Raw genomic sequence first — 140,093 nt, 5'->3', positions numbered from 1 at the left:
CCTGGAGTCAATCATCCCCCTCTCCATCCCAACCAGGCAAACCCTGCTCTGACATCTTTCACTATAGATTGACTTTTGTCTCACTAGCACATTTATAAATGAAGGAATAAGTAATACATTGAGTCTGGTGTCTTTCACTCAGTCTAGTTTTTCAGATTGAGCCCTACTGGTGCATGTAAGATAAGCAGGTCATTTCCTCAGGGCCTCTGGGTGGCTCAGTTGGTAAGGCAGCTGTCTTCCGCTCAGGTCATGATCCCAGGGTCCTGGGATCAAGCCCACACTGGGCTCCCTTCTCAGTGGGGAGCCTGCTTCTCCTCCCCCTCTGTCTACTGCTCTCCCTGCTTGTGCTCACTGTTCGTTCTCTCTCTCTGACAAATAAATCTTGAAAAAAGGTAAGTACGTCATTTCCTATTATTTCTGAGTAGTATATTCTATTTACTCAACATACCCATTGAGGTATTATTACCATACCAAATGTTACCTTTTTCCTTTGCTTCAGCGCTTCTAGCATTCTTCCAAATATATCCACTTCTTATCTGCCTAGAGCTTTGCTTTAAATCTTCCCACATCCCCATGTTGTTATTTTCTAGAACATTCTATGTTCCTCTCCACATCCTTTTAAATCTCAACTAATACCCTTCTTATCAGCGAGGTGTTTCTTAATTTATATAGCTCAACCAGGTCTTGCTCCCTGTAATTTTCTTTCATACACAAATATTTTATTTCCTCCCTCTTTAAACACAATGTGTAATTATTTAAATTACTTATTTTATCATCAGTTTCTCTATTTGGAATATAACTTCATAAAAGTATAGCACAGGGGCTCACTATTATAAATCCCTACCAGGATCCCTACAAAAAACTACTTACAGAAATGAAAGATTAAATGTTTACAGTGAGCCTGGTACCATCACCAAAATGCCACTGCTGACCAAAAGATGGCATGAGCAGGTCCATTTCAGCCTCATTCCTCCCAAATGGGATACCAGACTTTTCTATCCTAAAGCCTCATTTCATTATTCCCATTTGAACTCTGGAGGATGTTGTATGTCAAAGAAGATAAATTTGATATATAAGAAAACAAACAAACAAACAAAGAAAAAACAAAAAAACTCATCCCTCATTCACTTCTTTTTATTAACAAATATAAAATATTTGGACATTTGAAATATCTATTCAAGAAATATCTATTGGGCAACTATGTTGTGCCAAACATTCTCTAAGAGGATGGGAATAGCATAGAGAATAAGACAGACTGGCAATCAGTGTTCATTACAACACATACCTCCCCAATGTCCATCAGCCAGTTACCCCATCCTCCACCCCTCCAGCAACGCTCAGTTTCTTTCCTAAGATTAAAAGTTTCTTATGGTTTGTCTCCCTCTCTGGTTTTGTCTTATTTCATTTTTTCCTCTCTTCCCCATTGATCCTCTGCCTTGTTCCTTAAATTCCACATATCAGTGAGACAATATAACTGTCTTTCTCTGCTTGACTTATTTTGCTTAGCATAATACCCTCCAATTCCATCCACATCATTGTAAATGACAAGATTTCATTTTTTGATGACTGCATAATATTCAATTGTAAATATATACCTCATCTTCTTTATCCATTCATCTGTCAATGGACATCTTGGCTCTTTCAATAGTTTGGCTATTGTGTAAACTGCTGCTATAAACATGGGGATACAGGTGCCCCTTCGGATCACTACATTTGTATCTTCAAGATAAATACCCAGTAGTGCCATTGCTGGATCATAGGGTAGCTCTACTTTCAACTTTTTGAGGAATGTCCATACTGTTTTCCAGAGTGACTGCACCAGCTTGTCTTCCCACCAACAATGTAGGAAGGTTCCCCTTTCTCCACATACTCATCAACATCTGTCATTTCTAACTTGCTAATTTTAACCATTCTGACTGGTATGAGGTGGTATCTCATTGTGGTTTTTATTCGTATTTCTCCTAGTGATGTTGAGCATATTTTTATGTGTCTGTTGGCCATTTGGATGTCTTCTTTGCAGAAATGCCTGTTCATGTCTTCTGCCCATTTCTTGATTGAATTATTTATTCTTGGGTGTTGAGTTTGAAAAGTTCTTTATAGATTTTAGATACTAGCCCTTTAACTGATTTGTCATTTGCAAATATCTTCTCTCCTTCTGTAGGTTGTTTCTTGGTTTTGTTGACTATTTCCTTTGCTGTGCAAAAGCTTTTTGTTTTGATGGAATCCCAATTGTTCATTTTTACTTTTGCTCCCCCTGCCTTTGGAGACATGTCTAGCAAGAAGTTGCTGCAACTGAGGTCAAAGAGGTTGCTGCCTGTGTTCTCCTCAAGGATTTTGATGGATTCCTGTCTCACACTGAGGTCTTTCATCCATTTTGAGTCTACTTTTCTGTGTGGTGTAAGGAAATGGTCCAGTTTCATTTTTCTGCTTGTGCCTGTCCAATTTCCCCAACAACATGTGTTGAAGGGACTGTCTTTTTCCCATTGGATAGTTTTTCCTGCTTCGTCAAAGATTAGTTGGCCATAGAGTTAAGAGTCCACTTCTAGGTTCTCTGTTCTGTTAAGTTGATCTAAGTGTCTGTTTTTTGTGTCAGTACCATACTGTCCTGATGATAACAGCTTAATAATAGAGCTTGAAGTCTAGAATTGTGTGTGATGCCATCAGAATTGTTTGTGGGTTTTTTTTGTTTTTTTTTTTTTCAATATTCCAGACTTACAGAAAAGTTGATGGTGTTTTTTAGGGATTGCATTGAATGTGTAGATTTATCTAGGTAGCATAGGCATTTGAACAAGATTTGTTCTTTCAATCCATGAGCATGGAACGTTTTCCCATTTCTTTGTGGTCTCCCTCAATTTCTTTAATGACTATTCTACAGTTTTCTGAGTACAGATCCTTTCCCTCCTTGGTTAGATTGATTCCTAGGTATCTTTGGTTTGGGGTACAATTGTAAATGGGATCTACCCCTTAATTTCTCTTTCTTCTACGTCATTCATGTAACACAATGATTTCTGTGCATTGATTTTATATCCAGCCACTTTACTGAATTCCTGCATGAGTTCTAGAAGTTTATCGGTGGAGTCTTTGGGTTTTCCACATAATATAAGCATATGAAATTTTTAATCCTTAAAGAAGCTAACCACTTAAGCAATTCAATACTGTTGTTCATGTAATACCCAGTCATAACACCATCTCTCCTGGCTTTAATGTTTTCTGCAAAGCTGTCTAGCCTCATCTTGCCTTAGAGTATATAGTCCTTTCCAATAACTTCTGTGAAGTTCATCTTCATTGGTTTTCTCTTGTAAATGTACTCTCTGAAGGTGGTTCACCCAAACTATTGGATTAAAATGGCATGTATACAGTGATAACTCTGAAATGTTCTGGAGATTTTTGCCTGGAAATTCACAACTTTGTAAACACTGAAGATCCACGGAAAGCGTTAGGTGGGTTTCCCACAGTCATTTCATATACAACATATTCAAAACTGAAAGCACTTATTTTTTTAAAATCTATCTATTTATTTATTTATTTATTTATTTATTTATTTATTTTCAGCGTAACAGTATTCATTGTTTTCGCAGCACACTCAGTGCTCCATGCAATCCGTGCCCTCTCTAATACCCACCACCTGGTTCCCCAACTCCCAACCCTTACCCCTTCAAAACCCTCAGATTGTTTTTCAGAGTCCATAGTCGCTCATGCTTCACCTCCCCTTCCAATTTCCCTCAACTCCCTTCTCCTCTCATTCTCTCCTTGTCCTCCATGCTATTTCTTATGCTCCACAAATAAGTGAAACCATATGATAATTGACTCTCTCTGCTTGACTTATTTCACTTAGCATGATCTCTTTCAGTCCTGTCCATGTTGATACAGAAATTGGATATTCATCCTTTCTGATGGAGACATAATACTCCATAGAGTGTATGGACCACATCTTCCTTATCCATTCATCTCTTAAAGACCATCTTGGTTCTTTCCACAGTTTGGTGACTGTGGCCATTGCTGCTATAAACATTGGAGTACAGGTAGCCCCTCTTTTTACTCCATCTGTATCTTTGGGGTAAATACCCAATAGTTCAATTTCAGGGTCACAGGGAAGCTCTAGTTTTAATTTCTTGAGGAATCTCCACACTATTCTCCAAAGTGGCTGCACCAATTTGCATTGCCACCAACAGAGTAAGAGGGTTCCCCTTTCTCCACATCCTCTCCAACATATGTTGCTTCTTGTCTTGTTAATTTCAGCCATTCTAACTGGTGTAAGGTGGTATCCCAATGTGGTTTTAATTTGAATCTCCCTGATGTCTAGTGATGATGAACATTTTTTCATGTGTCTGATAGCCATTTGTATGTCTTCATTGGAGAAGTGTCTGTTCATATCTTCTGCCCATTTTATGATATGATTATCTGTTTTGTATGTGTTGAGTTAGACGAGTTCTTTATAGATCTTGGATATCAACCTTTTTTTCTGTACTGTCATTTGCAAATGTCTTCTCCCATTCCGTGGGTTGCCTCTTTGTTTTCTTGACTGTTTCCTTTGCTGTGCAGAAGCTTTTGATTTTGATGAAGTCCCAAAAGTTTATTTTCACTTTTGTTTCCTTAGCCTTTGGAAACATATCTTGAAAGAAGTTACTGTGGCTGATATCGAAGAGATCACTGCCTATGTTCTCCTCTAGGATTCTGAAGGATTCCTGTCTCATGTTGAGGTCTTTTATCCATTTTGAGTTTATCTTTGTGTACGGTGTAAGAGAATGGTCGAGTTTCATTCTTCTACATATAGCTGCCCAGTTTTCCCAGCACCATTTATTGAAGAGACTGTCTTTTTTCCACTGGATATTTTTTCCTGTTTTGTTGAAAATTCTTTGCCCATAGAGTTGAGGGTCCATATCTGGGCTCTCTACTCTGTTCTACTGGTCTATGTGTCTGTTTTTATGCCAGTACCATGGTGTCTTGGTGATCACAGCTTTGTAGTAAAGCTGTGCCCCCTGTATTATTTTTGTTTTTCAACCTTTCCTTAGTGATTCAGGGTCTCTTCTGATTCCATACAAATTTTTGGATTATTTGCTCCACCGTTCTGAAAAATAACGGTGGAATTTTGATCAGAATGGCATTAAAAGGATAGATTGCTCTAGGCAGTATACACATTTTAACAATGTTTATTCTTCTGATCCAAGAGCATGGAATCTTACACCATACACAAAGATAAACTCAAAATGGATAAAAGACCTCAATGTGAGACAGGAATCCATCAGAATCCTAGAGGAGAACATAGGCAGTGATCTCTTCGATATCAGCCACAGCAGCTTCTTTCAAGATATGTCTCCAAAGGCAAAGGAAACAAATGCAAAAATAAACTTTTGGGACTTCATCAAAATCAAAAGCTTCTGCACAGCAAAGGAAATAGTCAACAAAACAAAGGGGCAACCCACAGAATGGGAGAAGATATTTGCAAATGACAGTACAGACAAAAGGTTGATATCCAGGATCTATAAAGATCTCCTCAAACTCAACACACACAAAACAGACAATTATATCAAAAAATGGGCAGAAGATATGAACAGACAGTTCTCCAATGAAGACATACAAATGGCTATCAGACACATGAAAAAATGCTCATCATCAATAGCCTTCAGGGAGATTCAAATTAAAACCACATTGAGATACCACTTTACACCGCTTAGAATGGCCAAAATTAGCAAGACAGGAAACAACATGTGTTAGAGGGGATGTGGAGAAAGGGGAACCCTCTTCCACTGTTGGTGGGAATACAAGTTGGTGCAGCCTCTTTGGGGAACAGTGTGGAGATTCCTCAAGAAATTAAAAATAGAACTTCCCTATGACCCTGAAATTGCACTACTGTGTATTTACCCCAAAGATACAGATGTCGTGAAAAGAAGAGCCATCTATACCCCAATGTTTACAGCAGCAATGGCCACAGTTGCCAAACTGTGGAAAGAACCAAGATGTCCTTCAATGGCTGAATGGATAAGGAAGATGTGGTCCATATACCCTATGGAGTATTATGCCTCCATCAGAAAGGATAAATAAGCAACTTTTGTAGCAACATGGATGGGGCTGGAAGAGATTATGCTGAGTGAAATAAGTAAAGAAGAGAGAGTCAATTATCATATGGTTTCACTTATTTGTGGAGCATAACAATAGCATGGAGGACAAGGGGAGAATGAGAGGAGAAGGGTGTTGAGGGAAATTGGAAGGGGAGGTGAAGCATGAGAGACTATGGACTCTGAAAAACAATCTGAGGGCTTTGAAGAGGCAAGGGGTGGGAGGTTTGGGGATCCAGGTGGTGGGTATTAGGGAGAGCACAGATTGCATGGAGCACTGGGTATGGTGCAAAAACATGAATACTGTTACGGTGAAAAAAAAAAAAGATCTAATGGGGGGAAATAATAAAGAAGTTATTTTGTGAAAATGGAATTAGATTCTGTACCTGCAGAGGAAAAAAAATTGAATTACTTATTATGTTTTGTGATAAAATGAAAAATATTGGGCAGATTCCAAACTGGTTGAGTGCTGCTTTCTGTCAGCGCATGGGAGAAGAATGAGGCACAAACAAGTCAGCTGCAAGAGAAAGGGAGCAGGGGACAACAGTAGAAAAGACTTTTATTAGATAGAAATGGTGATCAACAGAAGAGTCAAAGAAGGCCAAACATTAGTCATATGCCTTGTAGATAAACAAGAAGGAAGGCAAAATATGTCTGAACAAGCAGTATAAAGTTTATAGTTGAACAAGCACATGCAAAGGACTTTTCTAACTAGCCACAGGCACTCTCGGGTAGGGGGGTGGGGAGATAACAGCAAAATGAAGCAGGTGACTAGGCAGCGATCTGCCCTGAGTGGGCCTGGCATCCCCTGCTGCTCAGCTTCAAGGCCATATATACCGTCCTCTCCCGCAGAGGCCTGTTGCCAGTATGTGTTTTTCTTAAGGTGGTATCTAAACGTGCTTGGTAACTAGTAAAATTTCCCATAGTTTATATTTTAAGTAATACATTAGTTCTGAGGGACCCTTGCAGTTGGGAAGCAAAAACAGTAAGTAATTTACTGACAGAAAGCAGCAGTAAATTAGGCCTACTGTTGGCAAATTAGAATCACACTCACTACTAATTTTTTTAATAAATTAATTTATTTATTTTCAGAAAAACAGTATTCATTATTTTTTCACCACTAAGTATTTTAATAACTGTGTTTACTGAGAATCAATTAAGTTTAGCTATTCTGCCCAGGTGTTCCCTCCAATGTTAAAATCAATTCTGTAAGAACTCTTGATATACATGTTGGTAGTTAAAATGGGTTGATAACTACTTTAAAGTATTAAACTGGCATTTGTAGTACAAGTTTCTGAATTAGGACCCAAGCCACACACGTATGGAGCAGAAATACAGGGAATGGCCAAAAGTAATTAAGAAACTAATAGTTCATGCTTGAAGGCCAAAGTGGGCCTTTCTTCTCCCTAAACTCAAACCAAATTACATTAGCAGATGGCTCTAAAACATGCCTGATGGAACCAGGGCCTGAATAAAAAGAAGAGGGAAGAGATTCCCTTCTTAGAATATAAGGAAATCATTTTTCTGGGAGGTTAATTTTTCCTAGGTTGCATGGTCACATGGTTAGAAAGTGTAGTAAGTAGCAGAGATTAGGTTGGAACCAGCTTTATCTTTTATCTGAATCTGAATTAAAACACTCTTGCTTTTGCAATACTGCACACCAAGTTTAGCTAGGTCTTTCTTACCTGGTTTCAGAAAATGAAATCTAGAACTAGAAGCATCTTAACACCTTGAAGTTATCCCTTGCCCACATACAGGGTTGAAGTTTCTTAGTCTCCCACAGCCTCCATCCTCAGCTAAGCATCCTGAGAATTCATCAGGGAATTCTCAGCCTCAGCAGAGGTCCACAAGGGAGAAGCTGCTTGAACTCTTCAAAAAGACCCCGTATTTTAAGCAGAGAATATTCTTGTAGCTGTGTGAGCACTCATCCTGTGTTCTGATTGTTCTCTTCAGTTGTTGGTAGTGCCTGTGTATATTGCAGGAAGAATCTGAAGATGGTCACCGACACAGATACTGATAATCTTGAATACCTTTGTGTGAAGTTACTTGAGGACAGTCAGAGGAAATCAGACTGTCCTTGAAATCGCTGCTCAACCCATATCTCCTCTTTTCTGCCATAGACATTAGAATGACATTCCTGTAACCCCAATAAACGGGAGTTGAAGGGACGCTCAAGGATGTATGATAGAGTCTCCTGGAGTAACAAGCCAATACTTCTCTGATCTGTTAATCTGGAGGTGAGTGCCTTGGAGAAGAAAATGTAGTCTCTGCACTAAAAATTATGGTTTAATCCCTACTGCATCTCATCTCTTTTTTCTAACCATTCACTTATGTATTTATTCAGTAGGATTTATTAGATCCCAAATCTGTATTAGGGTTGCAAGTCTCTAGTCAGTCTTACAGCAATTCCATCACTTTGGTGGTAGGTATGGCTTATTTTGATCTTTCTTTCTCCCCCTCCCAAATCTGGCAAACTCGCCTCATACCCCCCCCCAAAAAATAATATGCACGTAATATATTTGGAAGGCAAGGTAATAGCAGAGTGAGAGAGATGATGGATGCAACTTCTCACTAAGCAGCAGAATGATCCTTCCCCATCTGGAGGTAGAGGAGTGAAACAGATCACCTCTAAATGTTGCTTCTCTTTCACAAACTTTGAAATGGCTCCCTGTAAGATGGATGGAAACAAGCTTCACTGTGAGTCTGGTGGCTGAAAAGCTACACATATCTTTAAACTCTTGTTTGCATCTCCCCTTTTCCCCTTCTTTCTTATCATTCCTTTTTAAAAGTTCTGTTGGCCATTTCCTGTCTTGATTTCGGATCAAGACTGCATTGTTGCCTGTGCTGTCCAAGCCCATTCTGCAAATGCTGTGATCGTCCCTTTTCCTTCACAGCTCCTCTCCCTCCCGCCGCCACCTCTCTCCTTCATTCTCTTTCCCTTTTCTAACTCTGGAATCACAACATAAGAGGGGTTTTATTACTCTATTAATTACTGCATTATTATTTTATTCTTACTTGTTTTGATTAACACATGAATGGCAAAAGCTGGCTACAGACTTTTCTTCTGTCTTTTTCCTCACTCTTCCATGTCCCTTTACAAAAGAAGTCTTTTGAAAGAGTACCCTGAACTCCCCATCTCTCCTCCTTAATATATCCTGGTATCTTCACTCATCCTCTAAAATATTCTCTTAGAAGAAAACTACTAACAATATACACTTTTTGCTTACTCCTGGGGAGCTGAAATTGATAATTTCAGCCCTTATAATCTTTCTCCAATCTATCAACATATTCTCTAACAAGTAATGATAACCTCACCATTCTAAGTGCAATGCTTTTTTAGAAATTTTCATCCTTCTCTATCTTTTTTTAATAGGCACAGTGGTGACATGACTTTGGTGATAAAATACACTATTATTTTCATTTTGTTTCCCTGATTGTCCATTCTTTGTCTCTTTCAGCTGTTTTAAGCTTTTTTATGCATATGACAAATATTATACTAGTCACACTGTATTAATATGCATACACCCCATTATAGTATGGCTTGCAACAAATGTAATTGAATAAAAGTTCTGAAGGCAGAATTTAAATAGAGCCCAATTCAGGTATTATAAAGACAGACCTATACCTGTGTGCCATATTGATCCAACTCCCAAATGCACAGCTTACTCTGAGAGCCTTAAGATTTAGTTTCCTCGTTATAAGCTAAAATTAGAGGCTATCCTGACCATTTTGGGTTTCTTTTTATTATTTCTGTTTCAGATCTGATGCATACCTCCTCTGCACCCTCATCTCTACATCTAACACCAGCTTACAGCCCTGATGTCGGAAACTCACAACTCTTGTGATATCTCCGAAAACAAAGCCCCAGTGTACCCTTTCCTAGAATTATTTGTTTTCTGAAGATCATGTTTCTTCTCAGACATTTCTCAGTACAGACTTCAGATTTGTGCAACACATTTTTCATCCTTAGTCACTGAAGGATTTTATGCAGATTCAGGAAAGGCATCACTGTGGCCACAAGTTATAAGCTCAAAGAGTTCAGTGACCATTTACTCAATGCTTCCTCTGCATTCCCCTGCAGACTAAACATTGTGGAATAAAGCACAATCCCCAGCCAAATTAAAAATACATTTAAAGACATATGATAGGCACTTGATCCTAGTACACAATTATGCAAAATCATGTATAGTACTAATTCCCTGTATATATGATACAGATTCTGAATTCTTTAGTTGATTAAACTGGATTTTTCTCAGGGAGGAGCATATGAAAAAGGTGCCATCTGAGGTGACCTCATGAAACCCCGGAGAGTCCAACATGGGCAGACATACCACCATAAGGCTAAATCCTAGGGCATCCATACACTACAGAAGTCCCCATCCGAGACCCTCCAGAAAATGCTAATAGATCAAGTCCCCCAGTTCTTTCTCATTTCATCTGCAGACGCTTTCTCTCTCACTGGTCCCAGGACACTTTGGTGAGTGAGAATTCAGTTCTATTACTCTCCAGAAAGCCCATTCTTGACTGGAGGTTGGTGAATCCAAGATTTTAAAGCCATGACAATCTCTTATAATAGCAGCCTCCAAACAGCCACTTTCTTCCTCACGGGCTTTCAAGGACTGGAAGATCTCCATGGCTGGATCTCTATTCCATTCTGCTTTATCTACTTGACAGTTATTGTAGGAAACCTTACCATCCTCCACGTCATCCGTACTGATGTCACCCTCCATGAACCTATGTACTATTTCTTGGCCATGCTGGCCCTGACAGACTTGGGCCTTTGTCTATCTACACTGCCCACCGTGTTGGGCATCTTCTGGTTTGATGCCAGAGAGATTGGCATCCCCGCCTGCTTCACTCAGCTCTTCTTCATCCATACCTTGTCTCTGGTAGAGTCTTCAGTTCTACTGTCCATGTCCATTGACCGCTATGTGGCCATCTGCAACCCACTGCGCTACTCCACAGTCTTGACACCCACACGTATTGTCAAGATGGGGCTGAGCTCAATGCTTAGAAGTGCCCTCCTCATCCTGCCCCTGCCATTCCTCCTTAAACGCTTCCAGTACTGCCGCTCCCATGTGCTGGCCCATGCCTATTGTCTGCACCTAGAGATCATGAAGCTGGCCTGCTCTAGCATCATTGTCAATCACATATATGGGCTCTTTGTTGTGGCCTGCACTGTTGGCGTGGATTCACTGTTCATCTTCCTCTCCTATGCCCTCATCCTCCGCACTGTGCTAAGCATTGCCTCCCGCCAGGAGCGACTTCGAGCCCTCAACACTTGTGTTTCCCACATCTGTGCTGTGCTGCTCTTCTACATTCCCATGATTGGCTTGTCTCTTGTGCACCGCTTTGGTGAACATCTGCCCCGTATTGTACACCTCCTCATGTCTTATGTGTATCTACTGGCACCACCTCTCATGAACCCCATTGTTTATAGTATCAAGACCAAGCAAATCCGCATCCGCATTGCTAAGAAGTTTGAATTTGTAAAAGCCTTTAGGGGTTTTCGATAAGATGGGTTAAGATGAAGGGAGGGAGTTCAGGGCACCAAGTCTATTGATATTTTTAGTTTCCAGTGAATCAATAGCAGATTACCTCCTCAAGCAGCTTCTAGAAACTTCCTGGTGATTCCAGCTTGTTCCTCAGCTGCTTTTCAGAAAGTCAACAGTAACCCCCTGGAAAATTTCACCAGTCTTCCTGGAAAATTTCATCAGTCTTCCAACAAGTGGTTCTACACCGACCAGCTTTAGCCTAATTGTGAACCAGCTTTGGCTCAGAAACCAAGGGAACTCTCTGTCATTCAATGAACTTCACTCACATTCTCTCCATCAACAACCAAATGCTAGCCATGGGGCTGGTTCTTTCCCTGAAAATTTGTTTCTTCCTTGGAGACTCTCCCTCAGCCCTTTCCCACTCTTAGTTGATTCCCTGTTACTGTAATCTCTCGTTAATAAATAAATTAAACTTTTCTGTTAAATTCCTGTGTGGTTTCTTTCTTCTGATTGGACCCTAACTAACACACCAAAGTAAGTTCTTTGTTTTATCAGCTCTACTCCCCATTTTGATATAGTATCTTAAAGGAACCAGTTAGCATCTAGGAACTGTGACTTGCCAGATGAATCCCATTTCTCTGTGAAACTCAAATTATCTGATCTCTGATTCATCTCCTCTATGCCTCAGCCAACTGAAGTTGAAGATTTCTTCTAGAATCTTCCAGAGTCTTTGTACCACCCTTAGACTCATATCTATTGAAGAATTCTTACAAAACTGTTTCAGAAGGCAGGAAGAGAGCAATTAAAACCAAAGTTGATTTAGAAAAAGCAATAATAATATCGTATGTTGATGCCTGGATGTACATTCAAAATTTTTTCAGAGGATTTGGGAACATTCTTTAATATGTATACATTTTAACCTTCAAAATAAGTAGAATAGCCTGTATTTCCTCCCCCACCTCCATCTTTATTACTGATTAGCTGGAAAATAACAATAAAAAATAATAATTACAATTGTAGTAATAGCATCTAACAATTATTGAGCATCTACTATATACTACAGAATGTCTCGAAGTGCTTGCGTGCAATATCCAATTTGACTGTCCTTTGAAAATTAAGATGGCAGAATCAAAATTTTAAAATAAGATTTTTCAGTTAAAAAAACTACTACAGGAAGGTATTTTCCAGGTAGCAGCTAAGTGACTGCTATATCCTGATTATTTACTTATTGAGACATCAAAATTATGAATTTTCTGCTATGTAGAACTATAACTTATGATCCAGATCAAGAATTGGCATGTTTATTTCTGAAGAATGTCCTCCCAGACACTTAAGTAGGGTAGAAAAGACCTCAGTAGGAGTTAAAAAGGTATGCCTTATAAAAACTTAAAGAATGTTAGTGGAAAAACATGCCTATAAGACACATTTTAAATGGTCATGGCATTTACCTACTTACTACAACAGTAACATTTTGTTAAAATTCTAATTTTTCAAACTATTTTTATTCAGTGCTATCTTAACCTTTAAAATAGACAATTTCCTTTTAATTCTCATATAATCCCTTTAGATTGAAGGTTCAATGAGGTCAGTTACTATAGCCAATATCATATATAATAAATGGAAAACTCAAAAACCACATTCAGGTCTGTCAGATCTCAAAACCTAAACTTTTGGCATTATGTTGTTGAATGTTTATGGACTCTAGTTTTCCCACATATGCTAACATTTCAGATGAATGGACATCTATTTGCCTCAGTAGAGACAAAGGGGAAAAAAGGATGTGAAATAGCATGGCATGTTCCTAGGAACTATACATAGTGGGCATTCTGTAAATTCAGATGGGAAACAACTTTACTCATACAACTAGGATGTAGAGGAGGAGAAATATTACTTATTTCCTTTCTTTCTTTCTTTTTTTAAGATTTTATTTGTTTATTTGACAGACAGAGATCACAAGTAGGCAGAGAGGCAGGCAGAGAGAGGGGCTTGCTGAGCAGAGAGCCCGAAGCGGGGCTTGATCCCAGGACCCTGGGATCACGACCTGAGCTGAAGGTAGGGGCTTTACCCCACTAAGCCACCCAAGCATCCTGCTTATTTTTTTCTAAATCGTCTGTCTTCTTCATAAACATCTGCCAACTAAATACATGGAAAAATTGTAATAACAAAAATTTAAAAACCATGCTGAAATTAAAAACAAACAAACAAAAAACAAGATGAATTTTTGCATCAGTTTGTCTAAGTTCCATCCAATAATATTCTCTTTAGGTCCCTTTAGTGTCTCGCAGCTGGTATTTCCTCCAGGCAGCATCTTTATGTACAAGGTATTCCCATATCGAACACTACTTTTTTTTTTCTCTATCTTGTTTCTTTCTCCTGCTCTTTCTGGGCTAGGACATATGGACCCTTTTGGGGGGAGGGGCAAGTCTCTTCCCACATCATATCCTATTTTTTCCTCAAAGAAACTGAGTAGCTAAGATTTAAAGAAGGCAGGATATCTTCCCTGTAATACGATCAAATTCTATGCTCCTTCTAATCAAAGCTGTTCAAAGACTAAATCAGTCTCCCCCCACCTTCGTAACATCTGAAACTCAAACCTATTTTCTTTCAAAACATATCGAACACTATTTTTTTTTTTCTCAGTACTTGGACTCAGAGGCTATAAATAAAAATTGCTTCTGTGTTTTTAATGGAGGGGGGAGTTATTTCTGTTAAAAAATATTTGTTAAATAGGTGAAAAAAAAAAGACTGGATGATAAGATACATGTTATGTATACATATACATATTATGGGATGAATTGTGCCCCCCATTCATATGTTGAAATCCCAGGCCTCAATAACTCAGAATGTAACTCTATTTGGAGGTAAGGTCTTTTGGAAGCCATTAAGTTAAACTCAGGCTTTCAGAGTTGGCCCTAAACCAGTATGACTCATGTCTTTATAAGAAGAGCAAGAGACATCAAAGATATTCATACACACAAGAAAGGCCATGTGAGAACACAGAGAGAAGATGGCCATTTGCACTCCCGGGAGAGGGGTCTTGGAAGAAACCAAATCATCAACACCTTGATGTTGGACTTTGCTGGCCTCAAGAACCATGAGAAAATAAATTTCTGTTGTTATGCCAACTAGTCTGTGGTATTTTGTTATGGTGGTCCTAGCAAACTAACAAGAGGTAACTGTGTTTTGAAATGAATTCCAGGTAAAATGTGAAGATGCACTTTTAATTATAGAGGGAATAAAAAACTCTGGAATCAGAGTTGAAAACAAATCATAAGGACAAGGATATATGAAAAATCTTAGACTTTTGTGGTTGTCACTAATGTTAGTTTTTGATTCTGCATTATAGGGATAAAGCCCAGAAACCTGCATTTTAACAAGCATTACAGGTGATTCTGATCCTGATTATCTGGGGACTCTGATTTGAGAAATATTGCTTCACAACACTCAAGTGTGTCTACAATGTGCTTGAGCAAAAATTAATGGAATGTGGCCACAAGATGAATCCCAGAACATTCTAAGGGGACCAATCAGGCCAATTAATTGGAATAACCTCTTATGGTTAGTGAGGGGATCTGGACATTCCTTAATATTTATATTTTATATTCCCAAATTAGATTCAAGTAGCTGGACGCTAATTAGGTGAGTAATGAAAACACTGAAACAGCCTCCACGCCTCCCTCTAAAATGTCTTGCCTGTCAGCTTTCAAAGTCTAAAAAATGGATGATTAATTCCTCATATCCCTGTAATGGGCATATAAAACTCCCTGGTTTAGCTATCCTTTGCAGGAGCTCATGTTGCCTAGAAGGCTAGAAGAATGGATTTGTTTCTCCAATTAGCTCCTGTATGTCTAGAAACCTTAGAGCTGAGTTCTGTGTCTGTGTGGATCAGAGTCAGGAAGAGAAAATGGAGTCTCTCAATGTAGGCAAAAGTCAGGGATATATATTTATAGTCATACACACACACACACACACACACACACACATATATAGGATTATTTGGGCACCAAAACTCAAAGCTGTAACAATATATCTAGGAACTTGGTCTGACTCTTTTCTTCTCCTTTAGTGATGGAGGAAGCACTGAATTAAAAAGGCCCTTTTAAGGTTACATAAGGTTATGGATATCCACAATACACATTGTCACAGCTGATGTGCATTAACTATAGAGTTATGATATATCATATATAAAACACTAACACTAACACCCATTCTGCTTCCCCAAAGTTACGGAGTTGTTCAAAATCTCATGAGATCTTTAAAAAGTAGCTACACTGTGTGACATCTTCTGGGCTTTGCATGTAGATATCTCCTAAGACTCTTATCTTCTCTTTCCCTTATTCCCAGAGTATAAGATAATGAGGTCCAGGGAGCCAGTCCTAATAGGGAATTCATTAAAGATTCCTGAAAGAATCTTAGTGGGGACCTCAGACAATTTCATAAAAATCAGAGAATTCAAAGCCCACCCTCCAGTCTCTCCATATGCCCAAGAGCCTCTAGTAATAGCATTTCTTCTCCCCCATTGCAAGACCCAGAGGCTCTAGACCTAGCTTTGGTATGTGAGACAAATTTGTAGAGCCAAGAGGAGGTCCCAGAAAGCTCAGCCTGAGCTCTGGAGAAGGAAGGGAGAGAAGGACCTTGGAGGCACAAGAAAAGCTATAGAGGGTGCCTGTGGAAGGTGGTGACTACTGAAGTCAGATCTCGCTCACCAAACCCTGGTCTGGTTTTAGCACTAACTTAGCAAAGATACAACAGCTTTCTCGCACTCATTCACTTCATTTCCTGCCCAGAAGCAGTGTGATCATCTGAAAGAAAAGCTTATCTGTGACATGAAAGGACACTTTCTTGGGTGACCATGGAGTCCAAGTGATAGAATTGGAAGCAGCCATTGAACTTGCCCAAAACCCCTAGGAAGTATTCTCCAAGAAGAACTGAGAGCCGGACATTTGCTAAATTTCCAACTCCCTTCTACTCTAGACAGCTGCTTTATCAACTGGTCAGGAACAATGAAGTCCTCCCCAAATCTGATAATTGAAACTCTGAAGACCTTTAAATAAGAAGCCCTTAGAACAGTTACCTCACTAAGATCTCCCCAGACAACAAGCTAAAGGTGATCTTTCCTAGGCAGATACCTCCTGCTTCACTACTCCCGATTTTCTCTTATGTCCTGGTCTCTTCCTTCAACTTCCTTTCTGATCCCTATTCTTTTTAAAATGTGACTCACAAACTCTGATTCCAAAAAGAGTCCATCTTGAGCTAAAAGAAGGTGAGGCACAAAGACTATTTCTATTATTTGTCATTCAATCTTCACCCATTTTAGGCTGTCTCAGCTTAAAAGCTGCCCAGAATGCTCCTTGGAACTCCAGAGATTTAAGGTTGAATTCCAGCTCTGTCAGTGATTGATGGTATGGCTTAATATACATCATCAAATTCTATAAGCCTCTCCTCATTTGCAAATCAAGGTAAAAATATTAACTTGCAAGATTTTTCTTGCAATGTTATTTCTTTTGCAATGCTTCTAACACAGCTTCTGGCAAACAGTAGATGTGCATCAGGTATTATAAATAAACTTTTATATTCTTAAACAATGTACATTCTTTCTTTACTACCTTTTTCGTTTTCATGTCAAAAGATTTGCTGCCTTAAGTTTTATGACTTATATTGTTAACCGCCATGTAGCTTGCCTGTCATATGACAGGTAAGTTTATCACAGCTCTTCTGAATTCACTTTGATGAAGGAGGTGGTGATCACTGACCATGGGGGAAGCAGAAGCTGAGGAACAACACACAAGAGCCAATCTGACCTTCAAGTGGACAGTGAGTTAATGACACTGGCAACTAATTTCACTGTTATTTGGAGTGAGGAAGAAAATGTCTACATATATATTTGCATGTATGTCTCTAGTAAGTTTATTATTAACTTAGCTAAATAGCCAGAACATTTTTGGAGGTCTATTAAGCCCCTGACCTTATGCTCACTACTTCTAGTTGACAGTGAATTGTCCTCTAACGCAGGAAGAAAGTGTAATGGTTGTTGAGATCCAGGAATCTAGAGAAAAATCAGTTCAAATCTCATTTGGGCCATTTATTATATCTTTGATCTTAGAAATATTAATTTTCTCTAGTTCTGTTTCTTCTTCTATAGTATGGTATTATTAATAGAACTTTATTGACAGGAATTTTTAAAGCAATAAAATATACACCAAGTTAGTAATAGCTAACTAAATAATTTAACTTTCATTCATGCATTTAAAAAAATCCTGAGTGCCTAAGCACTGTCTTTACAAAAATAAACAAAGCAAAGCCCCTGCCCTTTTTAATCTCACATTCTAGTGGTGTTAGGAATTGGAAGTGGGCAGATGACTGCTCTGAAACTCAGGAGGCTTAAACTGGCATAAGACCTCTTCCCAGTAACTATACTCTCATGAACCTTCATTTCCTAACCTAGAGAGTATGTCTTACCAGCATTACTGCCCTCTATTCTGTGGACTCTCATGGACTCCGTCTTGCAATTGAGGGTGTAGTCATGGTTGATGGTTTTCCCCCACCTAGGTTCATAGCAGTTGAATTCTAGATCTCTAGGGAATGTAGGTTACTGACTGATAGGAGAATCAGAGCTTTGATATGGTACTTCAGCAGTCAAGAATCACTTTACAGACAGCCATTCATTCACTCTCCAGTCCTAACTGCAATTATGTGAGCTGAGTAGCGCATATGAGCTGTCTAGATCAAGCTAGGCTTCCATATGAGATGAGATGAGAAGATGAGTGAAGGACTCATCTGTGTTTACACTTAGCAATTGTATGTAGCTGATGAAGTCAAGCAGAAGTAGAAAAGAAAGAAAGAGAGAAGAGGAAGAAGGATAGAAAGGAGGAAGGAAAGAAAGGAAGAGAAGAGAAGGCATAGAGGGGGAGGGAGGGAGTAAGGAAGCAAAGAAATAAAAGAATAGCAAAGGAAGTAAAGTAAGAGAAGGGAAGTGAAGAGAAGTTGAAAGAAATTTTGGAACATTATTGAGAGTTCTAATGGAAAAGAGGAAGGTGAGAAGTGTTTAAAGATCTTCTCAAAAGGGATAGGCAAAGTTAGGTATAACCAACAAGAATAATGAAGAGTGTCAGATATCTTGGCTTGAAGGAGAAAAAAAGAAAAAAAAATTCTAAAACAATGTTTAAAGGGAATAAGGAGCCAGAAAGAATTGACCTCTGGAAGAACTGTATAGTTCTAGTCCTAGTTGATTCTAATGTTTTGTTTGGTTTGTTTTCAAATTTCTTCCAGGGACAATCCCTAGCTTTTTCTGAATTCATTTCAAGAATTTGGAGGGAATCCAATTTTCCTCTTCCCTCCACACACAATGACTGTGGGATCCCTGGAAAGCAACCGCAACATTTCCTCCACCTTTCTGCTGAGTGGCATTCCTGGGTTGGAGCACATGCACATCTGGATCTCCATCCCACTGTGCCTTATATACCTGGTTTCCATCCTGGGGAACTGTACAATCCTTTTTATCATTAAAACAGAGCCCTCACTCCATGAACCTATGTACCTTTTCTTGTCCATGCTGGCTCTGACTGACCTGGGTCTGTCTCTCTGCACCCTCCCTACAGTACTAGGCATCTTTTGGATTGGGGCACGAGATATTGGTCATGATGCCTGTTTTGCTCAGCTCTTTTTCATTCACTGCTTGTCCTTCCTGGAGTCTTCTGTGCTACTCTCCATGGCCTTTGACCGCTTTGTGGCCATTTGTCTCCCCTTGCACTATGCTTCCATTCTCACCAACACGGTCATTGGCAGGATTGGCCTGGTTTCCCTGGGCCGCAGTGTAGCCCTCATTTTCCCATTGCCTTTTATGCTCAAAAGATTCCCTTATTGTGGGTCCCCGGTTCTCTCACATTCCTATTGCCTCCACCAGGAAGTGATGAAATTGGCCTGTGCAGACATCAAAGCCAATAGCATCTATGGCATGTTCGTCATTGTTTCCACAGTAGGTATAGACTCACTGCTCATTCTCTTCTCCTATGCCCTGATCCTGCGTACTGTGCTGTCTATTGCATCCAAAGCTGAGAGATTCAAAGCTCTTAACACCTGTGTTTCCCACATATGTGCTGTACTCCTCTTCTACACACCCATGATTGGCTTGTCTGTCATCCACCGCTTTGGGAAGCAGGCACCTCATCTGGTCCAGGTGATCATGGGCTTTGTGTACCTCCTATTCCCTCCCCTGATGAACCCTATTGTCTACAGTGTGAAGACCAAACAGATCCGAGATCGCATAACCCATGCCTTTTGTTGTTAGTTGGGTCTAGTCTTAGAAGCACTAATTCCTTAAGTGTAGCCTTACTCCTTCATCTTTTATAATATCCAATGTGCATAAAATGGAAGAGACAATTATTTATTTACTTACAAATACATGAAGGAATGATCAGAAGTCACAGCTCTTGCAGAATTATCTTTGCCCTGATTGGGGGAAAGCACAATGCAGTATGACATAGCAGATTATATTTTTCAAAAAATGGCCAATGAGGTAATTCTAATCCTACATTTTCCTCCAGAAACTTGTTGCTCCCCCATCAAGAGATGGAGTCCATTTTTTCTCTCCTTGTAACTGTGTAGGACTTGGTAAATGCCTCAGTGAATTGAATGTTTAGGAAGTGATCTTGTAGGACTGCTGAGGCTAGGTCACAAAAGGTGATATATTTTAGACGGGTATATGCCTCTCCTACACTTTCTCTCTCCCTCCTTTTCTATCTTAATTTCTATTTCCATCTATATCTCTATCTCAATCAATGCTTGCTTTTTGAATAAAGCCTGCGAATACCATACCAAGAGGAAGCTGAGACCACAGGGACAAGCCATGTAGATGTCCCAGCCAATAGACCAAGCTAAGGTCTCAGCCTTAGTTGGATCATTATCATCTACTAGTGAGTAAATAAATCTTCATATTATTCCAAACCCCATTTTCCCCACCTTTCCAGGTGGTACCAAATAAAATAATCAACCCTACTCTGAACCTAGCCTAAGCTTCAGATTTGCAAGCTCAATAAATGTTTGTTTGCTTGTTTGTTTTTTAAGACACTAAATTTGGAGATGGTTTATTATACAGTTATATGTTAACTGGGTTGCTCAAAATAAAAAGAAGTGGATATAGGAGCAAAAATAAAAGTATTTTCTTTCAGTTGGGAGAAACAATGTCAGGAAAGATTTCCTTGAGTTGGCTCAGTGTAAGAAACATAATGGAGCTTGGCAATCAAACAGGAAAATTATGGTCTTATTTGAAGGAATAGGATGTACAAAACTGAGGCAGAGGTAAGAGAGAGAGAATAATGCATCTAAAGAAATATTTGAAGTTGTTTCTATTGTCATTGTTCCCTAGAATGTCAGGGAAAAGCAGAGAACATGGGAGTGAAGGAAGGGGAGGCGATAAGTAGAAAAAGGTTGAGGCACTGACCATACCAGAAAAATCATAAACCTGTGAATCAAAAAGAGATAATTGCTTATACCCTCTTATCTGTCCACTACAATTTTGCCACCACTTTGCCCAAGAAAAAAAAAAAATAATATATATATATATATATATATATATATATATTTCAGACATAAATGTGAAACCTAAAACCATAAAAATCCTAGAAGAGAGCCTAGACAGTAATTTCTCTGACATCAGCCACAGCAACATTTTTCTAAATATGTCACCTGAGCCAAGGGAAATAAAAACAAAAATAAACTATTGGGACTACCTCAAAATAAAAATAAATAAATAAATAAAATTTCTGCATAGTGATGGAAATAATGAACAAAATTAAAAGGGAACCTACTGAATGGGAAAAGATATTTTACAAATGAAATAGCTGATAAGGGATAAATATCCAAATTATATAAAAAACTTATAAAAATCTATACCCAAAACCAAATCATGCAATTAAAAATAGGCAGAAGGCATGAAAACATACGGATGACCAACAGACACATGAAAAGATGCTCAATATCACTCATCATCAGGGAAATACAAATCAAAACTACAATGAGATATCATCTAACACTTGTCAGAATGGTCAAAATAAAAAATACAAGAAACAGCAAGTGTTGGCAAGGATGTGAAGAAATAGGAACACTCTTACACTGTTGGTGGGAATGCAAACTGGTGCAGCCACTGTGGGAAACAGTATGGAGGTTTCTCAACAAGTTAAAAATAAAATTATCTTTAATCCAGTAATTGCACCACAGGGTATTTACCCTCAAAATCAAAAACACTAATACAAAGTATAGAAATAACCCAAGTGTCCATCAATAGATGAATGGATAAAAAAGATGTGAAAGATATATATATATATATATATATATAATGGAACATTATTCAGCCATAAAAAAGAATGAAATCTTGCCATTTACAACAACATGAATGGAGCTGGAGAGTATAATGCTAAGGGAAATAAGCTAAGGGAAATAAATGCTGAGTGAAATAAGACAAAGAAAGACAAATTCCATATGATTTCACTCATATGCAGAATTTAAGAAACAATGCAAAGGAAAAACAAGAAGGGAGACAAAGCAAGAAACAGACTCTTAACAATAGAGAAGAAATGCATGGTTAACAGAGGGGAGATAGGTGGGGTGATGGGTTAAGGAGGTGATGGAGACTACAAAGTACACTTATTGTGATATGCATGGAATAATGTATAGAATGGGTGAATCAATATATTGTACATCTGAAATGAATATAACACTGTATGTTAACTGTACTGGAATTAAAATAAAATTTTTTAAAAAATTATCTTTTGAGTAATATATGTCAATACAGTGTTTGTAAGTTTGTCTTGGAGGTATTTGTGAGGAAAGCAAGTCTGGATAAAATGCTGCTAAGTAGGGTTTTAGACATCTAGGGGGAATATTGAGGATGTCATGTTCCTGCACAGTGCAGGATCAAGAAAGGGAGTGGCAAAGGGCCAAAGATAAAACATCTCCTACAGGGGTGCCTGGGTAACTTGATGGTTTGGCATCTGTTTTGGCTGGGGTCATGAACCCAGGGCCCTGGGATTGACCCCTACATCGGGCTCCCTGGTTGGCAGGTAGCCTGCTTCTCCCTCTCCCTCTACAGTTCCCCTGCTTATGCCCTCTCATTCTCCCTGTCAAATAAATAAATAAGACCTTAAGAAAACAAAAACAGGGGCGCCTGGGTGGCTCAGTGGGTTAAGCCACTGCCTTCGGCTCAGGTCATGATCTCAGGGTCCTGGGATCAAGTCCCACATCGGGCTCTCTGCTCAGCAGGGGGCCTTCTTCCCTTCCTCTCTCTCTGCCTGCCTCTCTGCCTACTTGTGATTTCTCTCTGTCAAATAAATAAATAAAATCTTTAAAAAACAACAACAAAAAACAAAAACAAAAAACCTTTACTACAAGGTTTATGTGAAGTCAATTCCCATTTGAAGTTGGGCTTAATCTGATGCTATCTAGCCCACCTGACATTTAACTCTTAACAGGTTATGCCTTCCACAACCAGTGCCTCATTCTGCAATGAGGGATATACATGAACCTTGGGTGTTACATGTGGAAGATCCAAGGGTACTTATGAAAAACAAAATAAAATAGAATATGTGCGTGAGTGTCATGTGTGGTTTGTATTTTGGTAGTCTATGTACACACAAAACCTCAGGAAAACCATAAAGCTACATGCCTCTATTTCTATTGGTACTACTTTAAGTCTAATTAATATTATCTCTCACTTGAACTACTGTGTCTCTTCTAACTGTTCTCCTACCTTCCAGGTTTTCAGATTTATTGAGGTATACTTGATAAATAAAGCTTGTATATATTTAAGGTGTACGATATGATATTCTGATATATGAATTGTGAAATGATTATATAATCCTGCTAATTAATATAGCATCACATTCCATAGTCCATAATTTTTGTAGTGTGATAAGAACACTTAAGATCAGCTCTCTTGGGGCACCTGGGTGGCTCAGCCAGGGAAGCATTCAACTCTTGGTTTCAGCTTAGGACATGATCTCAGGGTTGTGAGATCTAACTCCATATTGGGCTCCGTGCTTGATGTGGAGTCTGCTGGAGATTCTCTCTCTTCCTCTCCTTCTGCCACTACTCCTGCTTCTGCATGCTCTTTTCTCTGTCTCTAAATAAATAAAGAAAATCTTTTAAAAAAAGATCAGCTCTCTTGGAAAATGTTAAGTATACAAAACAGTACTATTAACTTATAGTCACCAAGCCATATACTATATCTCAAGGAAGGAAGGGATGAAGATTACTTTCTGGTTTGAGCTTTGAAAAATTAAGTATATGAGAGTTCTACTTAGTGAGATAAAGAATACTTTCTAAGGAACAGGCCTAAAGAGAAGAATTAATTTATTGCATTTTGAAGATACTGAGCATCAGCTGTCTATGCAACACAGAGAGCGTATAGTGGCTAAGAACTCAAGCTCAGGAATAAATAGGCTTGAGAAGAATCCAGATTACATCACTTACTGGCTGTGTGTCCAGGAAAGTTTTCTTACTCTTATAAGCTCCTACTTTCTCATCTGCCAAACAGGGATAGATAATAAAATAAATGTAATAAGATGCCATATACTACGTAAAGCATTTGGTATAATATATGGTACTTAGTAAATGATCAATAATTGTGAAGTATTATTATTATCATTATTCTCATTAAAAAGTAGAGTCAATGAAGCATTTGGATCTATGGCCCTAGATCCTAGAAGAGAAGGCCATGGTACGGAAATAAATTCATGACCAGGAATCATAGATTAAACCTATAATAAGGCAAGACTACTCTCTCATTTACCTCTCTCAAAGATAATTTAGAACTGGGAACATAAACTCAAATCCCTCTGAGGGCCACCAAGTAAGGTAAATGAGTGAAGAAAAATTCTGGAAGACAAATAGCAAGTGGTAGGTTATGATCTCTGGCAAACCCTGTCTTAAGGGACTTAACTACTCAGCTCCAGAATGCTGGGCCAATAGTAAAGATGCACTGATTTTTAAAAAGAAAATAAAAATCAGGTCTTCTGCCCATTTTAAAATCGGATTTTCGGGGTTTTTCTTTATGCTGAGCTGTAGAAATTCTTTATACATTTTGGGTATTAATCCCTTATCAGACATGCCATTTGTAAGTGTCTTCTCCCATTCAGCAGGTTGCTTTTGGCTTTGTTTATGGTTTCCTTCATTGTATAAAAGCTTTTTATTTTGATGTAGTCCCAATAGTTGATTTTTGCTTTTGCTTCGAGAAGACATCTAGAAAAATGTTTCTATAGCCAATGTCAAAGAAATTCCTGTCTGTGTTTTCTTTCAGGCGTTTTATGGTTTCAGGTCTCACCTTTAGATCTCTAATCCATTTTAAATTTATTTTAGTGTATGGTGTTAGAATGTGGTCCAGTTTCATTTTTCTGCATTTAGCTGTCCAGTTTTCCCAGCACCATTTATTGAAAAGACTGCCTTGGGACGCCTGGGTGGCTCAGTTGGTTAAGCAGCTGCTTTCGGCTCAGGTCATGATCCCAGCATCCTGGGATCAAGTCCCGCATCAGGCTCCTTGCTCCGCAGGGAGCCTGCTTCTCCCTCTGACTCTGCCTTCCACTCTGTCTGCCTATGCTCGCTCTCACTCTGACAAATAAATAAATAAAATCTTAAAAAAAAAAAAAGAAAAGACTGCCTTTTCCCCATTGTATATTCTTGTCTCCTTTGTCACAGATTAATTGGCCATAAGTCACTATGTTATACACCTGAAACTAATATAATGTTGTGGGTCAGCTATACTAAAAAAAAGTTAGATAATTAGAAATAATAAAGTATATTATTGTATATGAATAGCACAAAGTCAAAAAGTTGCTTTGAAAAAATACTTGATAAAATATGAAATACATTCTTTAAAATACAGCATAGAAAATGCCCAGGTTCTTATGTAAAATTTCATGATTTTTGTAAAGGTTGAGAACTAGTTCAATTTTTAAATAATTCACAGTTTTATGAATGAAACAAAGCCTTATTCTGTAAGTTTCGTCCTGTGGACCACCACTTGGCACATCTGGCCTATCATTATCCCCTGAATAACCAATTCTTTCATTTTTTTCTGTTTTGTTTATATCCTGGAAGATGACATAACATAAAACTTTAGAACAAAGGCAAGTGGCCCCAAAGAGACCTGAGTTCAGTCCTCAGGCCTTAAATTTTAGTAATCACTTAATTTCTCAAAGCCATAAATTTTGGACAGGAGTAATATCTACTTCAGATATTTGCCACAAAGATTAAATGAGATAATGTGCATAATGTATTTGACAGTATGGAATAAATTATATATCGTTAATCAAGTGTATGCACTATATTTGCCTCTCAGATATCTGGCCTAATTACTCCAGAACATGAAAGTAACCCATCCAAGATCTTATTCCCTCCTAAAAACCTGACCACACATGAAGAACGGTGAAATCCTAGCACCTTCTTTCCTTCATTGTTCATGGTTTCAATTCTTCCACCTACCACACCCAGAACCAACCCTACAGTGCCCTCACCTTTGGAAGGTCTAGAATAAATAACATCTGACATGTTCTTTAACTCAAAAAAAGTAATTCTCCTTTCTTCCAATTTCTCCCTTCTTTCACCCCATTGGATTTTTTTTTTTCAGAAGTTTTTGGGACTTATAATATCTACTTTAATAAGTTGAAGTTAAGCATCAAAACAAATGACTATATGGAAATATTCTGAAATTCACTTATAACCATTTCAGTTATCATTTGTTGTGTGGCCTTAAGAAAGGCATTGCATTTTTCCGGGCTCTGGTTCTTTATTTGCAAATCAAAAATTCATTGTAATTAATGAATTACATGGCTCCTTCCCATTTGTACATCTTTGTTCTCAAGCTGTTGTCTATTTATCCTAGCCTGAGTTTTCATGGTGTCCACAGCAAGAGGTGCAGGTGTTTTCAGCCTCTTGACCCAAAATAAGGTAGAAAAAGACACAGCAGCCAGATTGTGGCTGGGGTCAGTGGGGGATGGGGGGGTCATTTTTTAGGACCAAAGACTGTTCTTTACCCCAATTGTAGTAAGAGAAAATAAGAGTGTTTTAAGTAAGTGGATAACGTTAGTTGTTTTACAAAAGGTCACTCTGGCTGCAAAGTAGAGAGCAAATTAGAGAGTAAGATTGAAGGAAGGGTCCAAATTAAGACCTGATAAAAGCATTCTTGCATGAGAGGAAGGTGATTTGGATAAGGATTATGGCAGAAGAAATAGATCAGGAAAAATTGATAGATGGTTGGGAGAAAAACACCTATAGAATTTCATGTCAGACTGATCAGAATACTACCACAGAGGCCAGGGAAGACACAATCTCTGCTCTGAGAATTATTGAGAGCTCTGTAATCTCCACATTCTGTTCCCAAGGTGCATCCAGAAGCTTGAGGCTGCTGTAACATTGTCTCAACTGTCTGGATGTCAGGTGGCAGTTCTTCTTGCAAAGTCATGGGAGAAAGTCATTAAACCTACAATAAAGTGACTTACAATGCAACTGGCAAATGGTCAAGGCCATTCCATGGGCTCTGTATGCCTGAAGACATCACCTGTATGGTCAGCTTCACTTAAGACTTTTTAGGCTTCATTGGAAGAACAGATGGATACAACCAACAGTTGATACTCAGCAAAATTTTGTCAGCAAATGACAATAACCTGCATGCTGTTTTTTAAGTACAGAGACTGATTGGAGGTCATCTGAGGACTCTGAAAATCTTTGGAAAAAATCTCCAATGGGAGAGGTTAACAATGAGGATAATAATGAAGGCCAGGGATCAACAAATCTGTTTCTTCTGCTAGGCTTCCAATGGGCAAGTGAGCTTTACCAATGGATCTTGAAGAAATAACTCCGTCACAAAGGTTAATTCTGAATTTCTAGGCATACACTCATTTTCCTTAAGGATTGTCTCCCTTTGGGAACACAGACTGAAAGTAGGAGTCTGGAAGAATCTGCACCAAACCCAACATTTGAGTATGTCCCTCTTAAGCATAAAGGAGAAACTGAGCAAGAGCACTGAAGGAGGCAGGCTAACTAGCTTCTTGGTCTACCATGCATGATCGTTAAGTCTGAGCAAGTCATTGACTTGGGGTGTCCATTTCCTCCCTTACAGAGTGAAAAAGCTGGACTAATTATCTCTAACTTATTTTCTTGGAGTCTAAATTATAATGATGATCAATGAAGCTAATTATTTTTCTGAGGCTATCAATTATACATTTAGATCTCTAAGAAGGAAATAGAGAAAAGCACATTACAGATCTTGTTTTTGGCATTATTTTCTTGATTTCTTACAACTGTTCTGGTACACCATGTTTAATTAGTACTTTTATTTACTATAATTAAAATTTCTAGTATATCATAAAATCCACAGGCAAACAACACTAAGAATATTCCTACATGAAACAAAAACATCTAGTTTATTAATTAAAACAAATTATATGGCACTGTGTAAAATAAAACGAATAAGCCTAGAGTTTGATTTTCCATCCAAAAAAAAAAAAAAAAAGAATTTCATGTCAGTTTGGATATGGAAAATAAAGTGAGATAGTGGACACTGTCGTAAGAATAGATTTGAGTTGAGAGAAATAACAGGGGAGGCAGTTCTTGGCTTTTCACAAAGCAGACAGCAAAAAAAAAAAAAAAAAAGTTTCCCCAGAAATGAATGGGTATTCTGAAAGAGCATTTTCAGGATTCCCAAATATTAGAGACTTAAAGGGGCAGTGATCTGTTATCAGCAAATCAGTTAATGATTATAAGTCCCTCTTTTTCTTTTTTAAAATCAGCTTTGTTGCTGTTTAATTGGTGACAATAAAATGTAAATAGTTTCGGGGTGCCTGGGTGGCTCAGTGGGTTAAAGCCTCTGCCTTTGGCTCAGGTCATGATCTCAGGGCCCTGGAATCCAGCCCAGCTTCAGGCTCTCTGCTCAGCGGGAAGCCTGCTTCCTCCCCTCTCTCTCTGCCTGCCTCTCTGCCTACTTGGGATCTCTGTCTGTCAAATAAATAAATAAAATGTTTTTTTAAAAATGTAAGTATTTTCAAATACATTCTGAAGAGTTCTGACACATGCGTGCCTCTGTAGCTACCAGCCTGATTAAGACATAGGACATTGCCTTCACTTCATAAAAGGTTCTCTTGTCTCCCTGGAGTCAATCATCCCCCTCTCCATCCCAACCAGGCAAAACCTGCTCTGACATCTTTCACTATAGATTGACTTTTGTCTCACTAGCACATTTATAAATGAAAGAATAAGTAATACATTGAGTCTGGTGTCTTTCACTCAGTCTAGTTTTTCAGATTGAGCCCTACTGGTGCATGTAAGATAAGCAGGTCATTTCCTCAGGGCCTCTGGGTGGCTCAGTTGGTAAGGCAGCTGTCTTCCGCTCAGGTCATGATCCCAGGGTCCTGGGATCAAGCCCACACTGGGCTCCCTTCTCAGCGGGGAGCCTATTTCTCCTCCCCCTCTGTCTACTGCTCTCCCTGCTTGTGCTCACTGCTCTTTCTCTCTCTCTCTGACAAATAAATCTTGAAAAAAGATAAGTAAGTCATTTCCTATTATTTCTGAGTAGTATATTCTATTTTCTCAACATACCCATTGAGGGATTATTACCATACCAAATGTTACCTTTTTCCTTTGCTTCAGCGCTTCTAGCATTCTTCCAAACATATCCACTTCTTATCTGCCTAGAGCTTTGCTTTAAATCTTCCTACATCCCCATGTTGTTATTTTCTAGAACATTCTATGTTCCTCTCCACATCCTTTTAAATCTCAACTAATACCCTTCTTATCAGTGAGGTGTTTCTTAACTTATATAGCTCAACCAGGTCTTGCTCCCTGTAATTTTCTTTCATACACAAATATTTTATTTCCTCCCTCTTTAAACACAATGTGTAATTATTTAAATTACTTATTTTATCATCGGTTTCTCTATTTGGAATATAACTTCCATAAAAGTATAGCACAGGGGCTCACTATTATAAATCCCTACCAGGATCCCTACAAAAAACTACTTACAGAAATGAAAGATTAAATGTTTACAGTGAGCCTGGTACCATCACCAAAATGCCACTGCTGACCAAAAGATGGCATGAGCAGGTCCATTTCAGCCTCATTCCTCCCAAATGGGATACCAGACTTTTCTATCCTAAAGCCTCCTTTCATTATTCCCATTTGAACTCTGGGGGATGTTGTATGTCAAAGAAGATAAATTTGATATATAAGAAAACAAACAAACAAAAAACAAAAAAACTCATCCCTCATTCACTTCTTTTTATTAACAAATATAAAATATTTGGACATTTTAAATATCTATTCAAGAAATAACTATTGAGCAACTATGTTGTTCCAAATATTCTCTAAGAGGATGGGAATAGCATAGAGAATAAGACAGACTGGCAATCAGAGAACCTAGTTAGAAACAAATGAGCAAAAGAAGTGCACCGGATACCTACAATCCCAGCTCCAAAAGGAAAACTGGTTTCTTAAGCCGAGCAGCTCAGTCATGATTAGAAGTATCCTTCAGTATTCTGAATCACTGAAAACAGATGATTGCCTTCATTACAGCCTGTGGGCAGTGGCACCAGTGGGCTGTGGGTCCAGGGTATCACATCTGTAAGTAACTGCAGCATGTCTATACTCATTTCCCAAAACTATCAAGGGAGTACTTGGAGTGAGGAATTGGATTTCCCACTTGTGAGTAGGGCAGTCATCACAGGGCCTCTCTTCTCTTGGGGAGCACACACCTCTAGGTGACCGACTGACTAGGAGAGGCCAGGCAGAACTTAAAAAAAGCAGCTCAGTTTCTCCTGGGTTTTAAACATTACTCAGAGCCAATCTATGGTGTCTGGGGTCAGTTCTAGAGTAGTAGTTAGTTAAACTTTAAAAGGATACGTAGAGGCCAGCAAAGGACAAATCATGGCCACTATGGGAAAAGTCAAAGGCCTGCCACGGCAGCACTCCACAACAAGTCAGATCAAACCAGGCAGGCCCAAGAAAAGAAGGCCAGAAACCCTGACAAACTAAGGGAGAAAAGGCACTAACCCCCACCCCAAGAAATAAGTATTCCACCCCTTAGTCAACAACTCTCAATAAAAGACAGAAACCAGAACCCTGTGTTGCACACCTGTCCCTTGAACTTCCCACTCTCAAAGCTCCAGAGTGTGCTCTGTCTTTCATAAACTCTTCACTTAAACATTAAACAACCACTGTGTCTGCTCAGTCCTTGAAATCTTTTCCTGTAATAAGACAGCCTCCTTCACTCCTGCAACACCCTGACTCCCACCAGCTCTGCAATGTCCTTGTGATGGGTTGGGCAGAGGTCTCCCCAGTCTACCATGCAACACAAGGAGAAGAATGGGCAAGACTCTGATGAACTAGGTCTCTCTGCTTCTTTGTCTGTTTCTCTCCCTCCAAATGGATATTCTGAGACAAAATTCCCGTGTGTATAGGGATACTCCACATCAAAGTGCAATTCTTGGGACCCAACCTGGTATAACCTATAGTTCCCTTCAGGAGCTAGCATTAGATTCCACAATTTAAGGGTTCAATCCTACAAGAGTAGACCTCCCACCCCACTTCAGACACCTGTCACAAGAACAGTCCTTGTCCCCTGCTTCTAAGCAACTGGCTATAAATCAGAGGTTCCCATGACCTACTCCTTGGGCTTGATTAATTTACTAGGGCAACTCACAGAACTCAGAGAAACATTTTACTTATTACATTATCAGTTTATTATAAGGATATAATGCAGGAACAGCCAGGTGGAAGAAATACTGAGGGCAAGGGTTGGGAAAGGCATGGAACTTCTATGGCCTCTCCATTATGCTATGCTCCCCAGTCTCCATATGTTGTTCACCAACACAGAATCTCTGGGAACCTTGTCCTTCTGAGATTTTTACAGAGGCTCCATTACATACCCATGATTGATTGCTTAAGTCATTGGCCCCTGGTAACAGGTTCAACCTCCTACCACTCACTCCACTTGCTTCCTGGAGGTCTGGGTGAAACTAAAAGTTCCAATTCTCTAATTCAAGGTTGGTTCTTCTGACAACCAGCCTCTTAGGGTGGGGACCTAAGGTCATCTCATTAACATCACAAAAAACATCTAATGGCTGTTATCACCTAGGAAATTCCAAGAGTTTTAGGAACTCTGAGTCAGAAAAGGGGTCAAAAACCAAATACATATTTATTACTCAGTATAAATCAAAACCTCACAAACTCCTTCCTTTTACACATTCTCTTCATTTTTCAAAGTTATCTTAATTAAATCTGTATAAAGGTCAGAGTTTCAGATACGCCAATAAGGATTATGAAAAAATAATTTCTTTCTTTAGATGCAATTGACTTTTCTGAGCAGAAAAGGATGAGGATCAACACGGTTTTTACTGTGACTCCCTTCCATTTGGAATCTTAATGTTTGCAATATTTATTCTTCATTCTATAAATCTGGGCCTGTGATTTATAAACACTACCATCAGGAGAAACTGGCTATAACTCAATGATTTTTAACAGGTGTATTTATCACATATGACATATGGGTTCTTTATTAAAGTATATTTATCACATATGATATATGGGTTCTTATTAAGACAGTTTCTGATCACTTGGCTCTGACAGTGCCCAGACTTCTCAAAAAGCGACTTGCTTAGTCCCTTCAGAGGGCCGGTCCCTTCCCCAACAGCAGTCACCTTCAGAAGCCACCACTAGGCTGGCTCCCACCTACTTCCTGCGACTTTCCAAGCCAGGAGGATTCTCAGTTCTGGATCTCTTTCCTGATCTCTATCAGCTATGCTATTGCTGTTGTTAAAAACAACTCCCTTCTTTGATGTGGCCTGCACATCATGTATTGCTAGCCTCCGTGGTAGAGGTCCTCTTACTTCCACCTCACCTAAGAGGTTTTCTCTTTTATTGGTTGCAAGCCCATAAAATGAACTACTGTAACTGCTTCTACTATGCTGGTCTGCATAGCCATATTTTCCTGCTAGCCATATTTTCCCTCTGTTGGTCAGAGGCAGCCATGTGCATTTACCTATTAGATGTGCCAATCTGCTTTCCACTTTACCATGTTCATTTTGTTCCAATCATTGATAGCTAAGCTGGGAAAAACTATGATACCACAAAGCATACTGTGCAAGAGCCCTCATTTCTTCATGATGTCCTGGTTACCCTTCTGCCTCAGACACATCATCCCCTAAGACCTACTATGAACATGTGGCTTTACTAAAACTGGTAAATGCTGACACCAGACCATACTTATGGACTCTTATGGCCTCTGTGGTTGGATTGGAGATTTGTTGTTACTACTCTGTGTGTTAGGATACTGAAGGCCATGCTATAGCTTCCCTGGGGAGAAGCCCTGCCCAAAGTAGTTGGCACACATGCCTCTCACATTTGTGTCATTCTGTCCCTGGAATCTCAGTGTTCTGCTTCTTCTCCCATAGCTTTCACACCATATAGCCAGAATGGCTTCACTCTCATTGCTCAGTACCCCTACTGGTGCCTTCCATTTCAAAACCATTCCATGTTATCAGTTGATTGTGAACCCCAACGCCCCAGATAAAGATATATTGGAGTACCTCAGAATGTGATTTCACTTGCAGATATTGTATTTACAGAGATAGTCCACTTTAAATGAGGTCATTCTGGTGATCCCTAATCCAAATGACTAGTAAAGTAATATAAAACATGGAACTCTGAACACAGAGATATGCACACACACAGATAACAGATGAACACTAAGGCAGAGATTTAAATGACGGCTCTAGAGTGAGAGAAGAAAGAACATTTCCTAAATTTTGTGAGTCCCAAAACGTTAAAAGGGTACTGCAAAACAAGAAAAAATGAAATCAAATCTCTCAGTAACATAGGGGCCAAATTAACAAATAAAATATTATTTAAAATAATCCACCAAGAATATAGAACAATCATTTAATGTATTTCACCCATTAAGAGAATAGAAAGAAACAACTGTGAATCTGTAGTAAATTTGAATAAAAGTGATGAATTCCAATAGATATCCATGTTAACTGGGTAAACTGGACAGAAACTTCCTCAGCAAAAACCATGATTAATGTTAAAATAATGAAAATATTCTCTCTGAGTTTGGGTACAGGATGATGATGCCCACTATCACTATTTTACTTAACCTAGCATCAAAGTAATTAGTTAGTACAAGAAGGCAAGAAAAGTAAAGGACTGTAGCATTGTGAAGGGATCAAAACAAAACGAATTATTTACAGATGACATGATTGTGCATTTACATAATCAGACAGAACAAACAGGCATAGCATTAGATAAAATAACTGATGTCCATAAGTGATTATTAGTGATTAGTCATATTAAGCCATATAACTGAATATAAGAACAATATTAAAATACCAAGTGAATTTCTTTTTTCAAAAGTTTACATTTTTATTTATTTGAGAGAGACAGAGAGAGAACACACAAGTGTGACCATGAGGGGAAGTACAGAAGGAGAAGCAGACTCCCCCCTGAGCAGGGAGCCCAGTTTGGGCTCCCTCCCAGGACCCTGGGATCATGACCTGGGCCAAAGGCAGGTGTTGAACTGAATGAGCCACCCAGGCGCAACAACAATTGTATTTCTATGTATTAACCATTCATTAGAAAATGAAGTTCTCACATGATATCATGTAATAAAGTAACATCAAAAGTCATACAGCTTAGAATACATCAAAAAACTTTGTGAGAAGTATCACTAGGAAAATAAACCCAGCTGGAAGAATTACAAAGACATACAAATACAGGGATTTATCACTTTCAGGAATTATAAGGTTCTATGTTTTAAATAGAAAGTTTCTTCCAAAAATGGTCAACAGATCTTATTCAATCTCAATCAACTCCTAGGAGGTTTTCCTGTGGAAATTATGCTCACATTTACATGGAAACATGACAGATCTGGAATGCCAAGACACTATTACAGAAGAAGAAAACCAAAGAACGTATGCTACCAGGCATAGGACACAACAGCAAACCTCAAAGCAAGCATAGTCATTTGACAAGTACTCAAAGGGATTCCATGGTGATGGCAAAAGAATGCTTACTTCAGTAACTGCTGCTGATCTATGGACAGCCATATGGAAATGAGTCATGAGAACAAAAGAACACCACTGGACAGAAAATAAACAAAAGACTTGGGAAGGTCAGGCTTTGGTCAACAACCACAGAAACAAGGAACTTTCTGTTGTGGGAGTAAGTTACAGGTAGCACCTATCTCTTTGCTTTGCCCACCCTTCTAATGATGTCATTTGTATTGTTTGCAAGTATTTCTTACAGAAAATTAAGCTTGCCATTACAGAAACAAAGTTTGGAAAGGCATTTCCTAAAAGGAGGTATCCCAACAAGATGAAATGTATCAGAGCTTCTACCTCATTACTCCCAAAGAAGATGCAAATTAATGGGGGATTCGGTAAGCCTAGTGGTATTATTAAGGAGGGCATGTTTGTCATGGACCACTGGGTGTGGTGCATAAACAATGACTCTTGGAACACTGAAAAAGTAAAGTAAAATTTAACTTAAAAAAAAAAGAAAGAAAAAGAAAGAAAGAAAAAAGAAAAGGAAAAAAAAAAACGTTCTGGTCTCTTTTCATATCATTGCCTGGGCTGCAATTCTATGTGATAAATCATTGAGCAGTACACTCACATGCTCAGTCTGCTGAATGTATGTTATTCTCCTTACATTAGACTTATTTCCAATTCACAAGACATTATTTGCTTCCTATGATGTATCCAGATGTGTTCTGGGTACTTTATATAATGCATAAACTGTAAAAAGCTTAATCTTTTTCCTCAATAACCTAAAACCTCCAGGAAGATTCATGACATAGCATAAGTAAATGTCACCCTGTATGTTAGTGCTTTAGTGCTCATAAGGAAACCCAAGACAGCAGAGCAATGAATAGCATTGAAACAGATTCTTTAGACCTTATACAGAAATCATCTATTGCTGCATTACAAATTACCACAAATGTCCCGTCGTCAAAGAACTCAAAATCTTTATCTCGCAGTTTCAGTAAGGCAGGAGTCTGGATACAGCTTAGCTGAGTTTCAAGACCATAATCAATGTATGGTCAGGGCCGAAGTCTCACATGAGGCTCAGCTGGGAAATAGATACATTTAAGATCACCAGGCTGTCAGTAGGATTCAATTAGTTCCTTGGAGCTTGTCAGATTAAGGAACCCAGTTTCCTGCTGGCTATCAGCTGGAGAAAGCCACACTTAGTTCCTAGTTGGCTGTTGGCTACAGATGGCCCTCAGTTCTTTGCCCTATGGCAAAGCAACATGTTGACATTTCATTAGAGCCAATCTTAGGTAATATAGGAATCAAAGTAATATCCTATCACCTCTGCCATTATACCATTTGTTAAAAGCATGTCACAGGCCCTATTCATATTCAAGAGCAAAGGATTACACAAGGGTTCAAGGAAGCAGGGATAATCAGGGACTATTTATTATTTTATAATCAGACCATCACAGAAAAATTTGGATGGAAACCTAGTTATGTTATAAGCTCTTTGAAGGCAACAGTGGTAAACTTTAAATTATTTTATACCGACTTATAAAATGTGGTGTAATGATTTGCTCATAGCTCATTTTTTTTATTGTTGAAGAATCAGCCAGACACTTGATAGGGGTTCCAGGTAGAGTTATAATACTTAAATTGAACCTCTTACGTTTTCTGGCATTAGGAGTCTCATCCAGGGGGCACCTGGGCTGCTCAGTTCATTAAGCATTTACCTTCAGTTCAGGTCATGATCCATGGTCCTGGGATTGAGCCCTACATCGGGCTCCTTGCTCAGTGAGGAATCTGCTTCTCCCTGTCTCTCTGCCTTCCACTCCCCCTGCTTGTGCTCTCTCTCTGTCACATAAATAAATAAAATCTTAAAACAAACAAAAAGAGTCTCAGCCAGGAACCACAGGAAAAATAGAAAAAGAGAAATTTAAGAAAAATAGCCAAATGGGTAAGAAATCATTTGTTTTATTGATCGAGGTAAACACAAGACTCTCTTCACCAATGTGAGACTTCTCAATAAAGGAGAAACATAATTTTCAAATCTGGGTCTTATTTTTCCCATAAATCTAGAATTGCTAGGTCTGAAAAGCAACCTTCCTCTGTTATGCAACCATCCACATTGACAACAACAAAATCCCCCAAGAATCTTAGGTCCTTGAACTTATTAGTACAAGAGAATAGCAATTATGAGAGCAAGAACACATATACACAAGCACTCATCATTCACCCACAGTGACCTGGCCACCAGCTAAATGGGGCCCAATTAACAAATAAGGAGCTGACCCATTTCTTGGGGAAAAGCTAGTGAGTGGCTAGAAAGAGATGGACTGAGGAATGTATATATCATCCTCCCCATGTGTCAGTGTGATAATGTAGGACTAGGGGCCTGGAAGCTGGAGTGCATAATTTCTCTCTTCATTGTCACTATAATTATTATATCAGTGAATATTGGTTACTATCTTGCCAGCGTGCTGATAAAACATAGCCCATAACATGCATCTCTCTATTCTACAATGCCCAGAATGTGTGTAAACTTTCCATTTATATGGATAATTAAGGTTCTTTGCTTTGCATTTAATGCCTATGGGTCATTAGTCATTTGGGTTAGTAGCTAAAATCCTTCTGTGATTATATAGCATTGTCCTGTATTTACAGACAGAGAAAGAGATTTCAGTTTTCCTCTGAATATGGCCCCAGGGAGATGCACATTTTAACAATGGCCCCACCGCTCAATTTCACTTTGCTATAAAGTCCATGGCTCCAGAACTGTAACTTATTCTCTCTCCAGTGGTAAAGACAAGGAAGGCTCCTCTTTCCACATAGACCTGGTAAGAAGGTAGAGAAAGGTATTCATTGTGTTGACTTTATGCTTTGACTGTTACCTGTTCACAAATATTCATATGAACTTCCAGAAAATATGGTAACATTAGGATTCACCTTGTCTTCAGGGATCCATATAACACACAGATATCTGACCCTGAGTAGAGTATAGAAAATATTGTAATAGTTTTTCTCAGATATAATGAGAACGTGAGAACTGGAGTTTAAAAAGGTACTATAGAAAACCACCCCAAAGGGAATGATGATATATATGCTAATTACAGGTATTTACTCTCAGATAATAAACATACCTAGTATTTTTAAAAGCTTGATTAAAAACATTAATACTACAATAAATAATATTGCTATTATTTAAGTCTTCGTAGATTGATTTTACAATTTAAATGTTTTGCTTTCAAGATTATTTTTAACTTTTTAATTGAACAGCTTAATAACATTTATAACATTTCTGTGTATATTTGGCTGCCTCATTTTTCCTTATAATGTTTACTGAGAACCTCTATCATGTTCTCAAACCAGCATCCATCACTTCATACTCCTTGAACAGCAGTAAATTTCCCACTCTTAATTCATAAGGAAGAGAAAGAAGAAAGAAAGAAAGAAGGAAAAAGAAAGAAAGAAAGAAAGAAAGAAAGAAAGAAAGAAAGAAAGAAAGAAAGAAAGGAGGGAGAGAGAGAGGGGGGAAGGGAGGAAGGGAAGGGAAGAGGAAAGGAAAGAGAAAGAGAGAAAGAGAGAGAGAAGGAGGGAGGGGGGAGAGAGGGAGGAAGGAAGGAGAAAAGAAGGGTGGGAGGGAGGGAGGAAGAAAGGAAGGAAGAAGGATGGAAGGAAGGAATGAAAAGAGGGAGGGAGGGCGGACAATCAGGAGAAAGGGAGAGAAAAGGGAAGGAAGAAAGGGCGAGAGGGAGGAAGAAAGAAAGAAAGGAAATTATAACATATGACATAGATGACTTTTGGCGATATTACACCAAGTCACAAAAGGACAAATACTGGGTGATTCCACTTATGTGGCATATTAGAAGTAGTCAGAACTCTATAAAGAGATAACTAGGGAATGAAGAGTGAATGTTTAATGGTGGACAGTTTCAGTTTTTCAAGATGAAAAGAATTATGAAGATGTGGGAGGGGATGGTTGCTCAACATTATGAATGTGTTTAATACCACTGAACTAGACACATAAAAATGCTTACAATGGTACACTTTATATTAGGTGTATTTTACCACAATTTTTAAAAAGGAAAAAAGGAACACTAAGTACATACTGCTTTATAATTTTCTCACTTAAGCTTCCACCAATCTACCCATTTGCCAGTTACCCTCAAGGGTCAGTGGAATGATGATCCTCATTTTTTTGATAGCTAATTACCATCATATTCACATTCAAATACTATCTATATTCAATCACCTACTACTTTCTGTATCAATTAATCACTAGTTTTCTATATTTTCAATCTCTCACTATCTTCTCTAACTTTACATTTCTCTAAGTCTGTCCACTCTTGTAAAAATCCTCCATCCACCTATGGTCTTCTTAGTGATGGCCTATTTCTCTCCTTGCCTTCACAGATGAGTTTCCAGAAATGATATGCATTGTGCCTCTACCACTTATTTGTCCCTTCATCCTGAAGACACTGTAGGAGGTTCTCAGCTTTCATTGCTGGACTTCCAACTGTTTTTTCTACAGCCACCATGCTCTTGGCTGCATTTGAAATTTTTTTTTAATTGAGAATATTTTTTATTGAGACATAATATAAACACCATAAAATTAACCCTAACCCTTAAAAATATATAACTCACTTTTTATAGTTTTAATATATTTACAAAGTTGTGCAGCAGCACGATCTAATTACAAAATGTTTCTATCACTCTGGATAAGTTTGTTTAACAATCACTCCACTTTCCCCTCTATCTCTAGACCCTGTCAACCACTACTCTTTCTTTTTTTTTTTCTTTTGAAATACCTTTATTGAGGTATAATTGACATAAAATAAATTACACATTTAAAGTGCATAACTTAACAACCTTTGACATATGTACATACCTGTGAAACTCCCACCATAGTCATGATAATGAAAATAAAGATTTTTTTGTGTCCTTTTATAAACCCTCCCTCTCTGAACCTTGCTCGAAACTTTCCCTTGGGTAGCCCAGGATCTTCTTTGTGTAATTTTAGATTATTTTACATTCTCTAGACTTTCTTTTTAATTTAAATTCAATTAATTAACATATAATGTACTATTTGTTTCAGGGGTACAGATCTGTGATTCAGCAGCCTTATATAATACCCAGTGTTCATTACAACACATACCTCCCCAATGTCCATCAGCCAGTTACCCCATCCTCCACCCCTCCAGCAACGCTCAGTTTCTTTCCTAAGATTAAAAGTTTCTTATGGTTTGTCTCCCTCTCTGGTTTTGTCTTATTTCATTTTTTCCTCTTTTCCCCATTGATCCTCTGCCTTGTTCCTTAAATTCCACATATCAGTGAGACAATATAACTGTCTTTCTCTGCTTGACTTATTTTGCTTAGCATAATACCCTCCAGTTCCATCCACATCATTGCAAATGGCAAGATTTCATTTTTTGATGACTGCATAATATTCAATTGTAAATATATACCTCATCTTCTTTATCCATTCATCTGTCAATGGACATCTTGGCTCTTTCAATAGTTTGGCTATTGTGGAAACTGCTGCTATAAACATGGGGGTACAGGTGCCCCTTCGGATCACTACATTTGTATCTTTAGGATAAATACCCAGTAGTGCCATTGCTGGGTCATAGAGTAGCTCTACTTTCAACTTTTTGAGGAATGTCCATACTGTTTTCCAGAGTGACTGCACCAGCTTGTCTTCCCACCAACAATGTAGGAAGGTTCCCCTTTCTCCACATACTCATCAACATCTGTCATTTCTAACTTGCTAATTTTAGCCATTCTGACTGGTATGAGGTGGTATCTCATTGTGGTTTTTATTTGTATTTCTCCTAGTGATGTTGAGCATATTTTTATGTGTCTGTTGGCCATTTGGATGTCTTCTTTGCAGAAATGCCTGTTCATGTCCTCTTCCCATTTCTTGATTGAATTATTTATTCTTTGGGTGTTGAGTTTGAAAAGTTCTTTATAGATTTTAGATACTAGCCCTTTAACTGATTTGTCATTTGCAAATATCTTCTCTCATTCTGTAGGTTGTTTCTTGGTTTTGTTGACTATTTCCTTTGCTGTGCAAAAGCTTTTTGTTTTGATGGAGTCCCAATTGTTCATTTTTACTTTTGCTCCCCCTGCCTTTGGAGACATGTCTAGCAAGAAGTTGCTGCAATTGAGGTCAAAGAGGTTGCTGCCTGTGTTCTCCTCAAGGATTTTGATGGATTCCTGTCTCACACTGAGGTCTTTCATCCATTTTGAGTCTATTTTTCTGTGTGGTGTAAGGAAATGGTCCAGTTTCATTCTTCTGCCTGTGGCTGTCCAATTTCCCCAACAACGATTGTTGTCTTTCTCCCATTGGATAGTCTTTCCTGCTTTGTCAAAGATTAGTTGGCCATAGAGTTAAGAGTCCACTTCTAGGTTCTCTATTCTGTTAAGTTGATCTAAGTGTCTGTTTTTGTGTCAGTACCATACTGTCCTGATGATTACAGCTTAGTAATAGAGCTTGAAGTCTGGAATTGTGATGCCACCAGCATCTCCCTCAATTTCTTTCATGACTCTTCTACAGTTTTCTGAGTACAGATCCTTTCCCTCCTTGGTTAGATTTATTCCTAGGTATCTTTGGTTTGGGGTACAATTGTAAATGGGATCTACCCCTTCATTTCTCTTTCTTCTATCTTGTTGATGTATAGAAATGCAACTGATTTCTGTGCAATAATTTTATATCCAGCCACTGTACTGAATTCCTGCATGAGTTCTAGTAGTTTTGGGGTGGAGTCTTTGGGTTTTCCACATAGAGTATAACCTAACCACTTAAGCAATTCCATAATGTTGTTCATATAATACCCAGTCATAACACCATCTCTCCTGGCTTTAACATTTCCTGTAAAGCTGTCTAGCTTCATCTTGCTTTAGCATATATAATCCATTCCAATAACTTCTGTGGAGTTCGTCTTCATTGGTTTTCTCCTGTAAATGTACTCTCTGAGGGTGGTTCACCCAAACTGTTTGATTAAAATGACATGTATTCAGTGATAACTCTGAAATGTTCTGGAGATTTTTGCCTGGAAATTCGCACCTTTGTGGACACTGAAGATCCATGGATATCTTTAGGTGGGTTTCCCATAGTCATTTCATATATAACATATTCAAAATTGAATGCACTGATATTTATTATTTATTATATATTAATAATCTTCATAAAAATCTTATGATCTAATGACACTTAAAATTCTATCAATATAGGAAATAATTATCATCAAAATGTATAAGATTATTTAGACATATTTTCCTTGAATTTAAGAGTAAAAATATTTATATATATTGAGTATTATATACATTTAATTTATAATTAAAATAGTGTAATTTAGAGTTTCTCAATGATAAAGTACTAATCCATGACCTAGACAGCTCTCCTAACCAAAAGAAAATTTATCTAGATATTTTTGTGTGACAATGTAATTTGTTATTTCTATAGGATATGATAATTGTGAGGACAAATGCTACAAATCCAGAAAAACATGGAGATCTTAAGCAACCTGACATCTAAATTTCCAACCTTCTTGCTGACTGGCATTCCTGGCCTAGAGTCTGTCCATGTGTGGATCTCTATCCCTTTTTGTTGTCTCTATGCCATTGCCTTCTCTGGGAACAGCATGATCCTATTTGTCATCATTACCCAGCAGAGTCTCCATGAGCCCATGTACTATTTCCTCTCCATGCTTTCAGCTGCTGACTTGGGCTTGACTGTTTCTACAATGTCAACAACATTAGGTATCCTCTGGTTTGATACAGTTGAAATCAGTCTAAATACCTGCATTATCCAGATGTTTTTTCTACATGGATTTACCTTCATAGAATCTGGGGTACTGGTGGCTATGGCCTTTGACCGCTATGCAGCCATCTGTGATCCTCTGAGATATGCTACCATTCTCACTAATTCTAGAATCATTCAGATGGGCCTGTTAATGATAATACGCACTGTAGTATTAATAGTACCACTACTCTTGCTCCTTAAGCCCCTTAATTTCTGTAAAGCTAATGTCCTTTCCCACTCCTACTGCTACCACCCAGATGTGATTAAATTAGCATGTTCAGATACTCGGGCCAACAGCATCTGTGGATTAATTGATCTCATCCTGACTACAGGAGTAGATACACCATGCATTGTCCTGTCTTATATCTTGATCATTTACTCTGTTTTCAGTATTGCCTCCCCTAAAGAACGACATAAGGTTTTTAACACCTGTGTCTCCCACATTGGAGCAGTGGCTGTTTTCTATATCCCCATGATGAGCCTGTCCTTGGTGCATCGTTATGGTCCATCAGCCCCCAAAGTTGTCCATTCGATGATGGCAAATATCTATCTGCTTTTGCCTCCAGTGCTCAACCTAATCATCTATAGTGTAAAAACAAAACAGATTCGCAAGGCTATATACGCAGTCTTCTCCTTACAAAATAAGCAGAGATAACTGCTTAAGAAAAACCTAAAAAAGTGACTTTGACTGTAAAAGGCAACTCTGGTAGGTTACTGTCTATCAGATATATTTTTTTGTCATTTTATTCCTTTATTCAACACATATTTGGAGATCATTTTTGTGTCTTCAGTCATAAAATATGCTACACCCCAAGAATTTTATAGTCAAATAAGGGAAACATGGAAACATTAAAAATGAAATAATGAAAATACTCAAAGAAATTAACATTTAGTGTCTACTTTATATTATGTGTTCTACTAACAGCTTTTAAGACATATTCCATTTATTCTTCAAACAGCTCAGTGAAATATATAATAATATTAGTTACATTTTAGAGATGAAGAAACTGAGGCCTAAAGACATGTAAGCCATCAACCAGACAACTAACATGGCTCAGGGTTGAGATTTGAATCTAGACTCTCTGCATGTTAGATGTCACAGTATTCACTAGTGTCTTAATACTCTGCCAAAAGCATCTAGGAAAAATATTACAAGATCAAAAGTAAGAACTGAGTCTTCTAGTTCATGCATTATACCTTTAGAAAAGTTGTGTTGTTTTTCCTAGAGTATACTTTAGCTTGTTTTCTTCACTTACAGTTAATAGTCCAAAAGATAGGAATAGATATGTCATGCCATGTAAGCCATAGATCGGTATCTAGTACTGGACAGTTAGTAACCCAGCTTCAAGAATTAAGGGCATTTGCTAATTCATTATAGGAAATGGGAACTTTAGAGAACTGGATAAAGTTTGAGGCAGGGTTTCTTAACCTTTTTTAAAGCATAATTATCCCTATGGAATCTAATGAAATCTATGAACCCTTCTCCACAGAAAAACCACATATAAGCACGTTCATATTTTCCATAAAATTTCAGAGGCTTCACAAGTGACACAAAGGAGCTACTATAGCTATATTAACCAAACAAAGAATGAAAGGTAAATAATTCATGATGCTCAGCCTATAAGTGGTTATATGCAGCCATACCTAAGATATGGTTCTTACATACAAAAAGATTTTTTGGTAAACATATCAATTTAGGGGACACGCAGAAACTTAAAACTCAGTTGTATAAAATGGTAGAAAAATGCAGAGGAAAGTGGAGGTGGAAACCTGATGTGTGTCACATCAATTTAATTGAAGTTGGAAAAGTAACAAATAGGAGGGATGTTTTATGTATCCCACAAACACTGGAGGAAGCAATGTGCTGGAGCCAGCACACATCAGCTTGCAAGCGGCCATATTGTGCAACTCATCTCAACTCTTGTATTCAACAATGTCATATTGGCAGTTTCAAATCATCATTTATACCTAGGAACTGACAAATACTACAAATAAGGACTTTTTATTTTTCAGAGATTCAGTTTACCAGCATACCAGTGATTGGGAGCCAACTTTATGCTTGGCTTTGTAAGAAGCAATAGAAATTAAAAGTTGGAAGAAACATATTCCCTGCACTCAAGAAGCCTAAAGTCTAGTGTGTGAAGCAGTAACATAGACAAAAAAAATATAAAGTAATTAAAGTAATGTACTAAATCTTGTGAAAGTTGATAATGCAAAATGATACCTGTTGTGTTGCCATCTAAGTTGAAAATGATTCCAAAGGTAAATAGAGAAAAGTGTATTTTGGAAGCAAGTCTGTCGAACAATGTGAGAAGTACTCTGTCACCATTTTACTCTTCGTGAAAGAATACTCTCCTGAGTTTTAAATTCACAGGTTTGATCTGGATATAGCACTGAAGAATATAAAAACCTAAAACTTTACTTCCTTTTTTCTTCACTTTTCTCTATCCATCAGATTCTTTTAAGTGAATTTAGATGGTAAGATTTGTATTAGCTGCTTAAAGAACATCTTTTGCTTGAACAATACTATTGTATAAAGGAATTGATTTGTAGATTTGGTTTAGAAATTTGGGTGTGTTTCTTTCAGGAAACAAAAGGGGACTTTTGTTTTGGTAATTCTACATGCCTGTTAGCTGCATAGAGCTTCAGAGAGAGAGAACACATGAGAATATTAAAATTGAGGGACTTATATATTGAGAGGCTCAAAGGGCTATAATATTACAAAGCTTACTCCTAATAGCCTACCCAAGAAAAGACTATCTCTGGAGACCTACCTGAAATTGCAAGAGAACATGGTAATGGCAAAAGGGAATATTTTTTTTAATGTATTTTGAAGACTTTATATGCTGCAAGCAAAATCTTGGATGACCTTACTTAGTTTGAGTTGTACTGTTGATTTACAAAATGTCTAGGATATTACCTATACATGATACTTAGTATAATTCATTAATGGGAATTGCATGGCTTAGTGTATAGAGTGGGCTTGGGGTAAATTTATTAAATTAACATTCTAATAAAGTTCAGTAGTTCAAGAGGGAACCATTAAGAAGATTCTCATAGTATGAGGGGTCTTGGTGGCACAGTTGAGCGAGCATCCAACTCTTGGTTTCAGCTGAGGGTCATGAGATCAAGACCCACCTCAGGCTCAGCACCTACACTGCTTGGGCTTTTTTTTTTTTTTTTCTTCCTCTCTTTCTCTCTGTATCTCCCCTCCCCCACTCAAATAAATAAAAAAATCTCTTTTTAAAAAGGTACTCATAAGAGAGTCTTGAAGATCTGCCTATTGGTTACATGTAGAAATAAAAGAAACTGTAAAGACAGGAAAAAATACAGTTCTGTGCATGTGAAGGCATTTGATTATTTCCATTATGTTTTTCCATACACTGTATATGTCCTGATTCTTTCTTTCATGTACAACTGTTGTGTTTCTTGCCAATTTTTCTCTCTGCAATTGATCCATCCAATAAGCTTTCATCTGATCAATTATGGAAAAAATGGATTCAAAATGTTTCCTTCAGAAGGATGGATCAAGTTCTGTCAACCTTAATGCTTGCTTATCTACTTCATTATCCATGTGTTCCAAGTAGACTTGTGTTCTTACCATTTGTTGAATGCAACAGATTAATTTCAAATTGAATCATGCTTCTTCCCACCCTAAAATATTACATTCATTCCACATTTTCTTTTAATACACATTGTATTCATGATTCTGCTTCTTTTATGAACAATTTTTAACCAATAAAATAAAGTGGCTAAGGGAAGTGAGCACACTGGGATGAATAGATTATACAAGTTCAGAAGACCTACCCTAGATTGTGTTCCAGGAGAAGCCTAGAGGACACAGCATCCACTGAGTACATTAGGAATCAGCTGCAAAAATGATATCGGCATCACTGAGAAGAGGTTCTTCTCTGCTGACCAGGGATAATATGAGATGCAGTCACTGAGCCAGGCTTATTAATAACCCTATATATAATAAGGTCTGAACAAAACAGAGTCTAGGTAATCACCAAAAACCAGAGGGTAGCAGTTATTATAAGAACTGACAAGGTCCAAAAGCAAGCAAGAGAGCTTAAAGTGCAAGCAGCTGGGGCGCGTGGGTGGCTCAGTGGGTTACGCCTCTGACTTCAGCTCAGGTCATGATCTCAGGGTTCTGGGATCAAGACACACATCATCAGGCTCTCTGCTCAGCAGGGAGCCTGCTTCCCCCTCTCCCTCTGCCTGCTTCTCTGCCTACTTGTGATCTCTCTCTCTCTCTCTCTGCCAAATAAATAAATAAATAAATCTTTAAAAAAAAAAAGTGCAAGCAGTTGTGGAGATGTTTAATAGAGCATGACATCTCTGGGGGCAAAACAGACAAATAGCTAATGAGGGGCTAGGTAACATTATAAAAAGGAGACAAGAATGGATAAAAAGGAGATGGGAAGAACTGTCATATTTTGAGGTAAGATTCATCTTGAGTTGAGGAGAAAGATAAAAAAAAATTCTGGTAGAAGAATTATCTGAGACTATCAGGCAGTTCTAAACAGAATTAGTCAAGGTCATTGGGTATCCCCAAGTCAACATCATCTGTTAGAGGAATTCTGTATCTTCTAGGAATGGGCCTGCCTTAGTTTCCCTGCCATATTCAGTTACTGGCTGAAAACAGCTCATGGAAATGTGACCTCTGTGGAATATGATGATGGATTAAGAGCTCCAAACTGGGACCAAGAGATAATGAGACATGTGAAGGGCACATTTAATAATAAGCATATCTATCAAATTAAGAGGAAAGTATGTAGGCAGTACAAGGAGGAACCAAACAACCTAACCTTGTGACAGAGAAGCCAGAGCAGCTCTGGGATGCTCAGGAGAAGCTCAACAGCCTGCCATGTCCTCAGGTTCATGGGCCTCCCTTAAGGTTTTAAATACTCAAGAAATGGAGTATCAAAGTGAAGGATATGAAAATTTTGGTATTGTTTTTGTAGCTTTTCTATCATATAAATTATTTTGAAAAACAGTGTTAAGAATTCTCATGAGAGAGGACTGGGTAGCTCAGTCAGTTAAGCATCTTACTCTTGATTTCAACTCAGGTCCTAAGATCAAACCCCACATCAGGCCCTGTGCTGGGCACAGAGGTGCTTAAAATTCTCTCTCTATCCCTCTGCCTCTTACTCACCCCTATTTGTGTGCACTCTCTCTCTAAAAAATAAAAATATAGGGGTGTCTGGGTGGTTCAGTCATTAAATGTCTGTCTTCAGCTCAGGTCATGATCCCAGGGTCATGGGATCAAGTTCCACATTGGGCTCTCTGCTCAGCAGGAAGCCCACTTCTCCCTCTCCCACTCCCCCTGCTTGTGTTCCATCTCTCACTCTCTCTCTCTCTCTCTCTCTCTCTATGTCAAATAAATAAAATCTTTAAAAATAAAAATATAAAGATAAAAAATTCTCATGAGAAAAATATCTGATTGACCCTTCTTGGGCCAGTATCTAAGTTTCTGGTATTGCTCAATCAAGTTCATGTGTACAAGACTAGTATATTGAGCTCACTTCTATGTTTGGGTCTATCAGGAAAGGGGAAATATTTTACCAAAGAACCATCCAACACCACTCATGTATCCACTCCTTATCCAAAAGAGTGTATTAAGAACATTTGATTAATGACAAATATCTTTAACACAATGGCCAGTATCCTAATAAATAAATGATTGACTAAATAGAAAAATATTTTCAATTTGAAAATTTCCCTTTAGCAAAACTCATCAAGGCAAAAGTACAAGGAATACAAAATCACTGATTAGATAAATAACAAGACAGTTATGTAAATTTATAAAATGTAAACACATATATTAGCATGTCATATCTTTCCTGCAGGCGAGCAGAGACAGATTCAGGTATTTTGAAGAAGTGATTAAAAAATAATCAAGATTAAAAATCTACTTCATTAGACACAGAAACAGTAAAATTTTCCTCATGTCTACATTAAGATTCTCCATGAAATTTTCATGTTTACTATATTAAAGAATTACTTATTCTGACAATTACTATTTCATGAATTCAATATAATGCTAATTCTTTGCTACTAATAACAAATAATGCTATACACCATTAAGCCTTAAGAAAACATAATTCTTAGTCTGGGACAGTTTATGAGAATTGAAGAAAATATGCAAAAACTACAAAATGTCCATAGCAACTTAACTCTGTATTTTTGTACTCATTGCTCTATGTTATATTAAGTAAACAGAAAAGAAGTCCATTATACAAAACCAATTTCCCCCAAATTATAATTTGTTCATTATTCATTCAGCAAATATTTATCAAGAACTACTGGGTCTAAAAATAGATAAGACATGAGCATATACTATCATGAAACATTTATAACCATATCTTCCTATCAAAATAATCCATAAATCCCACCAGCACCTCAAATTCAGCAACTCCAAAGACAAATTTATTGTGTTTCTTTTACAATCTGTTCTTTCTATGGATGAATGGAATTATCCTTGATAATGAAGAACGTAAAGTGATTAAGAGTTTTACTTTGAAAAACACCACCAACCTCCTCCAACCCCTGACAACTTGTCTTTCCACACTGAAACTGGTAACATATAACACAATGCAACTTCTCCGATGCTGCACTTACTATAACTTCCTCATTTCCAACTCCACTATTCTGTACTTTCAGAATCTGCCTGTACTATAGGCACACGCTACCAGGTATCCTTACCTTCAATCTCTCTTGCATTCTAATTTACCTCCTATGCAAAAGTCAGATTGATCTTATAATAGAATCACAACATTGCTTAAAATAATCTGCAATAGCTTCTCTTGTTGTTCAAGTTGTACCTAAATTCCACCAGCCAAGAAAACATTATGTTCTAACCCTGGGTAGCAGGGCAGTAGACCTCAAAGTGAGATTTTCTCTATCATAGCTATTCACAGAAATCTTTGTTTTCATAATTTTTTGTACATTTTTCAAAAAGTGGAAAAGCAGGGAAAAAAACTCATCAAAGATGGCAGGCAAATGGCTCAAGCATTTGAGAGAAGCAAGTAGTAGATTTTTAAGAGCAAGTTTCACTTTAAGATACTGATTTCAATTCGTTTGGATAAATACTCAGAAATGAAATTGCTGGATCATATGCTAGTTCTTTTTTAAATTTTTTTGAGAAATCGCCGTACTGTTTTCTACAATGTACCAATTTAAATTCCCACCAATGGTGTACCACTGTTCCCTTTTCTCCACAAAATGACCAACATTTGTTATCTTTTGTTTTTTGCTGCTGTTTTTTTTTTTTCCCTAAAGTAGGCATCCTAGTAAGTGTGAAGTGATATCTCACTGTGATTTTGATTTCCATTTCCTTGATGATTATTAATGTTGAGCATCTTTTCACATACCTGTTAACCTATATATAATAATACTGTATTGTATACTTAAAATTTGCTAGGAGGGGAGGTATTATGATAAGTGCTTTACCACATACACACACATAATAATACCATAGAGGGTGGGAGAAAACGTTGGAGTTGACACATATTTATATGGCCTTTATGATGATGATGGTTTCATGGTTGTATGCTTACTCCTAAATCCATCAAATTATAAATATTAAATATATATATCTTTTTATATGTCAATCAAACCTCAATAAAATGGTTCAAAAAAAATTTCCATGAAAGTTCTACTGAATAAACTTGCTAAATTTCACAGTAATATATATTCCCTCTGTAAAACATATTGACTGATGCTAGCAGCCAGTTGAACACTCAGCTCTTTCTCCAATTAGCAAGTCTTCATTTCCCCTTAACAAGTGCCCTGTGGGCTACTTGTTTTTCCTTCACCATCATAGTTATTATAATGGAAATTTTATACAGTGTATTAAGGATACAGTTTACAGGGGTGCCTGAGTGGCTCAGTGGATTAAAGCCTCTGCCTTCAGCTCAGGTCATGATCCTGGGGTCCTAGGATCAAGCCCCGCATCGAGCTCTCTGCTCAGCAGGGAGCCTGCCTCCCCACCTCTCCCCCACCACCCTGCCTGCTTCTCTGCCTACTTTGATTTCTGTCTGTCAAATAAATAAATAAAATCTTTAGAAAAAAAATACAGTTTAGAAAGATAATATAAAATTGCAATTTGCAGAACTACATTGAAAGGTCCTAACTCCACATAAAACAATGATGAATAAATTATACACATAAATGTCAGGTTAAAATAAAATATTCGATGTAGGTTAAAATTACTTTTATGACTCCTATATTCAACCAACTTTATTAGCTAATTAGCCTAATCATCAACTAAACTAGAGTTTAATAAAATGGCTTCTATTTTGCTTATTTATGATTCTTTTTTCTAGACTGTGAAATAGATCTGAAAGAGTAAGGGATAAATTAATTTGACAAACACTATTGACCACTGATTTTGTGTCAAGTACTTTGATTATCAGTATATGTCAGGTAAACTGAAAATATTTGTTTTAGCCTGAACAACTAAGACCAAATAAGATAGTATACCTGAAATTACTTGGAAAACAGACATTAATTAACATAGTCCCTGAAGAAGAACCAATCTCCTTCTTTTCCTCAAATGGAGTTGCTTCAATCTGATGGGCTATGCTGACAAATCTTCCTTCTACTAAAAGGGTAATCTTCATGGAACCCCTTGGCTTTGTTATTTTATTTTACTGTTTGCTTCTGAATTGTAGGAATCAGTTTAACAAATATTTGCTCGTTTTAACAAATATTTCATTCATATGTTCTGAGTACTTGGCACTATGTTACTACCTGAGATACTTTCAAAGTATTTATTTCATTTCGTTGTGCAAAAAAATCTGTATAATAGATTATTTACAAAAAACACATAGAATAAAAATCAAGAATATTGGCTCCTCCTCTTAAATGTTGTATCCATGTTCAAAGTAATGATTCAATTTCTTTTTTTTTTTAAGATTTTATTCATTCATTTGACAGAGAGAGATATCACAAGTAGGTGGAGAGGCAGGCAGAGAGAGAGGAGGAAGCAGGCTCCCTGCTGAGCAGACCGCCCGATGCGGGGCTCAATCCCAGGACCCTGGGATCATGATCTGAGCTGAAGGCAGAGGCTTTAACCCACTAAGCCACCCAGGCACCCCTCAATTTCATTTTTAATTAAAACACATAAACACAGAGTTACCATGTCAACATTTTTTTTTTAATTCTCCACCTTGACATTTCCTGGCACCAGAGAGTTGAAGCATAATAGAATGGCACTGAAATTCCCCAAGGGTGTATTTATCCCAAATGGGTAAATGACTACACCATCACCGTTCTTTATAAAAATTTTCCATAGAGGTAAGTAGGTGACCTTCATATAGTCCACTTTAAATAAGGGTAAGAGAAGTTCTCCTCCCTGTCTATAAAGGCCAGTCAAGCAGCTGCTCAGATCAGAACCAATCCTTGATTGTGTCTATAATAAAATGCATCTGATGATAAAATTCTAATCCATCATGAGTAATTTAGCTTAGATAAACACAAGGAAGAATTTCTTGGAAGTGAAGTTAAAGACAATAATTCACTTAGTCTCTGGCTTTACCCCTTCAACATCTTATTTGTATCCTCTCTATTCTCCACATCTTGAAAGGTAAGATTCTCCCTACCTACTCTCCCCATCTCCAGTCTCTGATCAGAGCCACTGATTATACTTATTCTCCACTGTATGGTTCATTTCCAAGAACCTGATCCATAATCAGAAATTCCAAATTCTGTAAAGACACTGTGTTCTCATTTGTTTAGCTAATCATAGAAAAATTGTGCTTCTTCTATGTCTGTATTTCCTGACACATATAATGACCAAAACCCCAAATCACTGGTACATCCTATTGTTTTACTTATATTTCTAATTGGGTTTACACTTACTGCAGCACTCTTATTCCATTCAGTTTCTTAAGACTGCAGCAATCTGATTTGTTTCTTTTTTAATTTTTTCTGAACACCAGGAGCAATGTGGTACAGTGAAACGAGCATACCTAGAGAGTCAGACAGACCTGGCTTCACACACTGGTCCTATTATGTCTGTCTAAGGGAACTTTCACTCTGTAGCAAAGCCTTCTTACCAAAAAGTGAGAAGCCTACTAATGGTGCTATTCAATTAAAGCAATAACAGGTAGAGATATGTGGCAAAGACCCTGGCTCAATATTAATTCTTCTTCTCACCAAGAATACTAGGGCTATCCTTTCACTGGTCCTCTGATCTTTCACCTAGTGCATATTTCATCCCAGGCCCCAGACATGGAAATGGAAGTGCCTCCCAGGTCAGCATGTTCAGAGGGTGCAGCAACTGTTTCCCCTCCATGTAGGTGGTTAACTTTGTAACATACCACAGATGTTCCTAAGTTTAGAAAGATATAATAAAGGACTCTCTCAAATTGTTCTCTGGGAAGGGATAAATAAAGTAATTAATTGAACCCATGACATTTTCAATCATGGGAATAGCATTTTGCTTTCTAGAAAGATTGTGTTGTTATTCATCATTTTGACAGACCATCATGTGATGGTAACTGATTTTTCTCAGCAGCAGGATATAATTCTAGACCTTTTTTTATATGAAATGACTAGTAATCTAGAAAATAGGACTTTCAATTCTCCTTCTTGAAAGAATAGAGTTGTTTTACGTTCTTGATTACTCAAGTGCTGTTGTATATTTTGACTCAGTTGATCTCCATATTCCTTAGTTAGGAGTTAATCACCCTCCAGATATCTTTGATGTAGGCTATTAGTTTTAACATTAGTACTTCTTTGGTCTGTTCCTTCTATCTTTTAGCTTTTTGGAAAATGTAACAGAAAGTTACATTACCTGTCTCAGGTAATACTAGCTAGAGTTACTTTAAAAATGGAAGCCTATTAAAAAAAAATGGAAGCCTATTTAAATCTTAGAAAATTCTGAGAGAAATATGCTGTATGAATTATGAACAGTTGCAGTACAAACAGAAATGAATGATCAACAAATGGGATGTGGAAGTACATTCAGATTTCTGGATCAGGCAACCTGATACATCAAGTCACCACAGATTTTCAGATGTACAGAGTTACTATCAAAATGAGGAAAACAGAACATATAAGTTGTGGAGCTCTGAGGACTAATTCAGAAGCAATCATGTTGTGCTCCAGTTGATGCTGAGATATTCAAGCAGAAAAATAAGAATTAAATACGTGGATCTAATATATAGGGGATTTAGCCTAGGATAAAGGAAAGTATGCTAAATTAAGAAAATAAATGAATAAAAACATTGTTTATAGAATGCCTATGGAATTAAAATGGAGAAATAGGCATTTCGTTCATTGAAATAATCAAACTAGTTTTTATCTATATCCATAAGTAAGTTATGAAATAAATTAGATCATAAAATTTTATTTAAATAAGCATAATAGAATTTATAGAATTTAATAGAAATTATCAGGGATGGCTACTAAAGGAACAACGGATATCCTAGTCCTTTTTTTTTTTTTTAAGATGTGTTTATTTATTTTAGAAAGAAAGAGAGAGCATGAATGTGGAGGGTAGAAGGAGAGAGAAACTCCATGCTGAGCCCAGAGCTGGATGCAGGGCTTGATCACACGACCCTGAGATCATGACCTGAGCTGAAACCAAGAGTTGGACATTTAACCAACTGAGCCACCCAGGCACTCCACCATGGGTTAATTTAAATTATAACATGCAACGGATTAACTTAAATTATAGCCTCTGATAATATGCTTAAGAACTTACAATTTGCTAAAATTAAGTCTCATTAGTTTATTTACATATCATACAATACATATGTAGTCTGACATAAAATTGTTTTGACTCTGAACCATAGAAACATTAAATAATTGAGAGATTTGCAAACATAGATATCTCTAACACATTTGCCTTATTAATTGATAGGGTATAATATTATTATTGAACTAGAATTGTATCATTATTATTATCACTAAAAAATGCAGTGCAGTTGTTAATAATACAGGTTCTAAAGTCTTTTCTCTGATTGCCAACATCAATTCTTTCATATTTTATGACCTTCAGCTATTAATCCAAACTTCTGAACTTCACCTTCTGCATCTAACAAATAAAAATACTTCTCCTTAGGTTTGTCCAAGGTTCAAATGAAGTAAGCTATGTAAAACACTTAGATAATTGTATGGAACATCTTCTTATTATTCACATAATATATATCCAAATAATTCTATAAGAAATCAAAAGTCAGATTAAAGACCAGGGCATACATGCTATAAAAGAAGATTATCATTTCTCTCATTGACATGGGCAGGTTCCATAATGGTAAACAAGGCAGTATTTTAGTTTACAAATTAAGAAGAGTACCAAGTTTCAGATCCCTGGCACTGAAGCATCTTCCCTCAGTTCCCTCTAGTAAACATATGTCATGAGACAGGATGAACTGGCATTATCTATGGTGGATTCTTAGGATACCCTGAAAAAAGATGCTTCTCTGCTAAGTTAAAGTAAATTTTCACTTACAATATGAGTTTAATAATTCTAAAATTGCAAGGCAAAATTATTTCCTGGGGCTTATTCCTACTCATCATTAGAGTATTTTAGGGAGGGCAAATAAAATAGAAATTAGCAAAAACATGTTGAATATCCTCTATGAGGAAAGAATTATACTAAGCAAAGTTTAGCTGAAAATAAACTCTATTCTCATGAGACCATATTAATACGTATAAACTTATAGTCTAGCTGAAGGATAAAAAAAGTAACAAAAATATTGATGAGTCCAAATTACTAAGTGATAAATAACAAGACAATTTACCTGAGTATGAAATTAAATTGAACTTAATTAAATATCTTATTTCAATGATGAATCCCACAGACATAATATTGAGTGAAAGGAGCCAGATGCAAGGAGAACATACAGCATGATTCTATTTATATCAAGATCAAGAACAGAAAAAAGACATTATGGTAACAGAAGTCAGAATAATGGTTACAATGGGAGAGGATATTGCTGAGGTTGAGGCGTTGGGAAGCCTTCTGGGTTGCTAGTAATGTTCTATCAGTTATCCTGAAAGTAATTATATGAGTGCATAGAGATGCATTAAGCTGTACTCATTAAGCTGTACTCTAAAGTTTTGAGCAATTTATAAATGTGTATTAAACTTTAAACACAATTTTAAAATTCTAAATTTAGAAAATCAAGATTTGACAAGAGAATTCAGCTCCTGCAGATCATAATGCAAATTTTCCATAATTCTACTTTCCCTACTTTCCTCTTGACTGGGGTCCCTGGACTTGAATGGGCCCATGCCTGGATCTCAATCCCCTTCTGTTGCCTCTATTTAACTGCTCTTTCTGGGAATACCCTGATCCTGTTCGTGGTCTTCACTGAGCCAAGCCTCCATGAGCCCATGTACTATTTCCTTTCCATGCTGTCCACCACTGACATTGGCTTATGCATCTCTACATTGGTGACAGTACTAGGAATATTCTGGCTCAATGCCCGGGAGATCAGCTTTAATGCCTGCTTATCACAAATGTTCTTCATTCACCTCTTCACTTTCATGGAATCTTCAGTGCTCCTGGCTATGGCTTTTGATCGTTTTGTGGCCATTTCCAACCCATTGAGATATGCCACCATTCTAACTCATGCAAGGATTGCACAGATTGGTTTGGCAGTCATTACCAGGGGAACTGTCATTCTGACACCACTGGTCTTGCTTCTCAAGCGTCTGTCGTTCTGCCGAAGCCATGTGCTCCATCATTCCTACTGCTTCCACCCTGACGTAATGAAGCTCTCATGTTCAGACACAAAGATCAACAGTGCATTTGGACTAACTGCAATCATCTCTACTGCTGGAGTGGACTCTATTTTTATCCTGCTTTCCTATGTCCTGATCATTCGCTCAGTTCTCAACATTGCATCCCCAGAAGAGAGAAAAAAGGCTTTCAGCACCTGCATTTCTCATATCACAGCTGTGGCCATATTCTACATCCCTTTAATCAGCCTGTCTTTTGTTCACAGGTTTGGAAAACATTCTCCACCATATGTGCCCACACTGATTGCTAATATTTACTTGCTCATTCCCCCTGTGATGAATCCCATCATCTATAGTGTGAAAACAAAGCAGATTCAAAGAGCTGTGCTCAAACTTGTGTGTTCTAAGCGAACTCATATTTAACAATTACTGACCCATGAAGACCTATTTCAAAGTCAGTAAAATTTGATCATAAATTGGAGTTATAATCCATGCAATTTTAAAGTTGGGTGGAACTATGTGTCATATGATTCAAATGTCTCCACAATGCTGTTAGTCTTATCTAGGGCAATCTTACGTTTTCTACCACCAAAATACTAAGTCAGATTCTCAGTGTCTCTCAGTTACCCTATTCCTATAGATGGATAACTCACTTCCTATCTCTCTACTCTTTCTATCAAAACTACACATCATCCAACTTTGAATTAATTTTCCAAATATCCAGCACAAATAAAATTTAATAAGAAACCAATAAGCATCTTTTCCATGTTTATTTCTCATACACCATTCCTATCTCTAACAAAGTCAGTTCCACCCCCTCCCCTCCAGCAACCCTCAGTTTGTATCTCAAGAAACATCTGAACAATTTAAGTGCCATTTAATTCATTTTGTATGTGTAAGACATTTTCTTACAAATGACCCCCCCTTTTTTTTACTTATATTATCCAGCACTTGATCAAAATTCTGACTTTCCAAACTACATAGGCAAAGGACTATTTTAGATCTTGAGATCACAGTCTCTGGCATTTATTCCAGTTTGCATATGGCCCAATTTGACTAAGAGTAATTAAAGCCATTTTTTTCATGAATGGTTTCACAAAACCAACTGCTATACATAATTTAAAATTAAAATTTCCCGGGTGCCAAAGATAAGTTCACTGATTGTTTCAAATGCACCATTTTGATCAGAGATATTGATGATAGAGAAGGCTGTGCATAAGCTGGGGTAAGGGGTATACAGGAACTGTGTAATTTTCACTGAATTTTGTTGCTATGAACCTAAAACTGCTCTTGAAGACCCCAAATCTATGAAAGTGCAGATTCCTGAGCCCCATCCCAAATATTTTATTTTACTAGTTCTAGGATGAGGCCTATGAATCTGAATTTATAACAAGATCCCAGGGTATGTCTAATATCCAGCCAGTTTGAGAAGCCACTGAACTAAACACGGTATAACTTGTATCTCTCTGCTGTTTGTTTATTATCATCAACATAACATACATTTACTTTGATCTCTGTGGGAGAATGGTGGGGGTAGAGAATAATCTTTAAATCTTTCTCTCTGTGGAAAACCTGGATCTAAAATACCAGAGTATATCAAGTGATTTCAGAGGTCTCCTTCCCAAAGCAGGTGTGAAAACTACATTCATACACTTTTCATGTTTTTTCAATATTTATATTTTCCTGGAATATATTTCAATATTATTCATAGCAAGTTAAAAACAAAACCACTTTAGCAATTGCAGTGCATTAAACCACATGGGACAGCAAGCAGATTTAGGCATGCAGAGTGTTTTTGAAGCACAAAGGCAAAACAAGAAAATACATTTGACCAGAAATATCCCTTAGGAATAGATTTTTCTAAGGGGTGAATGATTCTCCTGAGAATGGGTTTCTCATAGATACCCTCCACTCAGAGGAGAATGATATCGCAGATCCTTGTCTCTTCCTAATCGTCTTCACTTGATGTAAGTACAGGGGCATCAGAAAGACAGTGGATATGCACTAATGTTAGATTTATGTGGACTCATCTTGCAACAAGAAATTTGGCTTTATTAGAGAAAGTATTTCTAAGATGCAACCATGCAAACATAAGATGCTGTGGAACTGCCTTTGATTTAAGAACTTACTACTGTAAGTATCCTAGTATTGCAGAGTTGTCAACAAAGCTTAGAAATAAAAAATAGAGATTCTTTCCAATATACTGAATCTCAATTCTGAAAAAGCTCATAAACAGTAAAGTTCTGAAAATAAAAGCATCCAATGCATGTATTCAATTTAAAATCTAGCTAGGATTCCTTAGATAAGATAAAATACCTGAAGTGTATTATCTATGGTACTAGAAATGGGGAGTCTGAATAGCCCCAAAACTGAATCTGAGTTATCAATGTAGAATTCTGCCATAAAAAGAACAATATAGGGGTATCTGGGTGGCTCGTGGGTTAAAGCCTCTGCCTTCAGCTCAGGTCATGATTCCAGGATTCTGGGATCAAACCCCACATCGGGCTCTCTGCTCAGCAGGGATCCTGCTTCCTCCTCTCTCTCTGCCTGCCTGTCTGCCTACTTGTGATCTCTGCCTGTCAAATAAATAAATAAAATCTTTTTAAAAAATTATTTTAAAAAGAACAATATAATTTCTTTAAGCAAAAACATGAAATATGACATATCTAGGGTCAAATGCCCAAATCCCAATGCTGAATTTCAGAGATAAATAATTCATCCAAAAATAGAGAATTGTTATTGGTAAGGCATGAGATTTTAGTTCTTTTTGTTATAGTGGGGATGATGCTGGCCCATTCAGAATAAGAGACTATAATATTCTTTTTTTATTATTATGTTCAGTCAGCCAGCATATAGCACGTCATAAGTTTTTGATGTAGTGTTACTATAATATTCTTAGAGATCAAGACACTCAAGCCAAACTGATAATGAAGAGATTTATTTGAAGTCAATTAACTTAGGGAAAATATGTCAGCAGTAGCTATGAAAATGTGCAGCCCTAATAGAAGTACCAATAGCTCAAATCCCTGACTCCAGGAGACATTATTTACCATACACAATTAATTTTACCAGTGGTCTTAATATAGCATATAATGAAATAATACCTTTCCATCTCTTCTCAACCAGCAAGGAAATAAGTTTTAAATATACCAACAAAAATCAGGAGGTGAAAAATAAATCTATCAAATATCAAGTGTTTGAAACCCTAATACATATGCATTTATATGAGTATTTGTAGCCAAAGAAGAATGATAATGCATGACTGTTATAGAAAAAAAAATCACATGAATACTTGACATTTTAGTAATTCACATACATATGCATCATAAAAGTTAAATAAACAAAAGTTTATTTATTTATGTATTTATTTATTTGAGAGAGAGAGAGAGAGCATGAACAGAGGGGAGGGGCAGAAGAAGAGAGAGCAGACTCTCCACTGATCAGGGAGGCTGATGAAGGACTGGATCCCAGGATCCTGGGATCATGACCTGAGCCAAAGGCAGATGCTTAACTGAATGACTGAGCCACCCAGATGCCCAAAAGTTTATTTTTTTAAAGTTACTCTACAAATATCACCACATCAAGAGGTATTGATATGCAGCACAGAAGAGTTTTAATCAATTTTAAATTTACATAAATGGAATTCAAATCCTAGCTTTCCCATTGTATGAAAATATTGCAGTTTGTTTATCTCTCTCATTTTTACCTTTCTGGGATAAAAAATTGGAATCTTATACACAACATGATTTTCAAAATAATTAAGATATTCCACCTAAAACACAAAATTCATGTAAAGTTTGACACATTGTGGGAGTTCAAAAATGATAGCTACCTTTCCAAGAAGCTATATTATTATCTCCAATTTACCAATGAGGAAGATAGATAGATGATAGATCGATCAATAGATAGATAGATAGATAGATAGATGATAGATAGATAGATAGATAGATAGATAGAGATTTATTATGAGGAACTGGTCCACACAATTATGGAGGATGAGAAGTCCCACAGGCTGTCATCTATAAACTGGAGATCCAGGAAAGTCACAGCTATAGTACCAGTCCAAGTCTGAAGGCCTGAAAACGAGGAGCACTGACGGTGTAAGTCCACGCCCAAGGGCAGAAGACTCATGTCCCAGCTCAGCAGTCAGACAGAGTGAGAGAGAACTCTTCATTCCTCTGCTTGGTTCTATTCAGGCCCTCAACTAACTGAATGGGGCCCACCCACAGTGGGGAGGGTAATCTGCTTTACTCAGATTACTACTGACTCAAATGCTAATCCCTTCACAAACATATTCAGAAATAACATTTGATGTGGCTCAGTCAAGTTGACACATAACTGTCACACATACACACACCTAAATCCATTTCATGCCAACTCTACTTAGAATTCAGGTCTCAGTCTAGACATCATTATTTACTGGAAACCACTCCTTATCCCTCACAATGAGCTTGCTGTTTTCTTTATGTGCTCTCATAGCATTCTAGATTTATTCTTTACATTATGTAATTCATGTTACTTGTCTGTGTCTCTTGTTAACTAAAAATTTTCAGGGTCATAGACATCATTGTGCTTAACATTTAATTTCCTGCTTCTGATCCACAGTAGAGGTGCACTACATATTTTCCTAATGAATGAGTGCATTTTCAGTATTTATGTTTAAAGTAACAGTTTTGACATGTAGTACTGGAAGCTCAACTCCTCCACTGTTTCTGGATCATTCCCTGTGTTAAAGCACTTCTTAGTGCTTTATAAGTTCCCTCCTTCTGGATCTAGGTTTGCCTTCTCTTTGGCACATAGATCAAATGTAGTTCTTCTCAAATGTAGTTAACATTTGAATCATTTGACACAACCATGTGTTTGTTCTTAGTTTTCTCTTCTCCTTTTTGATTCTAAACTTTATCATTTCCAACTTTTCTTTTTTTTCTTTATAAATCCATCACTTCAATTCAGCTTGATAAGAATAAGATTAATAAAATTAAGCAGTAGCTTTTATCACAACAAGACCATGTAATAAAATCAATGTCATTCTATGAAAGAAATTAAAATATCTCTCAGCTACATTCTAATTTAAAAATTTAGGATTCTACATTACTCTAAAATGTTATAAATTAAAGCCAATATCCTATGTTGTTTTAGAAGAGACTTTGAAAACCAAAATAGTATATTTTCTTGAACTCTACTGCTGTTACTGTCCTGTCAATGGACACTGGTTTTATTTTTTTTTATTTTTTTAATTTTCAGCATAACAGTATTCATTATTTTTGCACCATACCCAGTGCTCCATGCAAACCATGCCCTCTATAATACCCACCACCTGGTACCCCGACCTCCCACCCCCTTCCCCTTCAAAACCCTCAGATTGTTTTTCAGAGCCCATAGTCTCCCATGGTTCATCTCCCCTTCCAAGTTCCCCCAACTCCCTTCTCCTCTCTAACTCCCCGTGTCCTCCATGCTATTTGTTATGCTCCACAAATAAGTGAAACCATATGATAATTGACTCTCTCTGCTTGACTTATTTCACTCAGCATAATCTCTTCCAGTCCCATCATGTTGCTACAAAAGTTGGGTATTTGTCTTTCTGATGGACACATAATACTCCATAGTGTATATAAACCACATCTTGCTTATCTATTCGTCCATTGAAGGGCATCTTGGTTCTTTCCACAGTTTGGCGAATGTGGCCATTGCTGCTATAAACATTGGGGTACAGATGGCCCTTCTTTTCACGACATCTGTATCTTTGGGGTAAATACCCAGGAGTGCAATGGCAGGGTCATAGGGAAGTTCTAGTTTTAATTTCTTGAGGAATCTCCACACTGTTCTCCAAAGAGGCTGCACCAACTTGCATTCCCAACAACAGTGTAAGAGGGTTCCCCTTTCTCCACATCCCCTCCAACATATGTTGTTTCCTGTCTTGCTAATTTTGGCCATTCTACCTGGTGTAAGGTGATATCTCAATGTGGTTTTAATTTGAATCTCCCTGAGGGCTAGTGATGATGAACATTTTTTCATGTGTCTGATAGCCATTTGTGTGTCTTCATTGGAGAAGTGTCTGTTCATATCTTCTGCCCATTTTTTTGATAAGATTGTCTGTTTTGTGTGTGTTGAGTTTGAGGGGTTCATTATAGACCCTGGATATCAACCTTTTGTCTGTACTGTCATTTGCAAAATGTTCTCTCATTCTGTGGGTTGCCTCTTTGTTTTGTTGACTGTTTCCTTTGCTGTGCAGAAGCTTTTGATTTTGATGAAGTCCCAAAAGTTTATTTTTGCTTTTGTTTCCTTTGCCTTTGGAGACATATCTTGAAAGAAGTGGCTGTGGCTGATATCGAAGAGAATACTGCCTATGCTCTCCTCTAGGATTCTGATGGATTCCTGTCTCACATTGAGGTCTTTTATCCATTTTGAGTTTATCTTTGTGTACGGTGTAAGAGAATGGCCAAGTTTCATTCTTCTACATATAGCTGCCCAGTTTTCCCAGCACCATTGATCGAAGAGACTGTATATTTCTTCCTGTTTTGTTGAAGATTAATTGACCATAGAGTTGAGGGTCCATATCTGGGCTCTGTACTCTGTTCCACTGGTCTATGTGTCTGTTTTTATGCCAGTACCATGCTGTCTTGGTGATCACAGCTTTGTAGTAAAGCTTGAAATCTGGTAACGTGATGCCCCCAGTTTTATTTTTGTTTTTCAACATTTCCTTAGTGATTTGGGGTCTCTTCTGATTCCATACAAATTTTTGGATTATTTGGTCCAGCTCTTTGAAGAATACTGGTGGAGTTTTGAATGGAAGGGCATTAAAAGTATAGATTGCGCTAGGCAGTATAGACATTTTAACAATGCTTATTCTTCCGATCCAAGAGCATGGAATGGTCTTCCATCTTCTTGTGTCTTCTTCAATTCTTCTAAAGTGCACATGGAAACTTCTCCAGGATAGACCACATACTGGGTCACAAATCAGGTCTCAACCAATACCAAAAGACTGAGATTATTCCCTGCATATTCTTAGATCACAATACTTTGAAACTGGAGCTCAATCACAAGGAAAAGTCCAGAAGGAACTCAAACACTTGGAAGCTAAGAACATCTTGCTTAAGAATGTTGGACCAATCAGGAGATCAAAGAAGAACTGAAACAATTCATGGAAACCAATGCAAATGAAGACACTTCAGTCCAGAACCTATGGATACAGCCAAGGCGGTCCTAAGGGGGAAATACATAGCCATCCAAGCCTCTCTCAAAAAAATTGTAAAATCCAGAACACAACAGCTGTCTCTACACCTTAAAGAACTGGAGAATCAACAACAAATCAAACCAACTGCACATATAAGAAGGGGAATCATCAAGATTAGAGCTGAGATCAATGAGGTAGAAACCAGAGATACAGTAAAACGTATCAATGAAACTGGAAGCTGGTTTTTTGAAAGAATCAATAAGATCGATAAACCATTGGCCACACTAATCCAAAAGAAAAGAGAGAAAGCCCAAATTCATAAAATTATGAATGAAAAGGGAGAGATCACAATGAACACCAAGGAAGTCAAAACAATCATCAGAAGTTATTATCAGCAGTTATATGCCAATAAGCTTAGCAACCTAGATGAAATGGATGCATTCCTGGAAAACTATTAACTCTCAAAATTGAACCAGGAAGAAATTGGCAACCTGAATAGACTGATATCTAGTAACGAGATTGAAGCAGTGATAAAAAAAAAAAAAAAAAAAAACCTTTCAAAAACCAAGAGCCCAGGACCTGACAGAGTCCCTGGGGAATTCTACCAAACTTTCAAAGAAAAAATAACACCTATTCTCCTGAAGCTGTTTCAAAAAATTAAAACAGAAGGAAAACTTCCAGACTCTTTCTATGAAGCCAGCATTACCCTGATCCCAAAACCAGGCAAAGACCCTACCAAAAAGGACCAATATCATTGGTCTATTGGATATTGGATATCAGACCAATATCATTGATGAATATGGATGCTAAGATTCTCAACAAGATCCTAGCAAACAGGATCCAACAGCACATTAAAAAGATTATCCACCATAACCAGGTGGGATTCAATCCTGGGCTACAAGGATGGTTCAACATTTGCAAATTAATCAATGTGATAGAACAAATTAATATGAGAAGAGAGAAGAACCACATGGTCCTCTCAATTGATGCAGAAAAAGCATTTGACAAAATCCATCATCCGTTCCTGATTAAAATGCTTCAAAGTATAGGGATAGAGGGAACATTCCTGAACTTCATCAAATCTATCTATGAAAGACCCACAACAAATATCATCCTCAATGGGAAAAAGCTTGCAGCCTTCCCATTGAGATCAGGAACACGACAAGGATGCCCACTCTCACCACTCTTGTTCAACATAGTATTAGAAGTCCTAGCAACAGCAATAAAACAGCAAAGAGAAATAAAATGTATCCAAATTGGCAGTAAAAAGTCAAATTCTCTCTCTTCACAGATGACATGATTCTTTATATGGAAAACCCTAGAACTCATACAGCAATTCAGCAATGTGGCAGGATACAAAGTCAATGTACAGAAATCAGTGGCTTTCTTATACACTAACAATGAAAATTAGAAAGGGAAATTAGAGAATCGATTCCATTTATTGTAGCACCAAGAACCATAAGATACCTGGGAATAAACCTAACCAAAGAGGTAAAGGATCTGTATTCGAGGAACTACAGAACACTCAGGGACACTGGTTTTAAATACTAACTTTCTTGAGTATTTATTTTATTTAAATTAAATCTACTTAAATTTGTATTGATGATTCTAGACATAAGGGCATTTTTTTTCTAATAATTCCACTATCCTTCTGTATATAAAAAAAACCTTAAAACTCATCTTTGAGAATTACCTGATACATAAGGATTTTTATTTTTATTTTTGCATATTTATTTTTGAATGATGCCATAAAACTGATAAATTGATTTCATTCCACCTAATACACTTTTCAGTCAAATAATTATGGAATTAATCATCTTATAATCTGCATAGTAACTATTCCATAATGACTACAGTACACAATTGAAATTTCTCCATGAGGCCCTATCCATAATCTCTCAAATACTTAAATATATTAAGTAGTGCCCACAAGCTTGTTTATATAATTTTTTTAAACTACAACTACACAGAATAAGAAAAAAAAATAATGGAGATTATCTAATTTAGTCATCATCCTTAATATCAACTTTAATTGACAAGACCGAGGACATGTGCCTTTTGTGAACGAACCCAAACTGAGCAGCCTCAGATATAAGGTATTTTGGCATCTCATTAGCCTGCGAGAGCAGGAATAAAGCTGAGACTAGAGAGAAATAGTAGCTAGAGATTTAAAAATAAGTAGTCAACAATACAACAGGTAGTCACAAGAGGTATCACAAATTAATATTTGGAACTGGAGTGTTTCAATAACTAAGAAAGTAAAATTGTGTATGTATAAAACAACTGTAGGAGTATATTCTCCAAATCAAGTGGTTGGAGACATAGTGGCTCCAAATTCTATGAAAGACCAATGGGATTCCAGCCAATGGTTACTTTCCAGTCTTTGAGAAGCCAAAGAGAAGACAGTTTAGGGTATTCAGAGCACTACCATATTAGCTTAGTGAACATCCCAGCAAGACTTTCCAGTATATTATGGGGACTAGATCATAAAAGAGTTAAGACAACATAGGGAAAGAAGAAAGGAAGGAGAAGAAAAGTTACCCATGACCTCATCTACCTAATAATAAGTCTCGTTTCAGATAATACCTAAGGGTGGAGCTGAAAGCTCAAATGTGTATTTACTTTGATGGCAATGATTGCAGAAACACTAGCCTGCAGATGGAAGTATCTAATATCTGGCCTCTGTACACAAAGTTCACTCTTCACTCTTAGCCTAGAAGTTTAATACAGTTGTCTCTGAAAGGCACTAACTGCTGAAAACAATGCTAAGGAAAATCTTCTGTAACAATTATGTGTCAACACTACAGTGATAACAGATAAGAAAATTAAAAATCAATACCAGAAATGTAACCCCAGACTAGAAACAACCTTAGCAAAAAGGATAAGATCTACTGACCAAGAAATAATGAATAGGCTATTTTGACCTGATGTCTCAAATTATTTCCTGAAAAGATTACATGTCTTTAACGTGTATGATAAAGCTCCATGATAATGCACTAGTATCAACACAAATACTCAAAAATATGTATATTCTTTATTAAATAATAAATCTTACTTTTAAAAATTACTATTACTTTGAGATATCCATTAAATTCTTGACATTTTCAGATTATATTGTTACAATTCTCTATGTAGGAAGTACAGGGAGGAGGGGAAAGAAAATGCATTGGATTAAAGTGGAAGATGACAAAAAATACTGCTGAGATTAAAGAAAAAACCCTATTCTCTTTTGTGAATTAGTAAATATGAATCATGGAGGGAAGTTCAATAGAGAGAAGAAAGAAAGAAAGAAAGAAAGAAAGAAAGAAAGAAAGAAAGAAAGAAAGAAAGAAAGAAAGAAAGAAAATAATTTTAACTGAGAAGCAAAAAGAAAGGATAAAGTCTTAAGAATAATCTCTAATTTTCATTTCTCCCTCTAGGATATTTTATTTTAAAAGAATTATTCCTCCAAAGTAATCATGTCGTCTTTCCCTAACATCACTTCCACTTCTCTGACATTTTTTCTGATGGGAGTTCCAGGACTTGAAGCTGCCCACACCTGGATCTCCATCCCCTTCTGCTGTCTTTACATGACTTCCCTCTCTGGGAATGGTATAATTCTGTTTGTCATCATCACTGAGTCAAGTCTCCATGAACCTATGTACTATTTCCTCTCTATGCTCTCAACCACTGACTTGGGCTTGTGTATTTCAACACTGGTCACTACACTGGGCATATTCTGGTTCAGTGCAAGACAGATTAGTTTCCATGCCTGTGTTGCCCAGACATTCTTCATTCAACTCTTTACTGTTGTGGAGTCTTCAGTGCTCTTGGCAATGGCCTTTGACCACTACATTGCCATTTGCAACCCTCTAAGATATGCTGCCATCCTGACTGATTCCAGAATTGTCAAAGTGTGGTTTGCCATCCTTATGAGGGGGATAGTGATCCTAATGCCTCTGGTCCTGCTTCTTAAACGTTTATTCTTCTGCCAAAACTACGTGCTTCATCATTCTTATTGTTTCCATCCTGATATAATCCAGCTCTCATGTTCTGACAATAAGATCAACAGTGTTTTAGGACTTACTGCCCTTATAGTTACTGCAGGAGTGGACTCCATCTTTATTCTTCTCTTCTACACTCTGATTATTAAGACCATCCTAAGCATTGCATCCCCAGAAGAGCGGCATAAAGCCTTCAGCACTTGTATCTCCCACATAGGTGCTGTTGCCATCTTCTACATTCCTCTCATTAGCTTGTGCTTGGTCCATAGGTTTGGGAAAAAGGCACCTCCTTACGTACACACTCTTATGGCCAATGTGTATTTGCTTATTCCACCAGTGATGAATCCCATTATTTATAGTGTAAAGACCAAGCAGATCCATAGGGCCATTAAAAAAGTCCTTTTTGCCAAAGAATCTGAGCTCTGACTCTACTCCGTAGTAACCACTTCCAAGACCTAACATTTAATCAGCATACATTCATCTATCAGTGGCCTAAAACCAAAAAAATAAAATAGGTAGCTGGGTAGGAGATGGAGTTTGACAGAATTTTTTTATTTTCAATATAACTATTACTAAGCTACTCTTTAGAAGTAAGCAATAAAATATATTAATATAATGGGTACCATATATCATGATATAAAATTTGGAAAGCATGAATGACAATGGCTAAAATGAACACTTTGCCCATTAGACCAAGTCTCCAAAATCATGCTTAAAACAGTAACTCATATCTTTCTGTCTCATTTTGTTTTCTTAAAGTATACATAATAATTATTGTTTTGTTTAATCATCAATTAAATCCTAATTAAGCTATTATTCTTCCCACATTTTGATCACCATTGGTTCATTCTTTCATTTTTATCTACTATTGTTAGACACTGCACAATATGATAGGGTGGCAGAGACAAACAAGAAAATATTGTCATAATAGTGAACTATGTAGGTAAGAAAGCAACCAATCAAAATCTGATATACTATGTGATATGTTACAACATATGGATATAAGCAAAAGGATTAATAGAATTTGTAAGAACAACATTTAGTCTGACCTGGGATGATCAGAAAACTATCACAACATGTTGTTTAAACTGTAAGGTTAAGAACTGGAGAGGTCAACTTTCAGAATGGTAGCATGAGAGATTTGTGGACACTCTCCCTTAGGGAAACAAGAATAAACAGTAAAAATTTATATAGACATAGGCACAAACATTTAAATTCTCTGAAAATTTCCCTAAGTTCATACAGCAAAAGAAAAAACACTATTTAAGAAAATCTATTAAATTACTGTAAGAACAGTAGGAGTCTGGGGCACCTGGCTGGCTTAATTTAGTGTCCAACTCTTTTTTTTTTTTTTTTTTTTTTTAATTTTTTTTTTTTTTAATTTATTTGACAGACAAAGATCACAAGTAGGCAGAGAGGCAGGCAGAGAGAGAGAGGAAGGAATGCAGGCTCCTCTGTGGAGCAGGGAGCCCGATGCGGGGCTCGATCCCAGGACCCTGGGATCATGACCTGAGCCGAAAGCAGAGGCTTTAACCCACTGAGCCACCCAGGCGCCCCATAGTGTCCAACTCTTGACCTCAGCTCAGTTCTGAACTTGTCCTGGGTGTGGAGCCTACTTTAAAAAAAAAAAATTAATTAATTTTTTTAAAAAAAGAATAATGGAAGTCTGTGGCACTTGAATCAGAGCAAACATTCACCCCTCCCTTCCTCCACAGTGCAGTTTATTGACAGTTACTCCACATAGGTGTAGCGAAGAACATGGGGCTTTGTTCCCTAGCCCCCTCCCCACCATCATCCCCCAGCAGCTCTTAGAGTAAGGCTATGAAATCTTCCAGAAAGGGCAAATCATCATGTTCTTCATTCTTCCTACTGTAGCTCATGTTGTGGAAGCTAAATTCCAGGTGAGTACAATCAAGAGGTCAGTGGCTGTTTTCATGCACCCAGCATTACTCATATGGCAGAAGCTCTATTCCAGGCATGGCATTCAGAGGACACTGGGGCTTCAAATCAGCCTTTCCTTACCTCTATCATAAGCAACCAGACTCAAGATAATAGAGGCAGGCTGAAAAGGCATATTCTATCCCACCATTCTAGGCAGGTAAATCAGGAGATTAACTCCAAGAGAAGTGGGTTCTAAGGGAATTATATTATAAATCAATAATAAAAATTTGAAAGTTCACAAATATTAGCAAATTAAACAATATACTCCTAATCAATGGGTCAAAAAAGAAATCACAAAAGTGGGGTGCATGGGTGCCTCAGTCATTAAGTGACTGCCTTAGGCTCAGGGCATGACCCCAGAGTCCTGGGATTAAGCCTCACATCTAGCTCCCTGCTTGGCAGGAAGCCTGCTTCTTCCACCCCATCTCCCCAGCTTGTGTTCCCTCTCTCACTGTGTCTCTCTCTGTCAAATAAATAAAATCTTAAAAAAAAAAAAAGAAATCACAGAAGGAATTAGTAAATACATTAAGATAAATGAAAATAAATGCACAATATACCAAAATTATGAGGTGAAGCTAAAGAATGCTTAGAGGAAAATTTATAGCCATAATGCCTTTATTGAAAAAGAAAATATCTCAAATAAATTACCTAAGCATCCAATTTAAATGCTGGGGGAATAAAAGCAAACTGGTCTTAAATCAAGCAAAAGAAATAATAATAATAATGATTAGACTACTAAAAATTAATTAGAGCATTAAAAAACATATGCATTTTTAAAAAGTCTAGGAGGCACAAAGAACCCACTTCAAAATCAACAAAAATAGGTCAACACTTCAACATATTGTAGTGAAGACTGCAAATTACAAAGAATAGAAGAAGAAATGAAGAGTTTCCAGAACAAACAAAACTAAAGAAATTCATGAACACTAAACCATCCCTGCAAGAAAGGAATCCTTTGAATGGAGAGGGAGCCCAAAAGTAACAAAGATCAGAGAGGAACAGTGACTTTATGGGTAATACGATGGCACAAAATTCATATCTTTCAATAATTACTCTGAATGTAAGTGGACTCAATGTTCTAATCAAAAGACAGAGGGTATCAGAATGGATTTTTTAAAAAGACCCATAGATATGATGTCTACAAGAAGCTTATTTTAGACTCAAAGACAAATCAGATTGAAAGTAGGGGTGGACAACCACTCATCATGCTTATGGACCTTAAAAGAAAAAAAAAGCTGGAGTAGCCATCCTTATCAAACAACTAGATTTTAAACCAAAGACTGTATTAAGAGCTGAAGAAGGACACTAAGGACACTATATCATAAAAAGGGGGTTATACAATTGTAAATATTTATAGCCTTAACTTGGGAACAGCCGCAAATATATAAACCACTTAATAAAAAAATTAAGGAGACTCATTGATAATAATAAAATAATAGTAGAGGAATTTAACATCCCACTTACAGCAACAGACAGATCATCCAAGCAGAACATCAACAAGGTAACGAGGGCTTTGAATGATGCACTGGAGCACATGGACTGTACAGATATATTCAAAGCATCTCATCCTAAAGCAGTAGAATACACATTCTTCGCAAGTACATAAGGAACACTCTGCAGAATAGATCACATACTGGGTCACAAATCAGGTCCCAATCAGAATAAAAAGACTGAGATCATACCATGCATATTTTCAGACCACAATGCTACGAAACTTGAAGTCAACCTCCAGAAAAAATTTGGAGAGACCATGAATACATGTAAGCTAAAGAATATCCTATGAAAGAATTAATGGGCTAATCAGGAAATTAAAGAGTTAAAAAATATATGGAAGCAAATGAATATGAAAACACAACAGTTCAGAACCTTCAGGATGTGCCAAAGACAGTCCTAAGAGGTAAGTATAAAGCAATAAAGGCTTTTCTGTAGAAAGAAGGAAAGCCTCAAACACATAACCTAAACTTACACCTACAGAAGCGGGGGAAAGAATAGCAAATAAAGCCAAACCCAGCTGGAGAAGAGAAATAATAAAAATTAGAGCTTAAAGCAATGACATAGGAATCAAAAAAACAAGAGAACAGATCAATGAACTTTGGAGCTGGTTCTTTGAAAGAATTAATAAGATTGATAAACTCTAAGCCAAACTTACCAAAAAGAAAAGAGAAATAACCCAAATAAAATTATGAATGAAATAGGAGCCAACACTGCAGAAATATAAGAGAATAACATGAGCAAATATATGTCAACAAATTAAACAATCTCAAAGAAATGGATGCATTTCTAGAAACATAGAAACTACCAAAACTGAAACAGGAAGAAATAGAAAACCTTAACAGATTCATAACCAGCAAGGAAATTGAAGCAGTCATCAAAAATCTCCCAAAAAAACAAGATTCCAGGGCCAGACAGCTTCCCAGAGGAAATCTGCCAAATTTAAAAAGAGTTTATACCTATTCTTCTGAAAATGTTCCAAAAAATAGAAATGGAAGGAAAACTTCCAAACTGCCGCTTCCAGTCGGTGACGAGAAAAGAATTAGGCATAAACAAGTCAGCTGCAAAAGACTGGGAGTAAGGGACAACAGTCAAAAAGGACTGCTGCCAGGAGCAAGTCCAGAGTCTCACTTTTGTTAGATAGAAAACAATAGCCAACAGAAGGATTGATGAAGGTCAAACGTTAGTCGCGTCTTGCAGGCAAGCAAGGAGGAGGGTAAGGTTTATAGTTAACCAAGCACATTCAAAGGACTCATCTAACTAACAATGAGCACTTCTGGGAAGAGAAAGGAGCATCAACGAAAAAGGGAAGCAGGCGGTTTTCGTTCCACCCTGAGCTGACCGGGCATTCCCAGGTGCTCAGCTTCCCTGAAGCAGGCTGCGTTCCACCCTGGGCGAGGCAGGCATTCCAGCTGCCCGGCTTCCGTGAAGGGGCGGCCTTCCGCCCTGAGCGAGCCGGGCATCCCCAGCTGCCCAGCTTCACGGTTCTACATCGTCCTTCTCCCCAAAGACCTGTGGTCAGTATCAGTATTTTTTAAGGCCATGTCTAAATGTGCTTAGCAACTAGTAAAATCCTCCAGGGGTTACAGTTTAAGTAACAAATTGTTCCGAGGGGCAGCAGCACAAACTCCTTTTATAAGGCCAGCATTACCTTGATCCCAAAACAAAGACCCCCCAACAAGGAGGAGAATTACAGACCAAAATGCCTGATGAATATGGATGCACAACGTCTCACCAAGATACTAGCTAGGAGGATCCGACAATACATTAAAAGGAGTATTCATCTTGACCAAATGGGATTTATTCCTGGGATATACGCATGATTCAAAATACATAAAATCAGGGGCTGGCTCAGGTGGTTAAGTGTCTGCCTTCAGCTCAGGTCATGATCTCAGGGTCCTGGGACCGATCCCACATTGGACTCCCTGTTCAGCGGGGAGTCTGGTTCTCCCTCCCCCTCCAAACCTCCTCCTGTTCCTACTCACTCGCTCACTCTCTTTCTCTCTCTGTGTCAAATAAATAAATAAAATCTAAAAAAAAAAAAAAACCATAAGTGACTCTTAATCTCACAAAACAAACTGAGGGTTGCTGGGGGGAGGGGGTTTGGGAGAAGGGGGTGGGATTATGGACATTGGGGAGGGTATGTGCTTTGGTGAGTGCTGTGAAGTGTGTAAACCTGGTGATTCACAGACCTGTACCCCTGGGGATAAAAATATATGTTTATAAAAAATAAAAAATTTAAAAAAAATCTAAAAAAAAAAACACATAAAACCAAACAATGTGTTACACCACATCAATAAAACACAGCACAATAACCATATGATCTTCTCAATATATGTAGAAAAAGCATTTTACAAAATACAGCTTCCTTTCTTGATTAAAAGCCTTCCACCATTGAGGAATATAAGGAGACTACCCCAACATCATAAAAGCTATATATAGGAGATCCACAAAAATATCATCTTCAATGGGGAAAAATTGAGTTTTTCCCCTAAGGTCAGAAACACAGCAGGCATGTCCACTCTCACCACTGCTGTTCAACAAAGTACTAGAAATCCCTAGCCTCAGCAATCAGACAATAGAAAGAAATAAAAGGTATCCAAATCAGCAAAGAAGTCAAACTCTCACTCTTCACAGATGACATGATACTCCATGTGGAAAACCTATAGAAACATTCACCAAAAAATTGCTAGAACTGATGCAGGACTCAGCAAAGTCACAGGATATAAAATCAATGCACAGGAGTCAGCTCTGGAAGACAGTAGGTAGGGTCCTCAAAAAATTTAAAAATAGAACCACCCAACAATTGCACTATCATATATTTATCCAAAGGTTACAAAAATAGTAATTCAAAGGGGCACATGCATCTCAATGTTTATAGCAGCAATGTCCACAACAGCCAAAATATGAAAGAAGTCCAAATATATACACAATGGAATATTACTCAACCATCAGAAAGAATGAAATCTGGCCATTTGCAACTATGTGGATGGAGCTAGAGGGTATAAAGCTAAGCAAAATAAGTCAGTCAGAGAAAAAATATGCCATAAGATTTCATTCATATGTGCAATTTAAGAAACAAAACAGAGGAACATAAGAGAAGGCAAAATAAAAACAGAGAGGGAGGGAAACCATAAGAGACTCTCAACTATAGGGAACAAACTGGAGATTGCTGGAGGGGAGGTGGTGGGGAGGTGTGGCAATTGGGTGGTAGGCATTAAGGAGAGCTCTTGATGTAATGAGCACTGGGTGTTATCTACAACCAATGAATCACTTAATTCTACCCCTGAAACTAATAATACACTACATGTTAACTAAATTGAATTTAATTTTTTTAAAAAACACAAAATGGATGAATCTTAAAAACATTATGCTAATTATAAACAGCCAATAACAAAAGACTAAATAGTATATGATTCAATATATATAAAAGATCTCAAATCTACAGAGACAGAAGTGGATGGTTTCATTGGGCTAAATGGGATGGAAGGTATGAAGAGAAGACTGCAAGTAGGATGTTCCATTTGTAGACTATAAAAATGATCTAAAATTTACTGTAATGATAATTGCAAAACTCAGTGAATATACTAAAAATCATTAAATATTTACATATTAAGTGAGAAAATTGTACTATATATGAATTATATCACAATAAACTCATTATATTTAGAAGAAGGAAAAAGACTGGAGGAAGGTGGAAAGAGCACACATGTCCAAACTATTCTCATTCTAGGAAAAGGAGAAAATACATTTGGAATAAAAATTAAATTAATAGTAATAGTGGTATGGAAGTATATTCAGTGATCTGTAAATTTCAGGAATCTATGAAAGATAGAACATTAAAATAACACTGAGTGATGAAACTGCAGTTCTAAATACATGCAGAAGAATACATGAAGGAGGCTAATTTAAGCGATGCTCCAAGTTCTATTGAAATGTTCATTTTACTTCTGTCCTACTGGCCATAACCGGGCCTTCTTTGTGGCATATTTTGGGCCACAGAGTAATTTGCTTAAGGGTGAAAATAATAAATATGAATAGTTCTGCTACCAAGGCAGGTCTATACTTTAACACTCTGGCAACATCCAGGAGAAATAGAGAATCCATGTGCCCAGATGAAGAGGTAGTCATGTATTGTCCCTCCCTTTCCATGATAGGATATGTCATCCCTTCCTCTTGAAACTGGATATGATAAGTCTATAGTATGTAAACAATAGCCATGAAAGTATGAACAGAATGTACTCAATATATGGAAGACTGCACAGTGAAATATCTCTAAAGACAACATTTCAGGTGGCTATGAATTGACAGAAAATAGTCCTACGTATGTGCACCCACACCTGCACACTCACACCTAACACACAACACACAGTAGATTAAGTAACAGAATATTAAGTCCAGAATATTTTTGGAAGTGTCCCCATATCAGGCTATACATGAGCATATCTTACAGTACCTTCCCTTATGCCCCAGAAATATGAATGTGGTGGGAGGGGAGGGAAGAGCAAAGTTGCTGACAACTGTCTGAATATGTTAGGGGAAGTTCAGACCACAGCCTCATTTCTTCACCAGCCATAGTCCTTAGGCCCATGAATACTTAGAGATTTCATCTTCATTCAGAAGGAATATACACCAATAAGCTAACCCTTTAACAGAAAATACATAGAAATGTCTGAGAATTCTCTTGGTGGTCAAGGAAAGCTCAGCGCCAGCTAGGTCACACCTAATGTACAGAAAGAGGTGGGGAGAGAAGCACAGTCAGTGTGCATGCCTCAGAACGCAAAGTGGCCTGGTAAGCATTGTGCATTCTTCTCATGCTTGGAAGCAAGACACAGTAACTTCCTGTTTGTGGTGACAGAGATGTCCTAGCATGTTCCAGAACCCTGGTCCACTAATAGCTGTAACCAATGTGGCAGTATTCTGCCTCTTTGCAGGTTTGCCAGCCACCCTCTAGAGTGTATGTCACGTCCATCCCACTTGATTAGTTCGGTTTCATCACTGCATCAATTTAATGGACATTGTGATGCTCTGTGGGCTGCCCTATTGGCCTCTTCAAACTATTATGACAGGGGTCTGGAAAGATAATATAGCTCTGGGCCAAGACTATAAATGTCAATTGTGGATAGTGGAGATAGTGGATCTATCCAAGATAGTGGATTCTATCACCTTCCCTCCAAAGAACACTGATTTTGATAGTCACCCACAGACAAGAGTAACTTTGTGGGAGTCTAGGAGTCCAATGGAGAAGTTCCACCATACCACTGGCACAAAAAATCTGGAAATAGATGCACCGGAAGGGATAAGAACAGTTTCACCTTACCTGCATTACACTACCCCATGATGGCACAACTCAGTGCCAAGAGAGATCACCTCTTCCACAGAGGAAAGTAAGAGGATAGTGAGGGAGTACCTAGTTTTCCCATCTGTGTAGGATGTTACCAAGAGGCCCATGTCTTTCTCAACCCACCCAGAATAGTGAGGTGGTCTGCATGACTTAGGGACAGGGAGAGGCTGGGAGCATTGCAACTAGGCTTTGGAACTCACAGAAGGGATGCAAATACAGATACTATTAACCACTTTGTATTGCACTGGTAAAACTTCTCACAAGTTAGTGGGGATGCCTCACCTCAGACCCCTTATCTGACCCATGGGCACTCTCAGTACTGCATACCCCTCACTATACATCCTCTGTGACTAGCTCCCTATATGCCCCTATGGATAGGCTGTGCAAGCTTTTTGCAGATAGCCAGTGAGCACACGAAGAATGCTGGGTGGACTTTGCGGGATTGGGAGAAAGCACATGAGTTGAACTAGAAGCACCATTCTAGAGAAAGTGATGAGAGGCTAGCAGCACCCAGCCTGTCTCTGCAGGATCAAGAGAAGGGAAACAATCTTGGGGCCCTTGGCTAGCTCAGTTGGTAGAGCATACTACTCTTGGTCTCAGGGTTGTAAATTCTAGCCCCACATTGGATGTGGAGGCTAATTAAAAATTTTTTTAAAGGCAAAAACACAAACATTGAAAAATAAAACTGAGAGGGAAAGAGAGAAGGCATACAATCTTAACAATAATTCCCCTCCACACAAGAAAACAAAATATGTCCTCAGTAGTATCTGGGCAAAAGATCTGAGTTGCCTCAGAATCCCTAACAAAGCTGACAGGTAATTTTCTTAAGACTCATTTTGTGACCTAACATGATTGAGCCCAGAAAATGTTCCCTATGTGTTGAGAAGATGTATTCTGACTCCATTGGAAAAAAATGTTTCACATTTGTCAGGTAGGAACATTTGGTGTAACAAATGGTTCAAGTCCAATGTTTCCTGGAAATTGTCAACTAGGTGCATTCCAGAAGATTATATGCAGAAATATGTGGTGAACTATGGAAGCACTTGCCTATAACTACTAGATACTTTTATTATAATCAGCAGTCCAGATTAGAGCAACTAAGAGAGCCCTTGTCATGACTATATCAAAAACTCTGTTACATGTATATTACCCTACCATGCTGCCTATGAAAATACTGTATCTCAGCTCTAAAATAACTATTTTCTACTCTGCTTTGATAAGAAAACTGAGAACCAGAAGTATGACTATCATTTGCCAGGTGGTCTCCTACTATTTTCTGTTCATTGGAATATGTTAAAAGGAAACTGGAAGCTACTGGAAGGATGAGTATCCCAGCATGTTTGCTTGCTATTCCCGTCAATGCCACACAACAATGCCAAAATCATTGCTTCCATTTTCTAGTTTTATATTTTCTCATACTCCCAGCAAAAAATCTCATCATGCTCCCTTGGAAGAATCAGAGCCAGACACCAGTTGGATGCTTTTCAAGAATCTGACTCTCAGGTCCATGAGAGATCCTCCTGTGCTCCTAAGGCATGAGCTCCAACTATACAGTGCCCCTTCACAGCAGTTTGGGTCTTGGATCCTATGTGACCCATCCTCTCAGCTTCTGGTACCCTACAACCAGCAGGATAAGACCTTCTCATCTGAGTGTCAGCTCTAGGAAGACCTTCCACCAAGCTTCTAGGTTTTCAAACTTCAAACTCCCCTCTTTGTTCCCAAAGACATACAAGGGGAAGTGACATCCTGCAGTTATTACCTCTGCTATTTCTGTAGTCTTTTTGTGCCCTCTGTCCACCTAAACTTGTTTTTCAAGTTCCTTGGATTAAACACTACCAGTGTTAAACACTGGTATGATTTCTCTCTTTCTATCTAGAGCATATTAACACACCCACTTCAACATTCCTTGAAGAGAAAGTCCAATAAAGCATCACAAATCAAACCAGATTAAAATATCTCTGCCTTTGTTTCCTGGTACTCATGAGATTATATTTGTCAAAACCAAAAACACTTACCGATCATGAAACATGACATTAGTACTTCTGAAAAATCATACAGACTGTGCTGAATTAATAAGGGCTATTTTTCTTTGGAGACGTGTCTAGCAAGAAGTTGCTACAGCTGAGGTCAAAGAGGTTGATGCCTGTGTTATCCTCTAAGATTTTGATGTATTCCTATCTCACATTTAGGTCTTTCATCTATTTTGAGTTTATCTTCATGTGTAGTATAAGAAAATGATCTATTTTCATTCATCTACATGTGGCTGTCCAATTTTCCCAATATTTTGTTGAAGAGAATATCCTTTATTCCATTGAATATTCTTTCCTGCTTTGTTAAAGATTAGTTGATATAGGGGTGCCTGGATGGCTCAGGGAGTTAAAGCCTCTGCCTTTGGCTCAGGTCATGATCTCAGGGTCCTGGGATCGAGTCCAGCATTGGGCTCCCTGCTCAGTGGGGAGCCTGCTTCCCTTCCTCTCTCTCTGCCTGCCTTTCTGCCTACTTACGATCTCTGTCTGTCAAATAAATAAAATCTTAAAAAAAAAAAAAAGGATTAGTTGACTATAGAGTTGAAGGTCCATTTCTGGGTTCTCTATTCTGTTCCATTTATCTATGTCTGTTTATGTGACAGTACCATACTGCGATGATTACAGCTTTGTAATAGAGGTCGAAGTCTGGCACTCTGATGCCCCACTTTTGGTTTTCGTTTTCAATATTCCTTTGGCTATTTGGGCTCTTTTCTGGTGCCATATAAATTTTAGGATTGCTTGTTTCAGCTCATGAAAAATGCTGGTAGTATTTTGATAGGGATTGAAATGAATGCATAGATTGCTTTGGGTAGCGTAGCCATTTTAATAATATTCATTCTTCCAATCCATGAACATGGAATGTTTTTCCATCTCTATGTGCCCCCTTCAATTTCTTTCATAAGGGTTCTATAATTTTTAAAGTATATATCCTTTACCTCATTGGATTGGTTATTCCTAGGTATTTTATGTTTTTTGGTACAACTGTAAATGGGATTGATCCCTTAATTTCTCTTTCTTCTGTCTCATTGTTAGTATATAGAATGCAACTGATTTCTGCACATTGATTTTATATCCTGCTGCATTGCTGAATGGCTGTATGAGTTCTAGTAATTTTGGGGTGTAGTCTTTTGGGTTTTCCACAAAAAGGATCATGTCATCTCAAAGAATGAGAGTTTGACTTCTTCTTTGCAAATTTTAATGCCTTTTATTTCTTTTTGTTGTCTAATTGCTGAGCCTAGGACTTCTACTACTATGTTGAACAACAGTGGTGAGAGTGGCTTCCCTGTTGTGTTCCTGACCTTAGGGGAAAAGCTCCCAGTTTTTTGCCATTGAGAATGATATTCTCTGTGGGCTTTTCATAGATGGATTATTGGTTACTGAAGTATGTTCCCTCTATCCCCATACTATGGACAATTTTAGTCAAGAAAAAGGCAAGGAGGGGTGCCTGGGTGGCTCAGTGGGTTAAAGCCTCAGGTCGTGATCCCAGGACCCTGGGATCGAGCCTCATATTGAAATCTCTGCTCGTCAAGAAGCCTACTTCCTCCTCTTTCTCTGCCTGCCTCTCTGTCTATTTGTGATTCCTGCCAAATAAATAAATAAAAACTTAAAAAAAGAAAAGGCAAGGAAAACAAGGATAAAAATGAACTATTGGGACTTCATCAAGTTAAAAAGCTTTTAACAACAAGGGAAACAGTCAATAAAACCAAAAGACAACTGACAGGATGAGAGAAGATATTTGCAAATGACAAATCAAATAAAGGGATCTATCCAAGATCTATAAAAAACTTCTTGAACTCAACGCCCAAAACACAAACAATCCTGTCAAGAAATGGACAGAAGACGTGAACAGACATTTCTCCAAAGAAGACATACAAATGGCCAATGAAGCATGAAAAAATGCTCAGTATTTCTTGGCATCAGGGAAATACAAATCAAAAGCACAATGAGATAGCATTTTGCACCAGTCAGAATGGCTAAAATTAACAAGTCAGATGAGGATGCAACCCTCTTGCACTGTTTTGGGAACAGAAGCTGGTACAGCCACTCTGGAAAACAGTAATGGAGGTTCCTCAGAAAGTTAAAAATAGAGCTACCCTATGACCCATCAACTGCACTACTAGGTATTTACCCCAAAGATACAAATGTAATGATCTGAAGGGGCACGTTCACCCCAATGTTTATAGCAGCAATGTCCACAATAGTCAAACTATAGAATGAGCCAAGATGTCCACTGACAGATGAATGGATAAAGAAGATGTGCCCATATATACACAACTGAATATTACTCAGCCATGAGAAAGATGAAATCTTACCATTTACATCGACATGGATGGAACCGAATGGTATTATGCTGAGCAAAAAAACTCACTCAGAGAAAGACAATTATCATACGGTTTCACTTATATGAGGACTATAAGAGCCAACACATAGGATCATAGGGGAAGAGAGGGAAAATGGTAAGTCATCAGAGCAGGAGACCATCCATGAGGGACCCTTAACTATGGGGGAAAAAAACGATGGTTGCTGGAGGGGAGGTAGGTGGGGAGTGGGGTAACTGGGTGATGGGGCATTAAGGAGGCGCATGGTGTGATGAGCATTGGATATTATGCATAAAAATGATGAATTACTGAACTCTACATATAAAACCAATGATGTACTATATGTTTGCTAACTGAATTTAAATTTAAAAAAAGGAGTTATTTTTCATAGGCTGCTTATGCTATAAATATAATCTTCCCTGAAGAGTTGGGAGAAAGTAAAAACACTTGACCAAAAAATTTCAAGTTACTGACAAAGCAGTAAAACATGTGTTAAAGGTAACACTAGCTATTATATAAAAAGTTATGGAGGTCTGAGGCAGAGAAAAAGTAAAAATATTTGGAACAATTCCATAACCATAAGTAATGCCAATTTCATGTGCCGGATTTAGAGATAAAATTCAGTAATGGGCTATTGTCAACACACTTTTTATTTTTATCTTTATTTTTATTCCTGCCTTCTTTTTTAAAACAAATAAAATAACACCTCATTTGAAATCCAAACTGGGTCATTTTGGTTATCTAAGTAATTGAAGATCTTTTATCTCAAATGAATAAATGTTAGTATCACTGTGGTTGTCAGAGGAAATAATAATAGATAAATGTAGCCTTAATTTTTCTTTTAGTTCATGGTCTTCTTACTTAAAGCTAAAGTGATCTTTTGAGAAGCTTTTATCCCAAACATAAGTCTCAGCATTTTAACTTCTATTAGTGGCATTTTACTCACCTATACAATAACAAAAAATAGAAAAAAGTGAAAAACCCATCTATTCCTTTGCTGCACTGGGCTGGAGAACTTTAAGCACAGCCCTGCGTATCTGTTTGGTCTTCACGCTGTAGATGATGGGGTTTAACACAGGGGGGATTAGCAGGTAGGCATTGGCAATCAGAGTATGTACATAAGGTGGAGCCTGTTTCCCAAATCTGTGTACAAAGGACAGACTAACCAATGGAATATAGAATATAGCAACAGCCCCAATATGTGAGACACATGTGCTAAAGGCTTTCTTTCTCTCCTCTGGAGATGCAATACTGAGGACAGTCTTAATGATTAAAAAATAAGAAAAAATAATGAAGATGGAGTCCACTCCAGCAGTGGTGATCAGGGCTGTCAACCCAACTCACTATTGATCCTGGTGTCTGTGCACGAGAGCTTCATCATGTCAGGGTGGAAGCAATAGGAGTGGTGGAGCACGTGGCTGTGGCAGAAGGACAATCGTTTAAGAAGCAACACCAAAGGAGTCTGTATTAGTGTCCCCCTGGTGATGATTGCTACTCCAATCTGTACTATTTTAAGGTCAGTTAAGATAGAAGCGTATCTAAGAGGACTAGAGATGGCCACAAAACGATCAAAGGCCATGGCCAACAGCACTGAGGATTCCATAACAGTGAAAACTTGAATGAAGAACATCTGTGATAAGCAAGCATTAAAGCTGATCTCCCTGGCATCGAACCAGAATATACCCAACATGGTGACCAGGGTGGATATGGACAGGCCAAGGTCAGTGGTGGACAGCATAGAGAGGAAATAATACATGGGTTCATGGAGACTGGGCTGGGTGACAATGGCAAAGAGGATCAGGCTGTTTCCTGAGAGAGCGGTTATGTAGAGAAAGCAGAAGGGAATGGAGATCCACGTATGGAAGGCTTCCAGCCCGGGAACACCAGTTAGCAGGAAAATGATGGAAGAGGATGTGGTATTCTGTAAAGTTGACATGTTGAACTCAAACTGCAGAATCTTAAGCTGAATATCCTGCAATGATAAACTGTATTTCTTTATAATGAATTTGATTTGAAAGTAATTATTTCACCTAGTAAACATTTATAAAAGACAACATCTGCATTATATTAAGAGCTTATGAAGATTGTTTAAAAAATAAGGAAGAAAACTAAGACCACATCTAATAAAGAAGCAGAAAACAGGAAATGAACAATTACGTGAGGTTACAGAATTTGTCTATAAACAAATCTAGCAATGACCTTCTTACTTAAATTCATTGTCCGTTAAGCAGATTGCACCCATAACTTCCTGACTTTACAAGGTATGCAGTCAAAAAATACTTTATGAAATGTGTATATTGGGTTGTATGAAATCTTAACTGAACATCAAACAGTACATGCAGGGGTTCTGATATAGTAAATAAAGTAAATTGGCTTCTGAGAGCCCAAAAAGAATGTTCTTTTCATCTCTTAGATATGTTTTTGAAGCACGTTGATTATCTCCAGTCATAATAGCCTATATTTGTTGAGCCTCTACTATCTGTTAGTAGTTGTGATAGCATCCTATATGGACATACAACTTATTTGTAGTATCATAACTTGAACTGTATCTAATTAGCTTTCATGTCACATAATTAATATAAGCCATCAAGACTATTACAAACAGAACTATTTGAGGATAAAGGGTCTCAAAAGTAAGTATTAAGGATACTTTGACATTCTCAATTTTTATTTGGCATCCCAAATCCATTTTTTAGGGCTGCATATTCTACATGATGATGCATTCAGAATATATATGCACACACACACACACATACATAAGTTACTCACATGATAAGTTCCTAAATTATCTGTACCCTGAACTTCGCCATCTCTAAAGTAATAATGACAGATATATCCCATAGAATTTTTATAATGATTAAATTAGTTGATGTATATGAAAATCTCTGGGGGTATTTCACTGTGATATAAAAGTCACCAAATACTAGCTATTATATTTTTTTAATTAAATTTAAAATATTGTATAATAATTTCTTTTGTTTCCTCTCCCACATCTATTTGCATGCCACTCCCCCTTAGTCACAGGTCTTACTGTCTGAGCTGAGATAAAAGATGAAAATATCTAAGTCTGATTTCAGCAATGACTACTAGTTAATAACTTCTTCATATAGTCCCTTCTTCCTCCACAGCTAAGATTTTCTTCTTCATTCTTTCCTGATTCAGAAGAACTCTTGCTCCCTTCCAAAGAAATCTTACCTACTATGTAACCTCTAAATAAATTCTGGATATTTGTACAGTTTAAAGATTTTTATTTATTTGACAGACAGAGATCACAGTAGGCAGAGAGGCAGGCAGAGAGAGAGATTGGAGGAAGCAGGCTCCCTGCTGAGCAGAGAGCCCTGCTCGATCCCAGGACTCTGGGATCATAACCTGAGCCAAAGGCAGAGGCTTTAACCCACTGAGCCACCCAGGCGCCTCATGGATATTTGTATAGTGTAACATTAAATTACTGAGTGCATATTGTAAACCAATAAAGGCATACAGAACCAAAATAAACATGGCACCTGCCCTCAAAGATACTTAAGGAAGGATAAAACACTTAGAAAAACAAGAATCCAGTATGGATTTATTTTATCACCATCAAACTGTAAGGAATTTGGATGTTTTCTAAACACCAAACAAAATAAAAAAAAAATACATAGGTGCATTTCTGCACTGTCAAATAACCCTACCAATTTTCCTTCTTTATTAAAATTTGAATGTTTTCATTTGTACCATTACCACAGTCTATAAATATTTTAACTTCTTTCTCAACCTAACCATAACACCGCCTCCTTCCTGTTGCATGTATCTCTTTCCCTTTACCAACAACTTATTGAACATTTGTCTAGCCTCATTTCTCTCTTAAATGCTTCACACCCATCACTAAAATTTTCTTTTTTTTGGACTGAAGCATACTCTATTGCATTCTATTGCTGCATAAAAACCTAGCACAAAGTCATGGTTTGACAGACATTCATTACCTCAAAATTCAGCAAGTCAGACATCTGAACACAGCATCCACAGGGTCTCTGCTCAGGGTTTCTTTCAGTCAGGACTCTGTGCTCATCCAGAGGTCAAGATCTCTTCCAGACCCACCCAGGCTTTTAGCAGCATGGTATTCCTTGTGGCATAGAATTGAGGTCTCCTGTCTCTGGCTGGCTGTGGACTAGAGGTTGCTTTCATCTCCTAGAGACTGCCCTCTACCCAGCCAGGTGGACCTCTCACAACATGACAGGTGGCATCTTCCAATCCATCAGAGGAATCTCTCTGTTGCTTCTTGTCCCTTTTAAATGCTCACATGATAGGGCCAGGCCCACCAGAATAATCTCCCTTTTGATTAACTTTAAGTCATCACAAACCCTAATGACATCTGCATATTCTATTTGCCATACATACAATGCAACATATCCCATCACATTCATAGGCCCACTCACATTCAAAGGGTGGGTTTCATACTGCTGTAATCATAGAGGACAGCAATTGTGAAGACCCTTTTAGAACACTGCCTACCTCGGCCAGCCAACCTACAAACTTTACAAGTTTGACTTCTAATATGTCCTTAGACTGACGCATCCTCACCCTCCCACTTCTATCACCTCTATTATAATAACAGTTTCATTAGTTTTTGCAGAAACTACAGTAATTTTCTCATACGTAATTTCCCCTCCTTGAGTTTCGAGTTGTTTACACACTTTTTCTATATTGACACCAGCATGAGCTCTCAAAAATACATCTTCCTACAGAGCTCTTCATTGTCGTCAGCATGAAGTCAAAACTCTTTCCCCCTTTATCACAGAAGTCAAGGATCTTCTCAATCTAACCAAAATCTAGTTTTCCTGCTGTCCAATCTCTTCTCTACCCCAGCGACCTTTTGATATGATCAGCCTGGACCTTTCCTACCTCACAAAACTACCAAATACAGCAAGTTCTTTCACAGTTCTTATAGTAAGAAACTTCACAAGCAAGTTCTTTCACATATTTACTGGCTATACTAAATATAGCAAGTTCTTTCACACTGTAAAGACAACTTGCTTTATTAAATTTAATAAATTTATTAAACATAAATTTATGTTTAATTCACAAATCCCCCACTCTTCTTTGACTGAGCCTAAATTCTTTAGACTTATTGTTTGTTTCATGGATCCATTCACAAATTCAACATTAGTATATTATCTTTAGGATGCATTTTGTGGTATCACTTTGTCTGCCTCAAGGCAGAATGAATTACTTATTCCTCTGGAGTAACATTCTCTTTTTATTTATACATCTAGAATAGTGTTAATTCCATTGTATGATCATAAGTTGTTTGAAAATGTGCCTCTCCAATTTAAATCAGCTACTGGGAGATAGACCATTGCTTTCATCATTATATTCCTGTTACCATCCCCTATATTTGCAGTGTGGGAAATCAACAGGTTGGTTTTTTTTTTTTTTTAATTAAATCTAAAAGTTGTAAAATGGTGAGGGATTCTGGAAATAAATCAGGATCTCAACACATTATAGCTTTGTGCATTTAATTCATGCTGTGTGGCCTCAAATTATTCAGGTAACTATTAGAAGAATCTCAGGGAGCTCTTTTAGTTCTATAAAATGAAGGGGTCTGTGTGTGTGTGTGTGTGTGTGTGTGTGTGTGTGTGTGTGTTGGGTTTTTTTTAATGAAATACTTATGCTACTATTTTAGGGGAAACCTCTATGTGCCTCCCTCATTTCTTGATAGTAATTCTCTCTTATATAAAAACAATATTCCAGTCCCATCGTAAGAGCATTCTACAGATCTTGTGCAGGACTGTCTTGAGTTAACTCTCTCCTCTGATTACAGAAAGTCAGTAATATGGTTGCAGGGTAAGGTAGGTCTAGTTTCAAATGTTGGCTCTGCTACCAGCCAGCTGAGGTTCTCCAAAGAAGCATTTTATACCAGGCTCTGCTTCTGTAAAATTAAGTTCACCAACAGCATTAACTGTAAGGATTAAGTGAGATAGCATTTGTGAAGCATTTCACCTGCTATCTAGTATGGGAAACATTTAACAATGGTAAGTGGGAATGAGGTTGGTAAACGGGGATGGGGTGGTGAGTGGTAGCAGCTGTGACAGCTCTACTTAGACAATGATTTAGAAATGTAGCACAACTAACCAGAAAACTCACAACAGCAAGGACATGACAACAACCTGCTCCAAGCATAAGGATATGCGGTCCATGGGTCAACTAAACCCCATCAGTTAGAATATAATTTACCCGAATAGAGACTTCAGGGAAAATCTTTTCGTAGTTTTCCTGAGACACCCAGGAGAGGTTTTTTTGCAATTAATTAGATCTTCCTCATTCTGAAGGAAACCAGTGTGTGTAAAGTTTGATGTCTTCCTGGAATGCAGCACTTTTACTTACAAAGAATGGAGCTTGTTCTTTCCCACCCTGTTTGCAAGAAAAGGGCTTGAGGAGCTTTGGAGGCTTTCTCCTTAGGGATAGATAGCATATATAAGGATCCATGACTCAGGCTGCATGAAATCTCCTAATCAGAAAACCCCTGGAAGACTTTCTTTGGCTCCTAGAGTATAAAGTTTCCCAAGGGTTCATTCTACCTCATGACTTCCCTACCTTTCTACTTTACGACACCTACTTTTCTCGTGTCCATGCAAGGACTAGTATTATAGTGCCTTGACCTAGCATTATGGTAAAATTTTGCTAGAGGTAAGCTTGTGAGTAAAAACTCCAAAACAAAAGACCTGCTATATGTACAAGCTCATTTCTCTCCCTACCTTACCTCCACACCCAGCAGATGAATGTATCTTCCTCCAATATCAATTGGGTGGATTTTGTATATATTTTTTTAATTTTTAAAGATTTTATTTATTTATTTGACAGAGAGAGAGATCACAAGTAGGCAGAGAGGCAGGCAAAGAGAGAGGGGGAAACAGGCTCCCTGCTGAGCAGAAAGCCCAACATGGGACTCCACCCCAGTACCCTGAGATCATGACCTGGGCCGAAGGCAAAGGCTCAACCCCCTGAACTACCCAGGATCCCCAATTTTGTACATTTTTAAGAGACTTCTTCATCCATGGTGGGAAAAAAGCTTCATTGAGTCCTTCATAGAACACTTGAAGTATCCATCACATTCCAGGGTTTTGTACTGATAATACAGAAAAATACCACAGAGTCACTTTCCCCAGGGCTCACAAGTCAGTGAGGAAAGAGGCATCAAAATCACTGATTACAATAGGGCATAATTACTATGAAACCACAGAAGAAAGAGCATGCATTTATCCAGGTCATCACCTGGTCTGTCTGGATACATGGGAGAAGAGAGCACAGGAAAACCAGGAGTAATTCATAATATGGTTGGCACATGTGGAGAACAAATGGAAGAGCAAGTAGAAAGTACAGCTAAACAGGGAGGCAGAATCTATACCACAGAAGATTTTACAGGCATTGTCAAGCCTTTGAATCTAAACAACATAAAAGACATTGCACAGTAGGGAATTTAATCTTTCTCCTTCCCTAGAAAAATGCATTTCTACATCCTTGAGAAGCAACTGAAGATTTCAGGCATCTTGTTGGAGGTTACATAATGTAATGTCGTTCCCTGCTTGATACAATATCAACCTGAATGATACAAATCTTAAATTTTGCATCTAAGCCACAATACATCAGTTTTAGTGAAATGTCAATTAGGAACATTCTCAAACAGAACCTCAATGTGCTCATGTGGTTTTGGCAGAACACTCAGTCACTCAATCTTTCAAATTCTTCATCAGATGAGCCAGATTATTATTTTCAACTTTGGCTCAGACAGTTATGAACAAGCATTGTTTCATAAGTCTATAAACTAAAGAAAAATCTTTGATAATATATAGAGTTCTGTATTTGATGATGCTGAATTCACAGGAAAACAGAGCTTAAAAGGAATGAAAAGTATTGTCTGTAAGATTAAAAAAAAAAGTAGACTTTAGGTATTTTTCTGTGAATTATATCACTTTAATAAAGAAGGGAAAGAAATATACTTTCAATTTTATTAGTGATAGTAGTAGTATAACTACTGCATGCAAAGTGATATGTAATTTCTTATTGAAGCATAAGTCAACATTGCTGCTTTATAAAAACATTTTCTAATACATTTATTTTTAAAATTTGAAAATACGATTTCCCAATTTACATTCTCACAAACAGTGAATGGGGTGGAAGGGTCCTTTCTTTCCAACAAAAGCATGGGGTGGAGGAGTCCTTTCTTTCCAACAAGAAACATTTGTTTCTTGTTTGTTTGTTTGTTTTAACTTATTTTTTTAAATAAACATATAATGTATTTTTATCCCCAGGGGTACAGGTCTGTGAATCACCAGGTTTACACATTTCACAGCACTCATCATAGCACATACCCTCCCCAGTGTCCATATCCCCACCACCCTCTCCCCTCGCCCCTCTTCCCAGCAACACTCAGTCTGATTTTTGAGATTGAGTCTTTTATGGTTTGTCTCCCTCCCAATCCATTGCTTTTCATTTTTCCTTTTCCTACACCCAAACCCCCCACATTGCATCTCCACTTCCTCATATCAGGGACATCATATGATAGTTGTCTTTCTCCAATTGATTTATTTCACTAAGCATAATACCCTATAGTTCCATCCATGTCATCGCAAATGGCAAGATTTCATTCCTTTTGGTGGCTGCATATTCCATTATGTATATATACCACATCTTCTTTATCCATTCATCTGTTGATGGACATCTAGGTTCTTTCCATAGTGTGGCTATTGTGGACATTGCTGCTATAAACATTCAGGTGCACATGCCCCTTGGAGCACCACATTTGTATCTTTAGAATATATACCCAGTAGTGCAATCGCTGGATCATAGAGTAACTCTATTTTTTCAGTTTTCTGAGGAACATCCACACTGTTTTCCAGAGTGGTTGGACCAGCTTACATTCCCACCAACAATGTAGGAGGGTTCCCCTCTCTCCCCATCCTTGCCAGCATCTGTCATTTCTTGATTTGTTAATTTTAGCCATTCTGACTGGTGTGAGGTGGTATCTCATCGTGGTTTTGATTTGTATTTCCCTGATGCCAAGTGATGTGGAGCATTTTTTCATGTGTCTGTTGGCCATCTGGTTGTCTTCTTTGCAGAAATGTCTGTTCATGTCCTCTGCCCATTTCTTGATTAGATTATTTGTTCTTTGGGTGTTGAGTTTGCTAATCTCTTTATAGATTTTGGATACTAGCCCTTTATCTGATATGTCGTTTGCAAATATCTTCTCCCATTCTGTCAGTTGTCTTTTGGTTTTGTTAACCGTTTCCCTTGCTGTGCAAAAGCTTTTGATCTTGATGAAATCCCAATAGTTTATTTTTGCCCTTGCTTCCTTTGTCTTTGGCGATGTTCCTAGGAAGAAGTTGCTGCAGCTGAGGTCAAAGAGGTTGCTGCCTGTGTTCTCAAGGATTTTGATGGAGTCCTTTCTCACATTGAGGTCCTTCATCCATTTTGAGTCTATTTTTATGTGTGGTGTAAGGAAATAGTCCAATTTAGTTTTTCTGCATGTGGCTGTCCAATTTTCCCTGCACCATTTGTTGAAAAGGCTGTCTTTTTTACATTGGACATTCTCTCCTGCTTTGTCAAAGACTAGTTGACCATAGAGTTGAGCATCTATTTCTGGAATCTCTATTCTGTTCCATTGATCTAGGTGTCTGTTTTTGTACCAGTACTATACTGTCTTGAAGATGACAGCTTTCTAATAGAGTTTGAAGTCCGCAGTTGTGATGCCACCAACTTTGGCTTTCTTTTTCAATATCCCTTTGGCTATTTGAGGTCTTTTCTGGTTCCATATAAATTTTAGGATTATTTGTTCCATTTCTTTGAAAAAGATGGATGGTACTTTGATAGGAATTGCATTAAATGTGTAGATTGCTTTAGGTAGCATAGACATTTTCACAATATTTATTCTTCCAATCCAGGAACATGGAACATTTTTCCATTTCTTTGTGTCTTCCTCAATTTCTTTCATGAGTACTTTATAGTTTTCTGAGTATAGATTCTGTGCCTCTTTGGTTAGGTTTATTCCTAGGTATCTTATGGCTTGGGGTGCAATTGTAAATGGGATTGGCTCCTTAATTTCTCTTTCTTCTGTCTTGTTGTTGGTGTAGAGAAATGCGACTGATTTCTGTGCATTGATTTTATATCCTGACACTTTACTGAATTTCTGTACAAGTTCTAGCAGTTTTGAAGTGGAGTCTTTTGGATTTTCCACACATAGTATCATACCATCTGCAAAGAGTGTTAGTTTGACTTCTTCTTTGCTGATTTGGATGCCTTTCATTTCTTTTTGTTGTCTGATGGCTGAGGCTCGGTCTTCTACTACTATGTTGAATAGCAGTGGTGATAATGGACATCCTTGCGATGTTCCTGACCCTAGCATAAAAGCTTTCAGTTTTTCTCCATTGAGAATGATATTTGCAGTGGGTTTTTCATAGATGGCTTTGATAATATTGAGATATGTGCTCTCTATCCCTACACTTTGAAGAGTTTTAATCAGGAAGGGATGCTGTACTTTGTCAAATGCTTTTTCAGCATCTATTGAGAGTATCAAATGGTTCTTATTCTTTCTTTTATTAATGTATTGTATCACATTGATTGATTTGCGGATGTTGAACCAACCTTGCAGCCCTGGAATAAATCCCACTTGGTCATGGTGAATAATCCTTTTAATGTACTGTTGGCTAGTATTTTGGTGAGAATTTTCGTATTGGTGTTCATCAAAGATATTGGTCTGTAATTCTCTCTTTTGATGGGATCCTTGTCTGGTTTTGGGATCAAGGTGATGCTGGCCTCATAAAATGAGTTTGGAAGTTTTCCTTCCATTTCTATTTTTTGTCACAGTTTCAGAAGAATAGGAATTAATTCTTCTTTAAATGTTTGGTACAGTTCCCCTGGGAAGCCATCTGGCCCTGTACTTTTGTTTGTTTGGAGATTTTTGATTACTGTTTCAATCTTCTTACTGGTTATGGGTCTGTTCAGGTTTTCTATTTCTTCCTGGTTCAGTTGTGGTAGTTTATATGTCTCTAGAAACGTATCCATTTCTTCCAGATTGTTGAATTTGTTGACATAGAGTTGCTTTCTTTGTTCTTATAATTGTATTTCTTTGGTGTTGGTTGTGATCTCTCCTCTTTCATTCATGATTTTATTTATTTGGGTCCTTTCTCTTTTCTTTTTGATAAATCTGGCCAGGGGTTTATCAATCTTTATTTTTTTTTAAGACTTTATTTATTTATTTGACAGACAGAGTTCACAAGTAGGCAGAGAGGCAGGCAGAGAGAGAGGAAGTGAAGCAGGCTCCCCGCTGAGCAGAGAGCCCGATGCGGGGCTCAATCCCAGGACCCTGAGATCATGACCTGAGCCGAAAGCAGAGGCTTTAACCCACTGAGCCACCCAGGCACCCCATATCAATCTTATTAATTCTTTCAAAGAACCAGCTCCTGGTTTCGTTGATTTGTTCTACTGTTCTTTTAGTTTCTATTTCATTGATTTCTGCTCTGATCTTTATGATTTCTCTTCTTCTGCTGGGTTTAGGCTTTCTTTGTTGTTCTCCAGCTCCTTTAGGTGTAGGGTTAGGTTGTATATTTTAGACCTTTCTTGTTTCTTGAGAAAGGCTTGTACCACTATATATTTTCCTTTCAGGACTGTCTTTGTTGTGTCCCACAGATTTTGAACCGTTGTGTTTTCATTATCATTTGTTTCCATGAATTTTTTCAATTCTTTAATTTCCTGGTTGACCCATTCATTTTTTAGAAGAATGCTGTTTAGTCTCCATGTATTTGGGTTCTTTCCAAATTTCCTCTTGTGATTGAGTTCTAGCTTCAGAGCATTGTGGTCTGAAAATATGCAGGGAATGATCCCAATCTTTTGATACTGGTTGAGGCCTCATTTATGACGCAGTATGTGGTGTATTCTGGAGAATGTTCCATGTGCACTAGAGAAGAATGTATATTCTGTTGCTTTGGGATGGAATGTTCTGAATATATCTGTGGTGTCCATCTGGTCCAGTGTGTCATTTAAGGCCTTTATTTCCTTGTTGATCTTTTGCTTAGATGATCTGTCCATTTCACGAGGGGAGTGTTCAAGTCCCCTACTATTATTGTATTTTTGTCAGTGTATTTCTTTGATTTTGTTATTAATTGGTTTATGTAGTTGGCTGTTCCCATGTTAGGGGCATAGATATTTAAAATTGTTAGATCTTCTTGTTGGACAGACCCTTTGAGTATGATATAGTGTCCCTCCTCATCTCTTATTATAGTCTTTGGCTTAAGATCTAATTGATCTGATATAAGGATTGCCACCCTTGCTTTCTTCTGATGTCCATTAGCATGGTAAATTGTTTTCCAGCCCCTCACTTTAAATCTGGAGGTGTCTTCGGGTCTAAAATGAGTTTCTTGTAGGCAGCATATTGATGGGTTTTGTTTTTTTATCCATTCTGATACCCTGTGTCTTTTGATTGGGACATTGAGCCCATTAACATTCAGGGTAACTATTGAGATATATGAGTTTAGTGCCATTGTATTGCCTGTAAGGTGACTATTACTGAATATTGTCTCTGTTCCTTTCTGATCTACCACTTGTAGGCTCTCTCTTTGCTTAGAGGACCCCTTTCAATATTTCCTGTAGAGCTGGTTTGGTGTTTGCAAATTCTTTCAGTTTTTGTTTGTCCTGGAAGCTTTTTATCTCTCCTTCTACTTTCAATGATAACCTAGTTAGATATAGTATTCTTGGCTGCATGTTTTTCTCATTTAGTGCTCTGAATATATCATGCCAGTTCTTTTTGGCCTGCCAGGCCTCTGTGGATAGGTCTGCTGCCAATCTAATGTTTTTACCCTTGTATGTTACAGACTTCTTTTCCCGGGCTGCTTTCAGGATTTTCTCTTTGTAGCTAAGACTTGTAAATTTTACTATCAGGTGACAAGGTGTGAACCTATTTTTATTGATTTTGAGGGGCGTTCTTAGGATCTCCTGTATTTCGATGCTTGTTCCCTTTGCCATATTAGGGAAATTCTCTACAATAATTCTCTCCTATATACCTCTCAATATACCTCCCCTCTCTCTTTCTTCTTATTCTGGAATCCCAATTATTCTAATGCTGTGTCGTCTTATGGCGTCACTTATCTCTTGAATTCTCTTCTCATGGTCCATTATTTGTTTGGCTCTCTTTTGCTCAGCTTCTTTATTCTCTGTCATTTGGTCTTCTATGTCACTAATTCTTTCTTCTGCCTCATTTATCCTAGCAGAAAGAGCTTCCATTTATTATTGCACCTCATTAATAGCTTTTTTGATTTCAACTTGGTTAGATTTTAGTTCTTTTATTTCTCCAGAAAGGGCTTTTATCTCTCTGGAGAGGGTTTCTCTAATATCTTCTATGCCTTTTTTGAGCTCGGCTAGAACCTCAGGAATTGTCATTCTGAACTCTAGATCTGTCATATTACCAATGTCTGTATTGAGTAGGTCCCCAGCCTTCGGTACTGCCTCTTGTTCTTTTTTTTTTTTTTTTTTTTTTTTTGTGGTGAATTTTTCCGCCTTGTCATTTTGTCCAGATAAGATTTGCTTTCTCCTCCTCTGGAATTCCGCTGTTCTCCTTGGTGAGTGAAGTTGCTCTGGGCTGGGTTTCTTGTTGATCTTCTGGGGGAGGGGCCTGTAGTAGTGATTCTCAAGTGTCTTTGCCCCAGCAGAATTGCACCGCCCTTAACAGGGGCCGAGCGAAATAATCCACTCGGGTTCGCTTTCAGGAGCTTTTGTACCCTGAGCGCTTTGCATAGAGTTATGGAGGATGGGAAGGAAGATGGCAGCCTCCCAATCTCCGGCCCGGAGGAGCCAAGAGCTCAAGGTCCCGCTCCTCAGTGCACCCTCAGAGAAAAGAGCCCAACCACCCCCGTCTCCCGGGCCTCTGGTTGTGCATGGAGGAAAGCGCTCAATCACTCACACTTGGAGAAAAGCACCCGGTCGCTTCCCTCCCTGTGGCCTCTGTCCACGCTCTGAGCTCACCCAGCCTACAACCAGTTCAAGGTAACCCCAAGCTGAGAGCTCTATCCTCAGCTCTGTCTCTGTAGCCGGCTTCCCCGCTCTAATACCTCCGAGCTCTGTGACACTCAGACACCCCCAGTCTTTCTGTGGCCCCAGGGGATCTGGGGTTACGCTGAACCCGTGTGGGCTTCCCCCTGGTTTAGCCTCTGAAGCAATATCCCTCCATGGAGCAGACTTTTAAAAGTTCTGATTTTGTGCTCCGTTGCTCTGCCGCTTGCTGGGAGCCAGCCCCTCCCCCCGCGGTCTATCTTCCCATCACTTTGGATTCACTTCTCCACCAGTCATACCTTTCAGAAGTGATTGAATTTCTGTTTCTAGAATTGTTGCTCTTCTTCTCTTCGATTTCCTGTTGGATTTGTAGGTGTTTGCAATCGTTAGATAAGCTATCTAGCTGATCTCCTGCTACCTGATGTCATCTCAGCCTGCTACTTCTCCACCATCTTGACTCCTCTTTCTATTTATTTTTTATTTTAGCCATTCTAACAAGTATGAGGTGATCTCTCTTTGTGATTTTTTTCTTTTAATTTAATTTTATTTTTTCAGTGTTCCAAGATTATTTGTTTATGCACCACACCCAGTGCTCCATGCAATATGTGCCCTCCTTAATACTCACCACCAGGCTCACCCAACCCCCCACCCTCCTCTCTTCCAAAACACTCAGTTTGTTTCTTATAGTCCACAGTCTCTCATGTTTCATCTCCCCCTCTGATTTCCCTCAACTCACTTCTTGCCTTCTCCCAATGTCCTCCATGTTATTCCTTATGCTCCACAAATAAGTAAAACTATATGATAATTGACTTTCTCTGTTTGATTTATTTCACTCAGCATAATCTCCTCCAGTCCCATCCATGTTGGTACAAAGTTGGGTATTCATCCTTTCTGATAGAGGCATAATACTCCATTGTATATATGGACCATACCTTCTTTATCCATTTGTCTATTGAAGGGCATCTTGGCTCTTTCCACAGTTTGGTGATTGTGGCCATTGTTGCTATGAACACTGGGGTACAGATGGCTCTTATTTTTACTGCATCTATATCCCTGGGGTAAATATCCATAGTGCAATTGCAGGGTCATAGGGTAGCTCTACTTTTAATTTCTTAAGGAATCTCCACACTGTTTTCCAATGTGGCTGCACCAACTTGCACTCCCACCAACAGTGTAAGAGGGTTCCCCTTTCTCCACATCCTCTCCAACACTTGTTGTTTCTTGTCTTGTTAATTTTGGCCATTCTAACTGGTATAAGGTGGTATCTCAATGAGGGTTTGATTTGAATTTCCCTGATGTAATGATTCTTATTTGCATTTCCCTTATAATGAGTGATGTTGAATATCTTTTCATGTGTCTGTTGGTTATCTGTATGTCTTCTTTGGGAAAATGTCTATTCGGGTCCTCCACCCATTTCTTAACCAGATTGTCTGGAAAAAAAGTATTGAGGTTCCTCAAAAAGTTAGAAATAGAAATAACATGATCCAATAACTCCATTATTGGGTATTAACCCAGAAAAAAATGAAACACTAACTCAAAAATATACATGCACCCCTATGTTTACTGCAGCATTATATACAATAGCCAAGGTATGGAAACAACCTAAGTGTCCATAAATAGATGAATGGATAAGGAAAATATGATATGTACACACACTAAAATATTACACAGCCTTAAAAATGGATGATATCATGGCATTTGAGACAGCATAGATGGACCTAGAGGTTTTTCTGCTAAGTGACATAAGTCAGACTGAGAAAGGTAAATACCATATGATTCCACTCATAATGTAATTTTTTAAAAAATTAATAAACCAACAAAAATAAAATTAGATCTATAAATACAGAGAACAAATTGATGGTTGACAGAGGGAAGCTGAAGTGGGGAGTTGGACTAGTGGGTGAAGGGGAGAGGTAAATACAGACTTCCAGTTATGGAATGAGTAGGTCAGAGGAATAAAAGGCACAGCATAAGGAATACAATCAGTGATATTGCAATGGCAATGTAACAGGAGAGATGGTAGCTATATTGTGGTAAACATAGGATGATGTATAAACTTGTCAAATCACTAAGTTGTAGACCTGAAACTAATGTAATATTGTGTGTCAATTACACTCAGAGAAAAAAAAAATATGGTTCCTCATCTTCAAAGTTCTTCATTTTCAAGACTTCCTGAGAATCCATGAAATTTGAATTTCTTGTTTATAGTTTTATTGCTTAGAATTGAATGTATATTATACCTCCTCTATTAAACAATACATTTCTAGGAGCTCTATTTTTCTCTTCATGCTAACAACCTTTAACCTGATATTCCCTTTAATTCAGGTTCTTTCTCCAAAAGAGAGAGATCCCATTCATGATTCCTCTTAGTATCTGCTTCAATATTTTATCCAGTCTCATTCAAAAGAAACAACTGGCTAAACATTGCTTCAATTTAGATATGTTTAGTCAGACTATTACTCCTTAAAAAGAGAGACTATGTTTTCATTTTTCACTCTTTTAACACCAGTACCTCCCATAGTGCTTGCCAAATTATGTAAACCTAAATTATGTAATGCCTAAATTATGTAAGAAGAATATTTGAAAGTTATGTAAAAATCAAGTTAATTCATTAAGCATGTATTAAATTAGCTATTATTAAATATTACACTTGGGTCTGTGCATGATATATCAATCCCAAAGTACACTGCCTATTTTCAAAAAATTTTAAGTCAGTAAGGAAAGATGAACCTGATTGCCTATAAGACAATGATTAATTTTTTTTAAAAAGACAATGATTTATTAATGGTAACTACAAGTAAAAAAAAATGGTAACTACAAGAAAAAAGCAACTAGAAAGAGAAAAAATAGGTGAATATTTCATTCATGGAGAGCAAAATGATCATAGATAGAAGGCAAGGAATTTACAGTGATTTTTCCAAAAGACTAAACATCCCAGAGGAATGTTACTCTAACATGCATGAGAACCTGTAGGGAGTTTGTTAAAATGCAAATTCGTGGGCTCCACCTAGAGAGTTTCTGACTTAGTTCCAGGTTGGGGTTTAAGATATTAAGTGGTTCTGATGCACTGCTTTTGGACCACAGTCCAAAAGTTTTGATGAACAAAAACTGAAAGTGGATGTCATATTATAAATCAATAGTATAGAAGACAGATTTATAAAGACCGATGGGAATGAGGATGCAATGGAAGATGAAAAACAAAATTATTGTGTTTTGAAGTGGGTGTTAAATGGAAATCGATTATTTCATTATCTGAAAAAATTTTAAAGCTCATTATTATGCATTTATAAAGAAAATATAAAGAAACTATAAAGAAAATATAAACAGGCCAATCTCCAAGTATCAAAAAGGAGGCACTCTGACATTTGGAACATGTCTATTCATACTTTCACAATGTATATGTGTGAATGGGCATGTGTGTACGTGTGTGTATATGCAGATGAAATCCAGACACAAATAGTGGTAAATATCCTCTATACTAATATATATTTTCTCTTAATAATGCATTATTTATATCTGTATCAGTATTTAGCTTGCTGCATGATAGTTTATATTTTATTTAACCAATAGCTTAAAGTAATTATTTAAGCAGTTTCCAAATTTTCATTGCAATAAATAATATCTTGAACATCACAATACATCTTTGTCCACTTTCCCCCATTAGATACATATTTTGAAGCATAAATCACTATTACATAATTAACTTTTAATACATTTACAAAAGGGACCTGAATAACTCTTTTAAGAATGAGGAAAGTATACTTTTCATTTGATTTATTTTTGTTTTCTATGCTTATTCATGTTCTGCAGTCATATATAGTCTATCTGTGGAAATAATAATCATTACCAATAAGTGATTAGAATTACTGTTAACTTAGGGCTTCCTACTGATTAAATGATATCAGACATCCCTTGAATTGCTACACCTTAGATGATGTAAGACTTTTTAAATTGTCAAGTCAATTTATGGCTTCATTTGTCCATTTTGTAGACATAATCCTATAGTAGTAGTAGACATAGTCACTATGTAGTAGTAGACATAGTAGTAGTAGTAGAAGACAACATAGTTACTGTAGTAGTGACTACTAGTACTATATTAGTAGTAGTAGTAGACATAGCAGACATAGTCACTATAGTAGTAGTAGACATAGTCACTATAGTCCTGTTCTGTGCCAGCTGAAGCATTTGTGACAATGCTAAAGGTACACAAGATACAGTCCCTATCTCAAAAAATCCACATTCTAGAACTTGGTAAAAAGTGAGTTATTACATCATCAGAATAGAATGAAAGCATTTGTAAATAGGATTTTTAAATTCTAACAAATTGTCAAATATGAGTCAGGGAGACCATGAAAAGAAAAGACAAAATGAAAAATCCCTAAATGAGCTTCGAGGAGAATATTTTGAGTATAGCTTTGCGAATTTGCTTGGTCTTCACACTGTAGATTATGGGATTCATCACAGGAGGGATGAGCAGATAAACATTGGCAATGAGAGTATGCACAAGGGGAGGGGCATGCTTCCCAAATCTGTGCACCAATGACAAGCTGATCATGGGGATGTAGAAGATGGCAACAGCACTTATGTGTGAAACACAAGTACCAAAGGCCTTTTTCCGCTCCTCTGGGGAGGCAATACTGAGCACAGAGTGAATGATCAGAACATAGGAGAGGAGGATCAAGACAGAGTCTATGCCAGCAGTCGAGATGACAATGGCCAAACCAAATGCACTGTTGATCTTGGTGTCTGTGCATGAAAGCTTCATCACATCAGGGTGGAAACAATATGAATGGTGCAGAACATGGCTACGGCAGAAGGACAGACGCTTTAGAAGTAGGAGTAAAGGCACTAGAGCCGTTGTCCCTCTAATAACAATGGCAAAGCCCACTTTGATGATCCGTGAACTAGTTAAGATTGTAGCATATCTCAGTGGGTTACAGATGGCAATGAAGCGGTCAAAGGCCATTGCTAGGAGTACTGAGGATTCCATGAATGTGAAACCATGGATAAAGAACATCTGGCCAATGCAGGCATCAAAGCTGATTTCTCGAGTATTGAACCAGAAAATACACAGCACAGTGACCAATGTGGAAAGGCACAGTCCTAGGTCTGTGAAGGATAGCATGGAGAGGAAATAGTACATGGGTTCATGGAGGCTTGACTCAGTGAGGATGACAAACAAGATCATGCCATTCCCAGAGATGGCAATGGCATAGAGACAACAAAAAGGGATGGAGAGCCAGGCATGGTAAGTTTCAAAACCAGGGATACCAGTAAGAAAGAATACTGCAGGGTGGAAAATGCTCTGATTAAAGGATGGCATGATGAGTGAAGGAAGCAATTTCCCTGGAAAAAAGGACCATACCCTGTAAAGTAGGCAAGAAAGATGTTTTCACTCTCTTCTACATATCATACAATTTAGGATCATTAGTAAGCCTGGTCTTGTCTTCAGTAGAAGTGCATACCCAGTTATCCTTTTCCTAGATTTAGAATTGATCTTGCATGAACTAGGAAAAGAGACAGAACATTAAATTGTATGAAGACACCTGGGTTTTAGCAAGAGTAACATGTTAAATCTAGGCTTCAGTATATTTCCATATATACATATATAAAAGAGGAGGTTAGAGTAGATAACAGTAACATATTTTCAGCTTTATGATTCCAGGTACATGGAGAGACAGGACATTTCTATGTAACCCTGAGACAATACAAAAGGCAATTCAGCCTGCTTTTCTTCACTTCTCAGTTGCCCTTAAAAAGTCCATTAAGAGGACGCCTGGGTGGCTCAGTGGGTTAAGCCTCTGCCTTCGGCTCAGGTCATGATCCCAGGGTCCTGGGATCGAGCCCCACATCGGGCTCTCTGCTCAGTGGGGAGTCTGCTTCCCCCTCCTCACTCTCTGCCTACTTGTGATCTCTGCCAAATAAATAAATAAATCTTTTTTTTTTTATTTTTTTAGTAAAAGAAGTCCATTAAGATGGGACACCTGGGAAGCGCAGTTAGCTAAGCATCTGCCTTCAGCTCAGGCTGTGATCCCATTGCTGATATCATTTAATCAGAGTCCTGGGATCAAGTCTTGTGTCATTGAGTAAGCAGCCTGCTTCTCCCACTGCCTGCCATTCCCCCTCTCTCTGACAAATAAAATACAAAAAAAAAAAAAATCTCTTTAAAAAAGGAAGTCTATTAAGACTTATGAGTCCTTATGCACCCAATGAAAATAGGATCATAAAGATAGTATTAACATTTTCTAGAAAAATATCACTGATCAAATTAATGTACAACAGCTATTAATGAAAACTACTACAGAAGAACAAATTCAATCTGGCAAACAGACTGCAATGCGTGACAGTTGATAAAAGTACTTCATTATTTAGGTAGTAGCTATGAATCTGGTATTATTTAAGGGAAATCCTCCCTTAAGAAATATGACCCAAAGTTAACCTTACAAGAACAAAGGAACTAACCGCAGACTAACAGATAATAATTGGAGCAGAATTACCTGATTAAGATTCTTGATTGTCCATTATTGCCAAAGGATAAGGAAATGAATGGAAGGGTTAGGGGTGTGGTCCCTCAGAAACCCTCATGAGTCTGGATTCATCTACATTCAAGTGGGGGATGATGACTGTAAAGCATCTCTTCTCCTAGGATATAAGCATGTCACCCAGATCAAAACATCTGTAGGATTAAAGAAGTTCTGCTATACTGATTCTTGTCCTAAGTTTCCTGACACCCCGTTTTTACCTACAGAAATAATGCTTGGTTTTTAAGGTATATGTTCCTCTTTTATTCATGGATGTATGTATTCACTCAACAAATATTTAAATATCTACAAATTGTCAGTGTCTACAGTGGACAGAAGTAGAATTAGATCTGGTACTCCAAGAAGGTCTGTCCATAACTCTGGTGAAGAACATACCTAAGTGTAAGTCAACTTGGTGAGTTTCATTCTGTTGTATGAACAGGCACTGGCTTTGGCCAGAGTGGGAATAATTCATTATGTGAAGACAGCATTTGAAGAGAAGAAAAGAAACAAATGTTCAATACAGGAAGCCTCTTGAGAACTCAAACACACAAAAAAATTAATGGTTAAAAATTTTGAATCGAGGGGCAATGTTAAGAAAATAAAATCCATGAGTTTCGCGTCAATATTTGGACCTCAGTTGGAAGACAAACCTGACTTTTTCCTGTGACTTACATGTAAGAATTAGAATATGTACTTACCTTTGCTTTCCTATCAAAAGGACTCCTGCCTTGATAATAAGGCTTATGTGTTGTTACAGGAACAGTGAAAAGGAGGTCAGAGGAAGAACCCTAGAGAGTAGCAGTATTTGCAAAAAAGACAAGTGGCACCTAGTGATGAGACTGCAGAGGCATGCCACTAAGGTGAATATAACCTCAGGAAAGAAAAGCCTTGTGTTTTCAGACCTCTGATCTCAGAGCCAGGAAAAATGCCTGTCACAACAGTTTCTAAGAGTATCTGTTCAATGAATGAATTCATTGTATCTGTTAATAGTAATCGACCTTAAACAATTAACAGCAGGCATATATGGTGATTCCTGACAGACAGCCCCTTCAAATTATGAATAAAGTTCATAACAATATTGGCATATATTAAAATAGGAGATCAGCTAACACTAATCTGGTATTCATCCTTGGTACTATGGATTTGCTCAAAGACAGACCTAGTGATAAAAATAAATTTTTCTATGTAAAGTTGTAAGGACCTTTAAACCATATCCTCTTTTTTTTTATTTTTTTTTATTTTTTATAAACATATATTTTTATCCCCAGGGGTACAGGTCTGTGAATCACCAGGTTTACACACTTCACAGCACTCACCAAAGCACATACCCTCCCCAATGTCCATAATCCCACCCCCTTCTCCCAACCCCCTTTGTTTTGAAGATGAGGAAGCAGGTTCTCAAGTTAATGATCTTTTTATTATAGTCAAATGAATTAAGAGATTGCAGTGGATTATCTAAGAATCCAAACTAGCCTTCTATGTAATAAAAATAATAATGTATTAAATGCCTATTGTGTAACAAACAATTTACTTCATTGTATCTCTTTCTTTGAATCTTCTATCCACTGCTTTGCATGCTTCTGATGGTCTCTTTATTCAAAGGGAAACAGAGTAGGACTATTCTACTGCAGGGAACTCCATTAGTAAATCTTGTGGGAAAAGAATAGCTTTTTTAAAAAATTCTATGAGTATTAAGCCCCCTTGGGTCCTCTTGCACTAAAACTAATGAGCAAATATTAAATAAGCATTCATGGAAAGATATAGCTAAATGTCTCTTTCTCCCCAGTGGAGAAGTCTTCCAAGACAAGACAAGGGCTTGTATGACTTACACAACCTTGTAACCAGACTACCAAGAACATATAGACTGCCCCCACTACAAAGCTTTGCCTCCATCACTATCACCACATGCACTGGGTCTTTGAGCTCCTTTTTTACAGATGAAAAACTGAAGCTAAGATTAGAAAACCAAGGCTCAGCGGAATCATATTACTTTCTCACATTTATCCAACATGACAATGGTAAATCCAAGAATTAAACTCTGTTCTCTCTGACTCCAAATTCTGTGCTTTGCCACTACTTATTTAAAAGGAATTTAATTTTCAAAATATGTTGAATGAATTAATACATGCTCATAACTTCATAGCTTTAATGTATATTTTATACATTGTTTTTAAATCTATATAATACATGAAATTTGTTGAATATGTACTACTACGTTCACCAATTTTCTCTGACCTGTTGGCTTCATAAATTATCTGAAAATTGTACAGTCCTTGATGTATTCAGAAAAGATTTCAATGCTCAAAAACACTGACCTCATGCAAAGAAGATATCTTGAGTCAGGAAAGGGGAGGTCATTTTCTCCTATGCCCTGTTCTTTGAAGAGTCATCCCAAGCAACAGCAGAGCGTCTTTCAAAGCCAGAGAGAGATTATCTCAACTTCACAAACTTATGGGCAGAAAGATCCTTCTGTGCTAAGGCTAGAGAAATATTTCCTGATCAGCCCAGTCTCCTTAAGCCATCACCAAAGAACTTCTCTTTTGCCAAGAAAACTCATAGAGAATGACTCCAGTATCAGCTCTCAGAAAAGCAGCCTTTATAAGGGGCCCAGAAGCTGCCTGGTAAGAGCCATTTTTCCCAACAGAAAATCAAATTCCTAGGAGAGAACTCTACACACCTGTGTCCCACTAACCCTTTGTACCCTGAAAAACGGACCATGAAGGGCAATTACTTTGCAGTCTAGCTTCACTCTTACTACAACAAAGAAAAATCCTAGAGATTCCAGGAGTCCAAGTCTCATTCAAGAGCTTTCTGACCCCTGAACAACTAGCTATAAAGTCAAAGCTTTGCACAGGGTTAAAGTAAGAGAGAAGCAGCATTTAATGGTTCACCCATGAGTTTGCTCACCAGGCATTTGCCAGGGTCACAGAAATCATAAGACGTTGAACTGGGTAGGAAGGAATTGCTGAATAACTATGTTCACTGAGGCTAGTGCAATAGTATTTGGTTCAAAGCCCGCACTGTTCCTGGGCATTCTGAATATTTGGGAAGTGTTGCTAACCTGTACACAGGCATACAAAATGACAATGTAAAAGGAAGTGATTCATCAAACAAGCATATGAAAAAATGCCCTGCATCATATGTCATCAGGGTAATGCAAATTAAACCCATAATTATTTTAGAATGGCCAAAATCGAGAACACTGACAACACTGCCAAATCCTGACAAGGAAGTGGAGCAGAAAGAACTCCCATTCATTGCTGGTGGAAATACAGAATGGTACAGACACCTTAGAAGACAGTTCGGCAATTTCCTATAAAACTGAACATATTCTTACCATACAATCCAGCAATTACATTCCTTATATACCCAAAGGAGTTGAAAACCTAGCTACACAAAAATTGCATGTGGATATTTATAGTAGCTTTTATTCATAATTGTCAGAATTTGGGAGGAACTAAGATGTCATTGAGTAGGTGTGGATAAATATAGTATGATATATCCACAAAATGGGATATTTTCAGTGCTAAAAGATATGAGCTATTAAGCCATGAAGTCACAAAGGAAACCTAAACGTATATTATTAAGGGAAAGAAGCCAGTCAGAAATGACACCATACTGTATACTTTCAACTATGTAACAATCTGGAAAAGGCAAACTATAAAGACAGTAAAAAAGATCAGTGGCTTGCCTGGAGCTAGGGAAGAGTAAGGAATTAATAGGCGGCATGGCACATTAAGGATTTTTAGGGCAGTGAAAATACTCCATATGTTACTATAATGGTGAATACATGGGTCATAAATTTGTTTAAACCTATGGAATGCACAACACCAAGAGTAAGCCCTAATGTAAACTATGGATTTCAAGTGATAATGATGTGTCAGTGAAGGTTCATCAGTGGTAAGAAATGAACCACTCTGGTGGGGGATGTTGGTAATGGTAAGAGGCTATGGACATTTGGCCACAGGCAATATATGAGAAACCTCTGCCCCTTCCATTCAATTTGCTGTGAACCTAAACTTCTCTAAAGAACTGGGTGTTAACACACGACTGAAAAATCATTGAACACTACATCTGAAATTAATGATGTGCTGGTTAATTGAATTTAAACAAAATCTTTTTAAAAAGAGCAGTCTATTTAAAAAATAAAAAGAAGCAACTCAAAAGAATACAAAATTTTGAGTCCCTTGTATGTCCCTTTCAATCTTATAAAGGCACTAGTCTGTTCTGATAACTGGTCTAAAACTGACACTAATATATTCACCTCTGTGGTAGGACATTAGCTATATCTGGCAGACAGTTTCTGTTAAAACTGTGGGTACTGATAAGCAGTCTTCAACCTTTGGCCATTAATACAGCCTCAGACAATTAAAGGCAAATTGAGAGGGTTGGTAGTCTCAAGAATAGTAATTAATTTAACATACTTCTTGGCACAAAATCTATGCCAAGGGGACATTGGCTTGCAAAGGTCTGCTAGACAGAAAAAAAAGAATGAAGTATTTATTGTCATTAGCATTGCAGCAGAGGCCTTAATTGTCTTGTTGAATTTTTTTTTCTTCTGTCACAAGATTCTAGATCCCCAGGAGAGTCTGGGAAGACACAGTTCCTTCCAAAAGCTCATCCAAAACCTGATAAAATATGCCATCCATTTAGGAACCTTCAGGACTAATAGAAACATAGTCTTCCCCACAGAAAACACAAAAACAGGGCAGGCATTTTCCAAGCCCTGGATAAGTTTGCCATGAAATGACCGAAATTCAATGGGAAAACACACACAAATCAAAGAGATATTTCCAAGACACAGAAGTAAATGAGGATGCCCAGGCAATTACAGGGATATATATGTGAAAATCTTGCTGGCCACACGAAGCATTCAAATCTAAAGGCACTGGTCCGTGAGGAGGACTGCCGGAGATGGTACATTATTAGGAAAACTTCTGGTTCTTTTCCAGTGCAAACTGAAGGATTTCAACCATCCAATAACCCAAGTTTAATGATTAGTGGATACACAAGCAAAGGGCATAATGGCCAGTATTCATTCTGTTGATAAAGTGCCTTTTCTAATTGCCCTGTTGCAGGGCTTGAATACTTTGAATAGCTTCTCTGCATTCACCTATCTATTTAGACTGGACAAGCATTGGTTAAAATCAAAGAATTTGAAACCAGATAGCCAGGCTTCAAAGCTCAACTCTGTCACCAGACGTATGTCCTTGGGCTAGTTATGTAACTACTTCACTTTCATTTCTTCATTTTCACATGGGGAAAATAATTATATCCTCTTCAGTGGTTTACTTTTTGCAATAAAAAAAGTGACCCAATACCAAACCATAGAAAAGTCAGCCCAGGACACTTTGTACTCTCTCATAATAGGTTATTAACTACTGTTAATATTTATTGTTATTGCTTGCCATTATAATTATTTTTTCATTAATATAGAAATCCTCATAAATTATTACGTAGTGAATGATACGTGTCAGATACAATGCGCCAGATATCAAGAAGAAATGGTCTCTACCCTCAAGGAGTTCACATTGCAGACAGGTAAGAGAAGCACCATAGTAAAACAAATTTAATTAGGACATCACCAGGCTTCCAATCCTTTGTCTTCTCAGTTCCCTGAGGAATCTGGCTTTGCAGGACTTTTGGCTCCAACCTGTAAGCACTGTCTTTCCACTTTCTCTGCTTCAACCTTATTGAATTTATCTTCAACTCCCTAAACAAGGCCCGCTTTTGCTCATCTCTGAGCTTTGTTCTCCAAGGCAATATTAAGCTATTTACTGATTCCTAATTCCGTCTCAAATGTAATTCAAAAAAGATTTTATTTTTTATTGACATAAAGTTTACATTTATATTAAAATTAAAATAACTTGTTCTAAGATTTTTTCTTCATAACCAATTTATTGAGAATTTTTATCATAAAGTGATGTTGAATTTGTTTTTTTAATTTTTTTTCAGTGTTCCAAACTTTATTGTTTATACACCACATAACTTGTTCTAAGATTTTATGATTATAAAAGTGGAGCTAAATTAATGGAAGCTGAATATTGTGGAGTGTTTTATTTTCTTTGTTTTGTGTTTGTTTTTGTTTCTTAGCTCTCTCTTGCATTATACTTCCCCAATATTATGTTCAGTATGCCTACGGGATAAAACACCACAGGTGTTGACCATGTCCACAACATTTCCCTAACCTTCTATCATCTCCTCACCCTACCCTCTATGCTACTACACTCATCCCTAGCTCCCTTCAGGAAGTCCTTCTTATTTCCTCAGATCTCGTTTTAGCAATTATATTTGGCGAGCCTCCCTTGACCATATAGGGCAAGGTTTCAACATCCATTTGATCTACATTCTCAAACTTGAATGTCACTTAAGTCCCTTAGGTATCTTGCAAAAATGCAGTTTATGACTCAGTACATCTGATATCCTGTATTTCTCACAAGCTTCCAGGTGATGTCAATACTATTGGTTTTTTAGTGCAGAGATCTCTATTAATTTTCCTCCTTTATAGTAATTGTAACACAATATTGTAATTTCCCACATACTTAATTTTATTCTCCACTAAACTCTGTAACATCTCGGGCAATATCCATTTTGTTCACTGTTATCATACCCTCAAATCTTACTCAACAGACATATAATATGCATGTGATATTTTTGTAATGATAAATGAATGCATGAAGAATGTTGATAGAAGCATGTATAAGACATGGTGAGATCAGAGAGGAAGGGGATAAATATGAATCATAGGACTAGCCAGAAGAAGATGATAGACAGAGGAAAGGAAGAGCTACATTTCTTTATCCTCTAAAATTGAATGTTTAATAAGTAGGGTAGAATTACCATAATTCAACATGACTAAATCCAAGAGAAGAGAAAGACTTTCATTAGACTCTCGAGGGCTAGTAGAAGTTGTAGGACCTCAGTATTTTTTGTAAATAGCAAATAGATTATTTCTAAACACTATTACTGATGCAATACAGTTTTTGTTGTGATTCTTTGCTTGCTTTTAGGTTTGCCTCTACTATTTGGATATATTAATCCTAAATTATCTGATTTGCCTCTGGCCTCTTGTTCCTGTCTTAGACTGCTTCTTTTAGAACCTACACTGTTTAATGCCTTAGAAAACTTGCAGTCCTGAATCCTGTTTTCCCATTTCTTGATTCAGGGTGACCATCCATATCAGCTATTGCTAGTATGACTAGATAAAATACTTATTTCTGTGTCATTGAGAATTTTTGTTACCTACATTTTCCACTGCAATAAATGTTCCTCTATATAAAATGTGGCCTGTATCTCTATTTTTCCTCTGAGTAAATTTCTAGAAATAGAATTTAATGGACCTTTTAAGCCAACAATATACTGGAAAATACACTTCCAGAAAGTTCATATGAGCACTGCAAAACAATGCTTAAGTCCATGATCACAGCAACATAATACTGTGTATTATAAATTTCTTAACAATTTGCTAATTTGGGGGCATCTGGGTGGCTCAGTCAGTTAAGTATCTGCCTTCAGCTTTGGTCATGATCTCAGGGTTCTGGGATCAGGCCCAGTGTTTAGGCTCCCTGCTCAGCGGGGAGCCTGCTCCTCCCTCTCACTCTTCCTCTGTGCTCTCTCTCTCTCTCTTTTTGTTTCTCTCAAATAAATAAATAAAATATTTTAAAAGTTCTGCTTATTTGACAGGCAAGGATATTTTACTGTTTACTGTAGTAAAATATTGACATTTAATAAATAACATTTATTGCAAGTCCCCATGGCACATTTTTTCTTATTTCTAATTCTGTTCTTCCTGTTTGGGTTAACAAGTTTGGAAAATACTAACATGAAGTCCAGTAATATTACAGACTGTGGTATGTTTCCCAGGTTCAGTGGTATTAATATTGACAGATTGATAATGGCATATTCCTATTGCTAAGGGAGTTTATTGAGGAGCATTTTGTTCAGACTTTCAGAAGGTTGAATTGAATTACCAATTATTGTTCTGCTGGGCTGGCATGAGAGTAGGGCAGTGAGAAGGACCATCCTTTGAAAGTATGAGTACAATGTGTGTCAGTGCTCTACCACTATGCACACCAGTTCCATGTGCATGCACCAAGCTCTGGCTCAGAGTATACTAAAATATTTTTATAATTCTATTGCTATGAGAAAAAGTAACATTCTTTTGGCCAGGAGATAAATAAACACAATCCCCAAGCCATTCTCAGGCTGCCACCTCTGTTTCTCCACTTTTAAGGACTCATATGTTAGAATGAACCCACCCAGATAATTCAGGATAATTTCATCTCAAGGTCTTCCAGACCAATCACATCTGCAAAATCCTTTCTACTGTGTAAAGGTAATATATTCATGGGTTCCAGGCATTAAGATGTGGACATCTTTGCAGGGTGCCATTTCCTCTACCAAAAACACTTTATAATATTTTGGGTACAGAATGCATGATAAAGTTTGTTGTTACATTATAAAGAATAAAGTATTTCAGGCCAAGATCTTTTCTGCGATGAAACAGACTGGATGGTAGGGAGAGATAAGGATGGAAGCAGGGAGAATAGTTAGGAAACTATTGAAATTATCCAAGTGAGAGATAATGGTGCTTAAGAAAAAGGAGGCACTTATGGTGGTGATGAAGTCTGATTATATTCCAGGTATAATTTCAAAGATATTAGTATCTGCAGGCTTATATGCAGAGTATAAGGGTAGACTTCAAGACTCACATGTTCTAGAGTGGTCCAGAAATGGTGGGAACATCTAAGGATCTAAAGGAACCATAAGTAGAAAAGATGGACAGTCTACATCAATCTGTGGGCACTCTATTTACTAAAGCAATTGTCACCTCTTTTCAGATTGCATTACCGGCCAGATCCACCACCCGCAAAGTCTAAGTTCTTGGTACAATGTAAGATCCGCAACATTTAAACACAAGTAGGGGGAATCCCAAGTTATTTTTGTCAGTTTCCTTCCAGTTAGTGTGCTGGGATTCAAAATAGAAAATAGATTAAGTTATGAAAAAGTAAATAAAAATGTATTTGGTTCATGCCTCTAAGAGAACACTATCACTAATTATCAGTATGGTAATTATCAGTTAAGTGTGATTCTATACTAAACTAAGAGACCATGGACAGTAAGAACAGTGTTGAATCCCCACCCCCACTTTCTTAATCTCCAGCACTTTAGCATGATGTTTAGAATACAGGACAGTCTTATGCAATATTTTACTGGATGTGTGTATAGATGAGTAAATTATGCTTTTTCCTAGTTATAAAAGACAGGCTGCTAAAAAGCACAGGTAGGCTAATGAAACAAGACTACCATGAATAGTAATAGATGCTAACGAGTTACCAAGTGGAATGTGACTTACACTCACCAGATGATATTCCCTTTAGCAATTTAGTATAATATTTCATTTTTTAAAATCCTCTTCAGAGTGACTGCTCATGGGCATGGGATTTCTTTTTGCAGTACTAAAAATTTTCTAAAGGTAGACCATGATGATGCATGTACAACTGGGTACATTTACTAAAAACTATTGAATTGTACATTTTAAATGGGTGAATTTTATAATATGTGAATTATGTCTTAAAATTATTTTTGTTAAAAAAAACCCACTTCAATAAGAGGGCCCAGGGGGAAAAAAATTACATCAGCCTATAAAGCACATGACCACAATGAGTAATTGCGTAATGGAACAGACAAAGACTGTAAAAGGCAAAAGAAGTCTTCTGGGAACCACCGTACCCCTGGAGACACAGTGAGTGACATCACCACCAGGAATGGGCCTCTCAGCTCTGTGCCTGTCTCCATTCAGGCTGCAACAAGTCTCCTCATAAGCTCTGTCCTCCCCTGGAATCAAGTCTCCTCAGCCTTCTGAGTCAGCCCGAGAGGGACAAGTACAAATTCTGTAAGTAAAACTGTTTTGTTCAAAGAAAAGACTTGACTCTAGGTGAGCTGAATTTTTTTTATCCACAGGAAGAATTTCCTCACAATGTTCAGAATTAGATGAGATAGTCAGATGGTGGGCTGAGATACACAGCAGAATTTATAGAATTATTTATTCTCAGGAAACCTGCAGCAAAAGGTCATTTTTCTGCCCCGTGTGGGTTGCACAGTTTGTGGTTTGTTTTGTTTTGTTTTGTTTAATTTTATTTTATTCTTTCAGTGTTCCAAGATTGTTTATGCACCACACCCAGTGCTCCATGCAATACATGCCCTTCTTAATACCCACCACCAACCTCACCCATCCTCCCCCACTCCCTCCCCCTTAAAACCCTCAATTTTTTTCTCAGGGTCCATAGTCTCTCATGGTTTGCCTCCCCCTCTGGGAATGCAAGTTGGTACAGCCACTTTGGAAAACAGTGTGGAGATTCCTCAAGAAATTAAAAATAGTTTGTGGTTTGTTAAGCAAATGACTTAATCAGGGTGCTATATATGTTATTATAGTAGTTTGGTACTTGAAAAAGCCAAAAAGGCTGTCAGGAGCTGAAGGAATCATTCTTAAGCCCAATTATTCTTACTAAAAATTAAAAAAAAATTTTGAACATTTACTGCATGCCAGGCATTCTATTAGGAGCAAGATATAGTCTACCTTATAGATGAGGAAACTGCATCAAAGAAAATTTACACTACTTATACATGAAACCATGATTTGGGGGAACAATTTTTTTTTTTAAATTGGGTTTAAAATCCCAGTTCTGACATTCACTAGCTGGGTGTGATTCTGAACATGTTTCATAACCTCTCTCATACTCGGTTACCAGAAAAGGGGAATCAAAGTGAATTTAGTAATACTTGCCAAATGATGTTGTAATAAGAATTAAGAGAATGTTTCTCAAATGCTTAGCACTGTAATGTTCACAGAACAAATTCCAATAATAAATGGTAGCTGTTGTTATGAGTAATATTTTTTTATTATTGTTACAAATAGTCTCAAAACTAGTTAGTGTCTGAGTGAGGATCTGAACAGAGATCAGTCACACACTATAGCAATGCCATTAGCAATGACTTGGACAATACTGATAAAGCTATATCATCTGTTCTGGAGTTAAAGTCATAGTAGCCATAGCTCATAATAGTGCAGTGAAAGAAGAGCATCACTGTGATCTGGGGGACAGGAAAATTAATTAGGAGACTATAGCTTATATTTTACAGAAGAAAAGGAAGGTTGTACCAGAATTGGAGAGGAAAGACTGAACAGATTCCAGGGTGATGGCAGCATAGAGTAGTTTTAAAGAATTTTAGTACCTCCCCTTGATAAATCTATTAGCCCCCTAACAAAGATGTTAGGAACAGGTAAGTTCATTCAATTAAGGAAAGCACAATGAAGTTCAGCTTCAAGCACCCACCATGAATCACATTGCTATTACTTGACCCTCAAATAGAAACCTCTGGATTCTCCAGTTTTTGACATTTTAGAAGTAAAATCAATATATAGATTTGCAAGTGTTTAATGAACATTTGCATGTACAGGATGAAAGAGAGGGAGAAGAGTGTGTGAACATGTGTGTATGTGAGGGCAGTAACTCTGATGAGATGATTTGTTAGTTTGATGTCATTTACTGACAAACGAGACATAGGAGAGAGAGCCAGGTTTGGAATGGGGGAAGGAATGAGCTCCGATTGGCCCATATTGAGGTGGAGGTATCTGAGAGATTACAAGGAGGGAGTATGCCTCATGGGTAGATAAAGTAGCTTATTCACTTTTGTTCACTGTCACCAAGCAGAGAGCTTTGACCTGCTCTCCAGACTGTTGCCCATTAGTTTTCCAAATTGCCTGTTTTATCACCTCACTCTAGTTCCAGGATTCACGACTGCCTTCAAGTTTCAGCCCAGACATTTTTGCCATTGCTTCAGATCCTGTTAACTTTCAAAATATAGAACTCAGGAGACTCTATAATTAGATTTCAGATTTGCGTGTCATCTGAATATAAGTGCTATTTAAAGCCGTGGGAAAAACCAAGATATCCCAAGTATAGTATACCGGAGACCAAAAAAAAAAAAAAAAAAACAGGGGCTTCTTGAAAGAAAAAGACTCTTAAAGAACACCACAACTGGAAAGACAGAACAAAAACACTGTTCCATAAAGAAATTAAAAAAAAAAAAAAACCTCACACAGAATAACTATCACTGAAGCTAATGAAGGAGAAAGTACCTAAAGAAAAGACAAGAAAAGGTGCCTAAAACAGCAAAAATTTGAGATGAGAGAGAGAAAAACAAATCTGAAGATAAACTTTTGTATTTGGTGTTTAGAAAGTCATTGGTGACAAGTTGGAGAATTTCCCGAGAGCCATTAGACAAAGAACCCAGATTATTACTGAAGGTGAAGGAATAATAATCACAGGCAGACTGTCCTTCAAATAATATTTTTTGTCATTATAAAATGTAAGGCAGGAAATTGAGGGGAAAATAGGGTTTGTCTGTTATTTCCCTTACTAGCGAAGCACAGGAGCAGGTTAAGAAAGATGGTCCATCTATCATAGTTGAACTTAATGTCATGTTGAAAGCATCTATATAAATGTGTAGGGAGCATTCCTTAATGGCTTGGGGTATAACTTGAGAACTGAAGCTCCAGAAAAGGAGCCACTGGTATTATCTAAGATACTAAAGAAGGAAAGGAATTTTGTTAGAGTTAAGGGAGAAGAAATGAAAAATAATTTGTTTAGTTATTCATAAAATATTTGGAAATGCCTAGCTCTGCAACTAAAATTGACGTTCCCTCTCCTTTCCGTGGAATGAAGACGCTCATGTCCTGGCCTGCTGATTTCTCTCACTCATCTCCCACATCACCCAGCATCATACTTAAGCCTCCAGCATTTTAATTTTCTTGTAGTTGTCCAACAAACCCTGTTATTATTTTATTCAGTTTCTGCCCATGTTGTTATCTATGTCAAGAACACCCTTTTCCTGCTTTGCATCCTTGTAAACTCACATCCACCCATCAAAACATTTCACAGTTCTAATTTATCTACTTAGTTAAGAGGTCTTAGAGCTAATTCCTCTTAACACACACAGACACATTCATGTATACACACACTCAGAACCCATCACTCTACACTATTCTATCTTATCACTTAGAAATACTCTACCTGATGCACTCTACAGCTAGTAGTATTTCTTTGTCTCTGATTCCTCTTATATGCAGGGTGCCTGGCATGTAGTAGTGCTCCAAACTGGTAAGTTTTCATTTTCATAGACGTCCCTGGACTCTAATTAAAGATAAGGTTTTCAGCCTTAAAAAGATGAGGCGTTAACAACCTCTCTGGTTTTCTCAGGCACCAAATCACTGCCATTTTATTTGCTTCATATCCTTAGGGCTGACACAATACCCAGTGAGCTCCCAGTTTGATACTGAAATGAACTAAGTCTTGATGACGGCTGATCAAGAGCTTAGATGGAGTTATTGGCTATAAAAAGGAATAAGGAATCTTCTGTGTCTGTACCCAGCATGGATAAGGAGAGGGTACAGGAAGACACAGTTGTAGAGAAATGGAAAGAAAGGAATTTGATGGAATTCTCTTCTGCCAGATTTAGCTCAGATCAGTTCAGCCTACACATTTGTGTTTTTCTTCTGATTCCTCAACAAAATGAGGAGGGAAAAAAATGACAAGAATGAAAATGTGTAATTAATTACACATTGTCTGAATTACCAAAATAATATAAAGGGAATCAGGAAGAAATTAGGATGGAAGATAATTTGTTCTAATAGTAATTTAAAAAAAAAAAGATCTCATAAAATTTCTTAGCACTCTATAACAAAGTTACAACTCAATCATTGCATGCCATAGTGATAAGCATTGTGAAAATCTCCATGATAGCCAAACATAAGTAACACCTGTGGAAACACTCTGCACCCCCATAACCCTTTTTTTATCATTCACCACTGTACACTAGATGCTGAAGTTATTATAAACAGTACTATTCCTTCTCCCTCACTTGATTCTAACATCTTTAAGAATTCATTCTGGCTCAACACCTTCACATATGCTGTTCTAGTAGCCTTGGAATACTTCATTTCTATTTACACAAAACATAGCAATCTTTCAAGCACTGATTTTCCTAAGAAGACTTCTCCAGATACCCCAAGCCTTTTATATACAATTGAACTGTTCCCTTTTTCATAACTACTCTAGCTCCCAAGGACCCTAGGAAGTTATTAACCTCAAAAGCTAAGACCTATGCTCTGGAAATTAATAGTAAATAAACAGGTCAAAGACTTCTGGAACATGAGAGGTGAACCCATTTCTTTAATTATCATAAGTACTATTCATTTATTAAGTAGAGTTCAATTTGCCTTTCTGATCACTATGTATTTTTTAAAACTATAATTACTAAAATTGTTTTCAAAAATCAAAATATTTATGAAAAGTGCTAAGAGAACTTGTTAAACATCAAACCTGTTAAACGTGTTAACTTTCAGACTTTTAGTAAAGGTATATCTTCCCCTCCAAAGCAAAACAGTAAAATTCTATTAAATATCTCCTGAGAAGTATATCTTAACAAAATGGAGAACAACTAGTCTTCAGGCAGTTCAAGAGAAAACTCTATCTGAACAAGGCAGCATGCTATATCACAGATGGGGGGAGGGGCAGAGGCCTCTATCCCTAAGGTGGTAGGCATGTGTGTTCTAACTCCACTTTCCAAATGAGACACCAGATGCCACATTGCAGGTGTCACTTTCAAGGTTAGATACTGTAGACATCTGCACATGACTGCACTGGTGCCTAAGCCACCTATTAGCATTTCATAGGTGGTACTTTGTATCATAAGTATCTCTTTCTCAGTATTTTCTGGCTTTCCAAATTGTCTATAAGCTTCTCTGCTTTCTACACTTGAGGCTGATATAATATTGCTGCTCCACAGCCCCAGTCTACTTTCCTCTGATGCTAACTATATGGACAAACTAAGCTGCTACCTCTTAAACACAATTTGAAAATCCAGAAAGGAAGAAATATAATTGACTAGTCTTGAGTAAAGTGACTTTCCTTCACCCAGTCATCTCTGGCTAGAGAAGTGGAAGGAAAGGTCGCATCATATGAACAGCTACCAGCAAAGTGTCCCAGGAAAGAAAAATAATGGATAGAGGTATATATAAGAAAAAGAACAGTATCTACTACAGCAGTTGAAATCTTATATTCCTTTATCAATTTCAATGAGCAATTCATTTTTACAGAGTATATAAATATTCATCTTTGGTTAGTTTTTGGTTGAATAAAATTATTTGTAATTGGATTAATACTAGTAATACAGTATTGTTGTTGTTCCAGAGTTTCATCTTGGAACTCTGTGTTTTTAATCTAGCATGTCAAACTTCTGGAATACCACATCTACTTCCATCATTTTCCTTCTAACTGGTGTTCCCGGGCTGGAAGCCTTCCACATCTGGATCTCCATTCCCTTCTGCTTTCTCTACATAACCGCCCTCTCAGGAAACAAACTGATCCTCTTTGCCATTGTCACCCAGCCCAGCCTCCACAAACCCATGCTGTCCACCACTGACCTCGGCCTGTCCATATCCACCCTGGGCACCATGATGGGTATATTCTGGTTCGATGCCAGGGAGATCAGCTTTAATGCCTGCTTGTTACAGATGTTCTTTATTAAACTCTTCACTGTCATGGAATCCTCAGTGCTGTTGGCCATGGCCTTTGATCGTTTTGTGGCCATCTCTAATCCACTCAGGTATGCCACCATTTTAACTGATTCCAGAATAGCTCAAATTGGAGTGGCAATTGTCATCAGAGGGACACTAATGCTGACACCAATGGTTGCACTTCTTAAAAGACTGTCCTTCTGCCGCAGCCACGTGCTTCACCACTCCTACTGCTTCCACCCTGATGTGATGAAGCTCTCATGCACAGACACCAGGATCAACAATGCAGTTGGATTGACTGCCATGATCTCTACTGTTGGTGTGACTCAATCTTCATCCTCCTCTCTTACATTTTGATTATTAAGACCGTCCTCAGCATTGCATCCCCAGAAGAGAGGAAGAAAGCCTTCAGCACATGTATCTCCCTATTGGGGCTGTTGTTATTTTCTACTTTCCATTGATCAGCCTGTCCTTTGTTCACAGATTTGGGAAACGAGCCCCAGCCTATGTTCATACAATGATTGCTAACACTTACGTCCTGATCCCTCCTGTAATGAACCCCATCATCTACAGTGTGAAGACCAAACAAATACGCAGAGCTGTGATCAAAATTATCTATTCCAAAGACACATAGAATTCTAGAGATGGCCTAACACTATCAATTTAAAAACAAAGCTGGTGATCATGAAACAAAAACTTAGAATTAAAGCTGGAATATATTTAGAACATCAGCTCAACCCTTTATTTTACAGATGAAGAGACAGAGACATAAGAATAGAAGGAATGAGCAGTATGAAGCCTTAAGTCTATCATTTCTCCCATCCATCACTGTTTGTTCTAAACTATTGTTTATCCTGCCAACAAACTGAATTTTCTGACTTTGTCTACTTTAGAGCAGTTGGTATGACACATTATGAGAAAGCCATATCTTTATGAGAAATAGGCAGTATTTTTCTAAATGCAATAATAATTTTTACTAACATTTATTATTTCCTTTGACTAGTCATGGTTTGCATTTATTAACACACATCTGAAACAACATTAAAAGGTAGTTAGTTCTTTGATCAATGAGAAAATTGAGGCACAAAAATATTAAGTTTCTTGCTTAAACAGCTCATAAACAACAGAACCGTATTTCACATGCATGCAAACTTACTCCATGGTCCCCCAACTCTCTTAACTTTAGCTATGTTGCTACCTATAATATAAACTATATATGAGTATACATGTATATAATTTGTATAGATACATATATATGAGTCCATGTAATTTGTACTAGGGGACATAAAGAAGCAAAAGAAACAAACAAAAAAACAACCTCACAAGTCTATCCTCTAGAAATTTTCAACCAAATTATGGAGAAAAAATCCAAAACAGAATTTTCAAACCTGAAAAATACAAATATATTTCTACTTTATGTTCTTTCCTAAGTAAACATATTCCAGAATTTTTCTCTGCCTTCCATCAACTTTCTGCCCCAGCAGAAACTCAAAAATGACTAAGAATTGTAAATGAATTTCAATTTGTGTCATTTACTTGGAAATGTTTAATTCCATTTACTTCACATAATGGCTTAATCCAGCAAGTAGGAATGGCCATTAATTCTCAAATATTTAAAGTGCATATTTCAATGACGCATTGGTATCACTGCATAAAGATGGGCTCTACAGGGGGTATGAGATCCAGCAAGGAAGGATTAGTAAGTGATATCCACAGGAAATTTATTAAGTGACAACAGTACTATTTAATAACTAGATGGTGTCAAAATTCTCAGTAAGCTTTACAATTTTCAGTCTCCATTAGTGTTGGTCTTCATTTCCATGATCTTTGTATGTTGGAATGTTCTAGGATTTTGTACTCAGACCTGTTTATTCTTTATTATATTCCCATTTTTAGTTATCTCATCTAGCATCATGGCTTCAAATCTCATCTACATGCTGGCAAATCCCAAACTAATATTTATAGTCCCGACTCATATCCTATGTATCAGTACTCCTACTTGAATGTTTAATAATCATCTCAGACTCATCATGTCCAAAAACATATCTTAATATTCACATCAACCATGTCTTCCCTAACTTAAAAACTCTATTTTTCATGTGGCTGAGATAGAGTTTTTGGAGTTATTACTGATACCTCTCTGACACTCCTACTCCACATCCAACCTATTGGCAAATGCCGATGACTCTTTCTTTCAGATACTCCAGATATTGATACCTGGAATCTAACTACTTTCTACTACTTCTACTAATACCACCATGTGCCCCGCCATCATAATAGTCTCCTGGTAGATCTTCCTTCATCCACTTTTGCTTTACTTTCCCCATGGTAGTTAGAATGATTATTTTAATACATAAAGTAGAGCATGCCACTTCTTCCATTCAACATGTCCTGTGGCCCCCTGTCTTACCCAAGGAAAACTCACAGTCATTAGAATAGTTCATGAGAATCTGTATGATTTAACTCCCCTCTACCATCTCAACTTCATCTCCTACTACTCTCCCCTTTATTCATTCTATTATACCTGTACTACCTCCAAATATTTCCTTAATATCACCATACATGTTTCAACACCAAACTTCACACTTTCTGTCCTCGCTACTTGGAATGTTCTTCCCCCAGACACCCTTGTGGTTTCCTGCCTCACTTCATGCAGGTCTCTGCCTAAATGTTACCTTCCTACATTAAAAACAACCACCTCCATCAGAAAGGATAAATACCCAACTTTTGTAGCAACAAGGACGGGACTGGAAGAGATTATGCTGAGTGAAATCAGTCAAGCAGAGAGAGTCAAGTATCATATGGTTTCACTTATTTGTGGAGCATAACAAATATCATGGAGGACAAGGGGTGTTAGAGAGGAGAAGGGAGTTGGGGTAAATTGGAAGGGGAGGTGAATCATGAGAGACTATGGACTCTGAAAAACAATCCGAGGGTTTTGAAGGGGCAGGGGGTGGGAGGTTGGAGTACCAGGTGGTGGGTATTATAGAGGGCACAGATTGCATGGAGCACTGGGTGTGGTGAAAAAAATAATGATACTGTTATGCTGAAAATAAATAAATGAAAAAAAAATTTTTTTAAATTAGAATTAAAAAAAAAAAAAACAACCACCTCCTCTCCCTTGATTCTTGTCTGCAATTACTCGCTTCCTTACCTATCTTATGTTTAATACCTGGCACTCCCTTCCCCCACCAAAATATTACATACCTATTTATTTCTTCTCTAGTTTCCCCATTACCAGGTAAGATCTTTAAGAATAAGAATTTTGTTCATTTGTGGTGTATTCCAGACCCCAAACCAGGGTCTGCCACATAATAAAATAATAATATCCCTGTTACTACTAGCTACTAATAGTGGCTGGCTCTATTTATCTCTCAGTTGAAATTTTAATCTCAAGCCTCATTGTTTGCCCTCTGTTCGGTGCTCCAGGCACAACGAACCACTTGCCTTTCTTAACTGTGACTGCTCTGGATCACTCAAAAGCCTTTGAACAAGCTTTTACCTCCCTCTATACCACCCTCACTATTTCCCTTCTCCTAACATAGAAAAGAAGTAACTCTTGGAGACATTCCCTGATTTCTCAAGACTGTCTGGTGTCCTTTCCAGGTGCTTTTGCAGTACCTTCTGGTTCTTTCTTAGGACATCCCTTTTCAGACTCTCTCATAACTGTTCTCTTATCACAGATTCTGTGCCCACTTTCTAAGACCAGGGACTTATTCTGGTCTTAGAATGACTGAATGACTCATTCATTCACTATTGAAAAAGTTCAGATGATATAGATTTACAGGCTAGATATTTGTTTGTTTATGGTGGGGGGAAGAAACTTAGAGAAAAATGATGGGGTATACAAAGTCCTAAAAATCAGAATGAGAAGGAACTTCATTCTAAAGACCAGACAGCGAAGATGTTCACACTACTTCTACAGATGTTTCTCTTCTACTTCACCACCCCTTACATACACACTAACCTATGGATGGCCCCTCTATCCAACGACCCTGGAAACTTGTAAGCTTTTCTTACTAGGAAGTGGGTAGTTTGAACATTTGGGAATGGGTGATTTGCAGATCAAATGTCACTCTATCCAAAGTTGACATGTTCACAGTGAATTGAAGACTTTCCTGAAAGCTGGGACAGTACTAAATACATGGCTGCTGTTGTAGCTACCTTTATTCAGACTCCAAGTTAAAAACTTTAACTGACCTGTAAAAAGTCCAATAAAGCCCTATACAATCCAATTCCATATTATCTATCCCTATATATCTATTTTTCTTCCCTTTGTTCTCTCTGCCCAGACACACCAGCCTCCTTATTATTCTAAACCCCTAGATACACTCCCTTCTCAGAAACTTTGCGGTTTTTGTCTTTCTTCTTTGGATGTTCTTCCTCAGAGATCTCATGGATATATTTCTTGCTCCCTCCAGGGTAGTCCTCAAATGTCTCCATTATATGAGGCATTCCCTGCCAACTTCAAATTAAAATTTCAACTGCCCATTCCAATATTTACCTGTTCTCTTCTTCCCTTTATTTTTTTCTTCTTAGGTAGTCATAAGGAGAAACTATTTCATTTCTCATATTAACCATGGACTGTGTGTCCCTCTCGTCAAGATATATAATCTATAAGGGTGGGTTTAAAAAAATTGCATATCTTGTTACATTGCAAGCCCCTGATAAATATTTGTTGAATGGGGATGAATAAAGAATCAGAATACCTAGTTCTCTGACCAGTATCACTAAAAACTCTGCGACCAAGGCAAAGAGCCTTCATCTCATTCATTTCTTATCTGTAACACAGGTGCAAGAGAGTGACTTCCCTATCTCAAGGTCTATTTCATCAACTAAAAGAAGAGCTGAAAATGAAAAACTGAGATGCATGCTCTTATCCTGAGTTATAGGAATTACTAGTTTTGTGTATCCATCTTGGTTTTTAAAGAGGATGTGAATTCCTAGAGCCCAGGGACATAACCATAAACCCCTGTTGTCTGTCATGTCTAGGGAAGTGGTTAATGAGGAAAATTTCTAACCACTGTTGCTACCTGGAAGAGTATGAGTTATTTGGAAGAATGGGGATAGATTGTCAAGATCCCTGTATGTGTAAGTGTGGGAATGATGGCAGAGGCAGTGGCAGTGCCCCCTTATTGATCACCCCCCACAACACACACACCATACAGAAAAAGTGGGAAGCCTGTGGGACTGACACACAAGTGAATATGGAGATACTGTCTCCTGCCCGCCCAGCCCCAGAGACCTCAGTACATACTCCCACAGCCTGTTCCCATGGGCCTCTTAGGCAGCATTATAAATAGGCCTGCACTTGAAAGGGTAAGCCAGCTCCACCTGCTCTCTCCTAGGATTGCATGGATTTCAAGTGAGTGCACCCTCACCTAGAACTGAGAAGGCCAAACTCCTACGATCTTAGGAGATCACGAGGACCCCACAGCTGTCTCATATCAGGAAGAAGAAACCCTTGTGTCCCAAATGCATCTTCATGGGCTAAGAAGAAATATCCCACAGCACTAGCAGACAGAACAGAAAGGCAAGTAATAATGAATGCAGAAGCCACATCCAGACTCAAGAGAAGCTAAAATTGGATCTAGCCAAGGGTCACTTTGGCCAGAAAGCCAGACAACATGGGAGAGAAATATGTGGTATTCTGGGTAGGTAACTGGGGAGACAATATAATGGCCCAAAGCCTTAGACTGCTACTAGAAAAGCAGAAAAGATGCCCTGAAGAAAGAGGAGTCAGGAAAGGATCCAACTCTGTGGCCAATAAAGACCCGTGTATCTGTAGGTACTCACACAGTAGCATGGGCAAGAGGCTTAGGGTAAGGGGAAATACATTACTGTGCTCCCCCTGCAATCCCTCCATGCCTTTTCCTTCATTCTGGGCCCCACAGAGGTCAAGTGAGCTGGTCTTCTTCTGGGGAAGTTTCCTTAGCATTACCCAGACTTTTCAGCCTGAATTGTTTAGATTTCTGAATCTCTCTCCCTAAACTACCAATGGTAGATGCATGGATGGTTGCATGGATATAATATATAAACTTTTATCTTATTTAAGGATACAATTATCTGCCTATTACAAAGGCTTCTCATTCTCTGATAGCAGTGTGGGCCCATATTTGGAATCTCACATTTGTCAAGGAGAGTAGCTATTACATCTTCACATAAGATCTGAGGATAGGGAGAAGTGCAAATACTGGTCAGAGGTATGAATTCTGTGATCTTTGGATCTTGGATTTGAATATTCTTTGCTTATCCATGATGGGGATCATCCAAGTTAAACATTTTAGTTCCTATTTTATCACACTATATTTTAAGACCGCTGTTCTCCAAACCCTCTCCCCTAAAGAGCATCCCCCAATTGCTGTAAAGACCCAGATCAGGAGTGATGAAGAATCCTGGGGAGATGAATAAGTTTACCTAACTATCATTGATGAAGATACCTATAGAGTTTATTCCCAAGATTCAGAGGTCCTTCTTCTTGAAGCCAAGCCCTTAGCTCTTTAGAGGCAATTAGCTCTAAAGAAGAGGGTACCTAAGAAGCCTAGCAGGGAAAGTATTTGATGAGGTCAAAGCCTACGTGTTTGGGTGGCATGGCAGGGGCAGAGCAATGCTGGGCTTCCAAAGCTCTAGGAGTATCAAGGATCAACCCAAGTTTTCCCTAGGGCAAGAGTATAGCCTGGAGATCGCTTTCAGGTGCAGAGAGACAAATCATCCAGGAGCAGAGAGAAGAGCCTTCATAAGGGACAAGTCCGGCAGCTAGGATCTGATGGAGGCCACATATCTTACCAGCACCTTCATCTCCAGATAAGTCACTGGAGAGAGCTACTCCCTTCCATTTGATGACCCCAAAGGAGTTTCCAGACTTTTTTTCCCCCCTTAGGTTTTTTTCTCATCTTTTTAAAAAATTGTCATTTTTGTGTTTCTTTTTCCCTTTGCTGACCTTCTACCTGGGAACCCAGAATCCTGAAAATTTGAAGGAAAAAAATCCCCCTCCCCACTGGCTTCATATACCCATTATTCCCTTCTCTGTCTCATTCCTACTCATGTTTGAAGACTGATCAAAAGGATTATCTTTGTCAGGAAGTCTCCTCTGATCATGCCTCTCCCCATCCTATGCATTAAATGCACACCTTAGGCTAACACTCACCCCAAAAGTCTAATAATTGGGTTACTTGTCTATCTTCCACCATAGGCAGGTTATCTGAAGAGCAAAAGATGTGTCTTTCATCTCTGTATCATGAGCATCTAGCAAGTAGCCTTGTACATAGTAGGTCATATAAGTAGATGCTTATAAAATGAATGAATAATTGAGGGAAGAAAAAAAAGAACATACCTGGAAAGGGTTCTCAATAGGGTACCTCTTAACACCTGTCTGAGAAAAGGACCACCCAATATCTGGGTAGTGAAAGTGTGGGCCAGGAGGAGTCCAAAAGAATTTAGAAAGGATACATTTTGGGATAAACTTTGTTCTCCCTAGATTCCATTTTTTAAAATGTAAATGGGAGATGCCTGAGTGCTTCAGTCAGTTGGGCATTCCACTCTTGGTTTCAGCTCAGGTAATGATCTTGGGGTCCTGGGATCAGACTCCACATTGGGCTCTACACTCAGCAGAGTCTGCTTATCCCTCTCCCTCTCCTCGTCCTTCCACTGGTGCTCTCTCTTTTGCTCTCGCTCTCTCAAATAAACAAGTAAATAAATAAATCTAAAAAAAATTTAATGTAAATGGACCTGGAGAGGAGCAATTGATAAATGAGGTTTTTTTTTTAATATTTTATTTATTTATTTGTCAGAGAGAGAGAGAGAGAGCACAGGCAGAGTGGCAGGCAGAGTCAGAGGGAGAGGCAGGCTCCCTGCAAAGCAAGGAACTCAATGTGGGACTCGATCCCAGGACGCTGGGATCATGACCTGAGCCGAAGGCAGCTGATTAACCAACTGAGCCACCCAGGCGTCCCGATAAATGAGTTTGAACTATCATTTTCCCCTTGGAAGAGGGCTTCAGAGCTTATGAAAGAGCCTAAAGGGCTCGGAAGAGTGAGAGGGAAGAGTAGGAGAGGGAGAGCTAAGTTGCATTCAGTTTCCAGGTTTCCAGGGTTGGCCTCTGATTGTGCTCCATGTCCTAGCAGGCTAGCAGGTTGTCAGGGTGACCTCACCCTCTCCAGCGCCCCTTCTCGATGCCAGCTATGAGTTCCTGCAACTTCACACATACCACCTTTGTACTTATTGGTATCCCAGGATTAGAAGAAGCCCATTTTTGGATCGGCTTTCCCCTGCTTTCAATGTATGTCGTGGCAGTGTTTGGAAACTGCATCGTGGTCTTCATCGTAAGGACAGAGCGCAGCCTACATGCTCCCATGTACCTCTTTCTCTGCATGCTGGCAGCAATTGACCTGGCCTTGTCAACATCCACCATGCCCAAGATCCTCGCCCTCTTCTGGTTTGATTCCCGGGAGATTACTTTTGATGCCTGCATTACCCAGATGTTTTTTATTCATGCTCTCTCAGCTATTGAGTCCACTATCCTGCTGGCCATGGCCTTTGACCGCTATATAGCCATCTGCCACCCACTGCGCCATGCAGCAGTGCTCAACAATACAGTAACAGCCCAGATTGGCATGGTGGCTGTTGTCCGTGGATCCCTCTTCTTTATCCCACTGCCTCTGCTCATCAAGCGGCTGGCCTTCTGCCACTCCAATGTGCTCTCTCACTCCTATTGCGTCCACCAGGATATGATGAAGTTGGCCTATGCAGACACGTTGCCCAATGTGATCTATGGTCTTACTGCCATACTATTGGTTATGGGCGTGGATGTTCTGTTTATCTCCTTGTCCTATTTTCTGATTATACGAACAGTTCTACAACTGCCTTCCAAGTCAGAGCGGGCCAAGGCTTTTGGAACCTGTGTGTCACACATCGGTGTGGTATTAGCTTTCTATGTTCCTCTCATTGGCCTCTCAGTGGTACACCGTTTTGGAAACAGCCTTGATCCCATTGTGCATGTTCTCATGGGTGATGTTTATCTACTCCTGCCTCCTGTGATCAATCCCATCATCTACGGTGCCAAGACCAAACAGATCAGAACTCGTGTGCTAGCTATGTTCAAGATCAGCCACGACAAGGACCCTCAGGATGTGGGAAGAAGGTGATCATTACCACTCTACTTTCCCTTATCTTTAATGGCTTGACATAAGGATTTCCTAAAGCTAGCTTAATTCTAGTTATCTATAAGCATATCAATGATTTTCTCTGCTGTGAACTCCAAATTCTGCCTCTGCTTGCAGTGAAAGTTTGGAGGCTACTGTGATTTCTTTCCATAGGTCAAAATGTTATTGATAATGTTACTGTACCAAAAGTCAAAAATAGAAAATCCACCAATGTTCCAATATGTAGTAAAAAAACATAAAGAAGAGTGACAAAAAATACAACTGGCTTTTTAACAGGGAAAAAATTATTCCACCTGACTAATAATCTGAGAAATAATATATTAAATCAACAACTAGACAGCATTTTTATCTATTAAATTCACGGTTTTTATTAATGAAAATTCACAATGTTGCAATATAAATGCATGACCATCAAAGGTGATGGTATGATTGACATATGTAGCAAGAGTTTTTTAAATTTTTTATTTTTTATTAACACATAATATATTATTAGCCCCAGGGGTACACGTTTGTGAATCATCAGGCTTACACATTTCATAGCACTCACCATAGCATATACCCTCCCCAATGTCCATAACCCAACCACCCTTTCCCTACCCACCTCCCCACAAGCAACCCTCAGTTTGTTTTGTGAGATTAAGAGTCTCTTATGGTTTGTCTCCTTCCCAATCCCATCTTATTTCATTTATTCCTTCCTTACCCCCCAAGTCCCCCACATTGCAGCAAGAATTTTTTTAAAGTTCTATGCTTTAATGCTATATTCTCACTTTTGGAAATCTATCCTAAAAAAATATTCCTAAATGCAGAAAGCATGTTTCTCATAAAATATATTGATTACACAATTATTTAAAGAAATCATATTTAAAATACTAGGATATAATACATAAAAGTAAAGAATAGTAAACTCAAGTATGGCCCATTTACTTAATGGAATATTATGTGTAATAATCTATATAAAAGGAATATTGTGTAACCTTTAAATAATCTGCTATAAAATGAAAAATGCATATAATATTAAAAATAAACAATAAGGACACATGATTGAAATTAACTTGAAAAGCACCTATGCCTTGCCTTGAAGGAAATGTGTTCAAATTAATAGTGACTCACTTTGGTTTTACTTTTTAAAGTGCTTTATTATGGAGGTCTTATTTAACTGACATGTAACTTTCCAAATGAAGAAAATGAAAGTGATAATTTACATAAAACAAAGCTTGTCACAGATCTCACTGTTGGTTTACTATGCATTATCTGGGAATTTATCTAAGCCCTACACAATAATGCCAATGAACAGGTCTTGAGTGCTTACCATGTTTTAGGCACTATGTTAAGTACTTCAGAGGTTTTATCTAATCTTCATGACAAGTTTTTGGAGTTGTTGACCCCCATTACAAGTGAGAGAAAGGAGGCTTTCATTAACAAGATAACTAAGCCGTATAGTTTGTGAGTGCTGTGCCAAGATTTGAAACTGAATTTGATAACCAAATACAGTCATTTAATTTTCATGTTATATTGCTTCCTGTTAACATCTGCCTTTTATTTCCTGGACCTGTGCAAATTCTGTTTGCTCTCTGCTGTGTGACTTATAAAATGAATTATATTTGTTTTGAGAGATAGCCCTGCCCTCATGAGCATCAAATCCAGAGAACTGTTCATGTTTTATAGCCACATTTCACATTCCACAGTCTGTTTCTTTCCAGATTAAGGAAAATATTTTTGTCTTTTTATCTCTTACATCTTCTCAATCGTATCTCCCTTTTTAAAGTATATTTTGTACCTGTCAAACATTTTGAATGTCTGGGCTTTAACTTAGGTAAAAGATATAATAAAATTTTATTTTAAATTTTGCTGTTATGCCTACTGCTTTTATATTTATAGAATCCTATAAACTCAGATTTGAAGATACAGGAGGTTCCCTACTGCTGGTATAACTGTAAAGATGCTGAATGTATCAAGGTGGGATATTTTCTATTTTTTTAAAGATTTTATTTATTCATTTGCCACAGAGAGAAACCTCGAGAGAGGGAACACAAGCAGGGGGAGTGGGAGAGGGAGAAGCAAGCTTCCCTCAGACCAAGGAAGGCTCTATCCCAGGACCCTGGGATCATGACCTGAGTTGAAGGCAGACGCTTAACAACTGAGCCACCTAGGCACCCTGGGATATTTCCATTGTATTGTTGAACTCAGATCTCATGAGAAACTGAAATCTGACTACAATCATTGGTTTCCCTTAATAGCTTCACTGAACAAATCTTGTATGGGGGACTTGGGTGGATCAACCATGGGGGAGACTCCAACCTGTGGGTTCTTTCTTAGGGAAAGGAAACCTCAGACACTTAACCTCTCTTCTGGAGAAGGGCCCTCCTAGTATATATATCTGTGAATATCTAATTGTGATTAATAAAGTGGCCTCCAAGGTCATGAAGCTCATCAATGCAGATAGATTAGGCTGAGAGAAAGAGAGAAGATGGAAGAAATGGGTGACTTCCCTAAAGAAACAAAGAGATGCCCGTAGTCTGTAAAAGTAGAGATTCAGCTATCAGGACCCACCCCAAATAATGATGTTAGGACCTCATTTTATTAGCTTGAACCTCATTATGTCTCTCCCTACCACCTCCATCGTCTTCTATCTTCCTATGCATTACTCAGGAGTGTACTAAATCGTTCCCTCCTGCCTACCTCCACATGCTTAAGAGCATGGCCAGGTTGACAATTTAATAAAGCTTGTATGTTTTGCTTTCAGGCCTCTCACAGTATTCCAGTGCAGCCCAACTTACTCATGTTTTCCCCATCTTCCCCACCCTTCCCTCTGCCCTAAGATTTTCATTTTTTTTCTATTAAACACTGCTTTCATTTTCTAAAGTTTTATTTTAATTCCAAATAGTTAACATACTGTTATGTCAGTTTCAGGTGTACAATAGTGTTTCAACACTTCCATACAACATCCAATGCTCATCACAAGTACATTCCTTAATACCCATTACCTGTTTCACCCATCCCCCCACCACCTCTCCTCTGGTAACCATCAGTTTGTTCTCTTTGGTTAAAAGTCTGTTTCTTGGCTTGTCTCTCCCTTCTCTTTTCCTTTGCTCATTTATTTTGTTTCTTAAATTCCACATATAAGTGAAATCATATGATATTTGTCTTTCTCTGACTGACTTATGCTAAGCTAAATAAGATTTTCATTTTTTAAAAGTATTTCAGGGACACCAAGGTGGCTAGATTGGTTAAGCATCAGACTCAGTTTCAGCTCAGGTCATGATGTCAGGGTCCTGGCATCAAGCCCAGAGCAGAGTCTACTTGTCCCTCTCCTTCCCCCTCTGTTCCTCCACCTGCCCCTGCCAAATAAAGAGAATATTTTTTAAAAAGTATTTCAAAGCCTTGTTTGCCAATATTCATAGCAACACTACATTCATAATAGCCAAAAAAATGGAAATGACCCAAGTGTTCATCAACAGAGAAATAGATAAACAAAAGACGGTAAATATATACAATGGAATATTATTCACATAAAAAGGAATAAAACTAAGAAACATTTGACAATATAGATAAACCCTGAGAATATTATGCTAAGTAAAACAAGCTACCCACAAAAGAACAAATATTGTGTGATTCCATTTATATAAAATATGTAGGACAGGCAAATTCACAGAGATAGAAAGTAGAATAGAGGTTACCAGGGGCTGGGGAGGGGAGGATAAGGTGTTATTTAATGAGTACATAGTATCAACTTGGACTGATTAGGAAGTTTTAGACATGGATAGTGGTGGGTTGCACAACAATGTACAACTTAATGCTACTAAATTGCACATTTGAAAATTATTAAAATGGCAAATTTTATGTTATATTTATTTTACAAAAATAAAAAATCACCAAAGGAAAAATGTGAAATTTTCACTATCATTATAGGGCCTTTTTTTTTTTTTTTAATCAAGAACATGTTAAGGAGACTGGGTGGCTCAGTCAATTAAGCATCTGACTCAGTTTCAGTTCAGGTCGTGATCTCAGGGCCATGAGATAGAGTCCCATGTTGGGCTCAGGTCTCAGTGCTGAGTCTGCTTAAAAATCTTCCCCCTTCCTTTTCCACTCCACTCTGTTCCTCTTCCAGCTCAAACTCTAAATAAATAAATAAACTTTAAAAAAATTGAAATGGGATGTGAAATGAGCAGGGGGACAAGATGGCGGGGAAGTAGGAGGAGGCACCTTTTCGACCTGTACCTCAAAGTGAGCTGATTACCTACCAAAGAACTCTGATCACCCATGAAATCAGCCTGAGATCAGAATTATACACATCTGGATCTCTACAGGGGCAGAAGATGCCAGTGGACAGGTAAAGTGGAGTGGGAACAGCAGACTGATATTGGAAGACAAACAAAAGGGGGAAGGAGCACCAGAGGCAACCGGTTGGAAAGTAATACCCCCAATACAAGCGAGAGTGCCCTGCATCTTGGGACCAGCATTAACTTGGAGACTGGTTGAAAGCACCCCAAAAGATAAACCATTGGCCACACTAATTCAAAAGAAAAGAGAGAAAGCCCAAATTCATAAAATTATGAATGAAAAGGGAGAGATCACAATGAACACCAAGGAAGTCAAAACAATCATCAGAAGTTATTATCAACAGTTATATGCCAATAAGCTTAGCAACCTAGATAAAACAGATGCATTCCTGGAAAACTATAAACTCCCAAAATTGAACCAGGAAGAAATAGACAACCTGAATAGACTGATATCTAGTAACAAGATTGAAGCAGTGATCAAAAATCTCCCAAAAAACAAGAGCCCAGGACCTGACGGATTCCCTGGGGAATTCTACCAAACTTTCAAAGAAGAAAAAACATCTATTCTCCTGAAGCTCTTTCAAAAAATTGAAGCAGAAGGAAAACTTCCAGACTCTTTCTATGAAGCCATCATTACCCTGATCCCCAAACCAGGTAAAGACCTTACCAAAAAGGGGAATTTCAGACCAATATCATTGATGAATATGGATGCTAAGATTCTCAACAAGATCCTAGCAAACAGGATCCAACAGCACATTAAAAAGATTATCCACCATGACCAGGTGGGGTTCATCCCTGGGCTATAAGGATGGTTCACCAATCGCATATCAATCAATGTGATATAACAAATTAATATGAGAAGAGAGAAGAACCACATGGTCCTCTAAATCGATGCAGAAAAAGCATTTGACAAAATCCAGCATCCGTTCCTGAATAAAACACTTCAAAGTATAGGGATAGAGGGAACATTCCTGAACTTCGTCAAATCAATCTATGAAAGATCCACAGCAAATATCATCCTCAATGGGAAAAAGCTTGCAGCCTTCCCGTTGAGATCAGGAACAAGACAAGGATGCGCACTCTCACCACTCTTGTTCAACATATTATTAGAAGTCCTAGAAACAGCAATCAGACAACAAAGAGAAATAAAAGGTATCCAAATTGGCAATGAAGAAGTCAAACTCTCTCTCTTCGCAGATGACATGATTCTTTATATGGAAAACCCAAAAGACTCCACCCCCAAACTACTAGAACTCACACAGCAATTCAGCAACGTGGCAGGATACAAAGTCAATGTACAGAAATCAGTAGATTTCTTATACACTAACAATGAAAATACAGAAAGGGAAATTAGAGAATTGATTCCATTTACTATAGCACCAAGAACCATAAGATACCTGGGAATAAACCTAACCAAGGAGGTAAAGGATCTGTACTCGAGGAACTACAGAACACTCATGAAAGAAATTGAAGAAGACACAAAAAGATGGAAGACCACTCCATGCTCTTGGATCAGAATAAACATTGTTAAAATGTATCTACTGCCTAGAGCAATCTATACTTTTAATGCCATTCCGATCAAAATTCCATTGGTATTCTTCAAAGAGCTGGAGCAAATAATCCAAAAATTTGTATGGAATCAGAAGAGACCTCTAATCACTAAGGAAATGTTGAAAAACAGAAATAAAACTGGGGGTATCACGTTACCTGATTTCAAGCTTTATTACAAAGCTGTGATCACCAAGACAGCATGGTACTGGCATAAAAACAGACACATAGACCAGTGGAACAGAGTAGAGAGCCTAGATATGGACCCTCAACTCTATGGTCAAATAATCTTTGACAAAACAGGAAAAAATACACGGTGGAAAAAAGACAGTCTCTTCAATTAATGGTGCTGGGAAAACGGGACAGCTATATGTAGAAGAATGAAACTCGACCATTCTCTTAGACCGTACACAAAGATAAGCTCAAAATGGATAAAAGACCTCAATGTGAAACAGGAATCCATCAGAATCCTAGAGGAGAACATTGGCAGTAATCTCTTCGATATCAGCCACAGCAACTTCTTTCAAGATATGTCTCCAAAGGCAAAGGAAACAAAAGCAAAAATAAACTTTGGGACTTCATCAAAATCAAAAGTTTCTGCACAGCAATGGAAATAGTCAAAAAAACAAAGAGGCAACCCACAGAATGGGAGAAGATATTTGCAAATGACAGTACAGACAAAAGGTTGATATCCAGGAACTATAATGAACTCCTCAAACTCAACACACACAAAACAGATAATCGTGTTCAAAAAATGGGCAGAAGATATGAACAGACACTTCTCCAATGAAGACATGCAAATGGCTATCAGACACATGAAAAAATGTTCATCATCACTAGTCATCAGGGAGATTCAAATTAAAACCACATTGAGATACCACCTTACACCAATTAGAATGGCCAAAATTAGCAAGACAAGAAACAACATGTTTTGGAGAGGATGTGGAGAAAGGGGAACCCTCTTATACTGTTGGTGGGAATGCAAGTTGGTGCAGCATCTTTGGAGAACAGTGTGACGATTCCTCAAGAAATTAAAAGTAGAGCTTCCCTAATACCCTGCAATTGCACTCCTGGATATTTACCCCAAAGATACAGATGGAATGAAAAGGGCCATCTATACCCCAATGTTTATAGCAGCAATGGCCACGGTCACCAAGATGGCTTTCAACGAATGAATGGATAAGGAAGATGTGGTCCATATACACTATGGAGTATTATGCCTCCATCAGAAAGCATAAATACCCAACTTTTGTAGCAACATGGACGGTACTGGAAGAGATTATGCTGAGTGAAATCAGTCAAGCAGAGAGAGTCAATTATCATATGGTTTCACTTATTTGTGGAGCATAACAAATCCATGGAGACATGGGGAGTTAGAGAGGAGAAGGGAGTTGGGGTAAATTGGAAGGGGAGGTGAATCATGAGAGACTATGGACTCTGAAAAACAATCTGAGGGGTTTGAAGTGGCGGGGAGGGGGTGGGAGGTTGGGGTACCAGGTGGTGGGTATTATAGAGGGCACGGATTGCATGGAGCACTGGGTGTGGTGAAAAAATAATGGGTGCCTGGGTGGCTCAGTGGGTTAAGCCGCTGCCTTCGGCTCAGGTCATGATCTCAGGGTCCTGGGATTGAGTCCCGCATCTGGCTCTCTGCTCAGCAGGGAGCCTGCTTCCTTCTCTCTCTCTCTCTGCCTGCCTCTCAGTGTACTTGTAATTTCTCTCTGTCAAATAAATAAATAAAATCTTAAAAAAAAAAAAAAGAAAAAGAAAAAATAATGAATACTGTTATGCTGAAAATAAATAAAAAATAAATAAATAAATATTTAAAAAAAAGAAACAAAAAAAAATTGAAATAATTATATTTTGAATATACTAGGTTAAAGAAACACCCTTTTAACGAAGTACCTATCGGTACTTTTACCTCTTTGGGATTTTATTTAATCTTTGATATTCTATGTAATCTCCTGTATTAAGGGTGGGAAAGAGCCCTAGTATGGGACTTATGAGCTCTGCGCTGTAGTTCCTATTCTCCCTCTAGGTGGGTGACCTTGTCTAATAAACATAATCTCTCTGAATTAACTCTATAAAACATGGTAATTAAATTAGATGATCTCTAAATTCCAACCTATTTTGAATATTATGTGCTCTGAACACTGATAAGCCTTAAACAATTCCACAGATCTGCAAACCTGGAATTCTGCAGGGACTCCTGGAAAAGCCTTCTGCCTCACATAGGAAAGTCAAGCCCCTTCCCTGAGGCCACACCTGCTATTTGTCCAAATATAGTATTTATCAACTTGATCTCCTACCCCCTATTCTTCCATTAAGGCCCTTCCAAAATTCAAAACTGCTCCACAAAGATGGGGATTTTCCACCCCAGAAAATATTCACAAACTCTCTATAAAAGGCAGCTCAATCCAATAGAAAAGGCAAACAGTTCTGACTCATCAAGTCAGCTCACCCTCTGTGAGGCTTGTTTTCCTCATCTGTTTATTAGGGATGATAACAGAGTAGCTATCCCTTAGGGTTTTATGAGAATTGTGTGCAACAAGCCACACATAATCCTTAGCACAGAATCTAGTACATAGCAGGAACTCACTGAATACTCATTATTACCATGGAGGGGGTAGCGGGTGATAATCCCTGCCTCAAAGTGATATTGAGGAGACAGAGATGTGAGTTTCTGCCTGTAGCAAACAAGTCACTGATTTTTCTTAAGTACTCATCTAATTATTAGCATTGAAGCTTGGAGTTTTCTCTCTCTCTCTCACCTATACCAGGACTAAGTGTGGTGAATGGGAGAAGTAAGATTCAACTGGGATTGAAATGTCTGATCTTATACAAAAAAGGAAGAAAAACAACAGAAGACCATAGTTTTAAAAGTTGTCCCAGGAAAATGTGATTGCATTCTAGAAGGTGGCAAACTAAAGTGGGTATTCTGGCCATTGCTTATTCCTGGTTCACATGGACTACAGTCCTGGGAGAGTGTTTGCCTTCTGGCTCCCATTGATCTGGAAAGACTTCCAGGAGGAGGCCCTCTGGGAACTTGGGGAGGTGAGTCAACTCATAGAGGTGGTCCCAGGCAGCCCATGCTGTGAGAGGCCTCTGGGTCTTTCCCAGTGAACAAGGATCTCCAGGGACTGAGGATCATAAAAACACTGCCCTGTTCCCAGTCATGTTTATGTTGGCCTGGTCAGTGGAGGGCACTTGTTTAGGTAGCCATTTCCTCTTGAGAGACAGAGTCTGAGTTTGCCCGATAAGCAGGACAGCTCCCATCCCCAGTAATTTCATTTGACCCCCATCTCTGAGCAGCAAATCATTTATTCCAGACAGGATTGACAAGAAATAAGGACAGAAAATAAATTTGTTTGTTTCTGGGGACAGACATTCCCCTAAGGTTTTTTGTTGTTGTTGTTGTTGTTGTTGTTATTAGAAGAAAAGATTCACTGTCAATATATATTTACAACCAGAGATTCCCAGCATCACATATCTGAGATTCTTTCCAATGCTGATCACCACAAATTCTCCCAGCCTAGGCCAAAATTCATGCCCAACTTCCACTTTTATATCATTCAAAGTTAAATATTCAAGAATCATTTATAATATTCTGGGCCCTATAAAAGGTGAAAAGAATACAAAATAAACAATAGTGGGTATTACAGTGAACATCAGATAATATTAAAAAAACAAGAGATAACAAGTGGCGACAAGGATGTAGATAAAAGGGAACACTTGTACATTTTTGGTGGGAATGTAAATTGGTACAGTCACTATGAAAAACTAAAGGAAGGTTACTCAGTAAATTGAAAACAGGACTGCCATATAAGATTAGGCAATTTCACTTCTGTCTGAATATTTGCCCAAAGGAAATGAAATCATTATCTCAAGGAAATATCTGTACTCCCATATTCATTGCAGGTATTAATCCCTATCACTAAGATACAGAAACAAGAAAAGGATGGAATATTTAGCCTTAAAAAAGAAGGAAATTTTGCCATTTGCAACATGATGGAGGAATCTAACAGGCAAGATGTTACATGAAATATTCGAGATAGAGAAAGATAAACTCTGCAGAGTACCACTTATATGTGTAATCAAGAAGACAACAAATCAAATTCATAGGAACAGAAAGTAGAATGGCTGGTGTCAGAGGCTGTGGATGGGGAAATATGGAAAAAGAATATGGTAAAAGAATATAGACTTTCAGTTATAAGAAGAATGAATTTTGAGGACTGAAGTATATAACATGATCACTATAGTTGATAATACTGAATTGGTTAATTAAAATTTGATGAGAGGGTAGAACTTAAATGTTCTCGGGAAAAAAAAGAAAGAAAAGTAAAGTAAATATGTGAGAAGATGGATGTGTTAATTAACTCAAAGGTGGGAATCCTTTCACGATGTATATGGTTACAAAATCATCACATTATAACCTTTAAATATATTACAAATTTATTTGTTAATTGTACCTCAATGCATATGTAAACTAACTCAAAATTGACCACTGACTTGAATGTAAAAAAAAAAAAATTAATGTAAGCATAAATCTAAAACTTTTAGAAAAATTTAGGAGAAAATCTTCAGGATAGAGGGCAAAGTATTCTTAGCCTTAATACCAAAAGTGTGATTCCTCTAGGGAAAAATTGATAAAGATTTATTAAAACTAAATAAACTAATAACTCACTCCTTCTGAGTCAAAGACTCAGTTAAAAGGACAAAGAAACAACAACAACAACAACAAAACAGAGTGGGAGAATATATTTGCAAATTACATATCTAAGAAAGGCCTGGTATCTAGAACAGATAAAGTACTCTGAAAACTCAACTAGAAAAAAATCTAATTAGAAATAGATGGGGCGCCTGGGTGGCTCAGTGGGTTACGCTGCTGCCTTCGGCTCAGGTCATGATCTCAGGGTACTGGGATCGAGGCCTGCATCGGGCTCTCTGCTCAGCAGGGAGCCTGCTTCCTCCTCTCTCTGTCTGCCTCTCTGCCTGCTTGTGATCTCTCTCTGTCAAATAAATAAATAAAATCTTAAAAAAAAAAAAAAGAAATAGACAAAAGACATGGAAAGACATTACATGGAAAAAGGAACAGATGCAAATGAACACAGAAAAATTCAAAGTTATTAGCTAGGAGAATATAAAAATTAAAACTACAGTGAAATATCACTATACATCTATCAGAATAGCTTCCTTGTTCTTTTTTTTTTTTTTTTTTTAGGTGAAAACATCAAATGCTGGCAAGGATGTGGGGAAACTGGATCACTGGGTCACTCATACACTGCTGGTTGAAATGTAAAATGGTATAGCCAGCCACTCTAGAGAATATTTCGGCAGTTTCTAAAAATACTAAGCATGCAACTAGCATATGGCTGAGCATTTGTACTCCTGGGCATTCACCCCAGAGAAATGGAAAGTTATGTTCACCAAAAGTTTTCACACAAATGTTTATAGCAGCTTTATGCACAATAGCCCAAAACTGGAAACACAGATGTACTTCAACAGGAGAATGGTTAAACAAACTGGTACAACAAGGCCCTGTAAATACTACTCAGCACTTACAAGGAATGAACTCTTCACACACAGAATAAGCTGGCTACATCTCCAGAGAATGATGCAGTGGGGTTAAAAAAAAAAATTACATATTGTATGATTTCATTTATATGACATTCCTGAATAGAACACATTAGTAATTGTCAGAGGCTAAACAGGGGATGGGAGGGAGAAGAGTGGATGGGGCTATAAAAGGACAGCATGAGGGATCCTTGTGGCACTGGAAGTGTTCTGTATCTTCTCTGTAACAATGTCAATATCTTTATTTTGATACTGCACTACTGTTTTGCTAGATGCTACCCTTGGAAAAATTGGGTGAAGGGTATTTGGGATCTCTATATTAAATATTATAACTGCATGTGAATCTACAAACATCTCAAAATAAAAAGCCAAAAAAGAAAATCTTAAAGACTTGACAAGGTTGGAAGATGGTGTTGGAGTTGGAGGGCCCTAAACGCACCTCATCCCACTAACACAACTAGGTAACTATCAAATCATTCTAAATACTGCAGGAATTGACCTGAAGGCTAGCAGAACAAACTTCACAACTATAAAGTTGGGGAAGAGGCAACACTGAAGAAGGTAGAAAGTGCAGAGACATGGTTTGGGAGAGAAAAGATCATGGCTAGGGGAGCCACAGTCACAGAGAAGGGCAAGAGATAGACTAGCACAGAAAGGAGCACATAAGGAAAATGAATCCCCACAGCAGCTGGCTTAGAAAGCAGCTACATTTCATGAGTTCCTGCAACCAGTGGGTCTTAAAACATGGAGTTTTAAAGGCCAGTATATTTGTTTTGGTAAGAGACTGGAGGGCGCTGGGGATATTCTTAGAGAGGAGACAAACAACCCACAGACATACAGCATGGAAACAATTATCTGAAGAATGCCTACGGAACACAGTGGGAAGGTTATTTGCTCTTCTCAGTGCATATCCAAGAGAGACAGCAATCAAGGGAAGACCCCTTGAGAACTGGTCAACACCCTTTCCTTCCCATGCATAAGCACTAGCCACCAGTGGGAACCAGCACAGTGCTGACACTCAACACTTGCTTACTCCAGCAGAACCACTCCTCCCAGTCATGCTTGCCTCAGTCCCAGAATGAGGACCACTTTCCCCACAAGACCTGCCCAAACCCCTACTCACACCTTATCTTCCGAAAAGGGGGGGGGGGGGTTTCAGAGCTATGGTTTCTGTGGGTGAGGCAACAGGTATGATCTCACAGACAAGAACTCACCTAGTTAAAATGCACCACATTCAGGCCAGGAACCAAACATGGCCCACAACAGACAAAGAGAACCTCAGCAGATGACTGGCCTAAAGGATAGATGGGCCAGGACACAAGAGCAGAGTACATGCAATGCACAATGGAAGCACTCATGGAAGTGTTCCAACAGGGGACACTATACTGCAGGGCACTAGAGGACCTCTTCTTCAGGATAGAAAGTCTATCAAGAAGGCGAAAAAATTGTAAATAGTTATACACCCAAATGGGAGTACCCTGATACATGAAACAGTTAATTATAAACATAAAGGAGTTAGGGGTGCCTGGGTGGCTCAGTGGGTTAAAGCCTCTGCCTTCAGCTCTGATCATGACCCCAGGGTCCTGGGATCGAGCCCCATGTCAGGCTCTGGCTCAGCAGGGAACCTGCTTCCCTTCTTCTCTCTCTGCCTGCCTTTCTGCCTACTTATGATCTCTCTCTGTCAAATAAATAAAATCTTAAAAAAAAAAACATAAAGGATATAATCAATAAGAATACAGTAACAGTAGGGGACTTCAACACTCCACTTACATCAATGGAACAACAACAAAAAATCAATGAGGAAACAAAGTGGCTTTAAATGCCACACTGGAACAGCTGGATTTGATACATTCAGAATATTCCATGCTAAAAACAAAAAGCAGAATATACAATTTTTCTAGTGTACACAGAACATTTTCCAGAAGAGATCACATATTAGCCCACAAAACAAGCCACAACTATTTTAAGATCACAGTCATACCATGCATCTTTTCGGATCACAGTGCTATGGAAGTAGAAGTCAACCACGAGAAAAAAAATCTAGAAAGAGCACAAATACATGCAGGTTAAATAACATGCTACTAAACAATGAATTGATCAACCAGGAGATAAAAGAAATTATAAAGTACACCCAACTTTTGTAGCAACATGGACAGGACTGGAAGAGATTATGCGGAGTGAAATAAGTCAAGCAGAGAGAGTCAATTATCATATGGTTTCACTTATTTGTGGAGCATAACAAATAGCAGGGAGGACAAGGGGAGATGGAGAGGAGAAGCGAGTTGAGGGAAATTGGAAGGGGAAGTGAACCATGAGAGACTATGGACTCGGAAAAACAATCTGAGGGTTTTGAAGGGGCAGATGGTGGGAGGTTGGGGGAACCAGGTGGTGGGTATTATAGAGGCATGGATTGCATGGAGCACTGGGTGTGGTGCAAAAACAATGAATACTGTTACACTGAAAAGAAATTTAAAAAAAATTCTTAAAAAAAAAAAGTACATGGAAACAGACGGAAATGAAAACATGGTGGTCCCAAATCTGGGATGCAGGAAAAGTGGTTCTAAGAGGGAAGTTTATAGCACTACAAGCCTACCTTACAAAGTAAGAAAAATATCAAATAAACAACCTAACCTTACATGTAAAGGACCCAGAAAAAGAAAATTAAACAAAACCTTAACCCAGCAGAAGTAAGGAAATAATAAAGATTATAGAAGAAATAAATGATATACAAACAACAAAACAAACAAACAAAAGAGAGTAGAACAGATCAATCAGGCAAGGATCTGGTTCTTTGAAAAAGTCAGTAAAATTGATAAACCTCTAGCCAGGCTTACCAAGAAAAAAAAGAGAAAGGACTCAAATAAATAAAATCACAATAAAGGAGAAGAAATAACAACCAACAGAACAGAAATATAATTATAAGAGAATATTATGAAAAACTGTATGTCAGAAAATTGCACAACCTAGGAAAAAATGGATAAATTCTTAGAAAATAAACCACCAAAACTGAAACAGGAAGAAATAGAAAATTTGAACAAATAACCAATAAAGAAATTTAATCACTAATCAA

At 37.9% G+C, this 140,093-nt stretch overlaps 9 protein-coding genes across 12 annotated transcripts; 7 read left to right on the top strand and 2 right to left on the bottom strand.

Moving 5' to 3' along the window:
* Nucleotides 1-10,612: 10,612 nt before the first annotated feature.
* On the top strand, nucleotides 10,613-11,572 carry LOC309840291 (olfactory receptor 51G1; the record flags this gene model as incomplete). Its single annotated transcript, XM_082682369.1, has 1 exon — nucleotides 10,613-11,572. The coding sequence occupies one exon, from the start codon at nucleotides 10,613-10,615 to the stop codon at nucleotides 11,570-11,572; it is 960 nt and encodes a 319-aa protein (XP_082538495.1).
* Nucleotides 11,573-18,896: 7,324 nt separating this feature from the next.
* LOC309840179 (olfactory receptor 51G2-like) lies at nucleotides 18,897-19,838 on the top strand (the record flags this gene model as incomplete). Its single annotated transcript, XM_082682253.1, has 1 exon — nucleotides 18,897-19,838. The coding sequence occupies one exon, from the start codon at nucleotides 18,897-18,899 to the stop codon at nucleotides 19,836-19,838; it is 942 nt and encodes a 313-aa protein (XP_082538379.1).
* Nucleotides 19,839-42,047: 22,209 nt separating this feature from the next.
* Nucleotides 42,048-43,009, top strand: LOC309840107 (olfactory receptor 51F1-like; the record flags this gene model as incomplete). Its single annotated transcript, XM_082682175.1, is given in 2 exon segments — nucleotides 42,048-42,986; nucleotides 42,989-43,009. Coding segments are annotated over 2 exon segments (960 nt in total).
* Nucleotides 43,010-51,710: 8,701 nt separating this feature from the next.
* Nucleotides 51,711-56,546, top strand: LOC309840154 (olfactory receptor OR51C1-like). The gene is made up of 2 exons (XM_082682227.1): nucleotides 51,711-51,956; nucleotides 55,501-56,546. Exon 2 carries the CDS (start codon nucleotides 55,544-55,546, stop codon nucleotides 56,486-56,488), a length of 945 nt encoding a protein of 314 aa, XP_082538353.1. The 5' UTR covers nucleotides 51,711-51,956; nucleotides 55,501-55,543; the 3' UTR covers nucleotides 56,489-56,546.
* A 10,151-nt stretch (nucleotides 56,547-66,697) lies between these two features.
* Nucleotides 66,698-67,648, top strand: LOC309840290 (olfactory receptor OR51C1-like; the record flags this gene model as incomplete). The annotated part of the gene is made up of 1 exon (XM_082682368.1): nucleotides 66,698-67,648. One exon carries the CDS (start codon nucleotides 66,698-66,700, stop codon nucleotides 67,646-67,648), a length of 951 nt encoding a protein of 316 aa, XP_082538494.1.
* Nucleotides 67,649-81,329: 13,681 nt separating this feature from the next.
* Nucleotides 81,330-82,279, bottom strand: LOC309840289 (olfactory receptor OR51C1-like; the record flags this gene model as incomplete). Its single annotated transcript, XM_082682367.1, is given in 2 exon segments — nucleotides 81,330-81,685; nucleotides 81,688-82,279. Coding segments are annotated over 2 exon segments (948 nt in total).
* A 16,458-nt stretch (nucleotides 82,280-98,737) lies between these two features.
* LOC309840248 (olfactory receptor OR51C1-like) lies at nucleotides 98,738-99,691 on the bottom strand (the record flags this gene model as incomplete). The annotated part of the gene is made up of 1 exon (XM_082682345.1): nucleotides 98,738-99,691. The coding sequence occupies exon 1, from the start codon at nucleotides 99,680-99,682 to the stop codon at nucleotides 98,738-98,740; it is 945 nt and encodes a 314-aa protein (XP_082538471.1). The 5' UTR covers nucleotides 99,683-99,691.
* A 10,959-nt stretch (nucleotides 99,692-110,650) lies between these two features.
* Nucleotides 110,651-127,468, top strand: LOC309840095 (olfactory receptor 51E2). 4 transcript variants are annotated; one of them, XM_082682161.1, is made up of 3 exons: nucleotides 110,686-110,778; nucleotides 121,812-121,996; nucleotides 124,587-127,468. In XM_082682161.1, exon 3 carries the CDS (start codon nucleotides 124,635-124,637, stop codon nucleotides 125,604-125,606), a length of 972 nt encoding a protein of 323 aa, XP_082538287.1. In that variant the 5' UTR covers nucleotides 110,686-110,778; nucleotides 121,812-121,996; nucleotides 124,587-124,634; the 3' UTR covers nucleotides 125,607-127,468. The 4 variants fall into 4 exon arrangements, with proteins under 4 accessions (XP_082538290.1, XP_082538287.1, XP_082538288.1 ...); XM_082682162.1 differs by having other exon boundaries at nucleotides 121,812-122,117; XM_082682164.1 differs by lacking the exon at nucleotides 121,812-121,996 and having other exon boundaries at nucleotides 110,651-110,778; nucleotides 124,696-127,468.
* On the top strand, nucleotides 110,722-118,547 carry LOC309840213 (olfactory receptor OR51C1-like). Its single transcript, XM_082682285.1, is given in 4 exon segments — nucleotides 110,722-110,778; nucleotides 116,172-116,782; nucleotides 116,785-116,886; nucleotides 116,889-118,547. Coding segments are annotated over 3 exon segments (921 nt in total). The 5' UTR covers nucleotides 110,722-110,778; nucleotide 116,172; the 3' UTR covers nucleotides 117,098-118,547.
* Nucleotides 127,469-140,093: the final 12,625 nt, after the last annotated feature.

This window comes from Mustela nivalis (assembly GCF_964662115.1).
Source record: "Mustela nivalis genome assembly, chromosome: 9".
NCBI lineage: Eukaryota > Metazoa > Chordata > Mammalia > Carnivora > Mustelidae > Mustela > Mustela nivalis.
This window is presented reverse-complemented; position numbering and strand designations above follow the sequence as displayed.

Excerpts from the sequence above, each read along its gene's own strand:
- LOC309840154 (XM_082682227.1), top strand. The coding sequence starts at position 55,544 with ATGCAAATTTTCCATAATTCTACTTTCCCTACTTTCCTCTTGACTGGG.
- LOC309840095 (XM_082682161.1), top strand. The coding sequence starts at position 124,635 with ATGCCAGCTATGAGTTCCTGCAACTTCACACATACCACCTTTGTACTT.